At 37.3% G+C, this 121,896-nt stretch overlaps 1 protein-coding gene and 2 long non-coding RNA genes across 4 annotated transcripts; 2 read left to right on the top strand and 1 right to left on the bottom strand.

The window, feature by feature from the left end:
- The first annotated feature begins 22,760 nt into the window (after positions 1 to 22,760).
- QRFPR (pyroglutamylated RFamide peptide receptor) lies at positions 22,761 to 74,392 on the top strand. Of its 2 annotated transcripts, XM_035702301.2 has the most exons (7): positions 22,761 to 23,360; positions 44,406 to 44,519; positions 62,830 to 62,988; positions 65,940 to 66,001; positions 69,939 to 70,174; positions 71,364 to 71,461; positions 72,225 to 74,392. In XM_035702301.2, exons 1-7 carry the CDS (start codon positions 23,021 to 23,023, stop codon positions 72,563 to 72,565), a joined length of 1,350 nt encoding a protein of 449 aa, XP_035558194.1. In that variant the 5' UTR covers positions 22,761 to 23,020; the 3' UTR covers positions 72,566 to 74,392. The 2 variants fall into 2 exon arrangements, with proteins under 2 accessions (XP_035558194.1, XP_025276267.2); XM_025420482.3 differs by lacking the exon at positions 44,406 to 44,519.
- Positions 69,250 to 120,979, bottom strand: LOC125753038 (uncharacterized). The gene is made up of 5 exons (XR_007403875.1): positions 119,747 to 120,979; positions 118,703 to 118,849; positions 117,457 to 117,583; positions 112,358 to 112,509; positions 69,250 to 72,473 (listed from the first exon to the last, which is right to left on the bottom strand). It is a non-coding gene; the product is annotated as an uncharacterized LOC125753038 (long non-coding RNA).
- LOC112642733 (uncharacterized) lies at positions 87,320 to 107,709 on the top strand. Its single transcript, XR_003125402.3, has 5 exons — positions 87,320 to 87,614; positions 92,181 to 92,251; positions 104,895 to 105,193; positions 106,843 to 106,995; positions 107,428 to 107,709. It is a non-coding gene; the product is annotated as an uncharacterized LOC112642733 (long non-coding RNA).
- Positions 120,980 to 121,896: the final 917 nt, after the last annotated feature.

Genomic DNA, 121,896 nt, shown 5'->3' on the forward strand with positions numbered 1-121,896 from the left:
CAGTATTAATGTCAGCCATCTCTTAAAAGTGAGCCTATAAATACTGTTGTATAATTTTCTTTGGTCAGAAACATTTGGACTAAGTAGTGCCACACTACTAAGTAGTAGTCCAAATATTTGGACTAAGTAGTGTCAGGATTGTCTTCAGTGACATTTAGTAAACTGTCTTTAGCTTATGCCATTACCAAAAATTTTTTATAATGCAACAGAATACCTTGCAGTTGTCACACTTTAAACTTCACATGAGGGATTCTTCACTATTCTTCTGGAACCCAGTCTAGCAAAATTAGAGGAAAGGCCTTAAGGAGATTTATTTCTGTTAAGAGAAAAAGCCTTTATTTTCAGATTCAACAGTCGAATCCACTACAGATAACAAATAGTGTCCACTATCTCAACCCTTCAGAGTTTACAGTGTTGGAGTCCATTTGTGCTTTCTGTGGAGGCAGTTGGATAAAATTAAGCAGCTAAAATTTCTAATCCCATGCAGCTCCTAAATAATTAGTTTGTAAATTGACCTGCAGACTCAAACTATTCTGTAGATTTGTTGTTGGTTTTCCTGTGTAGTTGTATTTTTTTTGTAAACAGGTGAAATTTCCAACCAGGCACATGTCATTCAATTTTTTGTCAATCACACAGTTGTATAAAGCAGCAAAACTGAAGAGAACAATGATTGTTGTACACACTCTAAATTGCTTTACATAGTTTCATTTGAGAAAATTGATCTAAGAATCTTGACTTATATATTACTATATATAAACAAAAGAGGAAATAAAGAGAAAAGTTGATTTAAAGATCACATGGAAAACCTCAAAAGGAAGATTTAGTAGTATATAAGGGATTCCTAGTCCCATTAGGTACTAAGCCATAAAGTCACTATACTTAAAAGCAGTAAATAGGCACACACAGAGAAAGACCATTGGAATAGAAGACAAAAGTCAAGAAACAGACCCAAGTGCAATATGAAGATTTAGTAGTTTATAAAGATGGGCTTTTTAATTATTGATGTTGGAACAAAGAAAAGTTTAGATCTATTCCCCACACCACAGATTAAATCTCAAACTGATCAGCTATGTGCTAAAATAAAAAATAAGTACCAGAAAAGCATGAGTGAAGCCTTTTACTTCCTGGAATTGAAGGTTTTCCTAAATAGGGCTCTACATTTTAATCATATAGTGTAGATAAAATGCAATTATTTTCAGCAAGCTCCTATACATACCATGAAAACTCAGTGTACCTATTTGCCTTAATATAAACATTTTCAACGTGAGCTAGGATATAAAATGTTGAGAAGCACTGCTTTACACAATTACTTTTTTCCTACTTTTTCTACACATTCTAGACACTTAAACTTTTGTTAGAATTCCTCTATTTTTAGGAAGAAGTTAAAAATCAACCAGTTAGTACATTTGTAGACAAATGACAAGGAATCATTACATGAGAAACTTTTTACTTTTGCAATGAATAACATGTTTTTGCTCCTTGACAGTGCCAAAATACTTTCCTTAAGAATTGTATTTATTTGAATTCAAGTATCGTTATAAAAAAGGCTTTTATTCTTTTACTTCAATGTTCAATTCTACATTTAACGTACTTCAGAATTCAAGTTTACACAAAATTGTTATTTTGATGTAGTCCCAATCGTTCATTTTTCCTTTTATTTCCCTTGCTTCGGGAGACAGATCCAGAAAAATGTTTCTAAGGCCAGTGTCAAAGAAATTACCACCTATGTTCTCTTCTAGAAGTTTTATGGTTTCAGGTCTCACATTTGGGTCTTTAATCCACTTTGAGTTTACTTTCGCATATGGCGTGAGAAAGAGGTCAAGTTTCATTCATGTAGCTGTTGAGTTTTCCCAGCACCATTTATTGAAGAGACTATTTTTTTCCTTAATTGTATATTCTTGCCTAGGTCATAGATTAACTGACCATTTAAGTATTAGTTTATTTCTGGGCTTTCTATTCTGTTCTATTGATCTATGTGTCTATTTTTTGTGATAGTACCATACCATACTGTTTGATTATTATAGCTTTGTAGTGTATCTTGAATATTGGAATTGTGATACCTCCAGCTTTGTTCTTCTTGCTCAAGATTATTTAGGCTTTTTGAGGTCTTTTGTGGCTCCATACAAATTTTAAGATTTGTTCTAGTTTTGTGAAAAATACTGTTGGTGGGATCCCTGGGTGGCGCAGCAGTTTAGCGCCTGCCTTTGGCCCAGGGCGCGATCCTGGAGACCCAGGATCGAATCCCACGTCAGGCTCCCGGTGCATGGAGCCTGCTTCTCCCTCTGCCTGTGTCTCTGCCTCTCCTTCTGCCTGTGTCTCTGCCTCTCTCTCTGTGTGTGACTATCATAAATAAATAAAAATTAAAAAAAAAAAAGAAAAATACTGTTGGTATGTTGATAGGAATTTCATTGAATCTATAGATTGCTTTGGGTAGTATGGACCTTTTAATATAAATTCTTCCAATCTATGAGTATGGGAATTTCACATGTTGCTCACTGAAAAATCATGTCCTGCAACACACACCCCTAAGAAAATGGTCTACAAATTCTTATAGGAAAAAAAAAAGTGTTTAAACCAAGATAATATCTAGAAGCTGTAAATGACATTTCTATCAACAGAAAAAAAAAAAAGAGTTTCAGTTGTCTTCAAAATATTCTTAGTTCTTGGAATGTAGGTAAAACTTGTGTGATATGGGGATAAATGTCATTTCTCTGAAAAACTGGTTTTAAAATTAATTTTTTTTTCTCTACTATAACCTCCAGTACTATTTCAAGGCATGGTATTACATGGTCAGTTAACAGTTTAGAATTAGATTTAGGAATGAATGTGGTCACTCATTAGAAACAGAGTGCTTCTAAGAGAGTTACAGAGTAGTGTGACATTAGGATTCTACCAACAATAGGTCTTATTTCCCAGAATATGATGGAATGAGAAGCCATTCGAGCCATAAGGGCTCTGAAGAGAACATAAAATTAATTTGTTTCTTCAGATCCGCTACAGATCTTCCTATGTCCTGACAGGCTCATTTTAAGTTGAAAATACTGGAAGTTGAAAATGCATTTAATACACTTCATGTACCAAATATCATAGTGTGTCCTCAGCCTACCTTAAACACACTCAGAACACTTACATTAGTCTACAGTTGGGAAAAATCAGCTAACAAAAAAGATTTTTTTATAATTAAGTGTTGCATATCTTATGTAATTTCTTGAACATGGTACTAGAAGTGAGAGAATAATTCTAAGTGTATTGGTTGTTTACCCTCACGATTGGGTGGCTGACTGGGAGCTGTGGCTTCCTGCTCCTGCCCAACATCATGAAAGAGTATTATACTGTATTTCACTAGTCCAGGAAAAATCAAAATTCAAAATTGGGAGTTTCTACTGAATGCATATTGCTTTTGCACCATCAAAGGGTGAAAAAATTTAAGTTAAACCATTCTAAGATGGGGAGAGTATGTATATCAAAATGGTAACACCCAAGAAAACATTCCTATTATGGCTACATAGTCAAGGAAGAAGTAGACTTTAGGTGCTAATATTTTGTTTCTTACAAAGCAATTTGGTTGTTCTTCTAAAGGCAGATTTTATGCACCAGACAATGTAAATTCTGTGTATGTCATTTATAGGTAGGTTATATTAATTTATTAGTTTATATTGCCCTTGAGATTGGCTGGTTCAGATGGGTCATTTTGCCTTATCTTAGAAATAAGACTATGGACATCTTCTACTAAAGGAATTTAAAGTCCAAATGAGCTATAAATGAAAATAAGAAATGTTGAGGCTAAGAACTCACCACAGGTACTCTTTAAAATCGATTAAGTTGGGGATCCCTGGGTGGCGCAGCGGTTTGGTGCCTGCCTTTGGCCCAGGGCGTGATCCTGGAGACCCGGGATCGAATCCCACTTCGGGCTCCGGGTGCACGGAGCCTGCTTCTCCCTCTGCCTGTGTCTCTGCCTGTCTCTCTCTCTCTCTCTCTCTCTCTGTGACTATCATAAATAAATAAAAATTTATTTAAAAAATCGATTAAGTTGGAAGCATTCGTTTGTAGAGGGAATTTCAAAAGAATATGCCGTCTCAAGACATCAAAGAGGTAAAACTTGGTGTTTCTGCTTGGCTGGGTTATAAAATTTTGATTGTTTCAGACATCCTTCAAGGCTAATGGAAGTGGGCTCAAGTGAAATGCCGTTTCTTGGAAATATAGAAAACACTGGAAATGCTTGAAAATGCTCTAGTTTCTATGCGGTCTTTCTTTTCTTCATGCTCATGAAATTACTCAAAATTATCTTCTCAAATTAGAAATGTACTGTGTTCAGAATCAATTTCAACCATAAACCAGTTTAGACAAAAGTTAAAGAAGTTCAGTCCGATACATCTGGTTATCTCCTTTGCTAACAGGGAGATCTTTCAAGGGCAGGGAGGAGGCTGGAGAAAACTTGTTTAGGTCACAGGGCCTGATCCTGCTTCTCCCACTCACTCCAAGAATCTTATGCTGATTAGAACCATCTGGGCTGATTCATGAAAGCTCAGGACAACAGATAGCAAGTTGGGGTCACTACAAAGGACCAGTCTTAGGTGGGTAACTGGAAATAGAAGAGAAAGTTGAGAAAGGAAGCAGAGTCGGTACACGGAGCTCTTAGGATTGTCAGCATAAAGGGACCTCATTAGCATCCTTAGTGACTGGAGGCTTCCAGGGCCGAGGATTAGACACCAGATGCTAAGAAAACTTCTAGAACTAGTAACAAATGTAGCTGGAATAGCAAGAGTACACTTTACTATAATAGAAATTAAGATACATTTATTTTTCCCTGTGCTTGCCTGATTACTTTTTATTAAAAAGGAGCTCAAAAGTCTGGTAATTTTGTGGGTGAGTGTGTGTATTTAGGTGTATAGATGTGTGAAGGATTTCTTAAGGATTTAAACCTGGCCATACCTTGACTTTGCAGATTAGATATCAAGAAACTTGAATTTTTCTGATTTGTATTCATCTTGGGAGATCCACTGATCTGAACCCAGAACACTTCAGGACTGGTACCTTGGTGATCTAGAAATACTAGCCCCCCCAGGACTATGTGGTCCTAGTCACAATTTAATTTTTCTTGGTGGCAGACACTAGTCAAGACGGTAGTCAAAAGAACAGTCTCTGCCCAGAGCATTCCCAACCCCAAAAAACTCTGAGCAGCATAAGCATCTGCAATTTCAGGTCTCTTTTCCAGAATATAAAACAGCTGAACAATAAACACAAAAACCAGACTGTAAACTAGCAAACCAGTCAGCCAAACAAACACTGAAGAGAGTTTTGAGGATAAATTGCATGTGCTGTGTGGTATTCTAGAAACTTACGGAAATTTATTTTATAGCATTCTAGAAACTCAAGGAAGCTTATTTTATAGCTGATTTTCTGATAGGAGAGTAATAGGCAAATTATGTCTCAAATTCTTTTTTTTAAGATTTATTTATTTTATTTATTTACGATAGACATAGAGAGAGAGAGAGAGAGGCAGAGACACAGGAGGAGGGAGAAGCAGGCTCCATGCCAGGAGCCCGACGTGGAACTTGATCCCGGGACTCCAGGATCAGGCCCTGGGCCGAAGGCAGGCGCTAAACCACTGAGCCACCCAGGGATCCCCTATGTATCAGATTCTTAAATTACATCACTAACATCCCAATATCCTCTGAGTGGCCATTGTAACACACTCTTAATTCAGGTAGAAATAATCCTGGCAAAGCAGGCTACTGAAAGAAGCACTGCTTATCTTATTATTTTTTTTTAACTTCTGAATGCCAGAGTTGAGATTTTAATGATCAGATAGGATGTTCCTGGTTCAGGTGTCTAAACATAAACTCAGAAGGGAACTTCTAATTTGAGGATGAAGATTTACTTATTTAAGAAGCAAGTATGTATAGCAATGTGAAGGTATTTTTCTGGGTGGCTTACAAATATGAATTTCTTTGATTTTCATAAGAGCTCTTTGAGAAAAGGTACTTTTATGATTTCTTTTACAGAAGAAGCAGCTGCCCAGGTTCCCCCAGCAGGTACAAGAGTCAGGATTCAAACCTGGGAAGTCTGATCAGTCATGCTGTGCTGTGCTGCCTCACCTGGACTTGCTGAATATAGACATGTTCTGCGGTAGGGATTACACATTTAATCATGCATGTGACTTACAAGAAGGTTACACAGTAGGTGTGTGTGGCCTCCACCACCTGACTAAAAGCCTCACTAAGGCCACAGCCTTTTTTTTTTTTTTAAGATTTTATTTATCCATAAGAGACACAGAGAGAGAAAGACAGAGAGAGAGAAGCAGAGACAGAAGCATGCTCCATGCAGAGAGCCTAATGTGGGACTCGATCCCGGATTTCCAGAATCATGCCCTGGGCGGAAGGCAAGTGCTAAACCACTGAGCCACCTGGGCTGCCCAGGCCACAGTCTTTGACCAATGCAGCTGAAGGGCTCTCCTGTCAGTGGCTGTCGTATGCATTTCAGAGTTCCTAATATAAATCAGAAAGCTTCTTGGCTTTCTGTTCCAAGTTTGGTCTTTAAGCAGCATGCAATCAGTTTCTTTGGAAAGCGTCGCTTCTTTCTGTAATGCTGCACAAAATTCTGGCTGGCTGCTTTGCTTGCCAACCTCAGGAATCCTGCAGCTTCCTAAGTCTTGAACCTAAGAACCCTGTGACCACATGCTAGTTCATGGCTGTGGTTGCTCTGTAATCATTAGATTCTGCTGTGCTAATAGGTGACGAAAGCACTTGTTCCATCTCCCTTTGGCCAAAAGAACCATTTTCTATCAGACTCTGAGATAAAAATTGATTCCCATTCCATGACATGCTGACATTTTCTGGAAAACGTAGCTTGGGTAACTAGTTTTGTACAAGAAGTGACTCAGAAGTGGCCTTGGGGGAGAATTTCTGTTTAAACCAATAGCATACAGGCTACATCATCATTACACCATCATGGGAACACCAGCATGTAGGTATTACCCTCATCCTAAAATGACCCACAGGAATAATAGTCTTCGTGTATAGTCTTTGCAGGAATACACACACAAAGGAGAGAGGACTTTCCCCCTTTGTGGCTCCCTTGACACAGCATCTGGCTCACTTAATCCTTTGCTCCATCAATTTGACAATTTATTGGTTTGCACAGTTTTTATGGTCATTCTCATAGTATGAATCTATAAAACAAGCATTATGGACCTAATGCTATCACTTCCCAAATTTAGGCCATAAGGCTGATACTTTCTAGTTGGTTCTATACTTGCACATTGATTAACCATCATTCGTGAATGGATTAGACTCATTTACTATAATAATGATCTAATTAAACAAAACCCTCATTACTTAAAGCAAGGGAGTTCTTTAGTGATTCTTTAAGCTTGACTAGCCATTAGAAACATCTAGGGAGCTTTTACACTAAGACTCAGGATGCAACCAAATCAGCTACATCCGTTATTTCAGGGGGTGGGATCCAGGTGTCATACATTTTGAAGTCCCCCAGGGGATTTCAATATGTAGTTGAGTTTGGGAACCGCTGATTTATAGGGAGATTTTTTTAAATATTAGTTATAATAGAGAACACTTGGTATATTATACCTGCTGCATACTAGGTACTGCTGTATTTTATGAATATAAACTCAATTAATTATCACTGTGATCCACTATTGCTACCTCTGTGCTAGTTGATGGAAATGGCCAGAAATTAAGTGATTTGTTCAAAGTCACCGATGCTGTAAGTGGCAGAGTAGTGATTTTTGCTCCATCACTTTGGCTCTTAATTCTTTTATTATCCTGCCTATTTTTATATTTTTAAATAGAGAAGTTGTACAAAGGCAGCAGCAGGCACACATAGGCACATTTCTGAGTGTTTTTACATACAAAAATACGCTGATAATGAAAACTTCCCTCATAAATACCAGTCTTATTAGTAACTGCTTGCTCTATTTTTTATTGCTCTATACTCAGAACAAACCTCTTTTCCCAATATTTATGTAACTGAAATTAAGTCCTATATTATGTACCAGGGACTTGAGCTTAAAATCATTAATATTGGCAATGTGCATTGCTTTGAAAATCTCATATAGTTGTCCTGCCTTTCATGCTCTTAAACAAGTGATTCTCCTCCCCTCCTCCCTTCCAAACAACCAAATGAATCTCCTGCTCTCATTAGAGCCCCACTGTCACAGAACATAAGGAGTGTTCCCCAGTAACTTATGTCATGGGTATTCTTAAGCTATGCTAATCGTCTCTCCAACATTCCTGATTTGCCTCTTTTCAGCTTTCTGGACACCCAAGTTCAGCACAGAAACAAACTGCTCATGCACCTGCAAGACCCAGGGAGGAGAGTTTATCCTCCTCTGGGGTACGTAGCATGAGGAGGAAAACAGGTGTTCTCCCTGTCTTAGACCCCAAGAACAAGAGTGAAGCTCCCATTGCTGCCTTCTCTCTGAAACCTATTTCCACTCTGCCATATAATGATCAGTAACTGACATGAAGCCCTTGAAAACCTGCAGCTGGAGCCACTTAAGTGCCTACTGCCATCTGAGCCTAGCTGAGGGCCCTAAATCATTCCTCCACCAGGAGCATCAGAAAGCCACTCTTAAGTTGGCATATCCACAGTCATTGACCATAGTCTGGCCTTAAACCCCACCCTCGGATAGGCTGTTGACTTACTACTGTGATCATACCTTTCTTTATATCTTAGTTTTAAGAACTCTGTCTCTATTTTTTCCATTCTGTACACTTACCTTCAGGTTCCAGCCTCTGATACAGGCCCCAATCTGAGATAATGGCCCTTTCTTAGTCCCTGCCAGACCTCTGGGGTCTGTAGTCAAAGCCCCTAATTCTCGCCCCCAGCTTGGACTGGCCACCAGTAGCCAGATCTTGCTGATACCTACAGGCTTGCTCTCATGGCCCTCTGCCTATTACTAGGCCCCTCAGAATGTCTTTGCCAATCTTCCCAGAAGTTTTTTTGCTTTAATGTCAACTGCTGAGACTTGTCCCAGTGACTTTCTCTAGCTCTGGGGTTCCAGTGTGCTTCTGCTTACTGATCTTATTCAGCTTGACCCATGTACACATGTCTAGTCTACACTGTCTTCTAATTTCCTAAAGATTCTCAGCAGTGGTTCTTCCACGACACCGTTAGTCCCCCTTATGCTGTATGTGTACTGATCTGTTGCTGACTTCATGCAGAATTGGGGGGGCGGGTAGTCTATTTGAACAGGAGGGCCACACAGCTGAGCCCTTAACTTGGATAACTAATTCATGAATTGGTAGATGCATTGTATCCAAAGCACATGGACCTCTTTTCAATCAAGAGCAGAGATTACCTCATTTATCTCAATTCAGAGCCATTTCCTACATAGCTCCTGGTCAAAGCCTGACAAATCAATCGATATTCAGGGCTGGTAATTTATGAGTCATGAATCATTACACACATTCCCTAAGCTTTCTCTTACTTAGTCAAATCACCAGAAAGTAGCATACCTACATTTTATTATTCTGGATTTCCATACAAATCGCTTTATGGGACTGTGACTTGAATTATGCCACTAACTTGCATCAAGTTTGCTATTATACATGGCTATGTGCAGAATGACCACTGCTATTGAAGACATCATGCATTATGCATATGTTTCTTACATAAAATTCCTTCCAAGTTTAGAGCCAGCCTCAAAATGGTTGGTCTCTTCTGACATACCACCAATATGCTTCTCTACTTTTTTAGATAATGAGGACTGCAATACTCTTTTTGGCCCGGACTCTCTAGTTGTCAGGAAGCTGACAGCTAAATATTCTACTCAGTTGCTGTAGCTTCCTATGGTCTAGATTTGCTGGTATAATTATCTGCTTGGCTTTTCTCATTACCAATCGCATGCCTCCATAACCTCCCTCTCCTTTTTCTTTTGTCCTAATAAGTTTACAGCTTTTTGCTTGGTAGTATGTACTTAAGAATCTAATTTTCTGGAATTTTGAAAATCAACTGATAGTTTTCAATGTGTGACCTTGAGCAAGTTTTCGTAATATTCTCTATGCCTCCCATTTTCACTTACCAAGGATAATAAAACATGGATTAAAAAACAAGGATAATAAAAGCACTTGCCTCATATGGATGTGAAAAATTTTTTAAATGATAAAGTATGGTTCAAATACTGTTATTAATGTGATTTTTTTTTCCTTTAGAAGAAATTATGGGGACACCTGGGTGGCACAGTTGGTTAAGTATCTGACTCTTGGTTTTGGCTTAGGTTGTAGACTCAGAGTCATGAGATTGAGCCCTGCATCAGCTCTGCGCTCATCCCAGAGTCTTCTTTTCTCTCTCTCTGTCCTTCCCACTGCTCTCACTTGCTCTTTCTCTCTCTCTAAAATAAAGAAACAAATCTTTAAAAAATAAATATAACAAAAATTGTGATCAAATGTAAATAACATAAAATGTACTATCTTAACCAAGTTGAAGTGTACAGTTCATTAGTGTTAAATATATTCACCTTGTTGTGTGACCAATCTCCAGAACTCCTTAAGCAACAGTGATCCATTTCTTCCTACCACTAGCCACTGGTAATCACCATTCTACCTTCTGTCTTTATGAATTTGACTACTCTAAGTACCTGAGATAAGTGGGGCCATACAGTATTCATCTTTTTGTAACTGGCTTATTTCATTTGGCATAATATCTCCCGGGTTCATTCATGTTGTAGCATGCATGAATTTCCAGTCTTCTTCAGGCTGAATAATATTCCATGGCATGTGTATATCACACACACACACACACACACACATATATATATATATGTATGTATATATATATATATATATGTGATAGATATACATATATCTATCACCTTTGGTTCAGGTCATGACCCCACGGTCCTGGGATCAAGTCCCACATCAGGCTTCCCACAGTGAGCCTGCTTCTCCCTCTGTATGTCTCTGCCTCTCTCTCTGCATCTCTCATGAATAAATAAATAAAATCTTTAAAAAAAGAGGCACAAGGTATCTCTAATTTTCTTTTATAGTAATTAACATAGATATAAAAATATCCATATATACAATTACATGATCTTATTTCCAATTAGTGGACCTAGCTTTCAACTTCGAAAAAGCCCTTTCTCTGTCTTTGTCTATTTCTCTCTCTTTTTCTTTTTTGCTGTAAGCACTTTGGTAAATTAGCTTATTGTAGGTCTCCCAAAACCACTCTCGTTACGAGTAGTCAAATGAAATTCCTGCTCATAATCAAATGGATTTCTGTTCTGTAGTGAGTTCTGAATATTGATATTACGCATCCTTATGATATTGATATATTGGTATGATATTCTGTGCCTGCTTCTTTTGTTTTGTTTTGTTTTTTTTCATTTTGATACTCTGATACTATGTTGTGAAAAACTTAAATTGTGGAGCTGCTCAGCTCTCCTTAGCCAGTTTCTAACTAAAAATTCAGACCAAGAGATTACATGGGCCTTTCTAAACCATCATTAACTGGGTTCTGGAAACTTAGAATTCCCATCTGACTGTATATAGCATGTCCTACTTCATCTCATACTTGCAGTTGACAACAGCAATCTTCTCAAGTTTTCTGTCACTCTCACATTACCATCAACTCTTTTCATATTGTCCACAACGAAGAATAGAATACCAGTTCTACCAGAATACCTCTTTCTTTTGAGTAACAAAATTCTTAGCCAGATGAAGAAAACACTTACTATATATTTTGCTTTTTAGACTACTTATACCTTTAGCCAATGTCTAGTTAATCCCTCATCTCTGACAATTTTGTAATCTTTTCTTAGAAGGACTTTATTATTATACTCTCTGTCTGGTAAGATAAACTCTAGAACATTCCCATAAAGTATCACTCACCTCTTCTTTTACATTTATCCAAGTACTTTCTGTTCTCCCTAACAGGGAGAGATTCTTCAATGCTTCCCCTTTACTTGATCAGCTGGTGTTTTTTGTTTGTTTGTTTTTTTAAAGGGACCTTCTTTCACTGCTGTCCTCGCATAGATATCAGAAGCCAACCCCATCTACATTTCCTGTTTTATATTTCTCAGCATTCCCTATCTCTAGCATGATAATTTATACCTCAGTGACCCTGGGGAGGCTATTCCCTCAGTGTGAAATGAGTGGTCTTTCATCTTTATGCTTTCTTCTAGGCCAAGTTACACTCTACTTTCTCTATGGAGCATTTGTGGATCTGCCTTGCTTGAATTTGTAGAACAAGTCTTTCCTATGTATGGGTTTGGCTTTTACTACATTGCTTTAGGCTATGCATATTTGTGTCTTTCCTGCCTCTTTAATAAGATCAAAGATTGGCAAACTTTTTTTGCAAAGGGTCAGTTTGTAAATATTCTCTGCTTTGAGGGCCATACAATCTCTTGCAAATATGCAATTCCTCCACTATAACATGAAAGCGACCATAGGCAATCTGTAAACAATGAGCATAGTTGTGTTCCAACTTTTTAAATTTCTATAGACATTAAAATTTAAATTTTATGCATTTTCCTGTCATGAAATTGTTCTTCTTATGATTGTTTTTCCATCATTTGAAAATGTAAAAACCACTCTGTGTTAAGGGCTCTACAAAAGCAAGTAGTAAACCATGTTCAGCCAGGGGTGTAGTTTGCGGACTTCTGAACTAGATTATGAGCTGCCTAAAGGCTGGCTATATTTTATGTCCCTATGTGCAGGTTACAGTGCTCTGCCCATCAGGGGTTCCATCTTCTTCTTTACCAAACTATTTTCAATGATGCATGCATTGCCTGGTATATTACAGACATCTAAAAAATTTACTGAATAGAGGAACAAATATTAATTTACTTTTTCAGTTTTCAGGCAGTAAGCAGTGATCTGATAAACTGGACCACAAAGAGCTTGTGGGTTTGAGATGGAGAAGAAGGTCAGGAATAGTGGGAGTGCCCTATGAAATCAGACTTGGGTAGCCTTAATAAGAATAATTTCACTTGGATGGAGATTGGAAGTGGAGAGCTGAGATGGAGTGGGTAGAGAGGATGGGGAGTGAGGATTGAAGAGGTGTGGATAAGTGATGGAAATGAAGACTTGTGCAATATTAATAAGGGGAAGAAAACAGAGAGTTTGAAACATTAACGGTGAACTTTATCTTTTTCCGTATTTAGCTCCAATTCAACTTTAACAACAATCATGTATTGTTTCAATTAAAATTTTCTATGGGGCTTTTTAGTATTTCCCATGGAGCCCCTGAGAGAGTTAATCTTTCCTTCTCACACCTCTCTGATCTCTAATACCCCTTCACCTGTTTTTGAAGAGTGCTGCATATACCTAGGGCTAAGGCAGCCAGGTCAGCACTACCGCTGGCCATAATAACATGTCCACATCGCATAAGGAATTGAATATACTGACATCAGACTCACTTCACCCTCTAAGAGATCCTGAGACTTCTATGAATCACCTAAGGTTAGAATTGGTGTGCAGCTGAGCTGCTAGCCTTCCTTGATCCCAATACTGAAAGCCTGGGAGAAGGAGGGCATGTCCTCCATCTCTGTGGTCTCTGCACCATTTGAGGGCTGCCCTCTGTGACCCAACCCTTCAACCCAAGCCCAGAGAACCAGGTTCATGGATGTGGACTATCACTTCTATAAAGAGGTTTAGATGGATTACAATCATCAGCACATCTTTTCTTGGACTTCCCTCAATAGTTACAATATTACTCTTCATTCACCATTGCTTTTTTGGAATTCTAGACATTTTGTATATAATAGCACGACATTGTTGCTTGTTTTTAAAAATTGCTATAACATTCCCAGACATTTGCATTAATATGTGGTAGATACCAGGGTTGGGTTTAGATAATGCCAGACGTGGACCAGTATGAGGATTACTGAATATTCATATTCTGAGTTTTTATATTTCTCAGTTTTTATGTTATCTTAAAGCTAATGAGAGAGAACAATGGCTACAAGATTCGTATCAAATTAAGGAAAGAATTGAGGCAAAAATAGAAAAAATAGAGATGTCTTAGTCTGTTTAGGCTGGCATAACAAAGTACCTAGACAATGTGACTTAAACAACAAAAACTTATTTTCTCTCATAGTTCTGGAGGCTAGAAAGTCCAAGATCAAGGTTTTAGCTTATTTAGTTTCTGGTGTAAACTCTGACTTTTAGATGACCACCTGCTCACTGTGTGCTCACATGGTCTTGGTGCATGAACATGGAGAGAGAGATAGATACTTCTCTTTTTTCTCCTCTTGTAAGACCACTAGTTTTATTGTATTAGAGCCTCATCCCTATGACTTCACTAACCTAATTACCTCTAAATATCCTATCTCTAAATACAGTCACATTTGGGAGGTGAGAGTGGGGAGGAGGGATGAATATGATGAAAATAATTTTCCACAAAATTTCATTATATCTTTCTCAGTATCTGGAGAAATCACCTTGAATTGCCAAAATTTCTATTGCAAAACAGACAGGTGAGTGTTTCAAAGCAAATTTATGAATTTTTATATTTTTGGACTTCCACCCCTGCCTGGTAGTAATGCGAGAGTACCTTCCATTCCTTATATGGAAAAGTGTTGGCAGATGTCAACAAAAGGAGAATTAAATTAGATTCAGAGTCTCATAACATAGACTCCAATTTCTAGTTTTAAGAAAAAAAAAAACTCATTATATCAATAACCAGCAACATTTCAACTTACTACCAAAAGAAAATCAGTTGACATGAATACTGAGATGGCAGGGATGTTAAAATTATCTGACAAGAATTTCAGGGACACCTGGCTGTTCAGTCGATAGAGCATGCAAAATTCTTAATCTCATGGTTGTGAGTTCAAGCCCCAATCTCGGATGTAGAGATTGCTTAAAAATAAAACCTTTAGAGGTACCTGGGTGGTTCAGGCAGTTAAGTGTCTGCCTTCAACTCAGGTCATGATTTCTAAGTTGGGCTCCTTATGATAGAGCCCTACATATGGGTTCCCTGCTCAGCAAAGAGTCTGCTTCTCTCTCTCTATGCACTCTCTCTCTCTCTCTTGCTTGCTTTCTCTCAAATAAATAAATATTTTAAAAAACTTAAAAAAAAAGAATCTTAAAGCAGGCATCATAAAAATGCTTCAACAAGCAATTATAAACACATTTTAAGCAAGCAAAAGAAAAGAAAAGAAAAGAAAAAATGCCAGTAATGAAATAGAAGACACAAAGAAAAAACAAATGGAAATTTTGGAACTGAAAAAAAAAAATACCATAACCAAAAGGCAAAACTGAGTAAATGGGCTCAAGCAGAATAGAGGGGGAAGAGGAAAGAATCAATGAACTTTAAGGTAGAAATGTAGAAATTATCCAATCTGAATAACACAGAAAATAGACCAAAAGTGGAGGGAGAGTAGAAAAAGAAAAAAAACAGAGCCTCAGAAACCTGTGGGATTATAAAAAATATTTAGCCTTCATGTTATCTAAGTACCGAAAGGAGAGGAGAAAGAAGTTAGGGTTGAAAAAAAATGTGAGGAAACAATGACTAAAATTTCCCCCAATATGGCAAAAGACATAAACTTACAGATTCAAGAAGCTTTGCAAATCCCAAATAGAAAAAGTTCAAAGAAATCAACATCAAGACATCATACTGAAACTTCTGAAAACTAAAGACAATAAAAAAGTCTTGAGAATAGTGAGAGAGAAATGACACTTTACCTATAGGAGAAAAACAACTTGAATGATAATGAATTTTACCAGAACTATAGATGATAGAAGGAAGTGGCAAAGGCTTTGTCAATGCTAAATAAAAGAAAGCAAAACAAAAACCACCACCACCACCACAACAAAAACCACCATCAATTTAAAATTCTGTATCTAGTAAAAATATCCTTCAGGAATGAATGAGAAATCAATACATTTTAGACAAAGGAAAAACCAAGAGAATTTATTGCCAGCAGACGTACCTGAAAAGAATGGTTAAGGATGTTCTCTATATAGAAAGGAAATAAGAGGGATCTGGGAATATCAATGAGAAATAACAGTACAAGGAGTAAAAATATGAGTAAAAACAATAGATTTTTCTTCTCTAGCATTTCTTAAATTAGTTTTGATAGTTGAAGCTAAAATGAGAATACTAAGTAATGTGGTTCTAAATTTATGTAGAGGCAATATTTGAAACAATTGTATCTGGAAAAGGATAAAGGGACATAAAAGAAGTGAGGTTTCTATACTTGACTCAAATGGGTAAATATTGACATATTAGACTACGATGAGTTATGTATATATAATGTGTCACCTACAACAGTTACAGAAAAAAGTATATAAAGACATATACGCAAAAACACTATAGATGAATCTAAATGAAATCTTAAGAATATTCATGTAACTCACAGGGAGGAAATAGAAATTATAAAAATTAATAATGGAACAAACAGAAAATAACAACAAAAATAAAATGGATTACTTGAACCCTAACATATCAATAATTGCATCAAATGTAAATGGTTGAAATATACTAGCTGAAAGAGATTGAAGAGATTGGCAGAGTGGATTTAAAAGAACAAAATGACCAAAGGCAAGAGTGTCTATAATAACCTCAATTTAAATGTGATGACATAAGTAGGCTGAAAGTAAAGGATGAACAAAAACATGATATGAAAACATTAATTAAAAGAAAGCAGGAATGGTTATATTATTATGACATAAAATAAACTTCACAGCAAAGGTAATGATCTGGGATGGACAGGGTTATTATATAATGATAAAAGAGTCAAGGCATCAAAAAGACATAAGTCTTAAATGTATATTCAGCAGGCTACAGAACTACAATGTTTGTAAAATAAGCACTAACAGAACAGAAATGAAAAATAAAGAAATCCACAATTAGGTTGGAGACCTTCTCTTAACAATTGATAGAATAAGAAGAGAGAAAATCAGCAACAAAATAGAAGGACTTAACCACACTATCGACCAAGAAGACCTAGTCAATGCTTATAGAGCACTCCTTCTGACACACAAGAATACATATTCTTTTCACATGCCTCTTGGAATGTACACCAAGACAGATCATACCCTGGAGTAGAAAAACACCACAATAAATATAAAAGAATTGTAATCACACATGGGGTGCCTGGATGGCTAAGTCAGTTGAGTTTCCGTCTCTTTTTTTTTTTTTTTTAAGATTTTTTATTTATTTATTTTAGAGAGAGATTATAAACGGAGGGGAGGAGCAGAGGAAGAGGGAGTAGTAGACTCCCTGCCACAGGGCTGGATCGCAGGACCCCGAGTCCAAGGCAGATGCCCACTGACTGAGCTACTCAGGTGCCCCACACTTCTGACTCTTGATACTGGCTCAAGTCATGATCTCAGGGTCATGATATTGAGCCCCATCTAGGGCTCTGCGCTCAGGACGGAGTCGGATTGAGATTCTCTCTCTCCATCTCCCTATGCCCCTCCCCCCACTCATGCTCTCTCTCTAAAATAAATATATAAAATCTTAAAAAAAAGTTGTAAAAATACAAAATATCTTCTCTGACCACAATGAAATAAAACTAGAAAAAAAAGACAACAGGAAAATCTTCAAACACTTGGAAACTAAATAATAGACTTTTATATACTTTGTAGGTCATAAAAGAAGTCTTAAAGTACATTAAAAAATACATTGAGTGACAATGAAAATATAATGTACAAAAACATAGAGAGTTAAAGCAGTGCTGAGGGGGAAATTTATGGCACTAAATGCTTATGTTAGAAAAGAAGAAAAGTTGCAGGGAAGTAAATCAAGCTTGCATCTCAAGAAACTGGAAAAAGATTGGCAAAATAAACTGAAAGCAAGTAGAGGAAAGAAAATAATAAGGGTACGAGCAGATATCAATGAATAGTGATATCAATGGATATATAATAAAGAAAATCAATGAAACAAAGAGCTAGTCCTTTGTAAATATCAAGATTACCAAACTTCTAACAGGACTGACAAAGAAAAAGGAAAGAAGATAAAATTACCAATATCAAAAATAAAACAGAGGTTATCATTACTCATCCTGAAGGCATCAAAAGGATAACAAAAAAATATTATTAACAACCCTATACACATCAATTTGACAAATAAAATCTATCAATTCCTCAAAAGAACACAAACTACTACAATTTAATAGGAAATAATTTGAACCTCCCTATACTATTAAGGTAACTAAAGTCATATTTGAAAAATCCTAAAAAAGAAATCTTTAGGCCCTGATGATTTCATTTAAAAATTCTATCAAACTTCTAAAGAATAATTAATACTAATGGTACATAATCTCTTCCAGAAAATAGAGAAGAAGTGAATATTTCCCAAGTCATTCTATGAAGCCAATATTACCTGGATACCTATAAAGGAAAAACACACCTCTGTATATCTATCCTTTATACTCACACTAATACCACTAGCATACTTCTGATACTAGGTATATAGGTTTTCTACACATCACACAATTCTCTGACACTACCTGCAACTTCATTCAATTCTGACACTATCTTCTTAGAGATAGTGTCAGATCATACACTTTATGGGCTCAGTTACACAAGACACCACACACACACACACACACACACACACACCATTTCAGATGCCAATTACAAGTCTCAATTTGTCACCTGTATGCCTTACCTACTAGCTATACATCAGGATTCCCATTGCCCCCTCCTTTGATTTGGTAATTTGCTAAAATGGTTCATAGAACTCAGGGCACAACTTACATTTACTGGTTTATTATAAAAAATATTATAAAGAATGTTTATGAACATCCAGAGGAAGAGGTACATAAAGCAAGGTATGAGGGAAGGTGTGCAGAGCTTTCATCCCTTGCCAGGAGTGTTACCCTCCCAGGACCTTCATGTGTTCAGTAATCCGGAAGTTCTTAAACTCTGTACTATTAGAATTTTTATGGAAGCCTCATTATATAAGCACAATTAATTATTAAGTCCATCCCCAAATGGGGATGAGGCTGAAAATTCCAATCTCCTAGTCATGGCTTTATCTTTCTGGTGACAAGCCCCCATCCAGGAGCTCACCAAGAGTCATCTCAAGTGAACAAAAGATATTTCTATCAGCCAGGAAATTCTAAGGGATCTAAAAGCTCTGTGTAAGGAACTGGAATCAAAGATCAAATGTTAGAATAAAAGATGCTCATAGTATTCTTATCATTTAGGAAATTACAAGAATTTTAGGAGCTCTGTGCCAGGAACTTGAGGCAGAGAGTGATATATACTTTCTTTTATTTTATAATGCCAAAACCAGACAAAGATAGTACCAAAAAGAGAAACTCATATACCAGTATTACTTATGAAGTTAGACATGAAAATTCTTTAAAAAATATTCAACAACAACAAAAAATTCAACAATATGTAAAAACAACAATATACCATGGCCAAACAGGGTTTATTTCAGATATTCAAGGCTGCTTCAATATTCAAAAGTTAATCAATGTGATCCACATTAAGAGGATGAAAGAAAAAACAACAAATGATTGCATTAATTGCTACAGAAAAAGTATTTGACAAAATTCACCATCATTTATGATAAAGTCTCTCAACAAATTTAGAGGGGAATATACTCAAATTGATAAAGAACATTTGTAGCTAACCTCACCCTAACTAGCAAAAGACTGAATGTTTTCCCCTCTGAGACTGAGGATAAGGCAAAGATGCCCATTCTTATCACAACCACTTAACATAGCACTGGAAGATTTAGCCGCCATTGCAATAAGGTAAGAAAGGGAAATATAAGACATACAAATCAGAAAAGAAGACATAAAACTGCCCTTCTACTCAAATGCAATGATTGCCTAAGTAGACAATCCCAAGAAATTTAAAACAACAACAAAATCTCCTAAAACTATTAAGTGAATTCAGTAACATGATAGGTTTTGAGATTTGCATACAAAATAAACCATATTTCTATAGTAATGAATACATGGAACTGAAAATTAGAAATACAATATTGTGCATCAATGCTTAAAGATATACTTAAGTGCAAATCTAACAAACATATATAGGACTTACACGCTGAACACTGAAAAGTGCTGACGAGAGAAATCACAGAAGACCTAAAAATACGGTGAGACACATTCTATTCCCAGATTGGAAGACACAACAGAGTAAAGATACTGATTTTTATCAAAGTCTCAGCAAGGCTTTTCTTGTGGACACAGACAAATTTATTGCAAAATTTATACAAAAAGCCACAAGCCCTACAGTATCTAAAATAATTTTGAAAAAGAAGAATATAGTGGGAAAAATCACTCTGCCTGATTTCAATACTTATATAAGTACAATTTTCAAGACTGTGTGGCATGGCAGTAGTTGGATACAAAGATCAATGCATGGAACAGAACAGAAAGCCTAAGATGAAAAATGTAAAATTATCAAATTTTTAGAAAAAGATACAGAAGAAAATTTGGGGGACACTGGATTTGCTAAAGAGTTATTAGATTGGACATCAAAAAAATAAAAATTGATAAATAGGACTGATTAAAAATTAAAAACTTTGATCTGTGAGAGCCCTGCTAAATTGATAAATAACAAGAAACAGACTAGAAGAATATTTGCAAACCACTTTGACACAAGATGGGTATCTAGAATATAAAAAGAACCCTCAAAACTAATAGCAAATAAACCAAACAATTCAATTAGAAAATGGGCAAAATACATGAAAAGACATTCACTGAAGAAAATACTGGGATAGCAAATACGCACACGAGAAGATGTTCATCATTAACCATTAGAGCAATGCAAATTAAAGCTGAGGGAAATATCACTATACACTTCTTGGAACAGCTAAAACAAAAACAAAACAAAACAAAAAAACTAGTGACAATGCCAAATGCTGGTAAGGATGTGGAGAAACTGAATTTCTCATATGCTGCTACAGAAAATGTAAAATGTAAGCCACTCTGGAAAGTAATTTGGCAATTTCTTCAGAACCTAAATATAAACTACAGACTCAACAATCAAACTTCTTGGCATTTCCTAGAGAAAGAAATAGTATGTTCACCCAAAAACCTGTACATGATTTTCATAGCAGCTTTATTTGTAATAGCCCCAAACTGGAAACAACCAAAATGCCTACTAAACATGAATGGTTAAACAAACTGTGTGGTACATCCTCAGCAATAAAAAAGGAAAAAGTATTGATATTCTTAACAACTTGGGTAGATCTGAATGGCATTATGCAGAGTAGGAAAAAATGAATGTAACAAGCTACTATAACGTGTGACTCTGTTTATATTACCCTTTGTCAAAAGTATAGAAATGGAGAACAGATTGGTGATTACCAGGCCTATGGACTGACTTGGGGAGGGGAGGGGGGGACGACTTGGTATGGCCACAGAGAGATAGCAGGAGGGAGATCATTGTCCTGAAAGAATAGTTTTCTATCTTGATTTTGGGAATGGTTACAGGAATTTACACTTGGGATACAATGATACAGACCTTACACACACATCCTACCTATGTCAAATCCTGGTTTTGTATTGTATCATAATCAAGTAAGATATAATCAATGGGATAAAGGATAAATATCTATAAATAGATAAAGGATACATGGGACCTCTCTCTACTATCCCTGCAATTTTCTTTCTTCTTTCTTTTTTTTCTTTTCTTTTCTCTTTTCTTTCTTTTCTTTTTTTCTTTTCTTTTCTTTTCTTTTTCTTTTCTTTTCTTTTCTTTCTTTTTCTTTCTTTCTTTCTTTCTTTCTTTCTTTCTTTCTTTCTTTCTTTCTTTCTTTCTTTTTTTTCTTCTTTCGATTTTATTTATTTACTCACGAGAGACACAGGCAGAGGGAGAATTAGGCTCCTTGATGGGAGCCTAATGCGGGACTCGATCTCAAGACTCCGGGATCCATCGAGTCCCGGGTCGGGCTCCCTGCATGGAGCCTGCTTCTCCCTCTGCCTGTGTTTCTGCCTCTCTCTCTCTCTCTCTCTCTCTCTCTCAAGTCTATCATGAATAAATAAATAAATAAAATCTTAAAAAAAAAAAAAAAAAAGACTCTGGGATCATGACCTGAGCCGAGAGCAGACGCTGGACCACTGAGCCAGCCACCCAGGTGCTCTTATGCCTGCAATTTTCTGCGTGCTGTAATTATTCTCTGAAAATCCAGGAAAAACTAAAAATAGATCTCATGTTGCCTTGGGTAGCTGTGGCCCACATTACTTCGTCAGAGGAGAAACCGTGAGACAAATGAATGAGACCATATAATGTTTGTCCTTCTCCGATTGACTTACTTCACTCAGCATAATCCCCTCCAGTTCCATCCACGTCGAAGCAAATGCTGGGTATTTGTCGTTTCTATATATATATATATATATATATATATATATATATATATATATATATAGTGAAAGGGAATAAAGGGGAAAGGAGAAAAAAATGAGTGGGAAATATCAGAAAGGGAGACAGAACATGAAGGCTCCTAACTCTGGGAAACGAACTAGGGATGTAGAAGGGGAGGAGGGCGGGGGGTGGGGGTGACTGGGTGACGGGCACTGACGGGGGCATTGATGGGATGAGCACTGGGTGTTATTCTGTATGTTGGCAAATTGAACACCAATAAAAAATAAATTTATAAAAAGAAAAGAAAGAAAAGAAAAGAAACCGTGAGACAGTAGAAGCCCTGATACTGGTTGGCACAGGAGCATCCCCGGGCCTGGGCCGTAGGGCGCCCTGGAGGTGTAGCGGGGCCCTGCGGGGGTGGGCGCCGCGGGAGCCGGCGGGGGCGGGCGGGGGCGGGCCGGGGGGAAGGGGGGGCAGAGCTGCAGCCCCACCCCCTCCGCGGCTTCTGGAGCCCGGGCCGCGCGTGCACCCAAAGGCTGGGGACTGGGAGGCGTAGGGACCCGCCTTCCCGACCGCCCCAGCAACTCGCGTTAGGGACCAGCGAGGGAACTTTCTTCGCGGACGAAGCCTGGTGGTACCGGGACGGCGTCCCGCGCCTCGGCCTCGCGTCTCCCATCCCGGCCGCCCGGGGTCCCCCGAACCTCCGGGAGACCGAGCCCGGGCTGTCGGCGCGTCCGGGGGGCGGCGGGGTGGGGGTGCCCGGCCCCGGGGAGCGCGGCATGCAGTCCCTGAACGTCACCCCCGAGCAGCTGTCCCGGCTGCTGCGGGGCCACAACCTGAGCCGCGAGCAGTTCATCGCGCGCTACGGGCTGCGGCCGCTGGTCTACACGCCCGAGCTGCCGGGGCGCGCCAAGCTGGCCCTGGTCCTCACGGGCGTGCTCCTCTTTGCCCTGGCGCTCTTCGGCAACGCGCTGGTGGTCTACGTGGTGACCCGCCGCAGGGCCATGCGCACCGTCACCAACATCTTCATCTGCTCCCTGGCGCTCAGCGACCTGCTCATCGCCTTCTTCTGCATCCCGGTCACCATGCTCCAGAACATCTCCGACACCTGGCTGGGAGGTGAGCCCGCCGCGCCCGCACCCTCTTACCCCCCCCCCCCCGCAGCCTCCCATGGGGCTCTCCTGCCCCTCCTTCCCTAACATTTCTCTCTCTACCAAACGAATCCGGGGCTCTTTCTTAGGACCAACTCACCTGCGCCCCCTCGGAGAGAAGTTTTTTGGGCCAGTCGATTCGGTCTAACGTCTCTCCAACTTGTCGCTTAAAGACACAGGAAAATGTTAGGAAAGGTACAAGGCAGGGGAGGGGGGTGCGCACCGCTGATCAGTTGTTTGAGCTCCTTTTCCCATAATCGTACTAGATTTTGTTTTCTATTTTCTTATAAAAGTAAGATTAAAGTATTTCAAATAATAAAAATACCCCTATCCACGTTTTTCTCTTAAGTGAGCCTCCAGGCTCACCCCACAGTTGCTTCTGTGGCATCCAAACCGGTGAAACCAACTTACATGTATGTATTCGGGGGGCGGAAGGGGGGGGCAATCTAGAATTAGTCCTTTTCTTTCAAGATTGGATTCACAGAGTCAGGCAGGGAGAGGGAACAGCGAAGACATAACCCCCTCCTGATTGATAAAGGAGACATTGATTTCTCCCCTTTCCTTAAAAGGGGAGTGGAAAGGGCAGAGAAGCCATTCAGAGTCTTTGAGCTGGGAGCAGTACCTGGAGGTTGAGAAAAAATAAGGCACTTCCCCCAAATGATCCAGTCTTTACAGACACACGGCTATAGAGCATCTTCTAGTCCATAAGCAGTAGTGTCCTCTATTGTCATGAGTGGTTTGTTTGTTTGTTTTTAGATTTTATTTGTTTATTCATGAGAGACATAGAGAAGGCAGAGACATAGGCAGAGGGAGAAGCAGGCTCCATGCAGGGAGCCTGATGTGGGACTGGATCCCAGGACTCCAGGATCACTCCTGAGCCAAAGTCAGACACTCAACCGCTGAGCCACCCAGGTGTCCCAGTCATGAGTGTTTAATGGTGTGCCTTGGGGAGGAAGCACTGCTTGTAACCCCATTGCCATGGAAGGGTGCATTCTTGAGACCACATCAAAATTCTTAGAAAATGGTTGCAAATACAGAGAGGATTTGAGAGAAATGGATCATTATCTCTTCAAGCCCTGCCATTTCCACTCCTTTGCTGCTTCCTTTTAATCTCACAGAGAGTTTCTTTCATCCTACCATTAACAATTTGAGATCTCCAATTTCTTTCGCTTGCATTGCTTTTTGTTTTTCATTAATTTGCACTGGGTTTTTTGTTAGTGGATGAAGAGGCTAAAATATTTGATTCCCATCTCATCTATAATGTAAATATTTTCAGAAATGCACTAAACGTTAGAGAACGTAGTGTTGATGTGAGAGTGACACATAATGCAGGAAGTTACACTGACTTATGGGTTACAGCCTTTCTTATGCACTCTGATGAAATCCTCGTACTTGGGCATTTTAAAGTTGCCTGGTGCAACTCACCCCATAAAATTAATGGGTAAACTTTTATCATCATATATAACTTATTTTTTTGAGAGGAGTTTTCATTTTTACAGATTTGTGAAGACAGATTTGTGAAGCACGTATGTATTGCTGGAGGATTATAGCTCTGTTTGTAAAGGTGAACATAAGAAATGTGGGATGTTATACTGGGAATCCAGAGACTGGATTACTACTTTGGCTCTGATACATGTTAATTCAACACATCTGGGCCTCAGCTTTTCAACACAGTATTAGGAATTTTGGAAGCTTGGAAATGGAATGGGGCAGATGTTTAGACCTTAGCCATACTGGGAGATTATGCCTGAGGAATACTCTAGGGTGGATCTTTCATCTCCAGGACTTAAGTGGGCAGTGCAAAGTTTTCTTAAACTTTCTGTTTTCCTTGCTTCCTACTTCATGGAAGACATTGCACTATAGCTTCTAACTGCTGAAATAGGACACTGTATTGTGCATGTATTTTACAGGTTGGAGTGAGGATAGAGTAATAGTTCAAAGGTAATCACGATTCATTATTTTATAAAGCTATTGAGGATCCTGATGGCAAAGCATTCTACCTTGGTAATACAAAAGCTGAATAAAGCTTATCTGATCCCTTTTTGGGTCTCAGAAAATAGAAAATATCCCCAAATGAGCAAATATAGGATTTAATAGAAAAGGATCCACTCTGCTGTAGGAGCACAGAAGTCAGGAAGTTGTCCCCAAATAGGAGGCTTTCGAGTTACATATTGAAGAATGATTCAGATTGATTCTAACAGAGAAAGAAGGATGGAGTGTACTCTAGGAACAGGGGTCAATTCAAAGTTTGGAGGAAAGAAAGAAGGTGATGAAGTCCTAAGAACACCATGTAAGTCATTTCAAGAATATATAATTTATATGTGAGCAATGGTGGGAAATGAGACAGAAAGGTAAGAAGTTAGTGCAACTTGGGGAGGAAAAAGTATCAGTTATGCTAAACCTAAAATATGAATACCCTTCAAATTCCTTCAGGGGTATAGAAGGAACTATAAATAAAACAGTAGGGACCTCTAGGAGGCAACAGTGGCAGAGGAAAGCCTCAGTACCTCCCCTAAAGGCGGCCCTGCAGGTAGGGGTGTATGCCCTGAATTGTCAGATCTTTTGTTGTTGCTGTTATTGTCTTTCTTGCTTTCTTTCTTTCTTTCTTCTTCCTTTTCTTCTCCAGAGAAGCTGAGAATATTGAATTTTATGATCTTGGCATTTAGTTCAAATTTTTTTTTTTTTTTGCATTTAGTTCAGATTTAAAAAGTAAAGTGCGTTGTGTTGTCATAGAAATTAGGAGTGAGGTCTTGGAAGTCCTGTGTGCATTCTGCTCGCCAATCCAGCAGTGAACTCGCTCATTGTACTCTTGGGGCCAGCCAGGGAATTTATGTTTCCTTATCTCCAGCCTGTTCTTCCTCATTTTGTCTCTTTTTTACTTCTCCTTTAATATCTTTCTTGGAAATATCTACATGTTCCTCCAAATTCACTATGTTCCTTTTTCTTTTCAACTAAATTCCATATAGTAGATTTTGCTTGTGAACAATGCCCCAGAACATTATTGTCTCTTCTCTAGGTTTCCGTAAGCTTGTCTTTTCCTTCTTAGTTTTCTTTATGTCTATCTCTTTCTTTATATTCTGCTCTTTGAAGGCTCGCACACTTCCTCTTAGTTTTTGAGTGTGTGTCCGCTGAAGCCTAGCACATGGTCTTTTCTTTCATCATCCATTTCTGCCTAGAGGCTCCAATCAGGACCCTCCTTCCTTTGCTGATGATTCTGTAATCAGGATCTAATTATCTTCAGCTGTAATTCCTCTGATCTCAGACTAGGCATTTACACATAGATATTTTGTTAGCATCCAACATTCTTTCACCCTACCTTGTCTCTCTGCCCAGGGTCTAAACTATTATCAATAGTACTCTGAGTCATTTTTGTATTCAGCTTTTTCTGGGTATCTGCTATGTGTACCAGGATATTATAGGTGTAGAAAAGTTATATCCATAATTGCTAGGTTTCAGTTAGAGCAAGAAGGGGAAGGTGGCATTCAAAGAAAAAATGGAGAAGGCAGGGGATTTTGTTGATGTCAGAGTTCCAGAGTACACTGTGGAGAAAGCACAGGGCAGGTGTTGAGGAACAGGGAGGCTTGAGTCAGAATGGGGATGTTTAGAGCCTGGACTGGGTCCAGAGACAAGGGCTAGTCTAGGAGAATGGGACTCATGGTGACTGAAGTTAAATGTGATCTTAAAACATGGAGGGATTAAGTCTGAAGAATTCCCAGAAGGAGGTAGAAAACCAATACTCATTCTAGCCTCCTTTATGGCTCTCAGCATTAATGAATTGAGAGGGGGAGGTGCTGATGGCCTTGCCAGGAGCCACAGGATTCTCCTAGTTTTTATCCTGGGTAAGCTCACAGCCAGGGGAGGGATGGTATCCTCAGGTGCACCCAGAGCTCTCTGCACCTCCATGCAATCCTGCTGTGGGCACTGAAAAGAATTTTCTAAGGAGGACTGGTAAATTGACTAAAAGCAATTACAAAAAAGGAGTTCCAAACATAGCCTAAGTAATGGCAGCCTCCCCGGGAGAAGTGCACTTTCATGTATATTTACTACTTTTGAAGACTACTTGCTTGGGTAAGAAAATGTCAAAATTAATTTTCTCAGCAGCTGAGAAATTTTAAATTCCTTTTAGAGTGGTAGTTCAGTCTTGCGAACATACAGAATCACCCGGAGAGTCTTTAAAATGATGCCTGGCTTCTACCTTTAGAAATTCTGATTTAATTGATCTGCGTGTGATACCTAGGTATTGGATTTTCAAAAATCCGCCAATAATATAATTTGTAGCCAAGGTCAAGAACCACTGAAGTAGTGCAAATGCTGACAGCATCAAGGTTTGGGCTGCTGTGGAGGTGAAATGAAATATTGGATGTAAGGTGTTTAAGAGGCACAGTGCCTGCCAATTACACCAGTGTAAGTTTGCTCTATATTATACAGAAAAAAATGGCAATCGGAGTTACAATGCTTGGAAGATCTACAAGTAAGTTGTATAAAATGGAGCCTGACGTGGAACTCGGAGGCAATTCTCCCATTTTACTCAGCCAACCACATCTTCACTAAAGCCCTAAACTTTTTGGAGTCTTTCAAGGTAGATTTAGAAAGAAGTCAAAAATGATTATAATGTTGGGATCCCTTACATATGACGAAAGACTAAAATAATTATTTTCTCGCCTGGAGAATAAAACTCTAATTTTAAATGAGCACACCCCACAGCAAGATTTTCAGTCCATGTTACCCAGAGCCTTGGTGGCTGGTGTGGGTGAATGTGGAACAGGCAGGCAGGCTCGCAGGCTTCAACAAAACAGCTCCCTTCTCTCTTTATAATAAATTGGGTTTTGCATAAGATTTCATATTTGTAAAAAAAGGATTTTACTGGGAGGAAGAACCTCCCAGTAAGAGGGAAAGAAAGTAGGAAAGTAAAGAACACTCACTGTATACTGCACAAAAAATTTAGGTGAGAGGCACCTGAGTGACTTAGCTGGTTGAGTGTCCAACTCTTGATTTCAGCTCAGGTCATGATCTCAGGGGTCAGGAGATGGAGGCCCATGGAGCACAGAGTCTGCTTGAGATTCTCTCTCCCTCTCCCGCTCAATCCACTCTCATTCTCTCTTTCTCTAAAGAAATAAAAACTTTAAAAAAAATCTAGGTGAGTTTTTAGAGATTTCAGCCTGATAAATTGTGAAATGGGTTATTAAAAGAAGTTGTTGGGGCACCTGGGTGACTCAGTTGGTTAAGGTTCTGCCTTTGGCTCTGGTCATGATCCTGGGATCCCAGGATTACAGGATCAAGCCTCGCACCCACCGGCATTAGCTCCCTGCTCAGCAGGGAACCTGCTTCTCCTGCTCCCTCTGCCTCTCCCTCCTGCCTGTGCACTCTCTCTGCCTCTCTATCTCATATAAAGAAATAAAAATCTTTTTTTTTTAAAGGAAGTTATTGAATTATTATGTGGTGAAAAGATCTTAATTTAGGGGGCCAGCTCAGAGCAAAGGAATTAGACTGGAACTTCTTCAGGTCTATTTTATTATTTGCTTAGTGGTTAGAAAACATAACAATAATAATTTTCCCTTTTCTCTAACATTTTAGAAATGTCAGCATCCCCAGGGAAATTTAAATATGGTAAAACTGATGTAGAATCAACAGTATTATGAGGCTTTTTTTTTTTATTATTATGGGGCTTTTAAAAAACCTTTTAACGGTAATGATGAAAGCTATTGACAAAGAATAGACTCACTTAAGTAGAGGAGTAGTAAAAAAATAAAAGAAGTAAATCAAAGAGAAGGCCCAACAGCAACAGTAGTTTGGAAGTCAAAAAATTGTGCCCTGGGGCTAGTCTCTGGGTAATCTTCTCTAGAATCAATTATGTGCACTCTTTAAAGAGAAAAGATGCTGTAGTCAGGAAACTCACTAAGTTTTCTCAGAAAGCTGGAGGGTGGTAGTAACAGCAATGGGATTTGTATGAGTCTCTCTACATAGGACAACAGCATTTTACTTAAAATCAGGACACAAAAGAATTTGGCAAAGAGAAAATTTGAAAATTTCATTGTGCATTTAGAAGGAATAAAAAGAATTCCCTTTTTCATTTGCTTTTCTAGAGCATAGCTTAGCATGTTCTTTGACGAGTGGTTGGTTTATTAGGATTCTTGTTTGCAAGTAGAGAAGCCTATCTTAAATAACTTAAGAAAAGGAGGATAATATTGTCTCACATCTTTTGTATTGCAGTTTCATTTTTGGATTGTCTTTGTCAGGTAGTAAGAAAGAGCTATTAGCTCATTTTTTCTTTAAAACTACCCATTTCGGGGTCATTTGGGTGGCTCAGTTGGTCAAGCATCCAACTCTTGGTTTTTGCTCCAGTCATGAACTCAGGGTCCTGGAATCAAGCCCGGAGTCTGGTTCCACACTCAGCATGGAGTCTGCTTGAGATTTTCTCTCCTTCTCCCTCTGTCCTTTCCCCTGCTCTTCCCCACCCCATCCCTCTAAAATAAATAAATCTAAAAAAAAAAAAAAACTCCCTATTTCAACTCAAATGTGTATTCACAGATTATTTTGTTGTTTTATTTCCTATTTTAAAATTAAGGATTGATTTCTAATGATTGATTCTGAAATACTCAAGTGTTTATTGCTTTTATCTGTGTAGGCAACACTAAATTTGTTCTTCCTGTGGCTGTGTTTCTGAGAAATATGTCACCTGTAGTACCAGAAGGATTGCAGATTATTAAGGACTAGTGGAATTCTCCTTAAAATATAATGTGTTCTCATAACCTGGGAGAAGTAAAAGAGAGAGACAGTTTGGTGTAGTGAAAATGAGTATGTACTCTAGAGTGGACAATACTGGGTTCTCATCCTGTTGCACCATTTATGACTCATAAATTATTGAATTAACTATTAACTACATTTCTTTGCATTCTGTCCACCCCTATTAGGAGACCAAGCGGAGAAGTTATAAAATTATGTATGATGTTGCCCTCCAGTGGTCGATGCAGTGGCAGAAACTACAACAAAGTTGCAAATTTTACATCATGTTGTATGTTATCAAAAATTGTAATGCATATCCAGTTCTTAAGATCTCCAATTGTATTTCAGTGTGAAGTATGCAACATTTATACACTTCCACCTATGCAAACTTTCACCTATAAAACCTGAAACGAACTTTAAGGTCCCTTTCAATGCATGTGTAAAAAAAAAATTTTTTTTAAAAACCTCTTTGTGAAATTGAGATGCATTTAATATCTGCAGCATTATTTGCAGAGTGCAAACACAGTGTTTCACACTGGAACAATTATTTTATTTCTCTTTGCTGTAGTTTCCCCACCTATAAATTTGGGAAAAGCTATGCCTAACTTATAGGGCTGCTGTGAGAAAGAATGACCTATGTGTAAAGGAACTTGGCACTTAGTGGTAGGTACCTAATGGAAGGAAGCTGATTGTTGTTTACATTTGCAAAGTATTTCTATTTAAAATGTTAGGCATGTTTGTGTGTGCAATAGATTTATAGTTAATAAGGATGATAGAGTCAAAAAATTATAATTGTAATATTAATTTCCCAAAGACATATGATATACATTTATATAAAACAATTATTAACAATCCTGTTCATGTATAACTTATTCTTGTTACTAAAGTCTTGAATAATTACCATGAAAATATTTACTTCTATACTCAAACAATGAAAATCCAAATTAATCGTTTGTACTCAGAAAACATAAAATAGTGTTTGCTTTCATTTATTTCAGAAGCAATTATACACCCTGAAAAGAGGCTGAAGTAGTAAAAGCTTTGTTGGGGCTGATGATGTAGATGTTGTAGTTCCTTGCCAGGCTCATGTGTCTTCCCAGGACACTGCAGACTGTAGGCACAATGTTGCCACACTAACATTAATACAGAGCTGTCTCACTGACTTGTGCCCCAGTCTTGTAATGTAGGACTTCTGAGTCCCTCAACTCCTTCTGCCATACTTGCTGCTTAGCTCATAGCCTGAAAAAGGCATATGAGAACACCACAATATGCCCACCAGAATCAGGGTGAAGCAGTGACATCAGTTCCATGACTGCTGTCCTTTGACTGTTCCATAGTACTTGCTCAGATTGCTAGGATCTGGGCAATTCTGGGTACTAGAGCCTCACTCTGTACCTTAGAGAAATGGGAATAATAATGAAATGAATACCAAACTCCTAGAGGTCACTATGCGACAAGTATATTATCATCCCCATATTACAGAGGAGCAAATGGAGGCACAAAAAGATGGGGTTAGTATATCAATTATCTTTTTGGCATTGCCAACTACTCAAACCTTAGTGGATTAAAGAGACTATTGTTTTATTTTCTCATGATTCAGTGGCCCAGCAATTCAGCTTGTCTCTGCTGGGCAGTTCTTTTGCTAGTCTCACCTGACATCACTCATGAGACTATGTTCATCTGGTGGCCCGACAGAGGCCAGACCATCTGGTGGCCAGACCTCAGCAGTGACAGGTTATCTCTGTCCCATGTAGTTTCCTTCTTTAGCAGGATTGTCCACATTTCTTTATGTGGAGGCACCGCATTCCAAGATGGTGAGAACAGAAGCTTCAAAACCTCTCAAGGCCCAGGATTGGAAGTTGCACCAATGTCACTTCTGTATAAAACAAATCACGTCACAGCCCAGATTCAAAGAGTACGGAAGTAGGTCCCTCCACCTGATAATACATGTGACCTGACAAAACCACATTGCTGGGGGTCAGTGGGGTGGCTTGTGGTGGAGCTTGCAGACAGTGACAGGAGAAATTAGAGACTTTTTTTTTTTAATCTATCACATTAAGGACATTGCCCAAGTTCATATAAATAGGAAGTGCTGCTGCCAGGATTTAAGAGTAAGAACTCTGCTTCCATGTTGGGGTTTTTGCCACATTAGCTCTACTGGAATGAGGCATGATTTCTCTTTCTGCAGTGCATTGTGTGTTTCATCACCTGCTTCTGCCCTGTTTGTGCACAGTGCTGCCTACAAGTTAGGCCTCAGATATGGTTTCTGGGACCTGGAGGACAAATTTCTGAAATGAAGAGTTATCCTGGTCTTCTCCCCAGAAACCTTCCTGAGAATGGACTCCTGCACATTGATGCTCTGGCTCTGCTCACCTGTCTACTGATGCTTGGAACCTTAACACATACATATTTGTAGAAGTCCATATTGACTTTGGTTTAGGAGTACTGTCAAGCTATTCCACAGATAGAGCAACATGCTTGGCCTTTTAGAACTTTTCCTTTACTGCATTACTATAAACAATAAAGGATTAATTTTTATGAGGAGGACTTTTTTGGGTCAAAATCCGATCTAAGTGTAAATATAAACCTAATACAAGCAGTGATTTCCTCAGTGGGTCTGAGGAAGGAAGAGTGGAAATGTATTTTAAAAGGACAGTTTTACTTTTTTTAAAAAAAAGCAAGGTGATGAAGCCTTGGGAATTAGCACTGGTCTAATGCTTAAAACAAATGAAGACTTAACGAAGTAAAACTTCACTCTGAGCAAGATGTAGATCCTGTTAAAATTTTACATTACTTATAAATAGAATCATTAGGTATACAATACAGATCTTCACACTGTGTTTTCAAGATGCAAAAACAGCTGGTTAATTCAGTGAGCACGTTATTCAATTAAATTTTCAGTGATGAGGAAATAATACATGTGAACTTTATGACTTTGAAGATAAAATCAATTTGCCTTTTTTTTGTGTCCTCCTAGAATGTCAAAGACTTCAACTCTTGTTTATCCAGCATTTAATTGCCCAGTAATAGAAAGCTCTCAATACTACTTAGTACTTCTCAATAAATATTTTTTGAATGTATTAATGTATATCACCTTATCTGTCATTATACTAATATTTGATGCTTTTAAGGAGTCAGTTGTATTTATTTTTGTGATATAAAGAAGAATGAGATTATATTTATCTTTTGTATATCTTTCCTTTCTTGGTTGCAAGAAATGAAGATTCAATTTACCTCAAATAATTGGAGTTATAGCAAGCCTATTTTGTAGCAGTAAAGAAGAGAGGGGTGTCTTGAATTTAAGGACAGTAACAGGTAGGTCTCATGGAAACTGAAGAGGGACCTAAAATAGCAGCTGTGTGGAGCTCAGCATGAAGAATTCCTGAATTTCCAGGGCTCGGCCATAAATGTGACTTTACCTCACTCCACTAGTAGACAAAGCCTTGCTTATTAAATCTGGTTGCTTTTTACTACCATAGTAGTCAGTCTTTCAGTTTATTCAATATTTTTTTTATCCTGTATCTTCCACCTTCTGCTTTGTACTCTTGGAAAGCTGAATAAATCCTAGTGCACCAAGTGTCGAATTCAAAGAGCCCTAGTCCAGTGACCAACACTAATATAAAATAATTTTATTCTTTACTTACATGTCTCAAAGAAATTTTAAAAGATTTTAATTCATTAACTCACAAAATTATTGCCTAAAACCCCCTTCTTTCATTTCATTCAGGTCTTTACTATTACACTAAGTAGTGTGCCACAGAACTTGTTTCACCTTGCAAAGATCATGTCTTTTCAAGCCTTCAGCACACGTAGACACAATGTTGCCACACTAGTATTAATATAAAGCTGTCACTAACTCCCACCATCATCTTGTAATGCAGGACCTCAAGGTCTCTCAACTTCCCCATCCCAACCCAAGGAAACCTCCCTTGATTATGAACATATGCTCCAATTCCTTGTGGACATTCTTACTGCCTACTTCCTTCCCTCCATCCTCATGAGCCTTTCTCCTTCTTCACTGTTCATATTTCTATTCCTCTCCCCTACCCCCTCCCTGTTTTCTCTCTCTCAATCTCTCCCACCTCCTACCCTTTCCCTCTCTCTCCTTAAATCTCACTCTTATTTATGCAAATATCCCATCCTGATTTCTGACCCAAATTATTTCACACAAACTGGTTAATAAAATGGCCCATGGAGGGAACTATCCAGTTGATATGTCTTTTAGTTAGGGAGAAAAGAGTGGAGGAGAGGAAGAACCTAGGAAAACTCATAGACTAATTTTGCCCCTGCTATATTTGTTTGTGTTTAGATTTTCTAAACACCTTCTCATAACCCTTATGGCTCCCACTCTTACTCATGGCTCTGTTCTGAAGAAAAGATTCACAGTGGCCCTCCTCTCAGCTTTGAAGGGGGAAAAAAAAACACTTTATTGATATTATAAAAATCTAACAGAAGCAGAAGAAAAGGGAAATCTACAGATAGATGAGGGAAATAGTAACCAGTAGAGGAGAATAAGACAGAGTTATATCAGATTGGGTACTTATAATGTCCAACCTCATTAGCTGGGGAAGCTCAGTGGATACAGCCAGGATGGAGTTCCAATTCAGAGGCCTGGGCAGAGCATCCTCCCCTCAGGTGAGACTTCCAACTGACCATCCCTATGAGGGCCATATTTATAAGACACATGCCAGGGTCTGAAGTTAAACATTTGTTCTCCTATATGCAATTTAGAGGGAGCTGCATTCCTATGTTAACATGTCATTACATTTTGAAGGGTGTGCTTGCCTCCCTTCCCAGATCCCATTCTTGGGGGCCAGCCCAGCCTGGAGCTGGAGGGGATGTAATGCAAGATTTATAGCTCTTAGCATCCAGACCAGAAGGGCCAATTCTGATCTGGAGGCCAGCTAATGTCAACTAACCAGGCTCCCGAGGTCACTCATGCAGCACAAGCCTCATTGAACAACATTCTTTAGCCTGCCTGCATATGTGTAGGTCACAGTGGTCAATTATGCAAGACAAATCACAGAAATCTCCATCCATACAATACAGGCTTTTCTGTATACCCATTGGCTTTATCTTTTGTTCTATTTCTTATGTCTTAAGCCCAAAGAGAAGGAATTTGACTGACTTAGACTTTGGATCCAATTATAGTTCAGTCAACAAAGGGCTAGGAGGGACAAGTAGTTCATGTGCCCCATATTGGGCCTATCTTTCAACAGAGTTGGAGAGAAGGTCATTGCCTTAGCCTGGCAGGATGGACCTGAGTTAAGATGTAGTTTGGGTTCCTTCTTTAGGAAATCGCAAGAGGCTGCAAAATGTACTAGGCTTATATGGATTCCAGAGAGGTTAATTGATTCATTTCTTTTAAATTATCTGTGAAATTCTCAAAGTTTTAGAACAGTTGTCTGTAATATATTTGCAACAATATTTCAATAACAATGATGAGAATTTTAAGTCAGCCAAGTATGAACCTTGGTTATTTTCTAAATTGGCTTTGCTTTATATCCTTCTCAGACTTCATTTTCAATGGTCTTTCTTGTAGTAAACATGTCAAAGAAAGATTTTCTCTGTATTTAAAGTAACTCTGTACACCTATGCCTTTTTTTTCTCTTCCTGGAGAAAAGTGTATAGCAAAAAGGAAAAAAAAAAGAAAAAGACCTTTTAAGAAGGAAGAGAACTGGGGAAAAAAACACCCACACTTTTCTAATATTGTCAGAAAATCTTGACTTACAAATGTTACTGACAGATGTAAAACTGATTATATAAGAATGGAATTTGATTATCTTCCATTAAAAACCTTAAGGAAATCCCTAACAGAAAATTATTAAGTGAGAATCATACAAGTCAAAATTCTATATTGAGCTATTTGGGTTCTGCATGGCTCTTCTATATCTTTTCCCCATGTTTTCAGCACTATAGAGTAGTTAACAAAGTTATTAATTTCTTTTAAGTTTCTGACAAAAAGAGATAAATAAAAATTGGCTGCTTCACTGGTAACTAGAAGATACACACTGTACTGATTCCTTTAATTCGAAAAGGGGAAAGAAACTCATTGTCCGAGAAGGAGTCCAAGGGAAGGCTTCTCCTTTGCTAAAACAGTTCTGAAGACACAGTAAGTCATTAGGTCAAGTAGTCATAGGACCCACTTGTGGCCCAGTTACCTAGGTAACAAAAATGCTTGTGTCAGGAAATAATATTCCCTAGGAGCAAAATAGTCTTCAGTATACTGTGTACTTTTCTTGTCACTTAGAATCTGTTCCATGAACCAACAGCATCAGCATCACCTGGAACCTTGTTAGAAACGGTCTCAGACTCCATTCCAGACCTACTGAATCAGAATCTGTATTTTAATAAAATTAACCATGTGGTCCATATGCACAAGGAAGTTCAAGGCTAGTTTATAATATACTGTTGGCTGTGTTCCACTTTTGCTTCTGATGAACACAGGATAGATTATTTTGACCAACTATGAAAGGCTACCTATTGAGCACTTCCCATTAGCAAATAGATTGGCTAAATACTTCTCCTTAATTATCTATTATACCATAAAAGCCGTTACTACAGTAACCAGGACTTATGCCATTGCAACTTATTTTTCTAAGTCATCATTATCCCAAGAAGGGCACAAAATTTAGTATGCAATCAACTTTACTTGTGAGCTTGATTTATTGATGACAAAACAAATCAAGATGACCCAAATTAAATGGGTGAAAATTTCCTAAGTAAATAAGCTTTTATGAAACCGTTGACTCTGGATTTCAGAAATTACGATTTTTCTTAATAAACCTCTAGGTTATTGAATATTTTTTCTCCTTTCTGTAGCCAAAGTCTGGATTTTCAGAGTGAAATTGATGGTATTTTATAGTCAAAGTATATTCTTTAAATAGATGTTGATAGAACTTTTCCATTTGTTCATTCATTCATGTATTTACTAATCCACCTATTATTTATTGAATGCCTAGTAGATACCAACCACTATGTTGAACTGAGACACAAGGGTGAATAGTACATGGTGTAGATATTGTAAAGATTTTGAGAGACATCAGGCTTCCTGAAAGTTATAAGTAATTCTGTAGGCCTGGAGTTTAGCATTCAAAGGGGAAGTGGTGAGAGATGAAACTGAAGAGAAAGGAAGACGGATCATGAAGAGCCTTCTGGTGCTATGTTAAGGAGTGTGAACTTCATTTTGGAGCAGAGGCATCACTGTCTAGGGCAGTGAATTTCGAAATAGGAGTTGCGATGTCTTAAGTCATGAAGTCTTTTGGTGAGTCAGGATTATCAATTGAGAAAAAAACCAAATATATTAGAATAGAGAATATCAAAGAACATTTACATGATACAACTTTTAGTTGTGTGTATGCACATATATAAATATATATATACACACATAGTAAGAAATACCTTTAGTTGTGTGTGTATAATGTTAAAGTATTTCTTACTGCGCGTTGTGGTCAAAATCACTGTTGGGGGCAGCCCTGATAGTGCAGCAATTTAGCGCCACCTGCAGCCCAGGGTGTGATCATGGAGCCTGCTTCTCCCTCTACCTGTGTCTCTGCCTCTCTCTCTCTCTCTCTGTGTCTCTATGAATAAATAAATAAATAATCTTAAAAAAAAACAACAAGACAAAACAAAGAAAACCCCCCAAACCACTGATGGCAAGGGAGTTGGGTTAGATAGAGCAAGTACAGTTGACCATAAACAGGTTAAACCCAGCAGGGCTCAGCAGGGCCATGATTTGGGCCTATTGCTACACAGTGACTATATTTCCTTCCAGCCAACTCTCACAATTGGGTTACTAAACTGGAGGAATTTATGATACAGTTTAAAGGGACACAGATAATTGAAAAATTGATTTACCTGTGATTAGTTGCTAATAAAGTAGTAAGTTCTTTATCCATCTTGGAATGTGTGGATATAAATGAGACTGTGACAAAGGCAAACTGCTTAGATTAGATTATGCCAGAAGACATAAGTGGTGGCTGAGTGGAAGAATGGCTGTCTTACATATGATTTTTACCGAGGGCCTCCTAGCTCTATTTTTTATTACTGCAATAAAAACAGAGCTTTTACTGAAAAAAAAAAAAAAAAGAGAAGTATGTACTCTTTCTGGATACTATATTTTATTTTTTGAACTGTGTGAAGTTAGAGATTAGTAAATTATATCATAGGAGCCCCTCCACTCAAATAAATTTTAGAAAAAATGTTACCCAAAACTAGCAGTTAGAAAAACAGAGGGGGAGAGCAATAGGAAATGTGAAGAACATAGGGATGAGATGCAGAGAAGGAATGGCGATAATCAACATCTTCCAGTCTAAATATACATACAAGTAGAGAATAGAGTTGTATTAATTTGGCAGGTAGTGAAGTAATTTAAAAGAAATAGCATTGTTGCTTCCAAATCATTGAGACACACTGAACACTCACTTTTTTGTAAAGCCTGCACTAGTATTGAAAACCTGTGATTTAGGGGCTGTCTTCTATGGTGTCAAAGAGAATAGACTGTGGAGCCAGACTGCTGGCTCCATCACTATGGAATATAGGAGTGACCTGAGGGGAATTTGCTTTAGTCCTCATTTCTTTCTCAGCTGGAGATAGTAACTACCTTATAGTGTTGCTACAAGGATTTTATGATGGTTACGGCTGGAATTCATGCTTGCTAGAACAGTACCCAGCACATGGTAAGTGGTGAATAACTGTTAATAGAGAGGAAGTTAGTCTTTTAACTTTGAACACCATCATCAGTGGCTCAGCCAAGGACACTTCTCACAGGTATAAGGTACTAAACAGGGACAAAAGAAGAGAGAGCAGGAGAGAACAGAGATGGAATTTCATGCTGTTGCAAAACTCCAGAAGTTAATGAGAGCAGTACAGAGAAATAGATGAAAGATAACATATTAGACTTCTCCAGGAAAACAGAACCAATTTTATGTATATTAAAAAATTATATTTTATTATAAGAACTGGTTCCCATAGTTAGTTGTACAATCTGTTGTCTGCAAGTCAGAAGTCCAAGAAAGCCACCAATGGTGGTAGGTAGTTCAAAGGCCTGAGAGCCAGAGATCCTGTGTGTGGATTCCAGTCTGAGTCTGAAGGGCTGAGAACCAGGGAATGCTAGGATAGGAGAAGATCAATTTCTCAGCTCAAGCAGTCAGGCAGAGAGCAAATTCAAACTTCCTCTGTCTTTTTGTTCTATTTAGGCTCTCAACAAGATTAGATGATACCCACTCCAGTGAGGAGGGCCATCTGCTTTACTCAGTTCATCAATTCAAATGCTCTCTTTTGGAAACACCCTCACGGACACACCCAGAGATATTGCTTAATTCGACATGTGGGCATCCCATGATCCAGTCAGGTTGACATCAAATTAACTATCACAAGAATTCATCTATAAAATGTAAACCTCCTCTAATTAGTCTTTTTGAGAATAGTGATTCAGATACGACAGAGAAAGAACAAAAAAGAAAATGAAACCAAAAAAGAGGCCATAAAACATATATAAGTTGGCATTATTTTTAGTTATAATTTATTTGAACACTATCAGGTGTCTAATGGTATACTAGAGCTAGATTGCATCAGTTCATGAGAACCAACTGTGTGTGTCTCTTTGCAGCTCCACATCCGTTCATACCGTATTGGTAGTTTGGAAATGGCCATGGTGAAATTATTTACGTCAAGGAAATTAACAAACACTACAAATCAGGATCTTTTCCTCTTTTTAATTTGGAGAGCTGGTTGTTAACATTTACCAGCACATCTTCACTTGTATCCCTTGTAATGTGGATGATAAATAATAGACAGCATTCTTGGTATTACTTGTCACTATTGCCTAAATGCATATTTTTCTTTTATCATTTCTCAACTTTAACATCTTGCTTTTGGTTTTTAAATATTTTGATTCCTTTATCCTTGTGTCTATTCAAACTGAATCGTTTGGAATACTACCTTGTAACTAAATGTTTATTTGTAGAATACTGTTTAATGTCTGCTCTCTTTCTGAGTTAGGGACAAATGGGGCTAAGCAGGGCTAGGTAGGGGGCCACAGAAGCAGGCCCACAAAAATCCCAAAAACGCTGAGGTGTAAGGAAACCAGAGATAATGGAACAAGCCAGACCACCCTGCTCTAGGTGTGGGTGGGGAAGATGTCTTGTTATATCAGCTACTTGTGATCAACAAAGAATTATCGGACCCTAAAAAGGAAGTAAGTCATTAAAGATGTTATCACTAGTCCTCACTCAATGATGATATTAATGGATATGTTAAAAAAAAATTTAGGTTCCCTGATTAGGCTCTCAATAAAAGACCGACCCTACAATCCCCCAGTGGCAACCCATTGGGACACCTCTCACTTCTGAGAGCTTTCTCTGTATCCTCACTTAATAAACGTCTATCCCTTTACTCACTCTCCTTTGTCCGTGGGATTCATTCTTTGTGAAACAAGAACCAAACTTTCCTGTATCATTTCCATGAAGAACAGCTGGAGGTGTTTATGTTTTGTCTTGGTCTGTATTTAAAAAGCCTTAAGTGATGAATGAACAAATGCATGAATGAATGAGAAAACAAAATATAGAATGAAAAATCAATATGATGGACTAAGAATATCCTTCCAAGACCTCCCCAGCCCCCCACAATTGGAAGTAATGTTAGAAGGATAGACCTTGAAATGAAGGTTCGCTTTCAAATCCATTTCCACCCTCGTGGTTCTCAAACTTCACTACATATTAAAACCACTTGGGAAGGGAATTTTTAAAACGCTGAGGTGTCACTCATATTCCATAAATTAGAATCTTTCAGAGTGAGATTTAGGCATCAATTTCTTTTAGAGATTTCCAGGTTATTCCAACACGTAGCCAAGTTTGAGAGCCAGTGTGTTGTGCCCAAGATTACGTATCCGAGAAACCACCAAGGAGCCGACACTGATGCAAACACACGAGGGTTTATTTACAAGCTCGAGCTTGGGTCCAAGTATACCCGACACAGCGGAGCAGGGACTTGGACCCCAAGGTGGGTTTCAGCTGAGTTTTAAGGGCTGGTCTAGGGGAACTCCAGAAGGGGGGAGGAATTTCTCAAGTTCTGTTTACATTCTGATATGGGGCTTTCAAGGGCATTGAGCTCCATTCTCATTCTGATATGGGACTTTCTGCCATGGGCATTGAGCTCTGTTCTTATTCTAATATGGGGCTTCATGCCCTTGGCTTGGGCTCTGTTCTCATCCTAATATGGGGTTTTCTAGGACTTTAAGCTGTAAGCTGTGTTTTTTTTTTTTTTTTCCCTTATAACTGAAATAATGTAAATTTCAGCTCTTATTCACAGGGGCCTGGGGTGGCTGTACCTGTGCTAACGCTGAACTTAAAGTGGAATGGCCTTAATATTCTCAGCCTCCACAAGTGCTTTCGAGGGCCTAAAACCTGGGGCTAGCTCTTGGAACAGACACGTATTCCCTGTTTTTGGGAAGGGGGATCTGAATATCTCCCTAGAGGTACCTGCTGAAAATGTAACTAAGTGATGGTGACTGTTTCTATCTTCAGAAATGGGCTCATCTGACTTCTACCCAGGTTGCTATGTTTACCTAATACTTTTGTTTACAGCAGATAATTTATCTATTTAAAGTTCATTTTTGTATATTTTTGTATATGATATAAGGTAGGCATCCGGGTTTATTTTTCTCCATGTAGAGAGCTAGTCTTCTTTACAGCACTTAATAAACAAACAGCTTATAATTTATTCACTGATCTGTGGTGCCATTTTAATTATAAATCGATTTCCTACCTTCTTCTTAAGTTTCAATTTTGAAACATTGTCTAGTTGCCTGTATGCTGCAGCGTTTATTGCAAAGGTCATTAGCATATCTAAATATTGCATAAGGAAAGTCCCCTACTCCTTGACTATCTTTTACAGAGATGAGTTAGCTATATATGGACTTTTATTATTCCATATACATTTAAAACTAATAAGTTTGTCAATTTCCTAAAAAAAAAATCACCCTGGAATTTTGATAGGTATTGTGTTCAATTTGTTTATAGTTTTGGAGATAAACTGACATCTTTATAATGTCAAGTCACTGTATAATTTGTCATATTAACATTTGGTGTGAAAACAGAATAGTCCTTCAAAGATTTCCACACTATAATCCCCACAACCTACTACTATATTACCTTATACTCTATTACCTTATATCCTTACATGGCAAAAGGATCTGGAGATGGGGAAATTATCCTGGATTATTTGGATTGGCCCAATCATTCACAGAGTATTTAATAAAAGGGAGTCTGGAATGTCAGAGGTAGAGAAGAAATGTGGCAACTATATCAGAGATCAGAATGATACAAGGCCATGAGCCAAGGAATGTGGGCAATCTCTAGACACTGGAAAAGGCAAGGAAACAGATTCCCTCCTACAGTCTTTAGAAGGAATGTAGCCCCACAGACCCATTTTAAACAACTGACTCACAGAATTGTAAGATATAAATTTGTGTCTTTTAAGCCACTAAGATTGTGGTAATTTGTTCTAGCAGCATTAGGAAAATAACACAATCACCCTATACATATATAATAACTCTCCATTTATTAGGTCTTGTTTGATGTTATTCCTTGCTAGCCCAAACCTGATATGTTCAGGTATTGGGTGGGCATGTTCTTTAGGGAAGGTTAGGACCCCTTCCCAGCTCTAGGAGTTGAATTTGATTAATTTAAGCCAATATTTTTAATTTCATTCTCCTTGTCAATAATGAGTTTAAAAATGGACATGCAATCCATTTTGTTCACAGGGTCTGAGGTTTTCCTCATTTTTGTGAAGGGCTTGCGAAAAATATATACTTCCCTTTACCCTTTTGTTTTTTGAATATTGTTTGAGGTGCAGTGCTTAGAGATACTGAAGTCATCTTAATTGTACAAAGGAACAATCCCAAGAACAAAAGCAAAACCATGCTGAGGAGCACAAAATAACCCAATGGAGAGAACTCAATCTGTGATGAAATCATTCTGCTGTGGAATTTACCATACTGTTACTTTCCAACCTCTGGAGTGCCTTCTATGTGAAATAATAGCTTTTCCTTATTTTTTCATCTACTTGAGTTGAATTTTCTTTTATTTGCAGTCCAAAACATCCTCACACATAAAACAAATCTAAATAAAAATTATATATTCCGACATCTAGAAAGAATTATAATGACCATTTTAGTGTATTATATTTTAGTTTTGTCCTGCATATATTTTCAGAAAAATAGAAACCTTTTAATGTTTGGGTGTATGTGTGTGCACATGTATATATTATTTGTTGACTGCTTGATTTCAGTTAGTTCTCCACTTCCTTTTAAAGTATTCATAAATTTAATAATTTACATCTTATTGACATATAATTTGTTTAGCATTTTCACTATTTGAGATTAGTTTATACTAATCTGAGATTATTGTATGTTTGGAGAAACTGAGTAAATAAACTGCATAAATATTTCTAAAATTTAATTTAGCAATTCTTGGGAAGGATGCTTCAGAATACATTTTGTTGGCTTTATTTTCAAAGAATTTTTTCTAATGCCTAATCTGACCTTTTTCATATCTTTTATAATATACATACAAAAAAATTCCTCCTACATTACTTGACAATGAGTTATTTAACATTTTTAATGTAATGAAACCACAGTAATTCTGCTTTTTGTTGTATTCCTCTAATGTTTAACTTGGGCTCGTTTAATTCTGTTATTTGAAAGTCTAATTACTGCCACTAGTGGAGAGGAAAAAAAACAATTCAGTTATTTTTCTAAAATAGTACTTGTAGCCATTAGAATAATGAAAATTAGAAGAAAAATAACAGGAGACACACAATTTTACTCTATTGAACTTGTTGTCTGGTACAAATATACACCCAGAAGAGTCTTATAAAGTAATTGAAGGAAGCACTCTGAGCAGAACTACCTAACTGGTATAGCTTTGGCTTCACAATTAAAAACCTGAAGATTTTGCAATCTGTAAGGCCTACTCATCCTAAATCAAAGTCTTTCTGGGTACCACTCCAGCCTATGTACACACAGAATGTCAGTTATTTTTCATATTGCCACATTCTTGAATATGTAAAGACAACTAAGAATTGTCAGATAATTTGAGTAACGTTTGCAGAATAAAAGGGTACAAGACAGATAAATGAAACCAGAAGATACGGATTATTTATAAATTAATTTAGAAATAAAACTCTAAGGTAGTGTGTTTATATTTACAGGTATATCCTAAAAAATGTCTTTTCATTTGATATTTCCTCGGTGGAATTATTATTTGTTTGATTTTGTTTCGTTTTTAAGGAGGCTTCATGCTGGTTGTGGAGCCTAATGCAGGACTTGAAATAATGACCCTGAGATCCAGACCTGAGCTGAAGTCAAGAGTTGGATGGATGCTTAAAGGACTGAGTTACCCAGGTGCCCCTATTTGTTTTTAAGTCTCAAACTTCTACAATAAATGTATCATTCAGCACCACAATTTTTAAGCTGATACCTACATAAGAAAAACTTATGTCCCCAAAATTAATAAAACATTTAAAAATGATACAGAGAAAAATTATTTAGCTATATTCCAAATATAGTTGGAAGACATCAAAATTACCAATAGATGTTTTGAAAAGCATGCCTAGTGTCCACAAATGTGTGTGCCAAATGTTGCTGACACTGAGAGAAGCTTCACATCATTATATACATTCTTTGCAATTGAGCCATTCTTTGCAATTCTTCATTAACTCTTGCAAAGAAAACTGGCTTTGAGAAAAGGTCAATGAAGAAGATATTGAAGAATTCTTTAAATATCATACTGATAAATTAGCGAGTACTGAACTTGGTTAGAATATCAGTTGGAAGAGTTAATGGTAACTTGGAAAGCATTCAATTAAACCATGAGACATGGCTTGCTGAAAATAATCTGTGGGCTATACAGACACAATGATAATGAAGTTGGTGGAGATATTATTGCTTGATCCTCCTTATAGCACTATACAAAGAATTCTATAAACATAACTAGAGGACAGTAAATAAAGCTCCATTCTGTAGTTTTTCATGCTCAAATGTCATCTGCCTCCCTGAAGATCCATTTAGTACCCCTGCTTCAGTACAGGAGCGATAAAGAATCTGTAAGCTTCTGAGTTTCATAGTTTGCCTGAAATTGTTCCTTTGCAATTCTGCTTACCCATGATATCACTTTCCAGTACCAGTGACCATGATTATACTTCAGCTCTCCTCCTTTTTCATGTTTCCTCTGTGTTCCTTTCTTCGTGAACTACAGGACATCCAAGGTATTTGCCCTATTTTTGTTGCAAATTTTACCCTTACCCTCTTCTAACATGTTTATTAATTTATTAATATTAATTTATGTGTGCTGTTTGCCCTGCCTTGTTGGGAAAAAAATACTCATGATGCATCATGAGAATGCTGCATACAGAGAAACATGCATATAAACCATTTTATAACAACCATTCTGTTTTCCAGTCAAGAGCATTATTTTCAACATTTTATATAGTGAAGGAGGGTTTCACTGTGTTTCAGTCACAAGTTACAGTTAAGGAAATCTGCTAGGACTTTAATTTGTCTTTTTAAATGATGGAAAATAGGTTACCAGTGCATATTTCACACAGAATGTCTTCTTTTTAAAAATAAATGTTTATTTATTTATGATAGAGAGAGAGAGAGAGGCAGAGACATAGGCAGAGGGAGAAGCAGGCTCTATGCACCGGGAGCCCGACGTGGGATTCGATCCCGGGTCTCCAGGATCGCGCCCTGGGCCAAAGGCAGGTGCTAAACTGCTGAGCCACCCAGGGATCCCACACAGAATGTCTTCTTTTCATGAATGGGTTACTGATGTTGAGTGGGAGATATCTGGATTTAAGGAGATACTGAATTCATAAATCATTAGTAAGTTTCTCTGAAAAAGAAACACTTTGAGAATAAGAAAATGCTCTCAAGAGTGAAAACATGATTGCTGAACTTATACATAAATTATAACAGCTAGAAGACAAAGACAAGAAAATCTCCATGATGTTGGAACAAACAGACAAAGAGAATTTATAAAGCAAAAAATATATTTAAACAAAAGTGTCAAACATATGAAGAGCAACCTAGGAATTCCAACATCTGATTAACAGGAGTTACACACACATACACAAAAAGATGCTCAAAGAAAAACACAGAAATAGATGAGTTAGAAGTCTCTAAATTCAAAAGGTGCACATAGAGCCAAAGAGGAAGACTAAAAATAACACATCATTCAACATTTCTCCACACTATTTCAGAATTCCAATTATAAAGAGAGCAATAAAAGTTTCCACATAGTAAAGCAGGATACTTGGAAGGGAGCAAAAATCAGGTGAATAATAAAGATGCATTAACATCAAAAGTAGATGCTAAAAGTCAATAAAGCAAGGTCTTCAAAGGAAGGTGATATTGAATTTAAAGTTGTATTATAGCCATTTTCAGATATCCAAGAGCTTAATGAGCTTACTTTAAAATCATTATTTTGAAGAAATTACTTGAAAAGGTTCATGTGAAACACAAGGAATAAGAAGCCATGAAATGAAAGAAATGACGAAGGAATCCAGTGAAAATGGGTGTTAAGGTAACAGCTCTACAACAGTCTTAAAAAAGAAAAAAAAAAACCCAAACCCCTATAAAACTGTAATAATCAAAATTGGAAGTCCGTAGAGATACCTGAGTGGCATAGTTGATTAAGCATCTGACTCTTGGTTTTGGCTCAGGTAGTGATTTCAGGTTCATGAGAATGAACCCCATGTCGGAGAGTCCAGTGTGGAGTCCAGGGCAGAGTCTGTTTTAGATTATCTCTCCCTTTCCCTCTGTCCCTCCCATTCGTGCTCTCTCTCTCTCTCTCTCTAAAATAGATAAATAAATCTTTTAAAAAATTGGAAGTAAGTAGTCTTCTAGAAGGATCTTCATAGAACAAATATTGATGAAGTCCTGATAGTTTATTTTTTGCTTTTGTTTCCCTTTCCTCAGGAGACATATCTAGTAAGCCTTTGCTATGGCTAATGTCAAAAAGGTTATGGACTGTGTTCTCTAGGATCTTGATGGTTTCTTATCTCACATTTAGGTCTTTCATCCATTTTGAATTTATTTTTGTGTATGGCATAAGAAAGTGGTCCAGTTGCATTCTTTTGCATGTTGCTGCCCTGTTTTCCTAATGCCATTTGTAATTGATTCTAAGCAGTAAATGTTATGTTGAGATATAATAGTAAAATGATGAGATATAATAGTAAAAATGATGAAGATGGTGGTGATGATGGGGATGATAACAGCAATAAATGTAGCTAACATTCATGAATATACTTTAACATAGTGCCAGGCACTGTCTTAAGCACATTATACTTATTATTTCATTTAATCTTCCAACTTATGGGATAAGTAGTATTATCATCATTAACATTTAAACATAGGAAAACAAGAAATAAGGAAGTAAGACAATTTGCTTTAGGTCACACAGTTAACTAGTGGTAGACACAGGATCCAAACTTAGGCAATAATTCCAGAGCTCATACTCTAAACCACTAGATTGTGTTGATGAAGGTACGTGTTTCTTCTTCCAACTAGAAAAAAACAAATGAAATCAAAAACTCTGGGAAGAATTAAATAAACAAAAATATTATACAAGAAAGTTATGGCCTAGATTAAAATATGACATACTTTAGAGCTATAAGTAAGTTAACAAGGATCACAATTATAAAAATCAGAAAAAGAAATGTATTTAGAGCATACAAGTTGGCTTTGTCATTATAATATTGAACTAGTTATGATAATGAAAATGCTGTTTATAGTATTAATCTGTTATAACTAAAATGTAGGTCAAGCACAGAATAATTAATATGCCTATGAGACAGAATGGAAAGCTATCCCTGTCCTTAAAGTAAAGGTAAAGCTAAACTGATAGAAGTTTAAAGGAAGAAGAGAGAAAGAAAAGGAGGAAGCAGGTGGGGTATCATCTTGCAAAGTGAGGAACGAGATAAACTGTTGGAAGTTGAGAAGCCAATGAATAGGGGTTTAAAAATATTACTTTATGAGTCTAAGATAGAGGAAACTACATTCATGAATTTAGGAAATAACCTCCAAAACCTTTCCAAAGAAGTTATTGAAGAGAGTGTTATAAGAAAATTAAAAGCTCTGGGGAGAAGCAATTATTATTGCTCATAATTCTGTGATATAAAATACATTTTTTAAAAGAAAGAGACAAATTTACTTTGCATCTGAAAATCTGCCAAGAAGAAATCTCCGTGTCCAGATAATTATACTAGAAAATTATATGAAACATTTAAAGAATTAATGTTACTTTTACACAAACTCTTTCAGAAAACTTAAGCAGAGGGAATAATTACTAATTCATTTTATGAGGTGTTTGTTACTGTGATAAATAAACCAGAGAGTACAATAAAAAGAAAATGGTGGACAACTATCTTTCATGAACTTAGATACAAAAATCCTTAATATATTAGCAGATAGAATCCAACAACATATAAAAAGGACAATCAAGGGCAGCCCTTGTGGCCTAGCGGTTTAGCGGATTAGCGTGGCCTTCGGCCTGGGGCGTGATCCTGGAGACCCAGGATCAAGTCCCACATCAGGCTCCCTGCATGGAGCCTGCTTCTCCCTCTGCCTGTGTCTCTGCCTGTCTCTCTCTCTCTCTCTCTCATGAATAAATAAATAAAATCTTAAAAAAAAAAAAAAGGACGATCAAGTGAGATTTATTGTAGGTATAAGGCTGACTCAAATTGATTAAAATAATCAATATAATCCACCATAGCCAATCAATGTAATTAGCTAAAAAAGAAAAATCATATAATCACAGCAATTGCTCAGGAAATAACATTTTACAAAATCCAGCACCATTCATGATAAAATTCTCAGCAAATTAGAAATAGAAACTTCCTCAACTTGCTGAAGAAAATGTAAAATGTAAAAACCTACAGCTAACACTATGCTTAATGGTAAAAAAACAGTACTTTTGTTCTAAGTTTGGAAACAGGACAAGAATATTTGTTCTCACCACTCTTACATAATATAGCACTCAAAATTCAAGTCACTGCAGGGAGGCAAAGAAAGGAAATAAAAGACATGTAGTTTGGAAAGGAAGAAATAATGCCTTTATTTGCAGATGACATTATTTTCTGCATAGAAAATTCCAAGGAATCTACAAAAAATTCCTATGATAAGTAAATTCAGCAAGATCACAGTATACGAGATCAGTGCACAGAACTTAATGGTATTTCTATATATTACCAAGTAACATTCAGAAACTTAAATGAAAAATACAATACTACTTATAATTACTCCAAAGAAAATGAAATACTTGGGATGCCTGCGTGGCTCAGTGATTGAACATCTGCCTTTGACTCAGGGCATGATCCTGGGGTCCGGGATCGAGTCCCGCATCGGGCTCCTGCAAGGAGCCTGCTTCTCCCTCTGCCTGTGTCTCTGCCTCTCTCTCTGTGAGAGCATGAATAAACAAATAAAATCTTAGAAAAAAGAAAAAAGAAAAGAAATATACTTAAGTATACTATGAACCAAAAACATACAGGTAGTACATGCTGAAAATTAGAAAATGCTGATGAAGGAAGTCAGTGAATAGAAGAATGGAGAGTTATACTGTGTTCGTGGATTGAAAGACTCAAGATATTAAAGATAACAGTTCTCCCCAAATCAATCAATAGGTTTAATGTAATTTCTATTAAAATCCCAGAAAGATTTTTTGAAAACATAGACAAGATAATTTTAAAATATACATCAGTAAGCACAGGGCCTAGAGGAGCTAAATATCATCTTTTAAAAGATTTTTTATTTCAATTTAATTTAGTTAACATGTAGTGTATTATTAGTTTAGATATAGAATTTAGTGATTCATCAGTTGCGTATAACACTGAGTGCTCATTACATCATGTACCCTCCTTAATGTCCACCCCTATCCCTCACCCACCTTGCCTCCACAACCCTCAGTTTGTTTCCTATAGTTAAAAATCTCTTACAGTTTGTCTCCCTCCCTGTTTCATCTTTTTTCATTTTTCCTTTCCTTCCTCTGTGTTCATCAGTTTTGTTTCTTAAATTCCACGAGTGAGAGAATCTGATATTTGTCTTTCTCTGGCTGACTTATTTTGCTTAGCATAATACCCTCTAGTTCCATCCATGTCATTGCAAATGGCAAGATGGCTGAGTAATATTCCATAGTGTGTGTGTGTGTGTGTGTATGTATGTATATACTACCTCTTGTTTATCAATTCATCTGTTGGTGGACATCTGGGCTCTTTCCATATTTTGCCTATCGTGAATATTGCTGCTATAAACATTGGGGCACAGGTGCCCCCTTGAATCTTTATTTTTGTATCCTTTGGATAAATACCCAGTAGTGTAATTGCTGGGTTGTAAGGTAGTTCTATTTTTAACTTCTTGAGGAAACTTCATACTGTTTTACAGAGTGGCTACACCAGTTTGCATTCCTACCTGCAGTGCAGGAGGGTTCCCCTTTCTCCACATCCTTACCAACATCTGTTGCTTCCTGAGTTGTTAACCATTCTGACAGGTGTGACTTAATATTTCATTGTGGTATTGATTTGTATATCATTGATGCTGAGTGATGTTGAGCATTTATTCATGTGTCTGTTGGCCATATGTATGTATGTCTTCTTTGGAGAAATATCTGTTCATATCTTCCGCCCATTTCTTGACTGGATTTTTTTGTTTTTTGGGTGTTGAGTTTGATAAGTTCTTTATAGATTTTGGACACTAGCCCCTATTTGTTATGTCATTTGCAAATATCTTCTCCCATTCCACAGGTTCCCTTTTATTTTATTTTATTTTTTTACTATTTCCTTTGCTATGCAAAAAGCTTTTTGTCATGATGAAGTCCCAATAGTTCATTCTTGCTTTTGTTTCCCTTGCCTCAGGAGACATATCTAAAAAGAAGTTGCTATGGCTGATGTCAAAAAGGTTACTGTGTTCGCCTCTAGGATTTTTATGGTTTTCTGTCTCACACTTAGGTCTTTCATCCATTTGAATTTATTTTTGGGTATGGTGTAAGAAAGTGCTCCAGTTTCATTCTTCTGCATGTGGCTGTCCAATTTTCCCAGCACCATTTGTTGAAGAGACTGTCTTTTTTTAATTGGATATTCTTTCCTGCTTTGTCAAGGATTAGTTGACTATAGATTTGAGGGTCTAATTCTGGGTCTCTATTCTGTTCCATGGATATATGTCTTTTTTATTTTATTTTATTTTATTTTATTTTATTTATTTATTTATTTATTTATTTATTTATTTATTTTAAATTTTATTTATTATTTTATTTTTTATTTATTTTGTGTGTGCCAGGACCATACTGTCTTGATGATTACAGCTTTGTAATACAGCTTAAAGCCCAGAACTGTGATGCCACCAGCTTTAGTTTTCTTTACCAATATTCCTTTGGCTATTCAGGGTCTTTTCTGGTTCTATACAAATTTTAGGATTGTTTGTTCCAGCTTTGTGAGAAATTTTGATGCTATTTTGATAGAGATTGCTTTGAATGTATAGATTACAGTGGGTGGCATATACTTTTAACAGTATTTGTTCTTCTAATCCACAAACATGGAATGTTTTCCATTTCTTTGTGTCTTCTTCAATTTCTTTGATAATTCTTCTATGATTTTCAGAGTACAGATCCTTTACCTCTTTGGCTAGGTTTATTCCTAGATATTTTACGGTTTTTGGTACAGTTATAAATGGGATCAATTCCTTGATTTCTCTTTCTTCTGCCTCATTTTTAGTGTACAAAAATGCAAATGGCTTCTGTGCATTGATTTTATAACCTACCACTTTGCTGAATTGCTATATGAGTCTTAGCAATTTTAGAGTCTTGGGTTTTCTACATAGAGTATCATGTCATCTATGAAGAGTGAGAGTTTGACTTCTTTGCTGATTGGGATGCCTTTTATTTCTTTTTGTTGTCTGATTGCTGAAGCTAGGACTATGGCAGTACTATGTTGAACAACAGTGATGAGAGTGGACACTCTTGTCATGTTCCTGACTTTAGGGAAAAGCTCTCAGTTTTTCCCTGTTGAGGATGATATTCACTGTGGTCTTTCATATATGGCTTTTATGATATTCAGGTATGTTCCCTTGATCCCTACACTTCAGTGAGTTTTTATCAAGAAAGAATGCTATACTTTGTCAAATGCTTTCTTTTTTTTTTTTTTTTTTTTTTTTTTTGCTTCTAGTGAGAGGATCATATGGTTTCTGTCCTTTCTTTTATTAATGTGGTGTATCACACTGATTGATTTGGGAATACTGAACCACCCTTGCAGCCCACGAATAAATCCTACTTGGTCATGGTGAATAATATTTTATATGTACTGTTGTTTTATATGTACTGTATCATGTTTTATATGTACTGTATCAAGATAAGATCAATGTTTTGTATGTACTGCATCAAGATAGAATAGATCCAAGATACAAGATAGAATTTTTGTATCCATGTTCATCAGGGATATTGGTCTATAATTCTCCTTTTTGGTCTGGTTTTAGGATCAAGGTAATGCCAGCCTTATAGAATGAGTTTGGAAGTTTTCCCACCATTTCTACTTTTTGAAATAGCTTCAGAAGAATATACATTCATTCTTCTCTAAATATTTGATAGAATTCCACTGGGAGGCTATCTGGCCCTGAACTCTTGTTTGCTGGGAGATTTTTTTATTACTACTTCAATTTCTTTGCCAGTTATAGTCTGTGCAGGTTTTCTATTTCTTCCTGTTTCAGTTTTGGTAGTTCATCTGTTTCTAGGAATGCATCCTTTTCTTCCATATTGCCTAATTTGTTGGCATATAATTGCTCATTATATTATCTTATAATTGTTTTTATTTCTTCAGTGTTGGCTGTGATCTCTTCTCTTTCTTTAATGATTTTATTAATTTCAATCCTTTCTCATTTCTTTTTGATAAGTCTGGCTAGGGGGTTATCGATTGTATTAATTCTTTCAAAGAACCAGCTCCTAGTTTCATTGAGCTGTTCTGCTGTTTTGTTTTTTTAGTATTATTTCTATATCATTGATTTCTACTCTAATCTTTATATTTCTCTCCTCCTGATGTATTCAGGCTTTATTTGCTGTTCTTTTGACAGTTGCTTTAGGTATAAAGTTAGTTTATGTATTTGAGACTTTTCTTGTTTCTTGAGAAAGGCCTATATCACTGTATACTTCCCTCTTAGGACTACCTCTACCTCATCTCAAAGGTTCTGAACTGTCATGTTTTCATTTTCATTTGTTTCAATGTATTTTTTAAAATTTTCCTTTAGGGGATCCCTGGGTGGCTCAGCAGTTTAGAACCTGCCTTTGGCCCAAGGCATGATCCTGGAGTCCCGGGGTCAAGTCCCATATCGGGCTTCCTGCATGGAGCCTGCTTCTCCCTCTGCCTGTGTCTCTGCCTCTCTCTCTCTCTCTCTCTCTCTCCCTCTCTCTCTCTGTGTGTCTTGTGAATAAATGAGTAAAATCTTAAAAAATTTTTTTTTCCTTTAATTTCCTGGTTGTCCCCTTCATTTGTTAGTAGGATGCATTTTTTTTAAAGATTTTATTTATTTATTCATGAGAGAGAGAGAGAGAGAGAGGAACAGACACAGGCAGAGGGAGAAGCAGGCTCCATGCAGGGAGCCTGATGTGGGACTCAGTCCCGGGTCTTCAGGATCACACCCTGGGCTGAAGGAGGCCCTAAACCGCTGAGCCACCCGGGCTGCCCGCATTTTAATCTCCATGTATTTGTGTTCCTTCTAAATTTTCTCTTGTGATTGAGTTCAAGTTTTAAAGCATTGTGGTTTGAAAATATGCGTGGCATAATTGTAATCTTTTTGTACCAGTTGAGACCTGATATGTGACCCAATATGTGATCTATTCTGGAGAATGTTCCATGTACACTTGAGTAGAATGTGTATTCTGTTGCTTTAGAATGAAGTGCTCTGAATATATCTGTGAAGTCCATTTAGTCCAGTGTGTTATGCAAAATCCTTCTTTCCTTGTTCATCTCCTGCTTAGAGAATCTGTCTATTGCTATGAGTGGGGTGTTGAAGTCCCCTAGTATTATTGTATTATCATCAGTATGTTTCTTTAATTTTGTTATTAATTGATTTATATAACTGACTGCTCCCAAGTTAGAGACATAAATGCTTACAATTGTTAGATCTTCTTTTTGGATAGACCCTTCTATCATGATGTAGTGTCCTTTCTCATCTCTTATTAGAGTCTTTGGTTTAAAATCTAGTTTGTCTGATGTAAAGATCACTACCCTAGCTTTCTTTTGATGTCCATTAGCATGATAAATGGTACTTCACCCCCTTGCTTTCAATCTGGAGGTGTCTTTGGGTCTAAAATGAGTCTCTTGTAGACAGCATATTGATTTTTTTAATCCATTCTGATACCCTATGTCTTTTAATTGGAGCATTTAGTTCATTTACATTCAGAGTAATCATCGAAAGATATGGATTTAGTGTTACTGTTTCTGTAGATTTTCTCTATTCCTTTCTGGTCTTTGTTGCTTTTGGGATCTGTCTTCACTAAAAAGATCCTGTTTAATATTCTTGCAGAGCTAGATTAGTGTTCATGAATTCCTTTAGTTTTTGTTTGTTCTAGAAACTCCTGGTCTCCTCTTCTATTCTGAATGAGAGCCTTGCTGGATAAAGTATTCTTGGATGCATATTTTTCACATTTAACACAGTAAATATATCATGCCAGTCCTTTCTGGCCTGCCAGATCTCTGTGGACAGGTCTGCTGCCAGCCATATGTTTCTAACCTTGTAGTTCTCAGCTACAATGTATTCAAATAAACCTTTTACCACTCTTTCTCTCTCTTGATCTTCTGTGACCCCTATTATTCAAATATTATTTTATCATATAATATCAGTGATTTCTTTAAATCTTCCTTGGTGATCCAGTAGTTTTTTTTTTCTTTTTCTTGGCTTCTTTACTTTCCATCATTTTGTCTTCTATATCACTGACTCTCTCTTCTGCCTTGTTTATCCCGCTTTTAGAGTCTCTATTTTTTTTTTAATTTTTATTTATTTACTTATGATAGTCACACAGAGAGAGAGAGGCAGAGACACAGGCAGAGGGAGAAGCAGGCTCCATGCACCGGGAGCCTGATATGGGATTCGATCCTGGGTCTCCAGGATCGCGCCCTGGGCCAAAGGCAGACGCCAAACCGCTGCACCACCCAGGGATCCCTAGAGTCTCTATTTTTGACTGCATCTCAGTAATAGCATTTTAAATTTAGGCCTGATTAGATTGTAGTTAATTTTATTTCTATGGTAAGGGATTCCCTACTGTCTTCTATTTTTTTCAAGCCTGACTAGTATCTTTATAATCCATGTTTTGAATTCTAATCTGACATCTTATGTCCATATTGATGAAATCCTTGGCAGTGAGGAATGTCTCCTCTTCTTTCTTTTGAGGTGTGTTTTCCCATCTTGTAATTATGTCCAGAAAAGAATAAAAGAGAGATAAAAGACAAAAATAACAACAACACCAGAAAAATAACAAAACAAACCAGAAGAAAACAGAAACAAAACTAGATAAAATCAAACAAGAAGTAAAACAGAACAAAACCATAAACTAGATCCTGGTGTATTTTGGGTCTGTTTGTTAAATGAAACTAGATCCCAAGATAGGAAAGAAAGAAAAACTTATATATATATATATAAAATAAATAAAATACAATGAAAGGAAACATACATATATATATTTGTATATGTACATATATAAATAAAAATTAGAAAATAATTTTTTTAAAAAGATTTTATTTATTTATTCATGAGAGACACACACACACAGAGGCAGAAACACGGGCAAAGGGAGAAGCAGGCTCCATGCAGGGAACCCGATGTGGGACTCAATCCCAGTCTCCAGGATCACACCCTGGACTCAAGGAGGCGCTAAACCGCTGAGCCACCCGGGCTGCCCTAGAAAAGAATTTTTTAAAAGAATGGAAAAAATAAGAAAAGAGCTGGAAAAAATAAAATTGAAAGGCTAAAATATAATAAAAGAACCACTATTTTCCCCCAGAGCTGAAATTTTGCAGTTTCTAGGATCAGTAAACTTGGTGCTAACTGGCTGTTCCTGCTGGTCCTCTGGAGGGGAGTTCTCTTGTGCTGTTGTATTGGTTCTCAGGTGTCCTTGCCCTGGTGGAACTGCACTCCCCTTGCTAGGGGACTGGGCTCAGTGTGAGTGGCCCCAGATTGCACTATGTGGTACCTGGGCACTATGTTTTGCTCCTGAAGACTTTCAGCACGGACAGGCAGAATGAATATAACAGCACCCCTGTCTTTATCCTCCTACTCTTCAGCGCACCCCCAAGGAAATGCAGTCCTCATTCTTGTCTCCCTTGTTTCCAACCAAACTCTGTATTCACCCAGCCTTTGACCAAGCACTGTTATCTCAGGCACGTGACCCCGTTGGAGTCTCCGAACTTTCGGGACCTGTGCTTCATGGAACAATGCCTGTCCATTCCTCCCAGGGCAGGGGCGGGGTGGGGTCTCCCTGGATTTCTGCCTTTTGCTGGGATCCTGATCAGAGAGTGGTCCCATGACAGTGCAGCAATTTGCAGTTTATGGCAACACTGTGCAGAAAGCCAGAACCTAGACTCAACTATTTTCAGTTGGCTTCCTGATCTGATGCCTGGGAACTCTGCCACACTGAGGCACTCCCATTCTTCTTGTGACCCTGGGGATCCTGAGAATATTGTAGCACCTGGGACTCCACCCTCTTTTGCCACTTGAGCACCTTTAAACCAGGATGTATCCCACTGTAGCAGACTTCTAAAAGTTCTAGTTTTGCACTCTGCTGCTTATAGTACTTTGCAGCGGCCTCCTTAAGCAAGTTCCCTAACCTCCTCCATATCTTCATATATATTGTCCCAGATTCACATCTCTGAACCTCTTACCTTCTAAAAAGTGGCCACTTTTCTATTTGTAAGATTGTAGCAATTCTTTTCTCTGAGTTCCCATTGATTTCCCAGGTGTTCAGAATGATTTGATAACTATCTAGTTGAATTCCAGGGACCAGGTGAAATTAGGGTCCCCTACTCCTCTGTCATCTTATCTCTCACACATCTCTTTTAAAATATTTAGCAACTATTTTCTTTGGGTTGTGTGGCTCAAATAGACACAATGTTATAGTGTATTTTGAATAAGACCTCTTTAGGGTTTATAACTTCTCTAGAATTATGGGTGGCTTCTATCCTGGAACTTCAACAATGAAACTAGATGCAGTTGGAAGTGCTTCAGTTGAAGCAGGGTCAGAGCATAAAACCTCTTCTCCCTTCTTGCCTTGAGCCTGCCTCTTCCTCCTTCTTGGAAGCTTCTAGAGTACCCCTAGAAACACAGAGCTATAAGGAACACTGATGGAAAGGCCTTAACCTGGCTCTTCTCTGGAGGGCCTTCCATAGTTTACTCTTCTGTGGTTCTCAGCCACAGCTTGTATAAGAATTCTGATTTTGACTATATTTAATTTGTTCCCCACTCTCCTACTATAAGGTGTGGTTGAAGGAGATGAGGAAGGATTCAGAATTTGGTAAATTTGCTCATTGATATCTGCTTAAGAAACATGTTGAATAAAACTAGAAACTTACAGGCTGTATTTGGGCCAGTGGGCATCGATTGTTTGAATATGGCTTGTTTTGTTTTTGGCACAGGAAATTAAGGACTTATAATGCTAGATTATTTTATAATATTTTAAAGCATTGTTTCAAATAATGGTTATATAAAGTAGTCTTTTTTAAATAATAGAAACTGCAAATGTCTATTTACATTTTTTTTTTTACCAACCTGGGAACAAATTCTTCAGAGAATGGCTATCATTAGATACTTTTATGCAATTATAGTTCATGATGCCGTTTCCTATATTAAAAGAATCTTTTCATTTTTCTACATGTGAATATTCTGTTCTCTTTACTCTGTCTTTCCCATTGGGTCAGTTTTAAAATCACCATTACACTAGGGTGAAAACAACTGCAAGTCAAATTGTTCCCAATTTCTAAGCATCATTTTTAGAAATAATGAGGTCTTGTTTCTATTTGAGTCACAAGACCCACACTATGTACGTAGGAAGTGAGGGCAGAATTGAGTAGATACAGTGAACACCATTCATGTCCAGAACAGAACTCATGTTCTAGAAAATAAGGTTGTATAAATAAGGTAAGATTGGAAGTAGAAGGCAATAAATAGTAAAACCAAAGCATTTGTTCCTCATCGAGTAGTCAAAGGAAACTTGCAGCGTCTAATGCAAGAGCCATACATAGTAGAGATGGAAGCAGCAATGGAGGTAAATTGTAATAGTAGGATTTGGACTGTGTTATCTTAGAATTAGCAATATACACAGAAGGAACACTATCCAGAGATTTCTACATTTTAGGAAATCCATCTTCTAGAGGAAAGATAATAAAAATAGAGTATATCAAAGAAGTTTACTTTGTCATAAGCAACTATTGATAGCTAAGTGGCTTAAGAGATAGGAAGGTACCAGAAGGATGTGGGAGGCTCATAGAATCAGTGTAAAGCTGGAGGAATGGGTCCGTTACTGAGGAACCAAGGTTCCTCAGAAGTCAGCAGCAGTAACTAAGCTGTGGTCTGTTAACACTCAAGATCCAGTGAACATAGCACTGTAGCACCTCAATCCCCCCTTCCACTTTTGTTGCATTCTTTCAACAGATTCAAAGAATTGAGGTAAATTTGGAACATTGGAAGCTGATAGATTCTTTGTGAGAATTCTTTGTCTTCCCTAGGAGGGCTGCTTACCTTATCTGCCCACATAGGAGAGAGTTTATGTACCAGAGGAGATTGTGTTGCTGCTAGAAAATACAGGTGGACCCTGGATAATCGAATTATGAGAAACAGCCATTCCAAGCAGACTTTAAGAAACGCAAGCTGATATTAAGATCAGATAATCCCATAAGGGAAAAAGGGAAGGACATTCCAAGAAAACAGTGGTCTATATAGGGAATTCTAGGATTACCTCAGTTTAAAATTGCCCTTTATAGGAAGAAGTGTCACCAATGACACATTCTTGCAAAGTAGCTCAGACCTGGGAATTTACATTGGGAAGACTAAAATGTAGAAGAGCTGACTAAAGAGTCATCAGAGAGATTACCAGTGCAAGGAGCTGGAAAAGGAAGGGAGGGTTGGAAATTTAATGAAGGGCAGAGGAAAAAAAATACAAACTCTTCAATACCTATGTTGCTTTAGTCTTCTAGACCTTGGAAAATGATGTCCTGGGTGGCTCAGTCCGTTAAGCATCTGACTCTTGGTTTCAGCTCAGGTCATGATCTCAGGGTCCTGGGATCAAGCCTGTGTGGGACTCCTGCCTCAGTACAAACTCTGCCTGAGATTCTCTTTCTCTGTCTTCTTCTGCCCCTCCCCCTATTTGCATTCTAAATAAATAAATAAATAAAATCTTTAAAAAAAACCCTGAAGATAATTTCTTAGAGTATTAGTTGAAGAAATGTCAGAAGTAATAAGTTGGGCAAATGCTGTCTGGATGCATTAGAAGGGTAAGATAATGGATTATAGAGTCACTACAACTTGGTGCAAAGTTCTCAAGTGGATTTTTAAACAAGATTATTAGACATTTATGAGACAAGAAAACTCCCAGATAGCATAGGTGTGTTAAGATAAGTGAAGGTGACACAGTGAAAAGAACTGGAGTCAGATGACGTAGGCACAAACACTCATCTGTCAATAAACAGCTCTGTGGACATGAGCAAATCACTTGAGTTTTTTGAGCCGCATTATTTCTTTCTGGGAAATGTTATAAAACTAGATGTCCTCTAGTGGGTAGTTTAGAATCCATCCACAAAGAATCTGTTAGCTCTGCATGTACCAAATTTACCTCGATTCTTTTAACTAGGTTTTTGGATGATAAAGAGCTTCCATTTATTAAAGAACACATCCTGTGCTGGGTATTATGTGATTTTATAAAGCACACACATCAGTCCTATGACAAATGGGTGTTATTAATCCCTTTTAACAAATAATGAAATTGAGGCTCAGAGTGCTAACTAATAGATAAGGTGAATCAGGATCAGAGTTTGTTTTGATAGCAGGGAATCAGTTGACCAATTTCCCATTGCTATTATGTTAGACAAGATGAATATATTCAGGATGGATAACACTACCATGAGGCAACACTACAGTGGACATTACCATAATAATTCTTACTTGTTTGGATACTTACACCTAAATTGTGTTGATAATGAGTCCATGTTTTTTTCTTTTTAAAAAGATTTTATTTATTTATTCATGAGAGACCACACAGAGAGAGAGAGAGAGAGAGAGAGAGAGGCAGAGATACGGGCAGAGGGAGAAGCAGGCTCCCTGTGGGGAGCCCCATGTGGGACCAGATCCCAGGATCTCAGGATCACGCCCTGTGCGGAAGGCAGGTGCTAAACTGCTGAGCCACCCAGGGATCCCAAAGTCTATGTTTTTTTCATGGAAAGGTTCTTCTGGTGTTTTTTTTTTAACCTCAGCCTATCTAACTATTTTTTAAAAATAAACAACTTGGTTGAAAGAATAGAAGAAACTCATCAGATTTTTAAAAAATGACAAAGGAGAAATATTCAGATGAATAATTTATTCACATATACCTCTATTCAAATATCACATCTGAAACAGGTTTTAAGGTAATGATCAGTATTCAAACAGTGAAATACATTAGTATTGAAAATAAATTTGTTCATTTAGCATATAAACTATCTTGCTAGACAAAGAAACTTTGAACAGGGTTAGGATTTGGGAAACTGGAACAGAGGCTGAGAATGAGGGTGATTGGCTCTTGGATTAAAACTTGGAACTTCCAAAAAGGACTGGAAAGGTCGTATCTACAGTGATATCTGAATACATTTCTTTCTCAGTCACAAAAATCTTAGATTAACAATAATTTTCTATAAGAAAACAATAATTTTCTGTTAAACAGTTTACTTCAGATTGATTTCAAGTATAAAAGAAACCAACCATTGAAAATTCTAGCACCAAAGGCTGATGTAAATTTTAGTTACAGTCATAGAAAAAGGTGTTCAGACCCAAAGAGGCAATATACTCCTGCAGTTTCTGCTTTAACCAGACCTCATCTTGAGGACAGTGGGTTTCCTTCCTTTAGGACCATATAGTTACTAACCAGAGAAAGTCATGGAAGATGTGCAAGAAATTGAAAGGTCTGATTAGTGCGTCAAATGGGAAACAGCTGGGCCAACCAGAAAAGACTTAAGAGTGACATGAAAAGCTTATTTCAAATATATGAAGAGCTGATGTCTGGAAAAGATGGTTGGTTAGTTCTAAAACTAAGAAATAGAAAATGAAACTGGAAGAAGTGGGTGGAATTATTAAAAAAAACAGTTTCTCCAGTGAGAGTCTTCCTAAAGTTGAATGGAGGCACTTCTAGAGGTTTAAAAGCCTCCTGGGTTACTCATTATCTTCAATTCAGTGAATGTTGGTTGAGAGCCCTCTTGTGCCATGCCAAATGCTTGAAATGTATCAGTGAGGAAAACAGACAAGAATCCTTGCTGTTGGAGTGTTTACGTTTTGGAAGGCATGGGGTAACTTTTAATAAATAATGAAACCAATCAGTAAATTATGTAATCTGTTGGAAGGTGAAAGGGTTTTGGAAAAAGAGTAGAATAAGAGACAAGGGATGAGAGGAGGTGGAAGGAGAATAGGACTGAGGTCACAGATATGCTGTCAGAGCAGGTCAGCCTCATTGAGAAGGAGGCATCTGAGCAAATACTTTGATGAATGGTGTGAGAGAGTTCTCTGGGGGAAGATCATTCTAGGCAGAAAAGAAGAGCCAAATATTAGTCTGAGATGGGAGTACGCTGGCAAGGAAGCCTTCTCTGCAGGTGCTCAAGCAGAGCTTGGCAGAGCGTCTGTGAGAGAAGCTGAAAAGACAGCTTCTGGTTTTGGGGAGAGCTTGCACTCACTCCATGACTTCTGAGGTCTCTTCCAACTTTTCATATTCTCTGATCTTCTGATTTTCTGATAATTCAGAGTAATTAATTTGATAGTGATGAGGCAGATAGGTTCAAGAGCAGAGATACCAGACTAGGGTTGCAAATAAATGATGAAGGGGCAAGACAGATAGTGTGAACATTTCAAAATACTGGCAATGTGTTCACATATTTTAAGAAGATTCTGTAAATCACACAAAGCATGTTTGCAGACCAAATCTTGCCCAGGGGCCATCAGTTTAAGACCTTTGCATTAGAGAAAGCTAAATCAGTTAAAGGGTGTAATGATGTAATCCACATGTAAGGTCATGGACAGAAAGTCAAAGGAGAACAAAAAATAAAAAAAGAAATATGAATCTGATGAGAATTCTTCTTTTGTTATAATTTGGCAGAGAACCAAAAAGGAAGAAATAATCCACGATTACTGTGTAGTTGACACTCCAGGAGACCAATTCACACTGACTTTGCTCTTTCTTGAACAAGACTCATGTTGATTTTTTTTTCTGCCTATTATCAATGATCAGATACTTACTTGCCTTTTCATTGTCCTCTTACATGTAATCACCTATAATTTAGGAACTTCGAGAAAATATCAGCCAGTTCAACCTTTCTCGGTTATTTTGAGTCTATAATGCGATTATGTAGTCCTAAAAATTTTTAACAGAGGCTCAGAATTAATGGCAACAATTACAAAAACACAGAGAAAACTTCTATTCATGATTTTACCTTGTCCTGTTTCCTTGCTGCAGGTGCCTTCATTTGCAAGATGCTTCCATTTGTCCAGTCTACTGCTGTCGTGACAGAAATTCTCACCATGACCTGCATTGCTGCAGAAAGGCACCAGGGACTTGTGCATCCTTTTAAAATGAAGGGACAATACACCAACAGGAGAGCTTTCACCATGTTAGGTGAGGAGGCACCAGTGGCAGTACTGCCAGTCTTTATTACAGAACACAGAGAATTTCTTCAAGATGAATCATATTGAGGAACCAGACTAGTAGCTTCTTGTTGAGCTTGTAGGCATGCGGTACAACTGGGATTTTAGACCTCTCCCCATTTACCTTGACCCCCACTCCTTTTCACCTTTAGGCCTATTCCCACACTTAAAATCTCTCATTTCAGCCTTACTTTTTCAGTTTAAGTCTTAACTTTTTAACACTACTTTCAGCTAATTTAAGATAACCTTTTAGTGGCATTACCACATTAACATTTATTAGATTAGGAAACTGTCATCCTGAGGTAAAAGGCATCTGAGCTAAAATGCCCTTCTTAGAGCAGATAGCTTTTGATAGGAGAAGGAAAGGTGCTTTTTAGAAAGGTAGACAACAAGGGTGCTGCTCAGAGGTGGCCCCAATGGTCACAACAGCAGAAAGCCACCAGGGTCATGAGAACCCTGGGTGCTGAGTGCTGGAGGCACCTGGTGAAGACAAATTCCATCCACTTTGTAATTTTGTTCCAGGCATTTCTGAATCCTTGGCTTGCTGTCACTGGTCTTGAGTCAGCAAGTCATGATGAGCAGGTACTTCTTGACAGGTGGTGACCTCGAAGCAACATCCTAAAGCCTAGCACAGTAAGATGGAAACATTCCATTTGATAGTTATAATCAAGCCATTTAAAATCTTAATGCACTTCCCAGTGGTTTGAATGTCTGATAGCTAACCAATGAAAGGTTAAGAGAGTGACAAATGCAATAACCAAAAAGAGCAATTTTTACTAATATCTTGAGAGGAATGAGTAAATATTTGTTTCTGCTGTTGGAATTTAGCCAGTGTGGGAAAGAATTCCTGAAGGCTTTGAAATGCCAAATAGTGAGAAAACAGGGAAAATATTCCTTAGTTTTAGTTAGTTTCAAATGTTTGGCACATCCTACCTACAAAGAATTCAAAGGCCTCATCTCCCTTTTAATAATTGACATCTTTCGGCTTCACAATATCTGAAAAGCATGTGTGGATGTGGAAAGCAGGTGAGAAAAGGCATACATGGAGGAGAGAAGTTATTAAAAAAGGAAAGAGAGGGAGAGTTCCAATATCTGAAGGCAAAGTCAGTAACAGGCAGTCATGGAACTTTCGACTCAAAAAAGTCATGAGAGACAGAAAAGATTTTAAACCAAGAAGGCTCGTCTCCCTGTAGGGCTTTTGTGCAGTGTTGCCTGATGTCTCTCTAGCTCTGTTACACTAGGAACCAGTCTTGTCTTCACGCCCAGTACCTCCTAGCTGAAACTGCCTTGCCCCCATCAGCAGCGACCTGCTAGACTCACTTACCGATGGGTTCACAGATTATACCAGTAATATGAATCTAACCCTGGCCCTTCTCTCCCTGAATGGGCAGTAGAGCCAGAAGGATTGGCAATGAGCTAAGCCAATTAGACTCATTTCTACTAAAGACCGGAAAAGTAATTGGACAGAAGATAGCATAATGAGATACTGATTGGACCAAAACGGAACAGATGTGTGTGATGATGTAAAGAGATATTGATTTATGAGTCTTAGAACTATCTTAAATCTTTGAATAATAAAGACTTTAAAGAACATTTTATTTATTTATCCATGAGAGACACAGAGAGAGAAGCAGAGACACAGGCAGAGGGAAGAACAGGCTCCCCATGGGAAGCCTAATGTGGGACTCAATCCCAGGACTCTGGGATCATGACCTGAGCCAAAGGCAGATGCTCAACCACTGAGCCACCCAGGCGCCCCTAATAATGATTTTTTATAGGCAGTGTCAGTTCATGTGTTTCCTTATGAGAAACACCAGTTACAGTTTAAGTGAGTCTCAGTTTCTTGAAACCCAAGGCAATACACTGTTTTCTCACTGGTGTTACCCAATACAGAAAAAACAAGAAGAATTTGAGCTAAGAAATTGCTCTCAGAATTGATGTTGGGTCTCTTGGTTCTAGCTTCATCCTAAACTATTCAGATTCTCTTTTGTGTGTGGCTGAGGGCACATCATTAAAGCAATTCCCCCAACAAAACGTGGAGGCCAAGGAATTTGGAAAGAGCACTCTGGTTTCTGATGTTTTAAGTGTTTTTGTAAATAAGGAAATAATACTCATGTTGTGATGCTTAAGACAAATTTTACTCAATTTTAAGAAGAGATGGTAGATGGTGATCTATATCATGTCTGACAACCAAACAGCAGGTGCTTGATCGACACCTACTAAGGGCCAGTAATTTTCCTTGGACTCGTATTTGGGGAAACAAACAAACCAAATTGCATTGTCTTTGCCCTCAATGATCTTAGAGGAAGTTGAGAAGAAACAACCAAGAGCAACAGGATGTCACTCTAGACGGCACATGGAGACAACGGCCAATTAGCAGTCAGTTCTATCTGGAAATGATGGTGGACTTCAAAGATTTCCTAAAGAAAGTGACTTTTGAGTCAAGTCCTGGAATATAAGTTCACAGATAGATGTTGGGAAAAGGGTACTAATCCAGAGTGACACTGTAGGGCACAGAGCAGCACAATGCATTCTGTAAGTTCTTCAGTAGAGGACCCTGGTTTGAAGAACATGGACAGAAATGTAAGAGGAGAGAGAAGCAAGTAAGAGAACCTCAGGGACTGTGTTAAGGGTTTGAGTTTTATCTTATAGGCACTGAAATACTAGTCAGGATTTTTTTTTTAATGTTTAAGGAGTTTTAATTAAGCATTTTAAAATGGTTCAGGAAGACTATTCCAGCAGCAGTTTTGAGGATAGTGAAAGAGTGGCTGTGAGAACATGGAGGCCACCGCACTGTTCCAGGGCAGAGATGATCACATATAAGGAGTCTTTATGCTTAGACCATCTGCTTTATGGCATAAGCATGCATGTGTTTTGCTTTGCTGACTGAACCATATTCTCATGATTTTAATGTCTTGGCAGGTGTGGTCTGGCTGGTGGCGGTCATCGTCGGATCGCCCATGTGGCACGTGCAACGCCTTGAGGTAGATTCAGGGCTGGGGTTGATTATTGAAAGTCATATTATTGAGATGTTTCCCAGCCCTCTCAATGATAATCCACTTTCTTCCTGCAAATCTGTATGACCCCAGCTACTGGAAAAGTTTCACTGGAAACTTTTCAAGTGCAATGATTTGTTTTGAGACTTTTTCCCCCCTCTGTGTATCTAGCTCTCCCTTGATCTTATATTGTTAAGACTTTCAGGCTTACAAGAAAATTCACCAGGATCACTTTGTACATTTTCCTGCCAGCTGAGCATGCCTGTCCTAGTGACCCCCAGAATCTTACTACATTTTAAGAATTCAATGGTTGCTCTAGATTTTTTTTAAAATTTTGAAATCACATTAAGAATTTGTCATTAATTATTATTAATTATTATTAGTAATTATCTGCTTATGAATTGATTCTATTTCATAAGTTCTTTCTTATCTGCCTCCCATATATTAACACATTGAAATTTGAATTGGAACGTGACACAGGATCATTTCATCTGAACTCTCTCCTTCCCTCCCACCTTTATCAGATGGGCCCAGCATTGCATGTGGATTCACAGTAGAGGGAGCACCGTGCTGTTTTTAGCGACCCAGTCTCTCGGATAGGGCATGCATACTTCAGTATTTCCTGCCTAAGTGATCTAGCCCAGACAGTAGCCTTCAAAGGCAGTAGAGAGTTGTTCACACCCCACTAAGATAATTTTTTGAACTGTCTATCCTCTTTATACCTTTTTATTTATTTATTTTTTTTTTCTTTATACCTTTTTAAATTGATAAATGTGAAATTTTACTGGATATGCGATGTCCACTGGCAAGGATAGTAAATGAGCCCTCAGGCAAGGGCACATTTAAAATACGACTTGATTTTTTTATGTAACCAGTATACTGAATGATCTGGACTTGGGTGAGAGCAGGAGGTAATTTTATTCTGTCCCTTGCTACCTTTAAAAATGTGATCTGAGGACTTCCTAGTACTCTGACCCAATGTTGTGGATGCAGCCCCAAGCAGGCCCTGTTACTCTTCCAGCCATTCAGAGAGCAACATTCCTTTGGTGACTTGCAGCCACAACAGTGTTAGTTCTGTTATTAAAACGCCCAGTGTCATAATCACATAAATCTACACTCTCAATTGATGCAAAATGTCTCCCTCTCCTCAGCTTGTGCTGTTTTAGGAAAGGGGGCATGATCCCCTTCCTCTCTGCTTCCTTATTGTGCATTTCTCTTTTTCCATTCAATTGACTGCCTCTGGCTCCTTGTGCACTGGTGAGAAGGGTGGGGAGAGGAAGGGGCTGGTGTCCTTGGGTATTGTGCTCTCTGCAGGTGACTGTTGCCCATGATCAATTCTTTACTTGTGGGGTTTTCCAAAGATAACAACACTGAGGCTTCTGACTGTTATTCCTTTCTCCAGCAGGCTGCTCATCAAGACCTTTGAGCTTCCACACATAGTTGTATGTGGTCTGTTCTTTTCTCCAAAGCTGTCCTTATCCCATTAGGAATCCTGTACCAATGGAGTCCTCTCATAAGTGACCCAACCCAGTACTCATTTGTGGGGTCCCTTCCTGGCTCATAGACACAACGGGATTTGTCTATTTTTTAAATAAAATTATTTTATCATATGCTCTAAATATAGTTTAAATATGTAAGTTATTTACTTTGTAGAAAATGCATATGTAACTGGCAAAGCTGCTCCTCACTATCAGCCAAATCAGCCAAATCAAATTTCTGTCAGGAAGAAGTGTGATTTCATTTTTCATACCAGATAAATGTATTAATATGCATCCCCACAGCCAGCTTCTCACTTCTAAATTTCTACTAGAGAGAGTGTGTGAGCATGCACAAAGCCTGAATTTCTCACCTGGATGAAACAAAGCACCCCCGAGTTCACCATTTCCACCTAATGAAGTTCTCTTTGCTTTGCTGTCACTGGGCTCTTTCTCAGGAGAGATGTATTTGACAATGTTCGGGGGATGGAAGTAACAAAGTGGTTAACTTAAAATTGTCATCATTTCTGTCCTTTCACTGTATGAAACATGTGAATTCACAACATTCAATACCTGTCAAAGCACCTTTTTTTCTAATGCCAAGCTTTACCCTGAATAGAAATATGTTTAAGATAGGGAAAAGCACAAAGCCCTATCATGTATTTATGGTTTCTTGATCAAGGTGGCTTCATTGACATCAGTAATTCAAACCACCTCCTTTTTCATTGTCTCATTGTAAGAGACCTGACATATAGATAGGGAGAAGAGGAATTAGAAACAAGAAACTGGGAATGGAGAGCCAGCACAATGCTCAGTCTCAGACTTCTCCTAGGTAGTAGGATTTTTCGAGATTTTTAAAAATTAATTAATTAATTAATTTTAGAGAGCGTTAGAGAGCATGAGCAGGGGGAGGGGCTGAGGGAGAAGGAATCCCAAGCCGACTCCCTACTGAGCACAGAGCTTGACTCAGGGTCAGATCCCAGGACCCTGAGATCATGACCTGAGCCAAAATCAAGAGTCAGATGCTTACCCGACCGAGCCACCCAGGCATCCTGAGGTAGTAGAATTTTAGTGAACTGTATGGTTGTGAATAGAAGATCTGAAACTGGCTCCCTTAAAACCATCTGCCCATGGTGTTTTGCTTGTCCCCAGAGCAGCATGCACCTATTTGGAGACTGCTAGTATAGCTTATGCTTTAAGATGTGCCAATATGTTGCCCCCATGGTTGTTGCCCTTTGCGGCCTTTGCCAACATGGAGTCAGAATGAATTTCACTTTATATCCTGTTCCCAGCGAGTTTGGATCTTCAAATTATTATTCAATAAGTGTTTTCATCTCTTGTTGTATTTGTAAAAAACACCTAGATCAGAGCTTGAATTCTCTTACCTTTGATGAGTATACCAGAAAGCTTTTTCCCCAATTCAATTGACTAAAGATTGGTGATAAAATTTGCAGGAATGAAGGAAGAAATAAGTCTAAGACCTAGGTTTTCTTCATCTGGAAAGCTCTAACATGACTAAAATGGCAATAGTTTTGCTAAATTCTCTTTTGTTCTTATTATCTAGATAAATGACTCTTGAATATGCTTTGCTTAGTTTGTCCCTTATTAGCATTTTCTATTATTACTGATATTATTATTAATAATATTTTGAACTCATGAGTCTGTCAGAAATAGTGTTAATAAAGAGACATTGCCTTTCTGTAAAATATCTACCTCAAAGGCTTATAGCTGAGTCTGAATATTTGTAGACTGACAATAGTTTGAATCCCAATTTCTTATTCATCTCAGAATCTTTATTTTTCATCTCAGAATGTTAAAGCTATCAGTTACCGTTCTAAAATCTTTATAAGCAATGTGATTGTTCCAATCTGAAATAGCAGTAACAGAATATAGGCGTTCAGTACCCATCAATTCAAAGACATCTGATGCCTTGTCAAAATTTGACTCTTCAACAATTGAGGAAGCAAAATAATGTAACATTAAAGTAGGTGACATGCAAGTACAAAACATTGTTTTCATACATACTTTGGTTGTTGTAGTATATTATTTATCTGGAAATAATGTTCTTTATCTGGACTGTATACATACACATTTTGGTCAAAGAGTATATAGCTCTTTCCCTGAATTGGAAAATTATGGCTCTAAGGTAAAAAGTTGAGAAAGATTTAAAAAATAAACAAGCTATTGATCTCAATTCCACTTAAAAATAGAAAAGGAAAAAAATAAAAAAATAAAAAAGGAAGTATAAAACCATTAAGAATATAAGAAATGAATGAAATGGAAAAATGACCTTCACAACAAAAGAACAATCAAAATTGTATCTCACCTGATATGTACCCACAGTAAATACATAGGATCTGAAAAATGCAGCCTTACAATACAACTTGGCTGCTTTCTGTTTTTTTGATGGTGACTCTGGCTCCTCTAACTGAATTGTTCTTATGTTAAAGATTAAGTATGACTTCTTATATGAAAAAGAACACATCTGCTGTTTGGAAGAGTGGGCCAGCCCTGCACACCAGAAGATCTATACCACCTTCATTCTCGTCATCCTCTTCCTCCTGCCTCTTATGCTGATGCTTATCCTATACAGTAAAATTGGTTATGAACTTTGGATAAAGAAAAGAGTGGGGGATTGCTCAGTGCTTCGAACTATTCATGGAAAAGAAATGTCAAAAATAACCAGGTCTGTTTAATGAAATATTCACTTCTGTTTAAAATATTTATAATTAGTCAGGCTTGAAGGAGCAGTTGCCAGGGATCTCTGAATTCCTGGGAAATTTAGCCAAACTGCCATTTGTAATTTGTGTTTAGGCATGGGCTGACTTTGAACTTTGGAGCTTTTAGGTATGGCAGGAATTTAGATAATTCTTACATTTTCATCTACATGTCAGTATGACATGACAGGAAGAACTGTGGTGCTCTTCCCACCACACCAGACACTTGGTGTGGATGAGTCTCTTTAATCCTAGGGCTCCTGATTTCTTCATGGGTACCAGGGAGCTTAATAAATATCCATCCTCACTTCCTCCTACCCAAAAGTGATGCTAAAATACATGAGATATGTATGAAAGTTCTTTGGTGACCAGAGTATTCTATTTACTTTAAATTATTATTATTGACATAATAATAATGCCTTTCTTTTCTGATCATATTCATTAATACAAATTTTAAACCTAATTTACTGATATGGCACTTCTAGTCAATATGGCTTATTTTATAATCTACATGGAATGGCTATTAAACACAAAAACCAAAACCAAAGCCTTATGTTTTGTGGGGCGGTATTTTCTCATTTCTTCAAGTGTGCAGCGACCTCTAGTGCCCAGTTTGTATGAAGCAATCCTCCCTGTCTGCAGAGTGCTGGCCTGTTGAGAACTTTGGGACTTAACTGCTTGAGCTCTCCCACTTCCTCAGAAGAGTGCTCTTCAACATAAAGTGAATAAGGGCTTAAGCACTGAGTTAAGCTGCCTAACTTTAAGTCCACACTAACCCCTACAGTTTAAATGCCTTGGATATCTGACTGGTCGTCTGACTTTGCAAGTTACTTAACCTTCTGTGCCTCAGTTTCTGCATCTGTCAAATGGCTTACTGAGAAGATGAATGATATCATCCCTGGAAAGCATCTAGCAGAGTGCTAGACATATCATGAGCATACATCATAAGGATGTTTATAATATGAAAAATATAGGGATGAGGTAATAGCAATGGGAACAGATGAGAAACAGCCCACAATTATCCTATCATAAGCTATATTAATATTTGAAAAATTATGGTTGAGAGATTTAGGCTCAAACCTTATTTAATAATTTTGATATCAATTTGACAAATTTGCCAAGAAGTTAACTAATGCAATATAATCTTTATGGGTCCAGGAAGAAGAAGCGAGCTGTCATTATGATGGTGACAGTGGTGGCTCTCTTTGCTGTGTGCTGGGCACCTTTCCATGTAGTTCACATGATGATGGAATACAGTAAGTGCTTTTCATTCTCATTTGGTAAGACTTCTAGTTCATTTCCTGTTAGATGGACAATGAATCATTGAAATTTGTTGCTATTCACTTGGGTAATCAAATAGCAAACATTTAATGGGTTTCTTTCATGTTTTCAAGGCCCACCAGATCATTACATGGTAGGTAATTATGTATGACTTTGACCAAATATTTAATAATTACAGAAGGTACAGAAACATTTTGGAGAGTCTTCTTTCATGCTATGCTTTCCTGTTCTCCCAAAGCCATTCAAACTGGGGAAATGTTCTCCATTTTGTTCTCCAAATCCTATGAATGTTCTGTTTAGATTTAGAATATTGACTTGAACCACGTGAATTTAATAACACCTATGATTTCAGCCAGATCCTCAGTGTATTACCTTTGATAATCTGGGACTTAAGATAATTCTCAGGTGATTGTGTTTCTATAACACAAGCAAACATTTGAATGGTAACTGCTGCTTCCAGTTTATATGAAGCTTGGAATCAAATTGAAATGCAGTAAGCTCCCTAAATCTGTGCTGGGTGCCAGGCTGTGCTTGTGAGCCAAGACTCTCCAAGAATGAGGACTCATCACAGAGCTTATTTTTCTTCAGACATCAGATGGCTCTTCCCAAAATTGTCTTCAGAGTTTTTCACACCTTTAACCGCTTGTTAAAGTATAAGTGTTCTGTAAAGATAGATGATAATTTTATTTCGTGCTCATTAGAACATAATGCATTCTATATTATTACTTTTTATTTCAGGCAATTTTGAAAAGGAATATGATGATGTAACAATCAAGATGATTTTTGCTATAGTGCAAATAATTGGATTTTCCAATTCCATCTGTAATCCTATTGTTTATGCATTTATGAATGAAAACTTCAAAAAAAATTTTTTATCTGCAGTTTGTTATTGCATAGTAAAAGAAACCTTATCTCCAGCACGTAGACATGGAAATTCAGGAATTACAATGATGCAGAAGAAAGCAATATTTTCCCGAAGAGAGAATCCTGTAGAGGAGACCAAAGGAGAAGCATTCAGTGATGGCAACATTGAAGTCAAATTATGTGAACAACCAGAGGGGAAAAAATATCTCAAATGACATCTTGCCCTGTTCAGTTCTGAACTTTCTGAGAATTCTGCTTTAGGCAGTGGGCACTAATTATAACACTGTTTTCATAATTAGTACCATTCATAGCTTAATCAGAAGAGAAAATTATTTGAGCAAAGGTTGAAGACTTTTTTATTCTCACAGTGATGAAAAGAAGGAAACAAACCATTTTTTCATTAAAAATATACATGAAAAAATATATATACATGAAAACACAGTTTTGAAAAATTAGTAAGCCATCCTTCTAGATTATAAAAATCAACTTAAAGAAAAAACTTGTACAGAAATACATGTTCTTGGGTAGTAGTTTTTCCCCCAATTCAGTCAATGTAATGTGACTCTTTTATTTTAAAGATTTGTTTATTTATTTTAGAGAGAAGACTGGGGAAGGGAGATGGAGAGAATTTCAAGGAGACTCCCCGTTGAGTGAGGAGCCCAACAGTGAGCTCCATCTCAGGACTCATGAGATCATGACCTGAGGCAAAACCAAAGGTTGGATGCTTAACTGACTGGGCCACCGAGGGGCCCCTGTAAGGTGACGTTCTATGTATTGCTAAGTGAGATGAGAAAATAACTTAAAGATTAAACCTTCTCTCTTGAATGAGTTAATAGTTGAATACAGTAATGTAATTTTAAGTGCACTGTTGAAGCTTGGTGGTATAGTCTCTTGTAAATAAAGTCTGTCCTCAAAATGACAGATGAATGAGATTTAGAAGCATATGCCCCAGTTTGAGCCTCTCACAGCCCTACCATCCACCGCTGCCCTGATGACTGGCAAGCCACTGAACCACTTCTCATCTCTGTATTTTCCTTTGTGAACTGGGGTGGTCCTTCCTCTGCTTCACAGGGCTCCTGCCAGCACTTTATATTCTAAAGCATTCTCAAATTCAGAAACTTGTTCCAGGTCTCCCCTTTCTGTTCCCTTTTGTTTCCTGAGAGTGGTCCTCTACCCTGTGCAGCTTTCCTCATGTATCTGGTTTGTAGCTCATTTCTCTATTCAAAAGAAGGATATTTCTGGGATCCTCATTTATAGGTTGACTGTAATATACATACACCAATCTAACTATCTCAAATATTTATATTTTTCAATCCCTCATTTCACGAAATAAGGGAACGAAAGACTGTTATATAAAAGGATTTTTAGATACAGTTAGCAGATGAGAGAGAGAATGCGTTCCAAGCCCATGAGATTTTACTGTGCCCAAGATTGACCCCCAAGAGAGTGAGGCCAGGATGAACAACAGAATTCCCTACCCATTTTCCTTACCTGAGTCTCCCTTAAACTTAACCCGTCTTCTTTCCAGTCTTCTCTTCTTACCCTCAAATGTCATGGAACCAGTGACTGCATCGCAGTGCCCTGTCACTTCCCCTTTAACATCTGAGATTCCCAAAGCCCATTCACAGCCTCTTGGCTAACATGTTTCTTCTGCCTCCAGTTTTCTAGCACTTACTCTTTCTGCCAGGAAGGCTAAAAAGGAAGAGAAGCTCAAGGATTCTCAGAGTATTTCACTTGGGAAGCTTCAAGGTTTGGGAACCCAGAGAACTCAGGCCATTGGGATCTTTCAAAATATAGACATTTAATTTTATAGGTGTGTCAATATAAGCATGAATCATGGTACAAAAATGAAACATTGCATGGTATTAAGAAAAAATGGCAATAGGACAGGAAAATTAACAAAGTCAAGAGAAGAAAACTGATGATTTGGTTTGTGTTGAAATGGATTTATGGGTTGTGTGTGTGCATCCTATTATGGCTAGATACCCTGGAGCAAAACAATAATTATCATTAAGCCATTAAAAATGAATCAGATTCTCTGCTTTTGATTGTCCTTATTTAATCAGAAAATATCAAAAAAAAAAAAAAAGAAAAAGAAAATATCCACCTGACTCTTCCTAAATTTTATGGACACATGCTCCAAATAGAGCTTGATGAAGAACAGACAAATCAACACTGTTATTGACCATTTAATTTTTAATGTTAGAGATTTTTAAATTTCTAAACATTGCTTGATCTAAAAACATTTAGATATTAAATTATAAATAGTTACTCTAAAATGTCCAGACATCCTATGAAAGATTTTTTTCCCCTTCACATTGAATTAATGCCATTTCAGAATAAAAAATAGAGCACTTATTTTTTTGTCCTTTAAACATGCAATCTTCTTACTCCATTATACAGGTTTAGAAGAGAAAACTGGTCCAATCCATTATTGAGAAACTGTTACAATTAGCCAAAGCAGCTCTGAGTCCGGTCTGGGCAATGAGTCCTGCCAAAACTATAACACAGCTTATGAGCTTAGAGAGAGTTCACCTTGGATTTGCAAAAGGAGCCCTGGTTACGGGTCTTTCTTTTACTTTCCTCAGACTTTGCACTCCCCTAAGTCTCTTAGGCCCTTTGTCCTCCACCCAGGCATCTGCTTTCTCCTCCCCACCTTTTTTCCTTTGCCTTAGGCTGTCACTCATTTTATTCCATCTGATTTCCCCTTAATTTGTGCTTGAAGTGAAAATTGAAAAGGTCCCTTTGGATCCAGGAGATAGGGTTGTGGAGGGGTAGAGAAAGCTAGTCATTAAAACCATTCATTAGCATTTGGGTAAAATGTATATGAAATCAGTGAAAAGATATGCATCACTGCTCTGACCTCTAAACCTTTTATTTCATTATGGATCATTGTGTCAAAAAGAGCTATGTCTTTTCTTCCACTGTACCAAAAAAAAAAAAAAAGAAAAAAAAAAGAAACAAAAAAAAAAGGAGAAAGAGAAAGAAAGACAAACCCACTTCTTTTATCATAGTTTACTTTGTTATGGATCAGGACATCAGCATTATGCATACTAGTTTGACTAAACACTAATCTCTAAGTCCAAATATGTTTTAAAAAGAACCAAGTTGCAGGGTTTATACTACCTGATTCAAAGACCTATTATAAATTACAATAATCAACAGAATGTGGCATTGGCCTAAGGATAGAAATATAAACAATTGCAGAAGACTAGATATCAGAAGGAGATGCACGCATATATGGTCAACTTATTTTGACAAAGGTGGCAACATAATTCAATGGGTAAAGGAAAATCTTTGAAACAAATGGTTCTGAAACAATTGAATAGCCAAGTACCAAAAATAGGAACTTGATCCTTATACTACATACATTCACTCAAAATGCATCATAGACTTAAATATAAAAGCTTAATTAATAAAGCTTCTAGAATAAAACATAGAATAAAATCTTTGTAGCTTGGATTAGGCAAGGCAAAGATTTCATAGGGCACTGAAAGTAGGAAGCCTAGAAGAAAGAATTTAATAAAACGAACTTCGTTGATAAAAAAAAAGACCTATACATGAATATTCATAGCAGCTTAATTCAAAATAACCAAAAATTGTTAACAGCCCAAATGTTTAGCAACCAGTGAATGAATAAAAACATTTTGGTAATTCTATCCAATTGAATATGACTCTGCAATAAAAGGAATTAACTACTGATACATGCAAAGACAAAGATAAAGAAGCCAAGAAGAAAATACTATATGCTCTATGATTCCATTTACATGAATTCTAGAAAAGACAAAACTCTAGGAATAGCAAATGGGCTAGGGGCTGGCTAAATTTAGGCAGTTAAATCCACAGAGGGCATGAGAGACATCTTTGAATGACAGAAATATTCCATATCTTGATTCTGGTCATGGTTACATGATTTTATATATTTGTATGTTTTATTTATTACCATGTTTACTGCCATGTGTGGCAGGTGGAGTTATGGTGATATGTGAAAATTAAACAAAAAATTTCCTTCTAATACTCAGCCTGACTCTCTCCATTCTGCATATGGTCTATAAAAACACAATTCCTTTCTTCATCATTCCACAAAGAGTTGTTTTGATATTCGCAGCTCATCAAAGTAGCCTCAACGTGATTTTTTGCTTTATAGCCCCCAAATCAGCCTGCAGCTGTTTAATTCCATTATATGTCAGACTAGCAGGCTCTTTAAATACAATCTTGAGAAGTTTTTGCTATGAACAGAGATTAAACAGTTCAGCTGCATTTCAAATGGAGTAGCTATAAGTGTGCAGGAGTCCATGAAATGTTGAAACAGACACACTCATGAAAAAGTGTAGACTGGCTACCCTTTTTTAGATGTTGTTCTCATTCACTTATTCAACAATATTTTTGGAGTTCCTCTATGTGTCAGACCTAGACACCCTGTTTCCATTTCAAATCAAGAAAATCCTTTCTACTCTGAACCAGATGAGGCTAAAGAGGGTTGGCTGGCAAATGAGAGAATAGGGAGAAGAAAGTCATAAAATTAGGTGACTCTATATACTTTAAAAACATGTATAGCTTTACTGACTTATATCTCAGGCCCTCTATCCTCTTGTATGCTCAAATTTTTGTCTTCTAGAAATGAGATTATGATTCATCTATGAAAGAAAAAAGACGGAAAGAAATGAGATAAAATGGCATAAAATATTTCAATTTGTATATTTAGAATCCTGAGAAGATAGGAATAACTGAAGTATTGTTCTGACTACACTGGTTTCTGGTCACCATGCCAGATTCCTTGGCTATTGCTATATTAACACAAAACTGTGTTAACTTAGGAAAACCTACCTATCAAGAAACCTTGTTATTTTTATTTTATTATTATTATTGAGAGAGAGAGAGAGTACACACATGCCTAGAGCTGTGGGGAGGGGCAGAGGGAGACAGAGAATCTCAAGCAGGCTCCATGCTCATCATGGAGCTCAGTGTGGGGCTAAATCTCCCTGAGATCATGACCTGAGTTGAAATCAAGAGTCAGATGCTTGGGGTGTCTGGGTCGGTTAAGTGTCTGCCGTTGGCTCAGGTTATGATCCCAGAGGCCTGGAATTGAGCCCTGGATCAAGCCCTCCCTCCCTGTTGAGTAGTAAGCCTGCTTCTCCCTCTCCCTCTGCCATTCCCACCAGTTGTGCTCTCTGGTTTTCTCTATCAAATAAATAAATAAAATCTTAAAAATAAAAAGTTGGATGCTTAACCAACTGAGCTACCCAGGTGTTCCGAAACCATTTTTAAAAGAAATATTTTGATGAGCTGGCAAAGGTAGTTTTTAGCAAGGAGATTTCAGTGAGAAGGAGCATCTGGGAAATCTATAATTATAGAGCTTCTTTGTAGGGAGTAGACATTTCAAGTGTCACAGGTTTTCTCTAAATTCTACCAGCTTGAATGAATTCAAAAATAATTAAAGAATTTCTTATTTAAGATAACAGACTGTATAAGCATATTTATGATACCAGAATGATAACAAAGAGTAACAAAATGTATAAACCCACAACATTGAGGAAAAACAAAGGGTAGTCACAGTGGATGAGAATTTTCCAATAAATTTCTTGAAAACAGAACTCAGGTGTTGATTATAAACATCATAATCACGAAGAAAAACAGAGGAAGTTATAGGTTAGAATACACCCAGAGAAGACCAGATTAAGAAGAGGAAACCACATCTTCAGCAGAATCCTAGAGAGACTTGCGGTCTCTGAGTGGGAGAGTGAGAGAAAAAGATGGGTAAAAAGGAGATGATTCCTTGATGATTTGTCTAGAGAAAAGGTAGCCATCCTAGTCCATCTCATTACTCACCACATACAAAATGGCCACAATAAAGGCGTTTACTTCTCTGTACTTAACAGTTCCTCCCACCACCCCTCTACACAGGTTTCCTTTGGAATTAAATTGGAGAACTACAGCAATTAGTGTGGCTATTGGCAGAAACCACAGGGTTCTGGAATGACAGAGTGCCCAAGGGTGATGAATCCACACTCAATCATCCTAATCAAAGCTGCTTGCCACCATCAGCCCATGTTTACAAAGTTCTTGATCAGTTGTCATTTCTGCCTTCTTGAAGGATTGTTATACATTTTAGAAAACCCTGAAAAATGAGGGAACAAGACTATGATAGTGATAGAAAACTAACCCTAGAGTAATCAAATAACTCAAGATAACAAAAGAAAATTTAGAAATGAATTTAATTAGTACTATTCTCAGATTTAAAAAGATACTGTTTTGGGATCCCTGGGTGGCGCAGCCATTTGGCACCTGCCTTTGGCCCAGGGGCGATCCTGGAGATCCGGGATCAAATCCCACGTCGGGCTCCCGGTGCATGGAGCCTGCTTCTCCCTCTGCCTGTGTCTCTGCCTCTGTGTATGTGTGTGTGTGTGTGTGTGTGACTATCATAAACAAAAATTTAAAAAAAAGATACTGTTTTGATAAAACCATAAATAAAGCATGCTACAAGAAGGGAAAAATTGGGTGAATAAAACTCTAAGAAATTAAAAATATATTGCTGAAATTAAAAATAGATAATTTACTCATTTTTATCCTCCATATATTTAAGAGGAACCAAAAAAAAAAAAAAGTTTCCTTCAAAAGTGTTTCCTAAAGTATGTTTGTGTGGCAAACCTCTTGAGGCTGTTTATCATTTAGTGGTGCCTGGGGACAGATGGCACATTCAAACTGAGTAATTTGAGGGGAGATTAATAAAGGGACGGTTTACAAAGAAGAGAGCAGGGTACAGAAAAACAGAAGCGTTGGTACAGTACCAGCTACTACCTACAGCAAGGCAGTGTTTCTATCTCAAAGCCTGAAAAGCAAACGAGAAGATGGAGGAGGATGAATAGAAGGAGGGATAGAAAGAGAAAAAAAAATTAGAGGGACAGTGAAAAATCTATGTGTGGGGAGCTACCTATAGAAGTTGTGACTGTGGGTGGAGGCATGAGCCAGGCCATGATGGTGCCATGAGCAGAAATGCACTAACCTGAGTCATAGTCCCTCTGATCTGCAAGTGGTTTCCATTCCCCAAACACGGTTGAGAGGCAAGGCAACCCCCTTGATCAGGCGTGGAGCAGAGTGATGCAGAGTGGATAATTCTGGGTGGATAGACAAAATATCCAGTACATGTATGCCTGGACATCTTTCCTCATATGTTTATACTTAAATGATGGTTAGGTAGATATACAAGTCTAAGTTCTCAGTTCATGTCATTCAGTACATCTAAATCTGTAATGTTGTGTTTGACATCAATGTAGCTGTTAAGAATTCGGATGTCTGAGATACCGTCTTTCTCTTTGGCATCTTTTAAAATTTGCTCTTTGACTTAGACTGAAAGTACTCTAAGGGTAACAAAGAAAAAAGTACACATCTAAATACATGATGGTAAAATTTTATGGGATCTGAGGTTTCTCAATTTATTTTTGGAGAGCTCTAGTTATTATTTCTTCAAATATTTCCTTCCCTGTCTTTATTTTTGTTTTTTCTTCTAGAATTTCTATTCTATGGATTTGACACTTCTACTTCCACTCTCTATTTCCGTCAATTTTTCATTAATGATTTTATTCATCTCTTTAAACCTCCTTGATGTCTTCTGGGAGAGTTTCCTAATTTGATATTGTTGCTCAATAATTTGTTCTTTTTCTCTATCTACTCTGCCTTTTGATCCTGGCTTATAATATTTTTAGTTCAAATTTCATATTTTTCATACTGAGCATATCCACTTGATTTTTCATTGTAACTGTCAGTTTCTTTTTCATATCACCAGAATCCTCCTTAATATTAAAAAAATTAAAAAAAATTTAATAGAAGTATAGGTGAGCTCTGTAACATTTCTTGAAGGATATTTAATATGTTTATTCTATTTTTTAAGATTTTATTTATTTATTTATTTATTTATTTATTTATTTATTTAATAGAGAGAGAGAGCAGGGGATGGGAAGAAGGAGTGAGAGAGTGAGAGAATCTCAAGCAGATACAGTGCTGAGCGCTGAGCACAGAGCCTGATGCAGGGATTAACCTCATGATCTTGAGATCATGACCTGAGCTAAAATCAAGAGTCAGACATTCAACTGAATAAGGCACTTGGGTGCCCCTATTATGCTTATTTTAAATTCTTGATCTCATTCTGTTGAAGTTGCATGACTATATAGATTGTTTATTCTATCTTCATCCTTTAATAGCAACTATATTTTTCGGATATCTCCTTAATTTACTCTGCATGTTCATATTCCTTCTTACAGCATTAAAGATCTTGGCTATTCAGGAGGCCTGAATAGGGGGCTGCATCCAGGTGCTGCCCTCTTTATGAGTTTATAGAAAGAGAGGATGTCCCTCAAGGGGCAGAGTTGCCAGCACCCCAATTTAGACTATACCATCCTTGTTTACTCCTTTCCCCCTCAGGTAACCCTGGCCATTTTATCACAATGTCAACTGAATTCCTTTTTCTGATGAGGATGAAGTCATCACATTTTTATTCTATCCATTTATCTATCCATCCAAAATATATTTGTTGAGTGGTTTCTTTTTTTTTTTTTTTTTATGATAGGCACACAGTGAGAGAGAGAGAGAGAGGCAGAGACACAGGCAGAGGGAGAAGCAGGCTCCATGCACCGAGAGCCCGACGTGGGATTCGATCCCGGTTCTCCAGGATCACGCCCTGGGCCAAAGGCAGGCGCTAAACCGCTGCGCCACCCAGGGATCCCTGTTGAGTGGTTTCTATATGCCAAATCTGCACTTACAAGATAGTTAGCTCTACTTATTAGTTATTAGTCCATAGAGTGGGCTTTGAGTGAAACTAACTGGTCATCTTTTTTTTTTTATTTAAGATTTTATTTATCTATTCATGATAGACATAGAGAGAGAGAGAGAGAGAGAGACAGACAGACAGAGACATAGGCAGAGGGAGAAGCAGGCTCCATGCTGGGAAACCGATTTGGGACTCCATCCCGGGGGAATCCCTGGGTGGCGCAGCGGTTTGGCGCCTGCCTTTGGCCCAGAGCGTGATCCCGGAGACTCGGGATCGAATCCCACATCAGGCTCCCGGTACATGGAGCCTGCTTCTCCCTCTGCCTATGTCTCTGCCTCTCTCTCTCTCTGTGTGACTATCATTAAAAAAAAAAAAAAAAAATGGGACTCGATCCCGGGACTCCAGGATCGCGCCCTGGGCCACAGGCAGGTGCTAAACCACTGAGCCACCCAGGGATCCCCTAACTGGTCATCTTGAAAGCAAGTACATACACATAAGTTCACTAATTAGCCATTTTCAGAACTTTTGAGAACATGATAAAGTAAGAATTTATAAAATTTGCAAAACTTACATATTTATGCCTGTAGAATGATTGTTTATGCTTTAAAATGCAGACTTATTATGTGTGAACTCTGAGACACTACGGTAGGAGTTATCATATGATTTCTGCCTTGATGTTTAGTTACTCAAGAAGACAGAACATGCACATGTAAAGACAACACTAGACAGCAAAAACTGTATCAAAAAAGAGATCCAAATATCACTATGATAATTTAGAGAAGGTCCTAGAATAGTTAAGGAGAAGTAAGACAACAAGATCTGATATTTGAAATATTTAGACAAGTTGTGGGGTTAGAATGGTTTGGGGACTAAAGAATGTTCTAGATAAGGGAAGTAGTGCAAAGAAAGATTCCTGGAGGTGGTGAGGGAGAATTCTATCAAAAATATAAAGGCAGCCCGGGTGGTTTAGAGGTTTAGTGCCGCCTTCCGCCCAGGGCGTGGTCCTGGAGACTCGGGATCGAGTCCCACATCGGGCTCCCTGCATGGGGCCTGCTTCTCCCTCTGCCTGTGTCTCTGCCTCTCCCTGTGTGTCTCTTATGAATAAATAAATAAAATCTTTTAAAAAAATCTAATAAGATTTGTTATAAAACAAAGACATCTACTATGAATAGGGCATAGTGCTTAGAGGGTTAAATTGTATGGAAATGATCTAGAATAGTCAACTATGGGGAATGTGTCAACAAGAGATGATGGAAAGAGTTTCTGGGTGAGCAGGTGGGCCAAATTGAAATTAAACATCATTGTCTTTTTTTTTAATTATTCATGAGAGACAGAGAGAGAGAGAGAGAGAGGTAGAGACACAGGCAGAGGGAGAAGCAGGCTCCTCGCAGGGAGCCGGACGTGGGCCTCGATCCCAGGTCTCCAGGATCATGCCCTGGGCCAAAGGCAGGCCCTAAACCACTGAGCCACCCTGGGATCCCAAAATATCATGATCTTATAAATTTTTCTAATAATGCCAAAGAGTAAATGAGGTTGTCTGGGAAATTCAGATCAGCAGAAAAGGGGAACACTAAAGTATGAGGTATTTTCTTGAAAATATAACAGCTGTTCTGTTTTTTAATAACAGGAAAAAAAAATGATGAGAAAGCAGAAGAAAATAGGTAGTAAAGGGGAAAAGAATTGATTTTCTTTGAGTAGACATGAAAGGTTTTCATTCTGTCATCAGACCCAGATAATAGGGGTGGCTTTGTAGGAGGGCTTTCTACCCTCCTCTATTGTTAGGAGGGTAGAAAGTGTGCAATGTGGCCCAGAAAACTTTGAGAGGGCAGATTTCCGTGACTAGATGAGATTTTGGGTTGTCTGATATCATTTTTCTCATTGGAAATTTGATGTGGCTGAGCCTTTGGGCACCATCTCTTCCTCATCATCTCCTTGGAAAAGGAAGAGGGTGTTTTTCTCTTTTGAGGCTCTGATCTCACTGATCAAAACAAGGTTCCTTGAGACTGGAATCTCACTGAGGTTCTCAACGTTCTGTAGGAAGAATGTTAGCTCTTAAGATTGCCCAAGAATGGGCAGCCCGGGTGGCTCAGCAGTTGAGCGTCTGCATTTGGCTCAGGGTGTGATCCCGGAGTTCCAGGATCGAGTCCCACATCAGGCTCCCTGCATGGAGCCTGCTTCTCCCTCTGCCTGTGTCTCTGCCTCTCTCTGTGTGTCCCTCATGAATAAATAAATAAAATCTTAAAAAAAAATGCCCAAGAACTGATCAAAGCTTTGTGTTTCCATGACTATAGGTGACATCCTCATCCTTAGCTCGACTTTCATCAGTGCACACTTATATCACAAGAGGGATAGGATAAGAATACATGGTTGAATCACATCCAAGAAGTTATTACTTACTGGGGGGTGGGGAGAAGCAACTAACCACATATTTTTGTTTCCTGCATCATCTTCCTATAGGAAGGACAAAACATTTTTGTAGGGTTCCCTGAAGAGCTTGGCCTAATTCAATTTATCTTCCAAGCCTTTTATTGTTGTCTGAGATCTTGTTTGCTTTTGTGTCCTTATGTAACATGAAAATATACACACAGATTTCTATAAAAGTGAGGGATGAGTGGGCTGCTCACCTGATTTTACCCACTCTGGTTACCAGAATCTGAAAAATTGTAAATATATGAATATATGTGGAAGCATTTTTCAGAAAATCATCAAATTCTCAGTCAGACAATAGTAACCCTATACAGGGTGGATAAAGAAACACATTCTGTGCTACACCAGGTTGTTCTGGCCTCAGTCTCATCTTCCAAGGCTTCCTAATCTTGTTTTGGGGCTTATATTTGTAGATTTGAGGCATTGTTTGATCTTATTTGTTCTAAGTATTGAGTCGTATATTAAAATAAACCTTTCATCTGCACCATTGGGGGAATGTGGTGTTTGCTATAGTTCTTTCTTCCTCTCTTACAAGCTTCCTACATATAACAGTATTTTTCTGCCCTGGTAGCAACAATAATCAAAAGCAAAAAATCAAAATAAACAAAAATCAAATAATCCACAATAATTTTGTGGATGTAAAAGCCTGAAGTGGGCATCTGTTGTTTGTTGTTTTTGCCATACTGAAAACATTCATCCTTTTTATGGGAAAAATTTCTTTTGGGGAATTCCCTTCTCTCAAATTAGACTGTGTTTGACCAGAATTGTCTCCACTCTCAACTCTGGAAATGTTCCATGATTAGTGTAGGCTACAGTGATTGGTTTAAGGATGGGCACATGATCCAATTCTGGCCAATGAGAGTCAGGCCCAGGGCATTTTTGTCAGTTTTGAAGTAGAAACACTTTCACTTTCTTGCTGGATTCAGGACAAGTGCAGTTGCAACCATCTTGTGAATAATGCCAAACAGTGACTTAAGAACAAGACCTCCCCTGAGAGGTGAGGCACAAAACGGAAAAAGAAACCAGGTCCTGGATCAAGCTTCACTAAAGGAAATCCGCTTTTGAGATGCTGAAATACAGGTTAATAAACTCAATTTTCATTAAGCCATTTGGAACTTTTTTTTTGTCACTTGTACGTGAAAAGATGTAAGGCATTGAATGAATAAAGCTTCTTTAAACATCCGTGTGCAGGGTTTTGTGTGGAATTCATTTACAAAAGCTATTGAATGATTGTGTTACTGACTACTTGGAGTTCAAAATGTAAAAGGATCCTGGTTTACTAATACCCTAATATTTTCTGAGTGTTTATTCATTCCTTTATTCAACACATTCATTGAGACATATTCCATATCAGAAATTTTGTTAGATTCTGAGAATAAAGTGGTAAAACAAACGAGATACTGTTTGTGATAGCAGAGAGTAGTAATGCCTACTGGGAAGGCTAGACATTATTAAGAGACACACATTAGTATCAAGATGGGAAGAACCAAAGAGATTGAAGAGATACTTAGCAGGTTGAATAGACAGGATTCTCTAGTGCATTGGTTATGGGGAGTGGGAGGAGAGGGAAGGATCTCAGGTTCCCACATAATGTAAGGGTAGGGGGCGGTATCATTTACATAAATTGCTATTTAATTATTTCTTAATATTGTGTGGGTTGCATTCATGTCTTATCTTGCCAATTAATTTGTAGGCTCCTTTGTGGCATATACATGTACACATAGTTTATACATATACATATGGTGTACAAAGCATAGAGCTTTGCACTTCGCAGCGGTAAAATATTTAATTGTTGATTTGAATTGACATGTATCCTTATTTTATCCTCAAGGGTCATATGAGTTTATTCTTATTTTGTATTTATAAACAACTTGAGTCACAGCACAGCAGAAACCCAGCAGTTTTAGCGTGCATGTAATACTTATTAAAGCCTTATTGAAGATAAGAAAGTTGTGTGGGAGTACAGAGACTGTGACATTGAATAGTTGCTTCTCAGAAATTTATAATAAGTTCTCTTAATTTACCATTTTATGTCTCTTGATCATGAAACTCTTAAAATTTTGATGGGAGGTCTCAGATCTTCCATTAATGAAACTTATGTTCTAGCTAGCTTAGGAAACTGGATTAGGGATGAACAAAAGGTCTGAGTCAGAGTATAAACACTATCATTCAGGATGGTGTGTGGGAACAACTGAAAGATGGAGGAGTCCTGGTTAATTCACTAGTTATCACTCGGACTTTATCAAGGGGTGATAATCATCTGGACATTTCTGCTCATTCTAAGAAGACCAAAGAACTTTTTTTTTTTTAAATAAAGATTCTATTTATTTATTCATGAGAGACACAGAGAGAGAGGCAGAGACATAGGCAGAGGGAGGAGCTCCCCCGCAGGGAGCCTGACATGGGACTCGATCCCAGGACCCTGGGATCACATCCTGAGCCAAAGACAGATGCTCAATCATTGAGCCACTCAGGTGCCACAGACCAAAGAGCCTTTTAATCTGGGAGGCGGGACATTCATGACAACCTGGAATACCTTCCCTGTACTCCATTTCCATCTCTTGTCCACTTAGTCATCTGTGGAATAGTGGATAGAACATGGGCTAAAGTCATATCCTGGGGTTCAAATCCCACCTCTACCACTTGTTTGCTGAATTGGCTTAGATAACTCACTGATGTCTTCGAATCTTACCTTTCTTATTATAGAATAAGGGTATAAAGATTCAATGAGATTGTGGTAGTTGAAAGTTTAAAGCCTAAAACTCAGAAATGTAAAGAATATCATATTAATGTATTTGCTTTAGATAAAATGAAGTTAACATTAATAAAATTAACTCTAAGTACATAATCTCTATCTCACCAGGTTGACAGGATGCTACTTTAAACATTGCGTCACTGGTTACTCCATCTGCAAATATTAAATTTATTTATATTTTATTTTACAGAACTGTGTACCTTATTGTATAAATTTAAGTGCCTAGTCAATTGGAGGTGAGTTTTTCCAGGAACATGATTTCTAAAACAAACAAATAACAACAACAAAATACACACATAATTAAATGAAAATAGAAGAGGTATACTATAAGCTTTCTTTTGCTAAAAAAGAATAGAGTTGGGCTTCATAATAAAAATAAAAGAATTTAGGTAAATGAATAACTTACATTGGAATAACTGAAGCAAATTTCTATCTCCAGTGGCTATTATGTTTTTTTTTTATTTTTTTATTTATTATTTATGATAGTCACAGAGAGAGAGAGAGAGAGAGAGAGAGAGAGAGAGAGAGAGGCAGAGACACAGGCAGAGGGAGAAGCAGGCTCCATGCACCGGGAGCCCGACGTAGGATTCGATCCCGGGTCTCCAGGATCGCGCCCTGGGCCAAAGGCAGGCGCCAAACCGCTGCGCCACCCAGGGATCCTTATTTTGGGTTTTTTATCCAATGATTGCCTTACTTTCACAGATCATTGAGAATGTAAAACTCAAGACCTAAAACAAAAGGAGATATTCTTATTTTGCCCACTAAAATTGAAGTACTATTTTTCTGATGTTATATATCTTTATTGCCTCACATTTGGAAAAAATACAATGGAAAGTATAGCAAGTAGATAAAGCCATTCAGGGATCCCTGGGTGGCGCAGCGGTTTGGCGCCTGCCTTTGGCCCAGGGCGCGATCCTGGAGACCCGGGATCGAATCCCACGTCGGGCTCCCGGTGCATGGAGCCTGCTTCTCCCTCTGCCTGTGTCTCTGCCTCTCTCTCTTTCTCTCTCTGTGACTATCATAAAAAAAAAAAAAAAAGATAAAGCCATTCATATTTGGTGTAAGAATGCAAGTACATTTAAATTACAAAATAGAACAATTATAACAATATACTGGGATAAAAGTTATGTGAATCTGGTATCTCTCTCAAAATAACTTACTGTACTCTCAGCTTTCTTCTTGTGATGATGTGAGATGATGAAATGCCCCTGTGATAAAACAAGGTGAGGTGAATGGCAGAGACATTATGATGTAGTGTTAGACTCCTATTGACCTTCAGAAGGAGGACCATCTGCTTCCAGACCACTGTTGATCACAGGTAACTGAAACTTTATAGTAAAATTTAATATCTGGAAGCATGAGTAGTCCTACTTTGCTCTCTTTTCAAGACTGTTTTGGGTATTCTGGTTCCCCTGCATTTCCATAGGAATTTTAGGATTTTTTTAAATTTCTGCAAAAAAAAAAAAAAAAAAAGTTCAAATTTTGATGGAGATTGCACTGAATCTGTACATCAATGTAGGGAGTATTGCAACTTCAACAATATTAAATCTTTCAGTCCATGAACATAGATGTCTTCATCTATTTATGTCTTTCTATTTATTTGTCTTCCTTAATTTATTTCAACAATGTTTTATAATCTTGGTGTACAAGTCTTGTACTTTTACTAAATTTAGTCCTAAATGTTTTATTCTTTTTGACATAATTATAAGCAAAATTTTAAAAATATGCTTTCCTGGATGCTTATTGCTACTGTGTGGAAATACAACAGATTTTTGTATATTGAACACGTACCCAGCAATCTTGTTTAACTTATTTATTAGCTCTGATTGTTTTTATTGTGGATTCCTAAGCTTTTCTATATAAAAACTAATGTCTTCTGTGAATAGAAGTAGTTTTACTTTTTCCTTTCCAATGTGAACGCCTTTTATTTCTTTTTCTTTCCTCATGCCCTGACCAGAACCTCTAGAATAATGTTGAATAGAAATAGTGAGAATGGATATCCTGCATTATTCCTGACTTGGGGGATAGTTATTAGTATTTCTCCAGAAAGTATGATATTAGTTTTGGGTTTTTCATAAATGTCCTTTATTAGATTGAATAATTTCCTTTCTATTCATGTAATATCTATCAAGATGTTCATGTGGCTTTTGTCCTTTATTCCATTAACATGACTGCATTTATTAATTTTCATATGTTGAATGAACACTCCATACCTGGGATAAATCCCACTTGGTATAATTCTTATATGTCACTAAATTTGGTTTGTTAGCATTTTGTTGAAGGTTTTTGCATCTATATTCATAATGGATATTGGTGTGTGATTTTATTTTCTTGTGATTATTTTATCTGGTTTTGGTGTCAGGATCATACTGGCCTTGTATAATACATTGGGGACTTGTTCCCATTTTTCTGTGTTTTGTTTTGTTTTTGGAAGAGTTTGTGAATATGTTAATTTCTCTTTAAACATTTAGTAGGACTCGTCCACAAAAGCCATCTGGGCCTGGGCTATTTTTTGTGAGATTTTAAAAAAATTACTAATCGAATCTCTTCATTTATTATTGGCTTATTCAGATATTAAATTTCTTCTTGAATCAGTTTCAGTAGTTTTTGTCTTTCTTCAAAAAAAATTTTTTTTTGAGAGAAAGAGAGCACAAGTGGGGAGGAGGGGCATAGGGAGAAGGAAAGAGGGAATTTTAAGTAGGCTCCAAGCTCAGTGCAGAGCCCAATGTGGGGCTCAATCCCACAACACTGAGATCATATCTGAGATGAAATCAAGAGTTGGACACTTAACTGACTGAGCCATCCAAGTGCTCCAAGTCTTAGAATTTTTTAAGTTTCATCTAAGTTATTGAATTTTTTGGTGTATAATTTTTATAGTATTCTCTTACCATCCTTTCTAGTTCTGTAAATTCATAGTAATATCCCACCTTCCATTCTACTACATAGACATATAGAGCTAAATACATTAATATTTTCTTCAGTTTCCCAGAATTAGACCCCACTAAAATGAGAAAACACATGGTTGTTGATTTTATCCTAAATTTTCTGAAAACGGGCCACAATTCTTCCTCAAAACTTTAAAATCATTCATATTTTCTATGATTAATCTTTTATTGTTCTGTCATCCTACATCTATTAGGATTCAATTACTGACAGCAGAATATACAGACTTTAGCCTCACATATATAAATAAATCAAGCCCCCCCCCCCTTTTTTTTCTTAATTACCCAACATTGACAGGTGGGGAACTGGGAAGCCAGTGCTTGTTGCTGGCTCCAACACCACACAATTTCTGCCACTATCCATTCCATGAGAATGGACAACTTATGACCTGCTGTTTCACACTGGAAAATGAGGAACTCAGCCCTGATACCACTGTATTAGCTGTCACAGAAAAACCAAATGTTTCTGTGACTATCTTTACCAGCAGGATCCAGAGTTTTGCCCACACTGGTTTTATCAATTTTCAAGGTGATACTGTGGGGACATAGACAGATTTCCTAATGCTTTTGTTATACTTTATTTATAACTTTAGTCAGTTAGAAATGTAAACAAATTTTAAGAGTAATTTTCTCTTTAGATACAATATCTGTCTCCAGTGGTATCTTTTTTAACATGCTATTTGCTCCTTTCAGCTTTTATATATTTTTTAGAAACTTTCTATTGTACTCTCCTTCACATAACTCATGTTTGCATAGCTTCTAGTATTGGCATTTTTGTGTTCTCAGTTAAAGTTTTACTTCAATTTCCTCTCTACAACATCATGACATATTTTTGAGATAAAAAGTACTTATATTTTCCAAGTATTTGAAAGGACACCTACACTTAAAATGTCTGAAACTATAATGCTACAGCAACAAACATTTACTTGAAGCCATAAGGAGAAGAAACAAATTATATGACATGAGGGGATGGAATAATTAAAAAAAAAAAAAATATATATATATATATATATATATATATATATATACTCTTCACTCAAATCAGTGGGAAAAATACCCAAGTGAGAACACTGAATGAAGAGTAATTTTCAATAATTTTTCTCTTTTGACTCAAATCCATTTGTATTATGTGCAAAATAGGAGACTCTTGGATATGAAAAACAATACTCTGTATTGAGATTCCCAGAACACAGTTGTATGCATCTTTTTCTTGCTGTCTTTTCATTCTGCCAGAATAGCTAATCTGCATTCATTGCACATTTTTTCCATAGAAATTATCTTGTTTATCTTCATCCACCTATGTCCAAGTTGATTTGAATGAAATCTCTTGATACTTATCTCTATTATAAATGTTTTATTGGAGTATAATATACACACATATATATGTGTATATATATATATATAAGACATATATATATAGAGAGAGAGAGAGAGAAAGAGAGAAAGAGAAGTACATAAATCATAAGCATAGAACTAAAAAAATGAAAGCAATTTTGGCATTTTTTTCTATTGATACCAATGTTGGCTTTATTATAAACTATGCTCCATGTTTTTTTTACTGAGTGAAATCCCAGCTTACCTCATTGAATAATTGTCAAATGACATATATTTAAACATATAAGATTTCCAGAGAGATCAGTTACTATATTAGAAACTTTGAAAAATTAGAAATTATCTAATAGTTTATTATTTTTAGGGCTACTGGGTAATTGATCTGGCAATTGTTTATAAGCATTATGACTGAATCTTCCTGGGAAAGTGGATGCTAAAGCTTTCTGAGCCTAATACAGGTAGAGCAGGATTAGACCTAAATCTAAAGCGAGCACTTTTTCAGGTACTAGGGTACTCAGCAGTGGCACACAAGAATTTTTGGTGACATTCTGTTGAATATTTTGAAACTTAAATGTCATATATTTATATTAATATGCCCTACAAAAAATATAATGGTTATAGCAAGCTTATAATTTCTCAAAGAAAAATTTGCTGAATCACAAAACAACAACAACAAAAAATATTTTAGGCCAAATCCTGTGAGGCTGGTACTGAAGACTGGCTCACTGGCTCCATTCCCACCTGCATGAAGTGGACCTTACTGCACGCTGCAGTCTGGAAGATAAGGACTACATTTCTTAGATGCCTTTAGAGGCCAGGCTTCCTGTGATCTACCATCAGCCTGGGTTCTAGGAGGCACACCTATTACACTTATGTATCTACCTTTGTAATTGTGACTCATAATTATTTAAGATCATAATTGGAACTTAGGAAAAGCCCCACTTCTGCTGCTTGTGCTGTCTCTGCAGAGAAACACAATCATGGGAGCACTTGGTTTTCTGTAGCAGCTGTAGCAGAGGCCCCCTTGACTCTCTTCTGTCATTAATCTCTTCCACCTCTATGTCATCATATAGAGTTAGGGTTTGGTTGATGGCAGCAGAACACCCTTTAGTTAATTTATGTTAAAAGAGGTTAAATAGCATTTTTGAGGTGACTCCTAATACTTTTGGAAGGGCTAGAGGAGCAAGCTCTAGGCTGAATTTGCAGGAATTACTCTCATAAAGTCTAACTGGCCTGACTAGAAGCCACTTTCTCTATTCCAATCTAGAAGATGAGGAATCAAGAGATTACCCCAGAAATTGTTGGCTTCAAGACTCCATCTTTTTGTCATGACTCACACACTACATGGATTGTGATTTGTTCATTCCAAATTTATTATTTTTCTATATTTTATTTTTATCTCTTTTTCACATTTTTAAATAAAGCAATCTGTTGATAATGAAAAAATGCAGTACTGCCTTATAAATGTAAAGATAGTTAAACTTACCATGTGCATACAGAAAATACAGTGTAAAATGGTATGGTTTTTAGAAATTATATTTTTCCACTCTGCACCAAATCTGACCGCCATCTCTGAGGCACTTGTCATTTTTTTACACATTGTTCTGTAGGTGGCGCCATTGCTGCACAGTGGTAGGTCAGCGGCATAAAAATTGGCCTTCAAGAAGAGGACTCAGAACAGGTTAATTTTAAGGATCATCTGCAACTCCAGCACGTGGTTGGGTCGGAGCTAAGTTTTTCCAGGTTTGGTCTGTGGTTAAATGTTGGCGAGTTGCCTCTACTGTCTGGAAAGTAAAGGCAAAAAAGATCTGGCTGGCTTAATGCACAAGTGGGTTTGTCAGCAAGAGAGAAGGTGCAGTGCCTTAACCTTTAATGGGATGCTCTTGACAGCCCAGTTTATGCCTTGTTTTGCTTCTTTCAGAGCTCACCTGGGCTGGTATAAAAATAGGCCTTTCTGCTCAAGAGGCCGACTTAGCCTGTAGGAAGGGCGAGGAGTTGCCTGGGAGAGGAAGCCATGACACTGGGGGAGCTGTTTTTCATTCTCAGTTGAACTCCTGCTTTGCCCCCCTCTTGCCCTGACACTCTTTCTTACCTTAGTAACAAAACGTGAATTCTGTATTTTTCTGATTTTTGCTTTATGGAATGAATCATTCCCTCAAAACTTTATTTTTGGAAGAAAAATTAAAGTAGAATATGAATGTGAGCAATAACACCCAAATTAAGATAGATCCTGGGGCTCATTAACCTATTCAAAAGCCAGACAATGTAACTGAATAGAAACACTGGCTCCTGTGCATTCCTTTCAACTGTTGAAATCTAGCAAATTTGAAAATAGGGTGGAAGAATAATAATTCTTAGAAAACCCCAGTTACTTGGAAATCTACTTGAGCCACATATTTGTAAAGGAATGCAGTTGCATTAATAACACTATCAAATAGACATGCTTAATAAAGATTCACCCAACCATGATTCTGTGGGTCAGCTCTTTTGGGGGAAGTCCACTGTGTTCTCAGCACTATGATCTGTTATGTGCGGCACAGAATATAGTTTGTACAGCACATGTACATTCTTGGTAGGTAGAAATTTTGTTTGCTTTTTTTGTACTTTTAAATAAACAACATAGATTGGAAGAATGATTTCCATATCTGAAAACAATGATTTCCCGAACCCCATTCACATAGATTACAATGTAATTGCGTTTTAGGCAAAACTTGAAAATCTCCATTTCTAAATGCTCTATAAATTATTCCAAGACTTTGACAAGTCTTGGAAGCCTGGCCTGTAAAGAAGGAATAAGAAATTGCTGTTAGAAACCAGAAAAAATATGGCTATACTCCCGGGCTACAATTTCAAAATCAGTACACTTACAAAACTGGAAATGGGTAAAAAGATAGGCTGAGGGTGAGAAGTAAAAATTTGGATTTTTGGCATCTAATTCCCTTTATTGCCTTCTAATGACACCTTGATCAAAATTGCTTTTTTTCTCAAGTCCACTTTAATACATTTTCAGAGTAGAATCCTACTCATCTTCTAATGATATCTGAAAGTGGGACAGAACATACTTGAGGTAAAAAAATAATAATAATAATCATCTTTGTGCTAGCCCAGTTCTCCCATCCAAGTACTAACCAGGCCATACCCTGCTTAGCTTCCAAGATCAGACAATATTGGGTGCGTTCAGAGTAGTATAGCCGTAGACGTGTTGGCCCAATTCCTTATGAGCTGATCACTGGCTATGGAGCATGCTGCACACTTATGTGTCTTGGTGTTGCAAATTTTCTATTACATCAAGTGTCAAGTGAATGAAGAAGGCAGTAGAATCTAATACACACCAGTGTGTAATTTAAATTGATTAATAGAGGGATGCCTGGGTGGCTCATTTGGCTGAGCATCCAACTCTTGATTTCAGCTCAAGTCATGATCTCAGGTCATGATCTCGGGGTCATGAACTCAGGTTGAGGTTGAGCCCTGAATTGGGCTCTGTGCTTAGTGGGGAATCTACTTGTCTCCCTCTTTCTGCCCCTCCCCCTGCTTGTTCTTTCTGTCTCTCAAATAAATAAATAAATAAATAAATAAATCTTTAAAAATAAATAAGTAGACTAATAGTGAAGCGTACTCTCAAGCTGTGGGCATACTGATATGGAGTGGAAAAGAAAACGGAGATATAGTGTTTCTAACAGTATATTTAAAAAAACATGAAAAACCCAATGTAGAAGCTCTTCAGATAGTTCAACCTTGTATTAGAAAAAAAATTAAAAAAGAGTCATATCCTTTTATTCTTTACTGACTAAGGATACTACTTCTTTTTGCATTAATAAATTATATTTTATTATTATGTTTTGTTAACTATTTTTGTTATACATTTTTGCATCATATTTTAGAGATTAGAAATACCAAATACAATCATGACAACACAAGAGTAGTAAAAAGTAGTAAAAGACCTAAGTACTATAAGAAGATTATAAGAGTTTAACTTCATTTATCTTCTTTTTTTTTTTTTTCATTTATCTTCTTAATATTATTTTTGCTATTGTCCCATTTTTTCCTTCTGCATAAGTTATAAACTCTTGAATTTGTGTTCCTGTACTTTCATTTTTTTCATCTGGGGCCATTATCTTTTGACATGAAAAACAATCTTTAGTATTTCTTCTATTGTAGGTCTACTATAGCAACAATTTTTTTAGCTTTGGTTATATGAAAAGTCTTTATTTCTTCATTTTTTGAAGAATATTTTCATTCTGTATAGAGTTCTAGGTTAGAAGATTTTGTTTTGGTTTGGTTTTTTTCTCATTCGGTTCTTTAACTGTACCTTCTAGCACATAGTTTTTGAGTGGTATTTCTGTGAAGGTAATGTGGGTTTTTTCCCCTCTGTTTTAAGAATTTTTCTCTTATTAGTTTTAGAACAATGAAAGTTGAAGTTTTCTTTGTATTTATCTTGTTTAGAATCCACTGAATTTCTTGAATCTGTGGGTTATTTTTCACCAGATTTGAAAAAATTTTGGCCATTACTTATTCAGATAGTTCTTTTGTCCCAATGCCTCTCTTCTCCTTCTGGGACTCCAGTTATGTGTATGTTAGATATTTTAATCATATCTTATATCTTTTATATGTTGCGTTTGGTTTCTTCCACTCTTGTTTGCTGCCTATGCCTCCTACATAGTTTCTATTGACCCATTTTGAATCTACAAACCTGGTCTTGTGTGTCCTATTTGCTCTTAAACTCATCAAAAGATTTGATTCCAAATTCTGTAGTTTGCATTTCTAGAATATTTGATTCTTTTTTATAAACTAATTCTCTATTATAATCCTCCATCTTTTCATCCATTTTCCTCAGCTTTCCTCCATCTTTTCATCCATTTTCCTCAGCTTTCTTTATATTAATCATGTTTACTTAAAATCTTCACTGTTACCCACAACTTCTGGACTCTCTCTAAGCTCGTACCTATTGGCTACTTTATCTCATGTCCCCCTTGGATCCACCATTTTATTTTGTGTTTTTATAGTATTTTAGATTCTCTCTTGTTTCTTGTATGATTTATTTTTTTTCTGAGGTCTGTGCATGTGCCAGTTCATCTGCTACTTCTCATTCTATTCTGGTTTTTATACCATTTATCTGTTATGAGGACTCTGTTGGAAGATAACTTTCAATTGCAGAGAATCCAAAGTTCTTTCTATTTGTAAATTGTTGAAATGTCACACATCGAGAATAGTGTTTTGAGAAACTGTTCTGAGAAAATTCTGTGTTTCAGCCACTGTACAGAAGCATGAAATGCTGGAATTTAAGGATTGTTCTTGCCTAATATATTCTGCAAATACTATCTGCAGTTTATTAGTCCAGATTAACTTTATTTTTCCATGACTATATTTCTCTCTGTGATATTATTAGTGGCAAGAAGAGTATTTCTTTTAATGTTTACTTTCAAAAAGGGAAAACAAAGCTTTTAGATTCGCTCCAATATGAAAAAGGGCTCTCTCTTTCTTTTGAAAATCATAGCTCACATAGAATACTTTTCCTTTCCCAATTCATCAATTCCACTTCTCATGTTCCAAATGTTATTATTTTATTTAACCACTTCATAACCATATGAGCTACATGAGTGTTACTTACATAGAGACCAATGCCAGAATGGCTTATTTAGCTATAAACTGATTTTTCTCCAAAAAGCAAACATGTTACATATACTTTGTACTTAAAGGAGCCCCAATCAAACATTTGAGACCCACTTAATTGTACGGAAGGAAGGGAAATTAACCTAGGGTATTCAATACCTAAGCCCATTTTAGAACAGCATCATACATTTTAAAGTTGACTCATTTTATTAGTTTTGCAACATATTTTATAAAACCTTTACTCTCAGGAATGATTAATAAGAGAATATGCCTTCACTATGCAGACATTTTTTCTTCTATTAGAGTCACTGTGACCTAAAAAGCATTCTTTTGAACTTCTAGGAGAAATGGCTTCAGATTTATTGTCCTTCATAGCCCTTTAGGGGACATATAATAATATAAATTTGTTTAGATTATGAATCCATTAGAATATATAATATAAATGTTTTATATAGAAAATTCTAGGCAAGATTTATAAACAAATTTTAAATAGATTTTCAGAAATTATTTATTCATCTCTCTCAGGTAATAAAGGAAGATTTGTTTCATTTTGCTTTGCTTTGCTCTTGAAAAAATATGGCATACCTTGTTTAACAATAGATAAAAGACATAGCTTATTGAACCCAATTTGTTCCTTTAGAAGGAAAAATCAGAGACAGCAGTGTCAAGGCAGCCTCAGACCCATGTAGGGGATTTTTCTGAGGCTTTCCAGTAATACCCACCCACCTCTTTAAACTCTTGTTCTCTGCTTGACATATAATTCTCACTCAATACTACATACAATTTTCCTCTGATTAATACTTCAGTCCTCACATTCAGATTCACAATATTTTTAACTAGCAACTTCTCTGCTATCATCTAATGGCATGTATAGGGAAAACCTTTACTGTATCTCACTTATTATCACTCCATTTACCTACCTTCTGACTAATACAAATAATTTATAATCTCCACATACAGTAATCCCCTCTCATGAGAATACTTCCCAGCACTGAAGCAGAGAATCATTAGGATACATCATTGAAAAATAATCCACAAAAAGAATTATGACTACTTATTGTTGGTAGATAGGTTGAGATCTTTGACAACTATGATCCCACAATGTCTCTCTAGCATGTCTGATGCAGGGTTGCTGTGGATTGAAAGAATTACATAAACATAAAGTGTTTAGTGTGATGTCCTACATTCAGGAAACCCAAACAATTTTAGTTATTGTTAATATTATTAATATTAGATAGCAGTGCTTTTTCCAACTCAGTACACAGCCATATCTCTCTTGACATTAGTATGTCCCGGCATTTTTGTAAATAAAATAGGGGCCATTATCAGAAAGCCGTCTTTTTTTCCCAAAAGATGACTAGGTTGTACATAATCACCCAATTATATCATATTTAAGCAAAGTCTGTAACTCTAGAATATTTGATTTATGCTTGTTGAAACAAAGTTTTAAATTTGTCTTTTCAGCTGAATGGTTTACTTTTTTGACAAAGGTGGAACTGACTATTAATTTCATCATCATGTCCAAATACACTAAGAGTGGATCATAAATGTGTAGTTTCTTGATTGAACATGAATTCATGAAGAGCTATCTATCAGCCTGTATAAACAACATTCATAGACAACCTTCTCAGGTTTATGTGGGGGTGTGTATAAGGTTGCAAAGGGAGGTGAGGAATACAGCAGGTCATGTTTGTATTATATCAGAAAAATTCCTTTCTAATCTTCTCATGAACAGATTCAACTGAATGGTTTATTATTTTCAACTAGTTCTCTACTGTTAGAAGTTTCAGCTTTTTTTTTCCCCCACATGGCATCAAAGAAATTTAGCAAGGCTCATTTTACTAGTTTGTTTTCTATCACAAGCCAAATATGCTTTAGAAATATGAGCGACTATGTCATTTGTCAAGTTCAACATGTAATTAAGTGGGCCCCTTTAAGCAGCATGCAGAGATAAGAAGGTAGGATTTTAGCCACACATTTACAGCACACCTACACAATGCCAAAACTAGGTGGGTTGTATAATTTATTATCTAAATTGGGACACTTTAGAGAATAAGAAGAGGCTGTGTTCTTAAAGACAATAGAAGAAGAGGCATGAATTGAGACTGTCCCCAGTTAATTAGGATATATGGGAACTTTAACTATAACCCTCCTAAGATCTTGGAAAAATACTAGAAGACTAGAGATGTCTTTTGTTTTCTTGTAAACTATCCCATAGATCTATATGAGGCCTGTCCAAACTACAGCTTAATCATTAGATGATGACCTTTGATATTAGTTGAATAAGTACAATCTGTTACATAGATAATAAACCTTACAGAGGAGGTGAACAAATTTAACAGCAGATTGGGGACAAGAGAATGATGCCTGAGCATGCCCTTCAGGAACTGTATCAGAATATCTGAGCCTCCTTGGAACTCAGTTTCTGCCAGATGTTTCCAACATCAAGGTCCAACTCACATTTCTTAGATATTCTGGGGTTCTGGCCCCAGTTAGAGGTCCATCTATGCATCCATCAAGACTAAAGTTGGAACTAGGTCTGTCAGGGCCATGCAGAAAAATGAAGGTCTCAAGAACTGTGGCCTGAATGTGAAATAGAAGTGCATAAAGCAGTTTTACAAGAGGGGATCCCTGGGTGGCTCAGCGGTTTAGCGCCTGCCTTTGACTCCAGGGATCGAGTCCCACATTGGGCTCCCTACATGGAGCCTGCTTCTCCCTCTGCCTATGTCTCTGCCTCTCTCTCTCTCTGTGTCTCTCATGAATAAATAGATAAAATCTTAAAAAAAAAAAAAAACGTTTTAGAAGAGAAATCAGTCAGCAGGAAGAACCTCAGGAGACTTTGGGTTTAAAAAATCGACATCCAGGTATAAAGAAAAAGTTTTCAAACTGAAGGAAAGATTCTGTCTCAGATTACCATAGACATCCAAGGGATTAGTTTGAGCCTCAGAGGAGCCCAGGCCTAGGTGGTGCTTTGGTTTAATGAGACCTAGAGGCAGGATGAAGCAGAGATAAGTTCAAATCCCAGCTGGATTGAAAAGAACACAGGCAGTCTGAGGTTTAAATCTTCCATTCAAAGGTACTGTGAAGGAGGTGGCTACATCTGTAAATGGTTCCTGGTATGTCTTAGGGCCTGTGTTTCTGGACAGATAAAATACCATGGAGAATAGCAATAAGTAGCAGTGAAAAAAAAAAAAGCATATGTTTCATCATTGAATATTTTCATGTGTCTGAAAGTATTTAAGACACCCTTCATTTCTCCTTCTGAATTCTAGGAAGCAACCAGCCACAAAAGATAAGATTAAGGGCCACAGAGGTCCCAATAGCTCTGTGTTTGTCTTACCCAATGGATGAGAGGAAGATGCATTTAGGAAACATCAAAGAATGACTGTAAAACCATTAACAAAGCTTCTGGAACTTCACTCTTCCAGGAAAATTCATAGACCCATAAGATCAGAGAACCAGAAAGGAGCCTGGAGACCAGTGATTCAGGTCCCCTCCCTTGACAGATGAGGCTAATGAGACCCCACGTTGTTAATAAGTTGTCCAGAGTTGTCACACAGCCAGACAGTGGCAGAACTAGTGTTAAATCTCAGTGCTCCTGACTCCCTGTTGAAGTCGGTGGAGGGAGGGTGAGAAGGAAGTGTTTAGGGGGAAAAAGAATCTGAAATCTAAAAGGTGGGAGATAGGTAAATTTAAAAAAAGGATTTTCAAATTTGGAATGTAGAGTTAGAAGAAAGCATAAGAGTGGCAGAAGCAAGCATGTAATCAGAAAGTAAGGGAGGTGCCCTGGCTGGAAGAGGCAGGCAATAGAGAAGATTAGGGAGACAAAATTAAGGAAAAGCTCTAAAGGCAACAAACATATGTCACTTGCCACCAATTAGGGTCATTCTTGCTATACACCATGGATTATTTTTTTGACAATGATATTTTAGAGGAACTGCCCTGACATCCTTTGTTCCCAAACACCTACAGCATTTGCTTTTGTGTACTCCAAAAATATCTTGTAAATTAGTCAAAATGGTTTGTCATGGCACCCATAAACTGGGGAATGGGGTTATGGCATTGATTCAGATCTGATTTCTGAACTTTATGTACAAGTTGTTCAGAACCCAAATCATTCATTCATGGACACAGAGATGGCATTTCATGCAGGCTGGTGTATTGCTTACATGTCTCACCATTTGGCCAAAATGAGATCCACGATGTTCACAATCATTCCTAGAATACTCTTCTCCCTATTTGCACTCTTCAAAGTCTGGGATTAGATTTTGTTAACTTCTGGAGGTTATGCCTGGAACATACTGAGTGCTCAGTAGGTATTTTTTAAGTTCACGAAGGATAGATAAGTAAATGGCCATCACAAATTACATGGTCTAGTGAGGTTGAATGGTCTGGAGCATCTCATTCAAAGAGAACTTGTTACTTATTATTGGAATAAAGAAAAGGGGGAAAATGCACATTTAACTTTATATAACTTTACACAAACAAGAAGCCCCGATAAATGTGATACCAGGAAGTTACTGGAGCATGTCCACCCCCCAAATAATTTTCCAAACGTGAACTTTTTTCATGACTCAATTCCTCTACACTGTGTAATAACCAAATACAGAAATGAAGACCATGTAGGTCTGTATTTAATCTATCCCTTTGACCTATTTCACTCTTCAATCAACCAAAGTCAAATGAAAATTGCCTGAAGGAGCTAAATTTTAATAAAACAAAATTTTAGATAATAATCTAAAAGAAAAGCACATGGACAATATAGCTAAGTGGATCAGGGTTTCTGTTTTCATATTGCTGAATTTAAAGTCACGGCGGCAGGGAGCTCATGTCACTAAGGAGCAATCAACCACAGCCCCAAAGTTCCCTAAGTAACAGAGCTGTGAGTGGCCTGGATCCAGCACAGACTGCTTTAGCCTGGCTTTGCCTAGAGGATCAGCCCCACAAATGAGAGCTGTAATATCAGTTTTCACCAGAAAAGTAGCTGAAGACTATTTTTTAAAGGCATGTATTGTTTTGATTGATGAAAGAGTGGAACTAGTAGATATCCTTTTCTTCCTAGTACAGCTTGTTCCTTTGCAAACAGGATGCATCTTAGAGGGAAGGAAATTTAGAGCATATGAAATAAACATTAGCCAATCATGAAGCACCCCCACCCCAATAACCTTTACTGGGGGAAAACGGGCACATCAGTTAACAAGTAGGACATTTCTGGAAGCAGATTCAGTTATCTGTGAAGAGTCAATCACTTTAAGAGAGGATAGAAACTGCCTTCTGGGTATTTTCAGAGAAGTATAGCACAGTATAGATTAACTTGGCTGTTCAAGCAAAATATAATTTCTTCCTTCTCAGAACTTGTTTGATCTTTTTATGTGATCCTACTTATCTGAGCTGTGGAGAAAAGCATTTGGTTCAACTCAGAAAACAAAGTTTGATCTAATAATATACATATTCTCTTGAATACCACTTAGGTTTTCAGGAATTGCCTCCTTCCCCACCCCAGTGCTCTAGACAGAGACATGTCAACAGATAAACTGAAAGACTCCCCAACAGTGTATGGTGGGGAGTGAGGAGCTAGGATAGCCTCATAGCAACAGAGAAGAGGGAGGTCTCAAGGATCCCTGCATCAGCCCCCGTAGAGCCCTCAACTCTTCTGCTGCCACACAATGTTCCTTCCACCTGATTACTGTACAATCTATAGCATATAAAGCTGAATTTTTTGGCTAATGAACTCAGCTTTCTCAGGGCTCCTTCTTCCCCACTTGGCACTACTTTGGCTCTTACCAGTTTAATTTCTATTCCTGAGATTGGGCTCCAATTCAACCTGCGGCCTTGGATCCGGGGTCATTTGCCTATGTGGCTGTTGCACTCCTCCTTCACCTAAGCTGACTGACCTGGGCCACTGTGTACTGTGTGTGTCCCTCCTGAGGGAACACAAGATGTTTTTAACACATTCACAACCACGGAGTTTAATGGGGACTCTGGAACTTTGACTCTAGGCCATGCGGCAACTCTAGGCATGCCCAAAATAAGAAAAGTTCAAAAGTCTCTGTTGGTAGTGGTGGTGGCAGCAGCAGCAGCAGTAGCAGTATGGGTGTGTGGGTGTTGTACATTGCCTTCAAATTATTTAGCATGGAGTCTGTGTTAAAAACTTTTGCTCAGAGACAGGACTCCTGGAAGTGGTGTCTTTCTACCTGTTTTGTCCTCTATGCCCATTTTCCTCCCATAAGGCAGCAAAATAATAAGAGGCACACCTTCCCATTCTTCTTCCTCTCAGGTAAAGAATTCCCCTACAAAAAACTTAACCATTTAGATCTATGAGGCCAGGATTTTGGTATGTTAAATATTTATTTAATTTATTTAAATTATTTAAATTATTTAATCTAATTTATTTAAATTAGAGTAAGTTAGAAATTTTTTTAGATATACACACAGACTGCTTTCATACTATTGTCTTGCTATAGCCTGGAAAAGGCTACCTATAAGAGGCAAGGCTGATGGTAGACCTCTTACTCTTGGAGGCGTGTGCCCTCTCTTTTCCTACAGGGACCTTAGGACTTAGCCTAGGAACTTCGAGGGAGCAGCATTCATAGGAGGAAATGAAACACATTTGTCTATTTTCCTCAAAATACTGTCTCCATTCTAGGAGTGGGAGGTGGCTGCTGGGTCTGTTCTGCTCCCCTCTTTATTGTCCAGGCTCAGCTGTGCCCTCTAACAGCCCATAGACCATGCCTTCTTCTTTCCCTGGCTTCCTCAGAGGCCCTAGGAACCCCCATTAAATTTGACCTCAACCATTAATTTGAGGAGTGGGGAGAAAAAACATGTCTGTGGAAAGTGTAAATGATTATGCAGTTTTTCAGAGACAACTTCAGAACCATCTTAACTATGATTAACAAGGAGAAAGCTACACACCCAGCACTGTTCTTGAGAGTCCTGCTTTCTATATTAAGCCAAATTCATGCTTTTTCTTGCATGTAAGTGAAAACAAAAAAACAGTCTTTCCATACTTTTCTTACCTCTGTCATCAAATCAGGAACATGATAATGCCAACTCATTTCTTACTTATGTGCAGAAATGCCAGTGTTTTTTTGTGAAGTGTGTGTGGTATATGAAGAATAACAACAATAATTACATTTCTCCCAAGTGAATGGGGTGAAGACAGCATGACTCTTGCAGACAAAGTGTTATTTGAGGCAGAGTCCTCATTTATATATTGTGACTAAAACTCAGAATTGAGGCAATAATTACATTTTAATTTCATACTGATAAAAACTAGACTAAAAACTAAAAACCAGCCAAGTCCAGCTCCTATCAACAGAGCATTTTATTTTTTGCTTTATAGCATTTTATAGTCTAGTTCACATGCTCATGTGATGCATTAAATACTAAGTGAGAAACAGTTCAGAGGAATCAGAACCATCTTGCATTTTAAAAGGTGGCTGTTAAAAATAACCTTTAAAGAAAGCCTAGCAAAGAGAGAGAGAGAGAGAGAGAGAGAGAGAGAAGGCTAGCAGCTATCCATTAACTCCTTGACTCCACCAAGTCATTTTAACCAACATTTCTGTAATGGAGGGTTTCATGGAGGAAAATATTCTGAATGGCCAAGAGATACTCCTTGAACTTGGAGGTATGATTCAAAGTCAGACTCTTGACTTTTCAATAATTTTGTTTTGTTTTTTCACAGGCAATTATTTTTTCTTTTTTGAAGTAGGCTCCATATCCAGCATGGGGCTTGAACTCTCAACCCTGAGATCAAGTGTCATATGCTCTACTGACTGAGCCAGCCAGGCACCCCTGTTTTTATTTATTTTTTTTTAAATGGAGACTTGCCCTTTGCTGTGCAGAGCTTAGGAAAGGGCTGGATAAATTTGCATAAGGAGTGCAAAAAACCTTCTGGGAAAGAAGGACAGAGATACTTCCTCTCAACCTCTGCTCTTTACAATTTGAGGTTAGGAAAATAGGGCACAGTAGAATGTGGTGTCCCTGACTAGAACCTGAAGGGACAAAAGATAATTTTTGAGTCCTTAAGGAATGATCTAAACTGATGACCCAAAGGTCATGACCTGGAGTTGATTCTTGCACAAGGCTTGTAAGGAAGACCCTCTGCTGGACTCTAGCACTTAAGAACAATGACTGAGCTTGTAGGTCTGATCTTGGAGCCTTGACCATCAAGGCTTGGATAGGAATCTGGGCCAGCAAGGACATCCTACGCTGATGTAATTACAGCCACCAGAGCATATAGGATCCAAATATCCTTGTAGAAACCATTGCCTGGTGTTTGGAAGTAAAGCTCTTTCTAGAGGGCACGAGTCCCTGAGGGTAAATGGAAGAAGTCCATTTGTAGACACACAACTAAGAGATAGGAATATATTTGTATCCTGAGTTGGTGAATAAGTACACCCAAATTACAAATCAAATAATAATCAAGATTCAGTGAAATAGTATGCTCCTCCTCCTAGTCTAGATGCTTAGAAGTAGAAAGAAGTTTAGACCATGGTACTGACCACAAGGAGTTCTGCTGAATACTAGAGAGGCAGTTGCAGAGAATAAGAGAGGGTATTGAAAGCATTAAGTGTGCATAAATTATATATATATATATATATATATATATATATATATATATAGCATTTACTAGTTATTGGATCTTGCTCTTAGTGCTTCACATCTAATAACTCATTTAAATTTTCAATAATCCCATTATTTTTATTTCATAGCTGAAGACACTAAAAACAGAACTTAAATAATCTGCCAAAGGTTACACAGCAGTATGTGGAGAAGCCAAGACTGATACCCATAGTCCTGCTTCATAGTCTGTGCTCCCAAGTAACTATACCACACAACCACCACACATGTGGTCCCAGGAGTTCGGAGTAAACAATAGCAAAACTTAGGTAATGCAGATAAATGCCCAAGACTAATTTTACATCAAGACTCAAAGCAAAAGTTACATTTTACAGAGAAGCAGACGGAGTAAAAGGGATGCATTAAGAGCATGTGTGTTATTTAAGCAAAGGTAGGTTGATTTCTTTAAACTACCCTTTATAAATTGTAAGATAAAGAACTTTTATAGTAGCCATCAAGATGGTGAACACTATGTTTTCTTTCTTAGAGGATAACCAAAGGAGCTTAATTTCATTTTCATATATCTAGCTTCTTATCGACCTTTTCGTTATATCCTCATGTTTGTATTCATTCAGTAAATACTTAATAAGCACTGAAGATTTAACAATTAATAAGATATGTTCCTTGCCTTCAAGGAACTTACAGATAAACAGGGATGATAAACAATCAAGCAAAATAACCAGTATAGGGTGAAAAGTGCTGTGCTATAGGGGCAAAGGCAGACAGCCCTGGACACCAAGGTAGGGCATGTCCTCCTGTGAATCAGGAAGGGGTGCATAAGGAGGGGCTATTTGAGCTGATTCGAGGAAGGGTAGTGTGCGGAGGACAAAGGAAGCAGTATATTTAAAGTCCTGGCAAGAGAAAGCATTTTAGGAAATGAAAGCCATTCAGTATGTCTGAAAAAATTAGGCTTATGTGGGGAAATGGCTTGGCAGGCAGGGTATCTGATGAGACCAGGGACACATTTGAGTTAGATAATGAGGGTCTTTAGAGCAATTTAAGATTTACTGATTCTATTGTGAGGACAATAGGGAGCTGCAGAAAGGCTTAAAGCAGAGATGTAACAAAATCAGATCTCTATTAAAGGAAAAAATCCTGTTTGCAGCATAGACAAGCTTTGGGAGTTTCTGAGACTGCGTGAGCTGGTCAGTAGCTAAGGCAGTATGTCAGATGACAGATAATGATAATCTGACCCTTTTGAATAGCCATTAAAACAAAAAATATGGGCTGATTCAAGAGATGTTAAGGAAGGAAAACCAATAACCGATTGGAAGTAATGAACAAAGGAGAGAAGGGAGCCAAGAAGGAGTTCCACATTTCTGACCTGGTCAGATGCGTGGATGGTACTGCCACCATGTGCTATAAAGAATAAACTGAGTTTGAGCTTTTAGGGAAGCACCATGTAGCTATCTCTGGTGGGCTGTGACTGCCCTTTCCTTTGGGGCTGGGGGCCAGGGCCAGCAGCGTCTCACTAGACACGATGAATTTTGATATTGTTAGCAAAGAGATAAGAATTAAAGCCATGGAGTAGGGGGAGGGGAGAGGAGAGAGGGATGAGATAAGTCATGGAGAAAATATTCTGTTGAGGAGGAAAGATGCTGAGCCAGATGAATAATGAAAACTGACTTTTGAGTGCTGATCCCCGAGAACACTCAAGGAGTTTTTGGTGATTCTGATGAAAGTGGATTCAGTGAAGTGAAGATGGTAGAAATAAGATCCAGGTGGGTTGAGATATGAATGATTGGTGAGGAAATAGACGCTAAAAGCAAGCAAACTCTTTTTTTTTTTTTTTAAAGGATTTTATTTATTCGTGAGAAACATACAGAGGGAGGCAGAGACACAGGCAGAGGGAGAAGCAAGTTCCCCACTGGGAACCCCAATGCCAGACTCGATTCCATGACGCTGGGGTCATGCCCTGAGCCTAAGGCAGATGCTCAACCACTGAGCCACCCAGGCATCCCAAGCAAACTCTTGCTAGAAGTTTGAGAATTTAAGAGAGACTAAGATAGTTTTATTTTTGTTTTATTTTTTTTCCAATAGGAAAGATGAAAGACTCAACCCCAAAGGAAAAATGGGACTTTGTTAAGCAATCTGAACTCTTGGCTTCTAGGGGACCTAATTCTACAGTGACAACTTTTCAGATTTATGGATGGTGGGGAAAAAAATACTAAAACCTTGATTGAGAGTATTGCAGTAAGTTAATTTGTCTCCGCTATTATCTCTTCCTCCTTGGACCTGGAATACAGTGAAAATAAGTCTTGTGAAGAACAAAAGAATTCAGAGGAATTTGATATTTTAATCTTTAGTTTCTTGTTGATTCATCTTTCCCTCATCTCACACAAGCCACTTTAACTTAATGAAATATAATAAGTGAGGACTTGGTAAAAAGTACAAATCATAATTAATATTGACCAAAGAGAGTTTGAATAAACAATGGCTATTGCATTCGTGCACAGGTATGTTATAGGATGTTAATATTAAAAATAATCTTAATTAAAATGAAGTTTTACAGTTTTATTTAATCCCATCTTACAAATAAACACTATGTAATCTTTTAGAGATATTTTTGTCACATTATCTACAAAAACATATAATTAATGTCTCTTTTTTCTTTTTTTCCAGCAGAAATCAGCAGACTGATTCCTTTAAAAGTAGCTACTTCCTCATTTAAATCATTTAAAGGGCTACACAAAATATTCTCGTAAGTCTAGTCTGAGGACTATTTTTCATTTAAGAATTCCCTGCTCCTGAGGAGCCTGGGTGGCTCGGTCTGTAAACCATCTGCCTTCAGCTCAAGTCATGATCCCAGTGTCCTGGGATCAAGCCCCATGTCTGGCTACCTGCTTAGTGGGGAGCCTGCTTCTCCCTTCCTGCTCATGCTCCCTCTTGCTATCTCCATCTCGTTCTCTCAAATAAATAAATGAAATCTTTTTTTAAAAAATGAATTTCTCCTCCTAACAGACCCTTACTACATTTCCCTATAAGAAAGCATCCTTCTCTCTCATAGTAAATCCACCCAACAGCCTTTGCCTTGGATTTCTTTATTTTATACTTTCAAAGACAGATGTATAATAGAAGACCTTCCTTTCCTTGTGAGCTTGATTTAAAGATCTACAGCTTGCTTTTCTTTTTGTGGTCAAGGGTTTATACAATCCATTTAGATTATTTATATTCATTTATGCTTTTTTGTTCAATGTATGTAGTGACAAAATTAAATAATTAATTCAATAACATTAAAAGTCTGCCAGGGTCTGTGATAAACCTTAAGAATACAAAGACGAATAAAGCATGATTTTATCATCTAATAGAGGAAGGAAGATGTTTAAGGAAGGAAATTTACTAAATATGTTAAAGATGCTATCATAAAAAAAAGATGCTATCATAAAATTATGTCTGTGGTGAAGTGGATCCACAAGAAAGAAGCAGTCTTTCTGTTGAGGGTCTGGGAGGAGTGGGATAAGCTTCATAAAGATGATTAAGACCAACTGAATGATGGTTTCCAGGTCTTTACTGCCTCCTTAGAACAAAATTATGCATCCATATCGTTTTTCATGAGACATTACAGTTGACACTTGAACAACATGGTGTTGGGGTCACACACACCCCCGCTGTGTAGTCAAAAATCCATGTGTAACTTTTGATGCCCCCAAAACTTAACTGCTATTAACCTACTGTTGACCAGAAGCCTGACCAATAACATAGTCAACTAACACATATTTTATATGTATTATGTATTATATTCTTACAATAAAGTAAGCTAGAGAAAAGAATGTTAAGAAAATCATAAGGAGGAGTAAATACATTTATAATACTGTACTGTAAGAAATCCATGTATAAATGGACCCACGGAGTTCAAACTCATCTTGCTCAAGGGTCAACTGTACTGGTACTCTGGGTGTTGAATAGGGAGAGTGTATTACTCCACTCCAGCAATTTTGTGCTTCGCCATGTACCTTGCATCGAGCAATGAAGTATTAAAAATCTTTAAATTTATTTTAGTGATTGACTGCTTTTCTGGATCTGCCGCTCACCAGGAGAAAAATATGCCCTGAGTATCCATAGATCCCATAATGAGAGACATGAGGAGAGGCTATAAACCTGACTCTCAGTCTGAAGCAGAATTTCTGTAGCTCATCTGAAAACTCAACAGCATGAGATAAATGATTATGGTTGTAATCCACCAACATTTGGGGATTATTTATTACCTAACATACAGCAACCAAAACTTCAGTAATATCATGATCCCTTATCAAGGCAAGGAAGACACACATGTCAGAAGAATGGGGCATAAAGGGTATTCCAAGCAGGAGGAACAGCATGGGCAAGTTCCTCCAGGTCCATGAAAGTCTTATTATGACTGCAAATTGTTCAATAGATGCTAATATAGGGAGGAGTGGGACATAGAATCAGACTGAGATAATCAGGAACAGAGAGTCATAGAAGAGTTTGTTACCATGTATAAGGGTTTAGCCTGTAGCCTATAGGTATTAAGAAACCACTGGCATAGTTTGAGCAAAAAAAAGATGTAGTTAGATATGCATTTTAGAAAGAATTTCTAAAATTAGCAATGTGGGGACAGTGTGGAGCCAGGCCAGTGCCAAGGAGATTCAGGATACCAATGAGCAATACTGAGGACAGAGAGGAGAATGCAGGCTCTAGAGAGATTATGGAATTGAGACCATCATCAACAGTATTATCATTTTTTCACAAAATCAACCTTCTATATCTCTAATACTTTTCAAAGTGAGATCAGGGGAAGTTCTAAAAAAAATCAAATCTACCAATATTAGATATTGGTAGATATACCAATATATATATACCAATATATCTTATACCAATATAAGATACCAATATCTAATATTGGTAGATTTGCTTCCAATCTAGCCAATATTAAAAAACAAAACAAAACAAAACAAAAAACAGTGCTCTAATAATCAGTTCATTGAAAATCAATTAGCCAAGGCACATTCATTTAAAGCCAATTGGCTAAATAATTCATTTCTCCCTAACACATCATTTCTTCCTAAACAGTAACATAAAGTGAGTATAGGATGGAGTGAAGATACAGAAGAGGAAATGTCAAGGCCAGATGCAGGGGCAGGCACAGGGGTTGGAGTGGGGGAGGAAGAGCAGCAAAGTTGGAGGGCAGAGAGAGTAGGAGAAGCCACAATAAAGAAAAAATCCCGAGGAAAACAATCCTTAGTAATTCAGCAAATTAGCTTTGGGCAGCAGGTTTTCACTGATTTGGGGTGAGTTGCTATTCCTCAGTTGGAGCCCCTCAGGGAGCAAATAACACATTCATGGGGTAGAACTGGAAAGACTTTAGTGAAGGAACAATTTAGAGAGGAGAGAGCAGAGTGAAAGCCGACAAAGTCTGATTAAGCATCAAGGGACAAGCGGTAGTGCAAAGACTTTTTCTGCCTTGCAGAGACAAGCCCTGCCTTTGGGAAGAGGGCTGCTGGAGAGGAGTGCAGCTGCTGGCCATCCTGCTGAAACTACACTGCGGGTGCTCCCTCTTCTCTATGGTGCTTGATGTGCCTGCAACAGGGGTGGAGAGGGAAGGGGCCCGTGTGTGTGTGTGTGTGTGTGTGTGTGTGTGTGTGTGTGTGTACACAAATAGGTGAAAGAAGGGGGTTGGTTGGACCACTACCACTGCATCACTTAGGACAGCTACATTATTTGTCTATGTTACACATTAGAGTTTCTTACAATAACAACAACAACAAAGACTTACTGGATTAAAGACTTTCTTTTATGTATATGCTAGAAAATACAAAACAAAAAGAAAGAGTCTTTGCTCCAAGTAGCCTACAGTGAAGGCCAGGAGAGAAAACAAGTGTCAAGGTAAATAACTGTATGAATTAATATACACTGAATGCTAAATGAAGCCAATCGGCAATTAGAGCCACAGAAGTCAGAAAGTTAGGGATAGTGACTCTTTAGTTTATCTTTTAGATTTTGTGAATCATGTAGGTAAAAATGTTTCCCTTTTTTTTTTTTTTTAAACTTTTATTTATTTATGATAGTCATCACAGAGAGAGAGAGAGGCAGAGACACAGGCGGGGGGAGAAGCAGGCTCAATGCACCGGGAGCCTGACGTGGGATTCGATCCCGGGTCTCCAGGATCACGCCCCGGGCCAAAGGCAGGCGCCAAACCGCTGCGCCACCCAGGGATCCCCCCTTTTTTTTTATTTCAGAGCAAAATTTGTGGTCCATCTGGTAGTATGTTGAACTTTATGGCAGACATTTTATGAATATACACTTTATCCCTGGCTCCATTTTATAACGTGGTCTTAGTCTTCACTTGCTCTGGTTTTCTTACGTAAGCATAGTTTAGTTATTTTCATATTTTAGAATCAGAAGGGTATGATTCAAATTCCAATGCTGCCATTTAGTAGTTGAATCACCTCAGATAAATTATCTAACTATTCTGAGTTGGGTCCCTTGTAGAAGTTTAACCTCATGTAATTTTGTAAGAATGCATATTCTTAGCAGATAGCACTCAAGTGTAGGTTAATCTGAAACCCCTCGAGGTGGTTTTCTTAGTCAGGACTTTTGTCTTCGATATTCAGCTAAAAGCTCAGATTGAAGACAGTCGGTGATAATTGTCTCCATATTCAAAAATTAACTGCTGGAGGTCTCAACGAAGGCAGTACAACTCCTCAAAGGGGAATTTCTGGAAATTTGAGGGGGTAATTTTGGCTGTAAAGGGGCGTGGGAGTGCTGCCTCTGACATTTAGTGGGAGGAGGTGGGAATGCTTGACGCCCTGCAGTGCATCAGACAGTCCCACACAACAGAGAATCGTCCCACTTCCCCCACAGCCTTCAAATAACTCATTGGTGAAAAACCTCTTCATAATTCTCTGAACCCAGAACTACACTGCACATGTAAACACCCGGAAATTCTGGCACCTTTTAAACAAAGCCTGATCTTGCAGGAACGGAACTACTGAGTAAATAAAGGGAAGATTGCACGTTGCCTTATTTGAACCAAGAGTTGTTCACTGTTTTGGAAAACTACATAGGAAGCCCCCCAAAGAAAATCACAAATATGCTCAAAGGGCATCTGGCTCTGCCTGACTTACAGGGCACTACTATCACATCCATTATAGGGATCTCGGGAGCTTTGTGCCTTTCCCTTACCAGTATCTTCTGGCCACAACATACTCTTAAGGAAGCAAGACATGAAAGTAGCAGAGTTGGAAAGGCATTAGGAATAACAAGTCATCCCTATTCCACATTGAAGTTTCCAAGCCACAGGACAAAACTGAACTGTAATATTATTGTATTGACTATACGAGTATAAATTTGAACTTCTGCATTGGATTGGACTAGGAAGTTTTAAAGCCTGAAAACAAGTTGTAATTACTAGAAAGAGGCATAACTGAAAACTATAGGGTCTAAGATGATTTCAACAGCAGCGTCTGACAATAAAGATGTATGTCTAAAGGCTGTGATGAGAGAAAAATGCAGTCAATTCCTGACTGTTCTTCCTTTGAGATAAACCCATTCAATTCCCCAGTTGATAAGGGATCTAAACATTATTATCACTTACCCCTATTAGGATCATGCTCTAAACAAGACAGCTGGCAGATGCTGTAAGCAAGCTCTAGCAACATTGTGTGAGACACAATCTAGCCGTCAAGTGCTGGGACATGCCAGTCTTCTCCTTCCAGCCTCTTTTCCACACCATGCAGGGGAAGTTCTCTAAAATCAAGTCAAAGAAAAATTGAACTTTTAGAAGCTCTCAGTTGGATAACCGATAAGGAGATACAATGTGGGGGTTTTGAATAAAACTAGACTAAGGCAAATACTCTTCTAAAGGAAGAGAATACCCCAAAACTTCTGCTCTTCTAGATAGCTATACTATATTGTTGGTTCGTCCTTGGCAGGCCAAGAGGGGACTGAGATGGGATCAGGGAAATGGAGCCATGGAATGAATAACCAGGTGCTATCTCCATGCTTACATGTTGTGGAAGCTACCTCATTAGGATTGGTGTGAAAATGGTGCTTTGGAATCCACACCGGCTGGTAATCATGCAAGGCTGTTTGTTTAGTGTATGCTCTATTCATGTACTTTTCAAGGAGCTGGTGTATTCATAGGCAGCAGGATAAGGATTTGAAAGTTAAGACCCTGTGAAATTCTTTCTCTAGATCACAACAACCAACTAACTCCAGAGCAGCTCATTCTAATAGCTTCATTCTGTATCCTTTAAGAACTTCAAACATTTTCTTCCCTTGGGAAATCGGTTTCTGGCATTATTTTATTATGGTTGTTAATAATTTGGATTAGTAATTTGACATTTCAACTATAGAGGTGGGTTTTAAAAATACTCATAACAAGAGTAAAAGAATCTCATTTTCTGCTGCTTAGAGAATGCTACATATTTGCATACTCAATAAGTAGCAAGTTTTTTGTTCTTATACAACTTACAGTGTTTGGGGAAATGTGTGTTGGGGAAATTTTAAGTCTTATAAATTGTACTAAGTTTACGAAGCAGAAGTTGTGGGGCACCTGGGTGGCTCAGTTGGTTAGGTGTCTGGGGATCTGGGATCGAGCCCCACATCGGCCTCCCTGGTTAGTGGGTTGCCTGCTTCTCCCTTTCCCTCTGCAGCTCCCCTTGCTTGTTCTCCCTCTCTATGTCTCAAATAAATAAATAAATAAATAAATAAATAAATAAATAAATATAAATATATTTTTTTAAAAAAAAGGAAGCAAAAGTTGTGCTTCCATATTAAAATTGTATGAGTTATTGTTAGATTATTGACAATTAAAATTGTCATTACCTGAAGAACTAATTCCTAAGAAAGCTTATTTAGACTTGAAAACTCCCAAGTATAAGGTCTGTGTTGATTTTCATCTGTGTCCAAATGGCATTCTCCTTGACTTTTCTTAAGGCATCAATATTAATTTTGTCCTTTCTGTACCCAACCCCGGGGAGTATCATAGAATAAAACAGGAAGAAAAGGAATAACATTAATTAATCACCTGTAGTCAGTCATAGAGCTGTGTTTACTTGTAGAGAAATCATGAATTGCATTTTAGAGTCTCTTCCTAATGAGAACCCTGAGGACAAACTCCTTGGCCTTTTGTTGGTATTAGACGTGCACCTGAGCATCGATCTTTTAGATAACTGATGAAACTCATCATGCTTTTTTTCCTGTTTGTTTGTTTTTTTTTCCCACAACAAAAACTAAAGCCAAAATTGAGTTTTCTGTTTTGCAAATATTTAGAACTTCATGGAGTACATTTGCAGATTAGCTTTATTTCTGGCTCTAATATATGTTACTACCTTCTTATCTCTTTACATCAGTTCTAATTTATGTTACCTTTTGTTGGTTTGTATATATCTTTATAAGATGTTCTAAATCCTTATAGTCTAGAAAAAGAAGGCATCAGGCATTCGTACATGTAAAGCTCACAGAATGCTGCTTAGCAACATATTATATAAAGCTACTTATTCATCAACTGCAGGCATTACTCAGGGAGAGAAAGTCCAGAGGAAAGGACATTTATTCTGTTGTCCTGGAATATTTGTAGGGCTCTAAAGCTATGGAGAATGGGTTATAGGTACCCTTGCTGTCTAAATAAAGCTGCAAGACATACTTCTATGGACCTGCTCAGAGGTGGCTAACACAGTCCTTTGTTCACCCTGACATCTAGTTCTTTGGGAGAATTCAGGGAAGAGATTACACAGGCGTGGAGAATATTTAGATTTTTTTTCTCCCCATCCCTGTCTCAAGCCTGTGAGGATTTCCCAAATAAGAATTATCTAAATTCTCAAAATTTGAGAATCATCCCTACCCCAGCCATGAATGAATTCAGTGGAAGAACTCTTAAGTGTAAGTGATGCGTGTTCCCTAGGGTTAGGAAATATGAACATGGAACTAGTCTTTTCTTCTAACTGAAGAACTCTGAAGTCAGGAGGCTGATGGCAAAAGCTTATAATGGCAAGACAAGGAGACATGGCAGTAGTGAGAGCAGCCCCACTTAGAGAAAATTTATTGGTAAGAATATGGAGGAGTTTCTTTTCTTTTTTTTTTTTTTATGGAGGAGTTTCCTATTGGCCAAGTAGGTACCACCAAAGGAAGCTAAACTTAATCTTTTTTTTTTTTAAGATTTTAATGATTTATTCATGAGAAACACAGAGAGAAAGGCAGAGACACAGGCAGAGGGAGAAGTGGGGAACCTGATGTAGGACTCTATCCCAGGATCCCAGCCAGGATCATGACCTGAGCCAAAGGCAGATGCTCAACTGTTGAGCCACCCAGGCACTGTGTAAATTCAATCTTCTTGAAATTGCTCCACTCAGTAGTGATCTCCTGCAAGGGTAAGATTACTTCAGGGATAAACCACTAGAGATGGGAGCTGGGGAGAGGTTCATCTGGGTCAGTCAGGGAGGTATTCCCCATGTCAAGAAACTGCAGTTCGGAGGTTCCCATGGAGCCTGCATATATGCCTAGAAAATGCCAGTATTTGATTACCTGCACCATTGGAGGACATGAAATCCACCCTGTACAGATTATCACCAGTTAAACTTAAAAACATTGGCACTTTTCCGTTTTTTTTTAAAAACTGAAGTGTAATTGATACACAACATTATTAGTTTCAAGTGTACAACATAATGATTTGATATTTGTATATATTGCAAAATGACCACCACAATTATTAAACTCCCTTCACCATATATACTTATAGATTTTATTTTTCTTATGATGAGAACTTTTAAGATTTATTCTCTCAGGAACTTTCAAATATGTAATGCAGTATTATTAACTACAGTCTCCATACTTTACATCATAATAACATAATTTATTTAAATTATAACTGGAAGTTTTCACCTTTTGACTCCCCTCATGCATTTTACCTCCATATAATCCCTGCCTCTGGCAACTACCAATCTGTTCTCTGTATCTATAAACTTGATATTATTTGCTTGTTTGTCTTTTAGATCCCCAGTACAAGTGAGATCATACAGTATTTGTCTTACCCTGTCTGACTTACTTCACTTGGCATAATGCCTTCAAGTTTCATCCATGTTGTCATAAATGGCAGTATTTCATTTTTAATGGCTGAATAATATTCTATTGTGTGTATGTAATATTTACTATATTATACTTTATATTATTATTATATAAATTATCTTTATCTACCCATCAATTGATAGACACAGGTTGTTTCCAGATCCTGGCTGTTGATAACAATGCTTCAATGAACATGAAAGGCCATATATCTTTTCAAGTTAGTATTTTCATTTTCTTCAGATAAATACCCAGGAGTGGAATTGCTGGATCATATAGTAATTCTATTTTTAATTTTTTGAGGAACATCTATACTGTTTTCCTTAATGGCTGCACCAATTTACATTACCACCAATAGTGCACAAAGGTTCCTTTTTCTCCATGTTGTGGGTGTTGAATTATCCCTGCATCTCTGAAATAAATCCCACTTGATCATGGAGAATGATCTTTTAAATGTATTGTCCAATTTGGTTTTCTAATATTTGTCAAGAATTCTGCATCTATACAGAGATACTGGCCTGTAGTTTTGTGATATCTTTGGCTTTCTCTTTATCTTTAGTTTTCTGTAATTTGAATATGATATGCCTAGGTGTAGTTTTTTTGTCTCTTTGTTTGGTATTTATCCTTCTTGATGTTCTCAGAACTTCCTGGATCTGTGGCTTGGTGTCTGTCATTAATTTTGGAAAATTCTCAGCCATTATTGCTTTAAAGGTCTCTTCTGTTTTTTTTCTACCTTCTTTTATATTCCATTTATAGATATGTTACACTTTTTGAAATTGTTCTATGATTCTTGAATGTCCTGGTTTTTGTTTTTTGTTTTCATTCTTTTTTCTCTGTATTTCAGTTTGGAAGTTTCAACTGACATATCTTAAACCTCACTGATTCTTCCTTTGGCCATGTGCCAGTCTGATGAAAAGCCCATCAAATACATTATTTATTTCTATTACAGAATGTTTTTTTTCCCTAGCATTTCCTTCTTTCTTAGAGTTTCCATCTCTCTGATTACATTAGCCATTATGTTCTTGCATGTTGTCTATGTTTTCCCATTAGAGCTCTTAACATTTGAATAATTAATTATTTTAAATCTCCTCTGTCCTATCTGTGTCTAGTTATGAAGATTGCTTTGCCTCTTGAAACTATTGCCATTTATCATACCTTGCTATTTTTTGTTCAAAGCCAGACATGATGTATAGGGTGACAACTAATCTGAAGGCATTTATTGTGTGGTTTCATGTTAGCATGGCTAGAAATTGACCTACATTTATTGGGGGTTTTTTTTGTAACTATAGATACCAGAAACTTTAAACTCTTTTAGTGTTCTTGTTTTTGCCCCTGTTGTCTTTGGGAATCCTAGAAATTCTTCCTTAAATAGAGTGTGAAGCTTGAAGCTCTTTTAGTTGTAATCCACTGTAATTACTCTGGAGTCTTATTGCTAGCTTGGTAAGGTATTGAAAGGGAAAGCATTCTAAAAGCTTATAATTAAATTTCAGTCTGTTAGTGGGCCAGTGCCCCAGGTGATGACCTTTATGAGTGTTCCTTAGATTTTTTTTTTTTTTCCTTTTTAGGTGAGAGGATTGAAGTTGATTAATGCTCTCTTCCCTGGTGGGATGAGGCTTTGGTAAAGCATTTCACCTGGATAGTAGCTCTTTCTTATGGAGAACGCTCTCAGCGTATTTCAGAGTGGTTACCCTTCCTTTCCCTCTGTCAGACTCATAAGGAGGTCTTTGCTGACTCTTCACTGTGAAGACTTGGTGGCATTCTGGAGGAAAAACCCACAATTAATCACAATAGTGACATCTCATCACATTCACAGGGTCCATCCATACTCAAAGGGAAGGGAACTGTACAAGGGCAAGATTTATTCAGGATAATATTATCTTATCATAATGACATTTTGGCAAGATAAACTGATAGCAAGAATTCTACCTTAATTGAAGTACACTATGAATGGTCTATCTTATTATCACTTCACTGGAACAGTAGCCAGAAATCCTTGAGTTATAAGTAAGTTTTCTTTTTGGGTACCAATTTCTGCTTCAGTGACATTCTTAACCTAACACATTGTTGCAAGCATTTGTATCTCTAGTTTTTATTACAGTAACAACTACATATTACCTGCAAATGGTAGTTGTACCTAAATTATCACAGCAGGTTTGATTTCTCTGCATCAGAGTGACCTCAAACACTGACAGCAGGAAAGAAAATTGGGGTTCTTTAAAGCACAAGAGAGTGTGGATGAATTTACATTGTAAATGAAAAAACCCATACATATGCAATAAAGGTTTTGAAAGCAGCCTATAATAGTGAGACAAGTGGAACTGACCTTCAGCTTCCTCCTAACAAAACCAATGTCCTCTTTCAAGTGTCAAGTACATTTGATGGGTCAATGAATCAAGGCTATTATTAGAAAAGAGAAAATTACTTTTCCGACTGATAAAAAGTTATATTCTTTATAGAAACAGATTTTCTGAAAGAATAATCAGGAAAGGGTAGTAAAGAAATTTCTTAATAATTGATATAATTAGTAGTGACAGTGCGACAGAAGCTAGTTCTATAAGCTACTAAAATACATAAAGGTAAAAACTATAGCATTAGCAACACAATTGGAAATAAAGTTACAAAAGTAATACCTAAGCCCTAAAACAGACTGTATTATTTTTTATTGAAGGGAGTTAAAAGATATATGTCTGGAAAAGAAAAAGAACTTGTGAATTGGTATAACTGACCAGCTATTTGGAAGAAAAAGCTATTCTATCCTCTACTTAAGCAATGTACCAATATAAATTTTAACTTTATTTAGCTTATCAGTACTACTAATAATAACAGAGGCAATCACCACTACTATTCAGGAAACAGTCCTCAAACCTGTTACAGTTACCTGGTTGATTGTTAACAGCCAGCAGTCTATGTCCCTCAGATAGGCAGTGGTAATCTATCAAAATTCCTGTGCTTTGTTCCTTTCTTCCTCTTTCCTGCAGACCAGTGCAAGGCTGGATAAATGCTTCTATTTTGGAGGCTCCTATTTCTTTCAGGGGTGGTGGGAAGTAAATATTCCAAGGTGAGTCTTGCAGAGAGAACAAAAGTGTCATTTGACTTCCACCCCAAGCCATATCTACCAACAAAGCTTTATCAGTAGTAAAGGTTTTATTTTTATTTCATTTGCCTGACTTCTACAACTTTTCTATTTGCTACTGAACTTGGGCTGGGTAAAGTGCTATCATATTTCACCTCTCAAAGTCCAACAACTGTTGGCTGAAACAAATTATATTCGAGTTACTTGTTTTACTCATTCCTTTCTACTAACTTTAGTGACAAATACTAATAGCACAATTTTATAGAAGAAAATGTTGAAGTTGAAGGGCTTTAAATAATTCTAAAGATTACATAAGTAATTACATAAGTAATAAATAAGTAATTACATAAATAAATAAATAAATACATAAGTAGTGAAAAAATAAAGGAGAAACAAAATTAGATGAACATAGAAGCCATTATCAAATCTCTGAACGGAGAAAGTTGTCTGAGTTTAAAAGCAGTAGAAATATGTATACTTTCACCACTCTTATTCAACATAGTCCTCAATGTTCTAGCAACTATAATTAGGTCAGAAAAAGAAATAAAAAGGCATATAATATGGAAAGGGAAAAAATAAAACTTTCCCTATTTACAGATGATATTATTTCATTACTGTCTACAAACACAATCCCAAAAAAATCCACCAAAAAAAAAAAAAAATCCTAGAGCTAATAAGTGAATTCAGCAAGATCCCAGGTTATAAGATCAACACATAAAAATCAAGCATTCTCCTGTATACTAACAATTAAACATGTTGAAACCACAGTTATAAATGGAATGCCATTTAAAATTACTCCAAAAAATGAAATTCTTATGTATATTCTTCAAAGAACATTTTAAGGGGTACCTGGGTGGCTCAATCAGTTAAGTCTGCCTTCAGTTCAGGTCATGATCTCAGGGTCCTGGGATCAAGCCCCATGTCAGGCTCTCTGCTCAATGGAGAATCTGCTTATCTCTCCCTCTGTGTTCTCTCTCTCTCTCTCTCTTTCACTCTTCGTTCTCTCAAGTAAATAAATAAAATCTTTAAAAAAATGTATTTAAAAAAAGGACATTTTAGGATCCACATGATGAAAATTACAAATGAGATAAAAAAGTTAAAGCAAACCTAGAAAAGATTGACCTATTCATGGACTGGCAGATTTAACATAGCAAAGATATCAATTCTTCCAAATTGATTTGTAGGTTCAATGCAATTACTATCAAAATCCCAGCAAGCTTTTTTTTTTTTAAAACATAGACCAGCTTATTCTAAAATTTATATGAATAGGCACAGACCTTAGAATAGGTAAGACAATCTTGACAAAGAAAAATAAAGTGGGACAAGACTCACTATTAGTATGTGGCTATAGTAATCAAGGCAGTATGGTATTAGCAGAGAAATAGATATTTAGATCAATGGAACAGAGTAGGGAACCTAAAATAGACCCACACAAAAATACACAACTGATTTTTGACAGAGGTACAAAAACAATCCAGTGGGTTTAATGGCATAAAATTTGACAGTAGTTAAAATAGCTTATAGCCATTATCAGTACTCTTCCTGTTAACATGAGCACTGAGAAGCATAGCTCTTAAAACTTGTTTCTTTCAAAATTCACATTTTATTCTGAAAAAAAAGTACAAAGAAAAATAACATCGATATAAACATCTAGAATCATAAATTTTGAGAATTGTGTTTACTTTAATGTTCCAACTTTCCCTTATTCTATAGTATATTGAAAAGGACCTATTTTAGAACATTTTAATTGTTGGCATAATCAGACTACCTTCCTCAGCAAAGTAGAATAGCCAAAAAATAGCAATTATCAAAGGGGAAATAGCTGGTAAGTGACTCAATTCTTTGAACTTTTCAGTGGTACATGAATTAAATGACACTGGATTTGAACAGCAAACTGAGATGTATGTTCAAATGTAAATGCCAATATCATTGTATATTGCATTATTGTTTGAAAAGGTAAATTTTTAGGTTAAATTAAATGATTTTGTAGGCTACCAAAACATGATATAAAATTGAAAATATGGGGATATAAGAAAATTTGACAAATAATAAAATGGTTTATCAATTTAAAACAATAAACAATCCAGTGGAAGAAGAATAACTTTTCAATAAATGGTGGTAGAGCAATTGAAAATTCATAAGCAAAAATTTGAACATGAACCTAAACCTCACATCTTATACAAAAATAACTCAAAATAACTTGCCAACTTAAATGTAAGCATAAAACCATAAAATGTTCACAATATGCATTGTTTTACAATGTCTTAAAATTTTTTATAAAAAAAATAATGACAATCTTTTTCAAGATGTAAGGCTAGGTAAAGAGTTCATAGGACTGACACCAAAGCAGAATATGTAAGAGGAAAATTGATAATTTGAACTTCATCAAAATTAAGATTTTTCTTCTTTGGAAAATACCAAACGAAGAAGATGCGAAAATAGAGCTACAGACTGGGAGAAAATATTTGCAAACCATATATCTGATAAAGGATGAGTATTTAGAAATATAAAGAACTCTCAAAGTCCAACATTAAAGATTCAATTAGAAAATAAGAGACATGAAGAGAAATTCCATCTAAGAGAATATACAGATGGCAAATGAAAAGATGTTCAACATAATTAGCCATTGGAGAAATGCAAATCAAAACCACAATGAGATAACATTACCTGTCTGTCACAATTCCTGAAATTAAAACAAAACAAAACAAAACAAAACAAAACAAAACAAAAAATAGTGACAACACCAAATGCTGAAGACAAGGCAGAGAAACTGAATCACTCTTATATTCCTAGAACGAATGAAAAATGACACAGTCACTCTGGAAAACAGTTTGGCAGTTTCAAATGAACTAAATATGCAGTGCCCTTAGGATGGCTACTATTAAAAGAAAAAAAAAAAGCAGAAAACAAGTGCTGGTTGGGCTGTGGAGAAATTGGAACTCTTGCGGGAATGTAAAATGGTGGCAAACTGGCAAACAGTACGGTGGTTCCACAAAAAA

This window comes from Canis lupus, chromosome 19 (assembly GCF_003254725.2).
Source record: "Canis lupus dingo isolate Sandy chromosome 19, ASM325472v2, whole genome shotgun sequence".
Taxonomy (NCBI): Eukaryota; Metazoa; Chordata; class Mammalia; order Carnivora; family Canidae; genus Canis; species Canis lupus.

Excerpts from the sequence above, each read along its gene's own strand:
- QRFPR (XM_035702301.2), top strand. The coding sequence starts at position 23,021 with ATGCAGTCCCTGAACGTCACCCCCGAGCAGCTGTCCCGGCTGCTGCGG. Across the intron at positions 66,002-69,938 it reads GGCACGTGCAACGCCTTGAG|ATTAAGTATGACTTCTTATA; the intron begins GTAGATTCAGGG and ends CTTATGTTAAAG. Across the intron at positions 70,175-71,363 it reads GAAATGTCAAAAATAACCAG|GAAGAAGAAGCGAGCTGTCA; the intron begins GTCTGTTTAATG and ends TTATGGGTCCAG.